Source organism: Pseudoliparis swirei, chromosome 20, assembly GCF_029220125.1.
Source record: "Pseudoliparis swirei isolate HS2019 ecotype Mariana Trench chromosome 20, NWPU_hadal_v1, whole genome shotgun sequence".
In the NCBI taxonomy this organism is placed as follows: domain Eukaryota; kingdom Metazoa; phylum Chordata; class Actinopteri; order Perciformes; family Liparidae; genus Pseudoliparis; species Pseudoliparis swirei.
This window is the reverse complement of record NC_079407.1, coordinates 20,944,568-21,088,746: the sequence shown is the minus strand read 5'-3', so window position 1 is coordinate 21,088,746 and position 144,179 is coordinate 20,944,568. Positions and strand designations below refer to the sequence as shown.

Here is a 144,179-nt window from a genome sequence, read left to right as displayed (position 1 = left end):
CAGTCGATTCAACAGCACACATTCAAATAAACTGAGCAAACAAAGATTGAATCACATTAAAACACAGCAGGTGTTTTTTTATAATAGAAAATATAATTATATTTGACAACATTGATATTTTCTTGTACCACCCCCCATGAAAGGATCATCCAGTTCTCATTCATAATCGCATACGATGACATGGTGCCGGATGAGAAGGTGATCTTCCTTGCAATGTTGCTATGTGGTCTGAGCGGAAAGCCTGTCCAAAGGTGCCCTGCAAAAGTGTGTTGATGGCACTCTCCTGCTCTTTGTCCTCGTGCAGCAAGCAGTCAGTCAGGTAGTGAGAAGACACAATGATCCCGTTCCAGCCGTCCGAATCACTGGACTCTCCAAAGGGAGCCGCCTTCATCCAGATCCTCTGCTGCTGTGAACAGTTCCACTGGCGGACATCATGGTCGTAGCCAGGAAGCTGTGGAGGAGGACAGGTGGGGACAGCTATTGGCCTGGGTAATGGCTCACCTGGTCAGACGAGAATAAAGACATAGTAAAGGAGAAATTAGTATGATTTTGGGTGTGACTTTATTTCATCTTTTGAAAATGTACACAACCAAATAAAATCAAAACACTAAAATACTGACTTTGCTCTCTGTGGAGTTGGCAGTTGACCGGGCTCTGCAGACGTCTCAGGAGAAATCAGGAGCGCCTCTGACACTATAGAGAACATTGAACATGTTATTATTATTATTGACAACAAGATTAAGCAAGAATGTAACATGACATCTACACTGAAGTTTGTAAAAACTCAGCAAGCTGTACACTGGAGTGCTGCCTACTTTTGCTCCAAAAACAGTGCACCTGTATCTAGTTTACATCCATGAAGTTTTTAATGAATAAACAACTGCTTTGATGTACACTACATATGTATATGTTTAAGATGAAAATACAGGTAAAGTACGACACACCAGGAATTGTCGCCTCTGTTTACGGATGACGTGCTGCTTCTGGCATCAGACACATGAGCTCCTGGGGAACGGGCACTGGTCTCTTTACAGATGGAGATGCAGGGGCTGCAAGGAGAGAAGCATCGCACAACAATAATCAACTCATGTTTAATAACTAAGAGGAGCACAGTGGAATTAGGACAGATAATGTTTCAATGAATGTACACAATGTTGATGCATTTACCATCTACTGGTGAACCCTGAGCCTTGGCTGCTGCTGCCAGTGTAGCAGATGGTACTGTAACAGAACAACCTTTGTTTGTTATTCATATTTTGAGAGTACACAAAAACTACTGTTAGTAAAGGCAGAAAGTATCTTTACTTCACCTGCTTTTTTCAGCCAAATCATAGTCACTGGGAATAGTCACTGGTTTGGTTTTATCCTAGAGTCAAAGTGCAGCTTACAAGAGCAGCACATTGAGAAAAGAGGGAATTATACGCAGTATTTATGGCATTGGACACAATAACTTGTGGTTCTTCAACCTGTTGTGCTCCCTCGGTACGTCGTGTATGCTGTTTACTCATGGAGACGAAGGTGATCTGGTTTTTCATTTGTTGTATGAAAACAAAAATACATTCATGTAGCATTTGTTTTGATAACATTTTCTATATGAATAGATTATTATAATGTAACAATAATTATTATAATCATTGTTCAAATATAATATCACTACATCCAGATAACTATAACGCAGGTCCAGATGACGTCATTTTGCACACGGTCAAGCACAGACGAGACATCGCTGCTGTTTGAGCAGGAACACCTCATCAATTATCATTTATGAAGACAACCTGCAGTAAGTTCACTTTGACTAAATACCTCGACATATTATATGGAAACAATAGAGCGTACTTTATTAAGACAACAACTGGAGGCAAGTAGTGTTCGGCTCTTTGTCGTGTTTCACCGCAGCACCTGTGTGTTGCTAGAGCTAGCTAACGGTTAGCTAAGTTAATGATAGCTGCGAGCTAGCCCGTCTCAACACAATGTCTTGTTTTTATAATACATTTTTATTTCGCAGAGTGAAAACTAAGTCGTGTCAATACCTGTATTCATTGGGCTGTCATGCTCGCTTCAGTTTAACTTTGGTGTATATTTTCAGCCCCTATAAAGGCTGGTTAACGGTACTTCACGAGACTCCATCTTTTATCACAGTATTATAACACGAGGTCATCCGGTAATACATCTTATTCTGCTATTTCAGCGGTTTATAACTGAATTCAGGACTATAAATGAATTTACTAGGAAGGTAACGTGACACATGTGGACGATGGCCTCTTCTTCATTATGGTCTCCTTATGTTTATATTCTGTTTTGGATGATGTTGGGTTTTCTTCTGTAACTGAGAGGCTGAAGACGGTGAAATGTGCCGTGAGCTCTGCTCTCCACCAGAGACAGAGACAGAGCTCCAGTTGTTGTCCTTCAGGGAGATTTTAAGCGTAGTTACATCACTTTTTCTCAACCTCACAACTTAATGACACAACATCTAAGAAAGGACTTACTTTTATAAACATCATATGAATCTCAGCGTGTCTGCAAGTCGGCAATTAAATGTATCGTGTTTCTACTTCCTATTGGACGACAGCGGACCACGTGTCCGGAAATAAACAAGAAGACATCTGCGAACACAAGTATATAGTTGATGTCGCAAACGAAACCACTCCAGTGGTACATTATTACTATTGTACATTGTTCCTGTTTCATATGGTGATATAAAAATAGGAGTTAATTTCCCGACCCATCAGTGAGATTGACTGTGTGTTGCATTGGGTCCTCCTCTGCTGCTATGTCATGTTATCGCTTCTCGGCCTTTTGGCTAAGATCAAGTGTAGTATCTGTTCTTATCAGTTTAATATCTGATACGTCCCCTACCCGGGGACCATATATTAAATTGATTTTTGGAATAGGGAGATGGAATAGGGGCTTGCTCCGTCCACTCCACGCATCGACCTGGTATTGCAGTACCTCCAGGAACGGTGCACCCCCCAAAGGTGTCTAAAATAATATCTTTAAAACTACCATGAGCTCCTTCAGAGTTACATGACCTCGTCTTATGTACAGATTGTCTATCTCTTTAAGTATGTGATGTAAGTTGCTGTTATAGACGTTTAACTGGTGAGTCATAGTGTCTAATGTAATACATTGCTGCACTTCTCTACACATTTGAGCACACATGGAAAACATTACTTTATTTCCTCACATCTATTGTTAAACTTCATAATACTCGTTTCCCAAGAGGGAACAATCTGACAGCTCTTGTGTGTGGTCTTAGATCAAAAGTTAAGTAATATAAGACATATCATTGTTATTATTTATCTGTTAGCCAAACACAGAAACATACACTGTATATAACCAGTTGTCAATTCATCAAGTCTTGCTAAACCTAAACAGACCTGCAATAAATCCTTCCTTCATGATCCTGTTCAGTCTATTGTAGAACTGTATTCTTTATATTTGCTTAACAACCAGCGTTGTTCATCCTCCAGACCAGTAGATGGCAGTAGCGCACCAGCAGTGAACAAAGAAACAGGAAGTGGTTGTAATGTGAGCGAAGCAGAGAAAATGTGATTTTATTCTTTCCTCTGAATTTAAAATGTGGATCAAACTAATTTTAACAGCAGTTTTATTTTGCTTTGTCTCGTCTGAACTCACTGCTTAACTGTTTCATATTTGTTGGAGATAAATAGATACAGCTGGCGATTTTAGGTTGGCTTTTAATATGTAAATACAGCATTGCATGATGGGAAATATGACTACAATGTCTCAAGTAAATAATCGTTGTCAACCTTGTACACATAACTTTCCTCCATATTAAATTCCTGTAGGTTATCAGACCTCTTATAGTCTGTATTATTAGTAATATATATATATATATATATATATATATATATATATATATATTATATGTTCAGCACCATCAGTCAACACGGTTTGTCTGTGAAAGACTCCCCGACCTCGGACGTGTACAACTCATACTTACCTGGCAGGGGAGATACCATGATCAAGAAGGTGGTTCACCCAGGGCGAGGCTTGGCCATTGCACTCCGGCTGAGCTGACCTCTGCGAATTTCTCAAATGTAGAAATCTCGACTGCATAATTTGTGGTAGTGGGGGACTGCGTTCGCGCTCTCCCCTGATAAAGTGTTCAATATTAATCCAATAATCACCTTCACCAAAGTATAAATCTTATAGTTCTGACCATTGATGATAGCAAACCACTTTATTTACTGTTAATATAATTCGTCAAAAGATAGTTTTCTTGACAGGTCTGAAGTAGTTAGCAATTAAAATAGGTAATAGGTAGAAATAAAATGCTTCAATGTTATTAATATGCCCGTGCACATATGAGTTTAAATTCATACAAATTGAGTGACGATCCTCTAGAGCAGCGCTTCCACAACCTTTTCTGTCTTGCTCCACTAATTTGGAAATATTTAACAATTTATAGCCATTTTTTTGGTAATTATTGATGTTGAGAGATATTTAAACCACTCTAATCTTTTTACACAGGCGAACAGTGCTGTCCACCCTCAAAGGCCTGCCATCCTCTGGACATCTCACTTGAAGAAGGTGATGCTGGGCATCTCATTTGGAAATATAGGGTAAGTCAGTGTAATTGCATTTGCCAGCCACATGTTTTAAGATCTAAATGTCTCTTATGCTGTGTTCACACAAAGTGTTTAGATCTTTAGCGAGGGGCGGGGCTTATCTCTGTGGCTTGTCTCCGTAATTTTGTTGTTATTTTCGCCATGGAAGGAATAACCACTATTTCCGCATTATACTTGTTGTGGAAATCCCACAAACGTCAGAATATCAGACGCCCTCGTATTTGGCTTCATGACATCCTCCGTCGCCGCACACAACTCGGTGAATTTCACCGTCTTCTCCAGGAACTGCGTCTGGATGACTGCCGCTTCCAGCGCCACTTCAGGCTAACCAGGAGCCAGTTTGATGACCTGTTGGCTCGGATCGGTGCTCGGATCTCTCGGTTGGACACCAATTACAGGCGTTCAATCTCAGCTGCGGAGCGCTTGTCCATCTGTCTCCGGTGAGTGTCAGTTTCATTAAATATGTTAGCTTTGTCTCCAACAATACTCAAAATAACGTCATCCATATTATATACAGATACGGCGGCCATGTTTGTTTATACCCATATGTATCTACATACTATAAACTCACCAGCATTTGTTTATTATTCATGCATAGCATCTGTCACAACTTCGTGACACGACATTTAAGAAATGAATAACTTTTATAAACATCATATGAACCCCAAAGTGTCTGCAAGTCGGCAATTATATTTATCGTGTTTCTACTTCCTATTAGACGACAGCGTACCACCAATATCGAAAACGAAACCACTCCAGTGGTACATTATTACTATTGTACATTGTTCCTGTTTCATATGGCGATACAAAGAGTTGCAGTTAATTTCCCGACCCATCAGTGAGATTGACTGTGTGTAGCATTGGGTCCTCCTCTGCTGCTGTGTCATGTTATCGCTTCTCGGCCTTTTGGCTAAGATCAAGTGTAGTATCTGTTCTTATCAGTTTAATATCTGATACGTCCCCTACCCGGGGACCATATATTAAATTGATTTTTGGAATAGGGAGATGGAATAGGGGCTTGCTCCGTCCACTCCACGCATCGACCTGGTATTGCAGTACCTCCAGGAACGGTGCACCCCCCAAAGGTGTCTAAAATAATATCTTTAAAACTACCATGAGCTCCTTCAGAGTTACATTACCTCGTCTTATGTACAGGTTGTGTCTGTGTTGTTCAGATGTTCTATCTCTTTAAGTATGTGATGTAAGTTGCTGTTATAGACGTTTAACTGGTGAGTCATAGTGTCTAATGTAATACATTGCTGCACTTCTCTACACATTTGAGCACACATGGAAAATATTACTTTATTTACTCACATCTATTGTTAAACTTCATAATACTTGTTTCCCAAGAGGGAACATTCTGACAGCTCTTGTGTGTGGTCTTAGATCAAAAGTTAAGTAATATAAGATATATCATTGTTATTATTTAGCTGTTAGCCAAACACAGAAACATACACTGTATATAACCAGTTGTCAATTCATCAAGTCTTGCTAAACCTAAACAGACATGCAATAAATCCTTCCTTCATGATCCTGTTCAGTCTATTGTAGAACTGTAATCTTTATATTTGCTGAACAACCAGCGTTGTTCATACTCCAGACCAGTAGATGTCAGTAGCTCACCAGCAGTGAACAAAGAAACAGGAAGTGGTTGTAATGTGAGAGAAGCAGAGAACATGTGATTTTATTCTTTCCTCTGAATTTAAAATGTGGATCAAACTAATTTTAACAGCAGTTTTATTTAGCTTTGTCTCGTCTGAACTCACTGCTTAACTGTTACATATTTGTTGGAGATAAATAGATACAGCTGGCGATTTTAGGTTGGCTTTTAATATGTAAATACAGCATTGCATGATGGGAAATATGACCACAATGTCTCAAGTAAATAATCGTTGTCAACCTTGTACACATAACTTTCCTCCATATTAAATTCCTGTAGGTTATCAGACCTCTTATAGTCTGTATTATTAGTAATATATATATATATATATATGTTCAGCCCCATCAGTCAACACGGTTTGTCTGTGAAAGACTCCCCGACCTCGGACGTGTACAACTCATACTTACCTGGCAGGGGAGATACCATGATCAAGAAGGTGGTTCACCCAGGGCGAGGCTTGGCCATTGCACTCCGGCTGAGCTGACCTCTGCGAATTTCTCAAATGCAGAAATCTCGACTGCATAATTTGTGGTAGTGGGGGACTGCGTTCGCGCTCTCCCCTGATAAAGTGTTCAATATTAATTCAACAATCATATGATGTAGTCTTGTTCTCGCTTAGATCAATGATGAAAACAAACCACTTTTTTACTCTTAATACAGTTAGTCTAACGTTAACTTGACAGCTCTGAAATAGTTAGCAATTATAATATGAAAGGTCTAAACAAAAATCATCAATGTTATTAATATACCCTCTCACATAAATTCTCTAATTTAAATTCATACCAATTGAGTGAACCATCCTCTAGAGCAGTGCTTCTCCAACCTTTTCTGTCTTGCACCACTTTGGATATGAACATGTTCATGTCCCAAAGAAATTGTAACAAAATGGTATATGCTGATATTGTATTCTCCATCTATGCTTTTTCAAATAATAGAATACAGAAAATTGCAATCCATTTCAATTAAACTAGATTGCTCCATCAGAAAAATACAATGTGCAGTCACTTTGGTAGAACAATGCAAATACAGTTATACGTGTGCAAAGAAGCACTCATATTTGGCAACAAATAGTTTATTGGGGCTGCAATTAACCCGTTTTGCACTGGCTATCTTATCAAGATAATAACAATAAAGTGAAATCTGTGAAAAAACTAAACAAAACAAGTTTCAAATATTTGGTAATAAGGAGTTTTACACTGCAAGTTGTATTTGTATTAGTAGCTGGAAATGAGCCTGATTTCCACTACAACTCTTTAAAACAGGGTTGCAGGCTGGATACGTTCTGTCTTCGTACTTTATACTTATTTCTGCATTTCCCCCTGCGCCCCACCTGCAATACCACTACGCCCCACTAGAGTGCGCCTCACCGCTTGAGTTTGAGAACTGCTCGAGAGCCATTTTTTGAAATGTACATGTTTAGTCAAATTCTGTCTGTTTGAAGATCTCAAGCATAGCCTGGTATATTTGCAAGATCCAAGACGCACACAACAAAACAATTAGACAATGGTGAAATACAGGATAGAGAAGCTTGTGACTGAAAAGGTCCAATTCAATCCCAAGGTGGATGAATTAAAAGAGCAGTACCCACCTTGAGCAAGGCACTTAACCTGCAGCGGCCGGCAGATCAGACTGGTCGTACTCGTCAGCATTGCTCTAAGTCACATGTGTCAAACACATGGCCCGCGGGCCAAATCTGGCCCGCCACGTCATTTCATGTGGCCCCTGACAACTTGAAAGACTTATAATCACCTTTTCCTCAAGAAATGTAAGAAAAACATCCTGTGCTTTTATTTTGAAGGTTTCAAATTAAATGGATGTATGTTATAATATTAGAGAACATTTCTTATGTACACTATTTCTACACTCAAATAAACAAATATAGAGTTATTTAACAATATGATGGGTAGTAGTTTACACGTTTATATGTTTCAGTGACAACCTTTTCAGCCATGATGCTGATGTGGCCCACGGGGGAAATGAGTTTGACACCCCTGCTCTAAGTGAAACTGGATAAGTAGAATTTATCGCTTCACAATCAGACTTTTGGCATCTTCTGAAAATTTAAATCACAATTTACACTCTTTAACTAATTTAGTTAAAGAGAGCAGTCCATTCAGAGAACGTATAAGGAAATTATTGTATTGTTAAGGTTACCATAGGTTGAAACATTTCTACAATTTCTAGCCAGCAACAGAACATGTTTTAAGATCCTAATGTCTCTAAAGGTGCATTCACACCAAAATCGACGCAATTTTTTCGCGCGACCGAATCCAACATTTCTCCGGGCGGCTCGTTTGGGACGTTTGGAACGTCGCGATGTGGGCGACGCGTTTACACGATAACAGCGTTTAAATGTTCCGCTCTCGTAGCGCTGGAAGCGGAAGTCTTTCAGACGTAACAGTAACTTCATCGGTGAAAGTGACCGAGCTGTGTGAGCCTAGCGGTGATGTCATGTATAAATATATATATGATATTATTAATGTTATGAACTCAAACACGAGGGCGTTAGATGTTCAGACGTTTGTGGGATGTAAGCCCCGCCCCTCGCAGAGCTTCGCAACGCTTTTGGTGTCAACACGGCACCAAGAACTCAGTTCACACCTGTTGATTAGGTTTAGAAAATGTCTGATTTTGAGTATCAATAAATATGCTGATTTAATACTCAACTGAATGCCAATCAATCTGAATATAAACACATTTTTGTCTTTTTTCTAATTTTCTTCACATACAGGACATCAAGGAGATGGCATCCTGGGAGAGTTGAAGATATCCACCATGTATACACATCAACAACTGGGGTGGAGAAGCTGGAAATGATGACATGGACATGAATGCTGGAGGAGTAATGGTTCAGGACAACACTGGATCTGTTGCCTCTTTGTGATGAGGCCTGGAGTCATATGCACTGAACATGTGAGTTCATTCAGAAAGTGCTCTCGCTTTCCTCCAAAGAACTTGTGTCCACACTGGACTGGTGGATTTCTTCTGCCGTTCGTGTAAACCCCGCTCTATCTTAGTGTGATATGGCGCCGTACGTGATGGCCGCTGTGTTGCGAGCTCCCGGATTTTGTAGCAGTTTTTTTATATTTATTCTTCTTATTGCGACTATTTTTGCACAAAACGTTAGCAGCCGGTTAACGTACGACAGATGCACACTTCTGGAGATTGGATCGGCAGTTGCTCGCCGCCTACCAGAGTTTTTCAACTCTTACTCGGACGTCCCGCCAGGAACAGTAGCGGAACTATCTCCGTCCATTTTAGGCGCGATCGCCGACGGAGGGGAAGCGAGCTGGCGTGCTGGTTAGGCTGAGACGTCGAGCCAATCGACCCCACTACCCACCATTTTACTGGCAAATGTACAGTCTTTGGACAATAAGCTATCGAGCTACAGGCTCGTATTCAATTCCACCGGGAAACTAAGGACAACTGCATCATCTGCCTTACGGAACATGGATGTCGGAGGATGTTGCCGACTCAGCCATCGAGCCGGCAGGATTTTCCGTCCACACAGAACAAAGACTCTCTCTGGTAAAGATCGTGGAGGGTATGTCTCATGATAAACAGATCTTGGTGCAACCAAAGTCGTGTACATACTCTCAAGTCGTTCTGTTCCCCGGACCTGGAGTACCTAATGCTCATGTGTCGACCATTCTGGCAGTCACCGTAACTGCTGTGTACATTCCGCCTCAAGCTAACACGGACATAGCGCTGAAGGAACTCTGGCGATCAGCGAGCAGGAGTCGGCACACCGAGGCTGCTTTCATTGTGGCGGGGACTTCAACAAAGCGAACCTGAAGAAAGTTCTCCAAGTTCTACCAACACATAAAAGCAACACGAGGGGACCACTGCTACACTCCCTTCCGGGATGGATACAAAGCCCTCCTCCGCCCACCGTTCGCAAATCGGACCACCGCTCCATCCAACTACTCCCGCCTACAGGCAGAGGCTTAAGCAGCAACCAATCGCTGTGAAGGAAGTGCAACGCTGGTCGGACCAATCGGAGTCTATGCTACAGGACTGTTTTGAACGTGCGGACTGGGATATGTTCAGGGTCGCGACGGACAACAACGTCAGTGACCTCAGTCACCGGGTTCATCAAGAAATGCATAGATGACGTTGTTCCTACCAAGTCGGTTCGGATTTATCCCAACCAGAAACCGTGGATAAATGGCGATGTTCGCGCTGCACAATATGGCGGAATACAAAAGAGCCCGCCACGACCTCCGAAGACCATCGGCTCTGCCAAGCGGGAGTTCAGGAACAAGGTGGAGGAGAAGCTCAAGAGCCATGACGTGAGAGGTGTGTGGAAGGGCTACAGACAATCACGGACTTCAGAGGGAGAACCAGCGGTGAAGAGAACTCCTCTACCTCCCTCCCAGGCGAGCTAAATACATTCTTTGCTCGGTTCGGCAGCCAAGGCAGCGCGCCCGAGAGACCAGCCTGCTGATCATCTCAGAGGCCGGCGTGCGCAGAGCCTGCGGGTGGACATCCGGAAGGCAGCAGGTCCCGACCACATCCCGGGCGCGCTCAGAGCATGTGCAGACCAGTTGGCAGGAGTCTTCGCAGACATCTTCAACCTCTCCCTGTCCCAGGCTGTTGTTCCTGAGAGCTTCAAGATGTCCACCATTGTGCCTGTCCCCAAACACCCCAAGGTAACCTGCCTGAATGACTGGAGACCCGTAGCCCTCACCTCGATTGTCAGTAAATGCTTGAGAGGTTGGTCAAGGACTTCATTTGTTCCATGTTGCTGGACCCATGGCAATTTGCATATCGTCAAAACAGATCCACCGACGACGCACCATGGCACTTCACCGCCCTTTCCCACCTGGAGGGAGAAACTGTTGTCGAATGCTGGTTGTGGACTACAGCTCAGCGTTCAACACTATTGTTCCCAAGCTCGACACCAAGCTCAGAGGTCTAGGCCTGCACTCTACCATGTGCAGCTGGATACTGGACTTCCTGTCGGGCCGCCGCCAGGTGGTGAGGATGGGCGGTACCACCTCAGAGCCGCTGACCCTCAACACGGGGCCCCTCAGGGATGCGTGTTGAGCCCTCTCCTCTACTCCCTGTACACCCACGACTGCACGGCCATGCACAGCTCCAACGTCATCATCAAGTTTGCTGACGACACAACAGTGTTGGGGCTGATCACCAGACAGCCTACAGGGAGAGGTTGGATCACTGGTACAGTGGGGCCAGGAGAACAGCCTCGTCCTCAACGTCAAGAAGACCAAGGAGCTGATCGTGGACTACAGGAAGCGGAGAGGAGAGCACACCCCATCTCCATAGACGGAGTTGCAGTAGAGAGGTCAGCAGCTTCAAGTTCCTCGGCGCACATCTCCGAGGACCTCACATGGACCACGCACACCACTCACGTGGTGAAAAGGGCCCAACAACGCCTGTATTTCCTTAGGCGACTGAGGAAATTCAACATGGCCCCGCATCCTCAGAACATTCTACACCAGTACCATCGAGAGTGTTCTGACAGGTTGCATCACCGTCTGGTACGGGAACTGCACCGCCCTGGAGCGAGGGCACTACAGAGGGTGGTGCGGTCGGCACAGTACATCGTTGGAGGTGAGCTTCCTCCATCCTGGACATATACACCAAGCGGTGCGTGGCCAGGGCCAAACGGATGCTGAAAGACAATAACCACCCGCCACAAACTGTTCACCCTTCTACCGTCAGGCAGGCGATACCGCAGTATCAAGTGCCGCACAAACAGACTGAGGGACAGCTTCTTCAGTCATGCCATCAGGCTGCTGAACAAGGACTGAGACCCTCATTAACACTACACACCAGAACATATTCTGTGAATATCTATGGCCATGGTGTATATTTTATTACATTGTTTATATATATATATATTGTATATATATATTGTATGTATATACATATATATATATATAGTCTCAAAAAGTGTATATTTTATTACATTGTTTTATATATATATATTGTCATGATGTATATTCTATTACACTGTTTTATATATATATTGTTAATACTTTCTTCTTTTTTGTGTGTGGATATTGTATAGTTTATTCTCATTCTTATTCTTTTTTTAGTCTGCTACTGCTGTCGGGTGTTTTGCACATAAGAATTTCACGAACCGATTATACTTGTATAAAAGGGGATGTGACAATAAAAACTTGAAACTTGAAACTTGAAACTCTTAACCAATTAAAACTTTTAAGGCTGCCTATGTGTTCATTCGACAATACACCTCTACCTACAAGATAGTATCTCTCAGAAAATTGTCAATCTTCATGAGTGGTTTAACTTTTGATATTTCAAGTTTACTTTGCTGATAATACTTTTGTACCACAAATATTATTATGCATACTATACTTGTGCTGTTGTCTTGAATGCAGCATCCAGATTATTGATTTCTCAGATAAATAAGTTAAATGCCTTCTTTTTTTCCTCAAACCCAAATTTGCCTCAGAGGACGTGACAATTTGTAAAAAAACAGAATGACTTGTAAAACCAAACATGAATTGTTAAGTAAAGATTAAGGGTAATGAAGTTAGTCTCGGGCAAAGAGCAAATGGTCTGCATGTATGTACAAAACATATCTTAATCATACACTCCTGAACTGGCAAATCATTTTTATTAATATGCATTACTCTTGAGCACATAGTAATACCAGCACCGTGGAAAATAAACAGTTCTTGTAAAGCAAAAGAAAAGTAATGGCATTGCATTGAAAAGAAACCACAAAGATAATTACTTAACATTTATTCTGTAAACTTCAGATGAAAAACCGTGTAGCAGTTGCAAGAGTGTCAGTTTTGGACCAGTAACATAAATCAAATTATAAATAAGGCATGTCATTCATTTTCAAAAGCAGTGTTGGGTCAGTTAACTGGAATGAACATTTCATTGACTTGTTTTCAAATATTTATTTAATAGGCAAACTTATTTAATGAAATTATACATACAATGGAACATATGCGAAACAAATGTACTTTAGAACTCAACATCCCGTTATATGACCATTATTTAAGCCACCCAACGGATCACAAACTGAAGGATATGAATAAAAACTGCCAACAAAGGTTGCAATTAAACCGCATAAAATGTGTCGTGCTAAAGTGGAACTGCATTAGTTTCCACTAATGTGATGTTATTTTAAATTGTCAAATTTAATATTAGATTGAGGACTTCTGATGGGATTTTTTTCAATATAACTAGGACACATTCAACTGCACACAATTACATTTTTAACGAGAGAAAATGTGTCAGTAAAAAGGGACTTGCTAATTATTTTCATTTGGGTGTTACATAGTTTTACAAAATGACAAATATATTCCAGACATTGTGCACTACTGGAGCTCTCAACAGCTTTGTTGCACTGCGGACTATTGAGGCTATTGTTGGAGATTTATTGTTCTCTCCTCTTCAACTGTGAATGTATTGACTGTCAAAACTGAGAAAAATATAGTGGATTGAGTTTGACTATTAAGCACTGAACTTATTTATTGATTGGAAAATGTTTCTCCAGCTTTACCCAATTCGAGGTATGCATGTGACGTCAAGTTAGTCTGGAATATCCGGTAAAAGGCCAGTTTGTGAATTATGTAGGAGGCGTTTTCCTTTAAACACTAACTCCGCAATTTCCAGTCGTCACAGAAAAAAAAACATCCTTAAAACAGTTAACTACAAACATTTACAATCATCTTTGTTCAAATTGATACCAACTAAATGAGAAGGAATTAAGTTATCAAAACTGTCACTATAGACGTTTCAAGATGAAATATTTAACTGCTATGTTGAGAATGCGTGGGAGCAATAAGTACTACGAGAGGAAATCTCAATTGAACAGAAGTACATGTAGTGGAAGACTTCATATCGCGTTGATTATGCTGCTTACATGCAAACCATGTTAGGAAAAATATCCTAAACTATCATCATATTCATCCCACTGAGAGATGTAATACCCGACAGTCACATCTACCAGGTTGGGTTGGCGTTGGTGAGAGGAAACTTAAACCAGACGACCTTTTGACTCCACTCTAGATCATACCCTCCAGAGTAGCACAAAACAAAAATTGGTGAATGAAGCATCTTGAGGTTCCCGCCATAACAGAATCGGCCACATTTGTCACATTACAGTCTTACATCTCATCCAAATCGTAATTCTCCTCAGGAAAGTCTCCCACAGTCACACTCAGGGGCTTCACAAATCCACCATATTGGTTCTCACATTCAAAGTATCTCTTCCCGGCAACACTGTGGGAACACAATTCAATAAAAGATGTGATCAAATGCAAAATCAAAACCAACGTGGTCGACATTGTGCATAGCTCCAGTAAATAGAATTTAAAAGGCGCTTACGTTCCATCGTGCTTCCCCAGGGGTTCATCGTACTTCACACCAACCCAGTGGCCTGGCTTAAAATCCATTGTACCTGGAATGGATGTGACAAAATTATTCGCTACTCAAGGTGAAAGTCAAAATCCTTAATTTTAAGTTTTCAATAAGTGCCGTTACTGCCAAAATGAGTAAAGAAAAAAAGCGATTGTGTTGTGTTGAGAGCAAGCAGCAAAATCAGCGATGGTTAATATTATTATCTTCCACTGAGCAAACTGAACAGCCAGAAACATACTTGCAATCAGTCTGTTTTTTGGACAGTGAGACATTGTTAAAGCGTAAACAACAATGTAAGCTCGGGGATGCTTTTATTCACACCAGATGACGGATTTTCTCTTTCGCAGCCTTTCCTGCAGTTAGTCTTCAATGTATAAGAAGGGTTATCATTCCTCCCCCAAGTTGCTCCTGAAAGCTGGGCCTTCGGTGTATGAACGATTAGACAGTCGGCCATCGCTGTATCAACGAGTGTGAATGACATGTAGTGTAAAGGTGCGTTCACACCAAAAGCGACGCGATTTTTCTCGTCGCCCAAAACGCGTGAGTTTACTCGCTTGACCGTTCGCCGTGTTCTCGCCATAAGCGTCGAAACGCTGCGTGAGGGGCGGGGCTTATCTCCGTGTCTCGTCTCCGTAAAGACCGTTATCATCTCCTTCATCCACCAGAATAACTAACCACTAGTTCTGCTTTATATTTGTTGTGGACGTCTCACACACTAACGCCCTCGTGTTTGGGTTGATGACATCACCCGTAGGCTCACTCAGCTCGGTCACTTTCACCGATGAAGTTACTGTTACGTCTGAAAGACTTCCGCTTCCAGCGCTACGAGAGCGGAACTCAAGAGCCGATTGGCCCGAGTTGCGAGATGACCGCCTCAAAGTTGAAATATTTCAACTAGTGGCGAAAATTGCGCCACTGAAAACGCGTCGCCCGGGAAAATATCGCGTCTATCGCAGCCACACGCGTCTGTACGTTGACTTTTCATGGGATTCGGTCGCGGGAAAAAATTGTTTCGCTTTTGGTGTGAACGCACCTTAAAAGCGCTTTAAGTGATCGGAAGACTAGAAAGGCTCTATAGGAAAACTAAATATTTTACCATTTAATATTGCATCATTTGTTTTAAGAATATTTTCTCTCAATGTCCTAAAGAATGTAAACCAGCTAAAGAGTTACGCACACTTACCAACATACATGACTGTGGCCAGCTTCATGGGCTGCTCAGGGACCTGCACTTTGCATCTGCTGCCAACAGACAGAACATCAGCAGCAGCCTTCTGCTCAGCCATCCGAGCAGCAAGATCAGCTTTCTTCTTGGCCATTTCTTCCTCATTGAAATGACCAACACCATGTTTCTTCATGAATGACCTTGCTGAGTCTGAAGGAGAGAAAGTTGGATAATAAACACACACAAAAATATGACAGACTGTGAATGCTGCTGAACGTCTATTAAATAGGATGGGATGCCGGTCTGTGCACTTTATCTTATATTTATATTCTTAATTCTCCCACTGTGTTGATTGTCATGGATTGTTGTTAATGTTATTGTCTATTGTCGCACCACCCACCATGACAAATTCCTTGTTTGTGAAAACATAAATGCCAACTGAGAAGGAGGCCCTGTCATGCTGAGGGAGAGGTAGTGGAGGGGGAGGAGGCAGCCAGCTTCTTGTGTATTTGGATGATTTTGTCATTGAAGGATAGAAATGAGTTGCATTTGCTGGTGGTGAAGGAGGTGGAGATGGTGCCCATGGGTTTGAGGAGTTTGTTGATGGTGGAGAACAGCGTTTTGGGGTTGTTGGAGCCGGATTGGATAATGGACGAGTAGTGAGAGGAGCGAGCGGCGTTGAGGGCATCTTTGTATTGTTGTTGGTGGGGTTTGAAGGCATCAAGGTGGACAGCAGTTCAGTTTTCTTTGCAAGGCGTTCCAGTCGACGGCCTTGTCCTTTGAGGTGGCGAAGTTGGTCGGGTACCAGGGGGCGGAATAGGTGAAGGAGACGAGTTTGGATTTTTTGGGGGCGATGAGGTCAAGACAGGAGGAGAGTGTATCATGATAGTACTTTACCAGGACAGTGGGGGAGGCAGTCGAAATAGGGGCAGAGGCGATGGCAGCCATCTATTTACGAATTAAATCAGCTAAAATGTTTACTGTGTGGCTATAAAGTTATTATTTGCTGCTGCCATTGCAACAATTCGTACTAATAAAAAGGGAAACATATTATACATGCAATATCAAAAGCGTAGAGAAAAAGAAAAGTTTATGCAATGAAAATAACAAATTCTAGAGAACCGTACCGGTTCTCTTATCATAGGCGTCGTCGGGGAGTTCAAACTTCTCCACTTTGGAAACATCAGTGAACTCGTTGATCTGGCCACTTCTATCAATAACCTGTGATTCAGGATGAGATGAACACTTTCAAAAAAAGACCACGTCCGAATGTGTAGCCAATAACTGCAAATCACACATGTTTCAAATCAGCAGGCAATGATTAACTTTTTGTCAATTTTACATTATTGTTGAATAGTGATGCAGTTGTGAGCTGCAGCGGTTTTAGAAACTCACACTTGTTAATAAATGTAATCAAACCCAGTGAAAACAATAATGTATTATATGTATTGTATTCACTACTACCTACATAGCAGGGTTCTTATTTTAAAAACCAGTTTGCATGTTTTACTGCAAACTTTAGACAATTAGAAGGTTCCAGGCTCATGTCTTGGGGAAACATATTTCTACTAAAATGAATATGCTCAAAAATGGCAAGGTATCTTATCTGAAGCCAATCTGTTTTTGGCTGCTGTTGGATTTGGAACCAAAAATCAATTTATAAAAACCTGCTGTTCCTTTTTATTATGACAATAAGACAGCGGTCTGGGCCACTTCATTAAAAGAGCTTCTGAACCAAGCAGCTACATACATGTATTCTGCAGTTATCATCCACAGGATAGGAACCCAGCAAAGCTTCATTGTTGTCTATTTTCTGCAGGAACACGTCAGAAACACTGAACAACTCCAGGTCCATGCAGGAGGGAGATGCGCCCACAATCATCTCCAATTTTCCCTATTTACAAAATAAGTACATTAGTAAGTCGGTGCATCTTTTGAGAAATATGTTGCATCATAAAAAGAGTCTCACCTTTAGCTCTGCTATACTAATGCCTCTGTTGAACCTGCGCATCGACTCAAAGGAGGAGATGGTGTTTGTGAGGCGCACATTCACAGTGGGATTGGAGACTACCGTCATTCCGCCGTCCATGATGCTGGTTGTATGACAACGACTGAAAACAAGAGACAAACAATGGGACATATCAGCCAACGGCATTGAAACTGACAATACACCCCACAGTTGCACACAAACACAGTGCATAGATAATGTCATTGTGTCCATTGTTCAGAATATTAATAACGTTACCAGACAGGTGAGCCTTTCCACCCAGTGAAAGGACGATGAAGCCCCACAGAAAGAGGACTAACGCGCCCATGAAGTAATGTAGGTTCACTAGTGAGCTATTCCCTTGATAACTTACTTTCTCGCAAAGCACGTCCCTGTGAAATACGAATGGGCTTTAGGTCACTTGGTAAATTACCATCTCCCTCTCATGCTTACACACCATTAGGTGTCACGTTAATGTCACATGTTCGTAGTTTAGCTCGCTAGCTGCTAGCTGGTCTAGATTAGCTCGTTACATGCTGCGTCACAGCTAGCGGTGTGTGTGGTTAACAACGAGTCACGTGAGTTACCATCAACGCTCTCGGCGGACACACTTCCATCACCTCACCTGTAAACAACGTGTTCGGTCGGCTCCAAGTTGATCACCCGACACAGCACGCAGCTTTCAAAACAGAGGAGTCGCAGAAAGATGTTCAGACGCCTCGCGACGCCGCTCTACAAACCACGTGACCTACAGAGGACCCACCCCTCATACTCGCGCGTGGTTTTCTCATCCGAGGAGCCCTTCTCGCGCGCGCAGCCTGGGGTTCTCCACCAGTATCGACCACCGTTTCTATAATTGATATGGAAGCAATACATTATATTCTGAGTAGTATCACGTTCAATTACAATATGGGCTCAATATCCTCCAGAGAACCGAGGGGAAAGCGTCTTCCAACTTCTAATTTCTTTGTGATTTCCTGACTATTTAGAGTTAAATAAACATCTTACAATTTAAAAACATTTTTAAATTATTTTGATTTTAAATTGTACAGCATGTCCATGATAGCAGACCTCAGGACAATTTTCGTGTGAAATGACGGAAACATATAGAAGATAAACTAACAAATGATGTATGTAGAGTGATATTAAACTAATAATATAATCAATTTGACTACTAAACTAAATCATTCATCCTCTGGATTGTTTAGCTTGTTGTTTGAAGGATGGTAGAATGTTTTAAAATTAAAACTGAACATCTGATGTCCAGAACTAACTTAGAAACAATATATTAATTTTGATAACCTAAACTAATCTTTTGTTCATCATTCTTTACTGTTCTTCATTTATTATTTTGCATGTTTTATTTTTAGTTGATATGCCTGCAAATGTAGAGAAGTATCATGCATTTGGTACACCTCATATGTGGAGTCATTAAATACATAAATATTGTCCCAGTGTCCACTATAATTGACAATCATAAAAGGACTATTAATTTAAAAAACAAAGAACTGAAATGCTTTCAGAACTAAATATGTCATTCCTGACATGTTAATAAACAAGAAAATATATGAATGACATGGTAAAAAATACAATAATTAAGCAATATCTAACTTAACCTTTGACTTTCCCTAAAATGTGCTGGCTGATCTTGTGTCAAAAGTTTCCGGAAGTTGTCATCATCCCAATCCGACACATGTGGTATCACTGGAAAGCCCCGGATGTCCTCTTGAGAGTACAGCACGACTTGATAGGATAAATCAAATCAGTCAAAGAGATGAAAAACCCAAATGTCCACCACAGAGGGCACAGATGAATGGGCTTGGTCTCAGGAGTATATTCACGTGAAGCAATACCGGTGAGCAGTTTTTATTTTTCTGTCGTGTGATGAGCCGTGAGCCATTTTATTATTATTTGCTTCGGAAAGCTTCTATCCTTCATCGCGTTTTGTGTCACCATTCACTGAACACCATTACGTTTACACAGTGGTGGGCCGCCAGGGCCAGCAAGGCCTTCTCTGCTGGCCTAAACATCATCAGAATATAATTATTTTTTTAAATAAATGTTCCCACAAATATGTATTCAATTATTCCCCAGAATAAGAGTTATACTCTTCATTTCATAGCTTTCCTCTTGGTTGCACTGCTTCCAGCCCCAGGTTGAGATTTGGAGGGCTGGTCTTTATGTTAGATCTTTTATCCAATCATATTCAGCCATCGTGTGTTGCCAGGGGGCTAAAATCTGCCCTTAGGCCTTCAGAATCAACATTGCGGGCACTGGTAGCTTAAAGTGAATGGAAATTAAAATGTTGTGTCAACCAATCAGCTTTAGTCTGACGTCATATTTATTATGTCATTTATATTGCCGGTCCGTGAAAATAATTTCTGACACGGAACCGGTCCGTGGCTCAAAAAAGGTTGGGGACCGCTGGTTTATGGTATACTTTATGCTGCTTTATGCTTTGGAATTAGCATTGTATGTTTAAATGCTAAATGTTCTCACTTTTTCATGTATACACTGAGATTTCACAAATTGTTTGATCATGAAAACTTGGTTTAAAGTCATGGAAAAGTCATAGAAATCCATTGGTCGTATGACAAAATGATTTGACTTTTTTTTTTTTATGTGTTAATTTGCGAAACATTATGTGCAATTCATGGCACAATTCCAACTGAATCAGTTATTTGTCTCTCACCATTGATAATTTTTTTAATAGTGGTCCAACAGAATGGGAGGGTCTATTTGAACAGTGATGCAACACTTAGCTTGAGCAAAAAGTTTATTAACAACAAAGTCAGTTACTACAAATCTGAACTGAAAACAGTGATTCGAAGCAGGAAAGTGATTTTCACCAAAGTTGCATTTAGGTTGATTTTTGTAAAAAATGTTGGACTGTTTGTAGAGTGAGATGGCAGCTGGGAGGAAGGAGCTCCTGGAGAGGATCTGGATCCGTCTCTAACTGAAAGTGCTCGACCGGGAGGACCCTGTTCTCCACCACCATGCACCTAATGGTTCCAGGATGGTTCCCAGTTATGAGGTGCCCTTGTCATTTCATAATTTCCTTTTTGATATGTGATATCTCGAATATTTCATTGATCTCTTCAGGCCAACAGTATGTACCTGACAATACTCTCTGAGCCGGACCCATTTGTTGCAAAGTAAAAACACAAATGAACCTTTGTAGTTATTTTCAATAGGGTTCTTTATTTTGTTATCGTCGGTGCCTCTTCAGTGTTGGTAAGTTCTCTATGATAATTTTGAAATAAGCACCTGCAGTGTTATACAAATGATAATGATATTAATTAATTAAATTCCCTGTTTCCCCCCTTATATTACAGGCATGTTGTGTTCCCTTGCACCTACATCTGTCTATAATGATGCATACATTACTTTATGTTCTGGTACGCGATCAGTAAAGATAACAATTGTTTATGAGTATATTTGAATAAAATTGGGAACAATCATACTGCACGTTGCTGGCCGTTTCTCCATTTCATTTATATCAACAGTATATAATAATGAACAGTAATAACAATAAGGCCTTTGAGTCAAATGGAAATCAAAAAGGGAGAATATTTATATATAAAGTGTTCTACAGTCAGAAATCAACGATCAGAAAAATGATACAATATAAAGAAAGACATATTGAGAAGGTTTGTTGAACATGGATATAATTGTGCTACTCAGTAAATAAACAGTAACAATACTGTACATCCATGAACATGAACATACAGGATTTTATGCGACAAATGACATTTGAAAGCTTTTAGATGATTATTTCTCGTTCAGCCTGAAGCGTCAGTCTCCTCCTTGATTTCTTGTCAGCAGATGATGCAAACAGCGGATGACAGCTTCCTGTCTGGATGACAGCTTCCTGTGTGTGTGAGGAGCTTCCCGAACCCGTCGGCACAGAAGAAGCAGATGGAAACAAACTACGTCCTCTGTGCTGGTGGGGACGGGACCCTCCTCGTCCTCCTGGCTGGCGGGTGGTGTCGGGGTGGGGGGGCAGCTAGGACCTTATTCACTGGGTCTTGGACTCTCTGGGGTGCTGAGAGGGGTTCAGAGGTCTGCTGGGGGTCTGGGCACCGGGATGGTTGACGCCCACCCTCAGCTTCCCCAAGAGTGAGACAAAAGCCCAGTGGAGTCCTGCCTGTGAGACACAAACACAAGAGATGAATACTTTTGAACTCAACGACACATTGTTGTGTTGAATCTGGCCTCCATTGATGGAATCATACTACTTCTGTAGTCTTGGAGAGGGATTACTTACTCAGCCCACTGAAAGAAAGACCACCGCCGCTGTCCATCTGGTGCTGTGGTCCTCCATCCTCCTCATCTGGTCATCTGGTCCTCTTCTGGTCCTCCATCCTCCTCATCTGGTCATCTGGTCCCTAACCTGGGTAAAAGAGACTTGGAGACTTTTCTTAACGTTAGTAGTTTTTATCACACATCTGTCTGGTTCAGCCACCTTCACCTAACTAAGAATAACCAGAGAGAGTCAAATGAACGCCGGGAACATATCTGATTTATTGCAGAGAATACAAACACAGCTCATACTGCAGTGGCACAGAGACCCGACAGCCCGGCACCCCAAACTCTCACAACACCCCCCACAAAAGCCCCAGAGGAACCCAGGAGAAAGCCTTGTCCAAGTCCACAAAACACATGTAGACTGGTTGGGCAAACTCCCAGGACCCTCCAGCAGTCTTGCGAGGGTAAAGAGCTGGTCCACTGTTTCACAACCGGGACGGAATCCGCACTGCTCCTCTTGAACCCACGAGGACCGCAACCCACAAGGAGACCCCCTCCTTCTCCGGGGAAAACTCCCAACATGGCGGCGCTCAGACGAGGGCTTGGAAGTGTTTCTCTGGTCCACGCGACGTAGCTAAAGTCTGGAAGATGAAAATGTCTAAATAATACTTACCGAATTTTTTAGGCATCAAATCTGTGGTTGGTTTGTCAAGATTAAGCCTCCTGAAAATAGTGCTCCGACGATTTGATGGTTGGATGGTAAAAAATTTTCACTGTGAAGAACCGGAGTAAACTCATTCGCAAGAAACATCAGAGGTCTGTCAAGTTGTTCCAATTCTAAAGTCCCCATATAGCCAACCACGGTCCAGATGCCCGGATGGGACTTGCTCCACTTTACCGAATGCAGAATGCATTTCCCACCAGCATCAGGGAACAATGGCGGAGGAGACAATACAAAACTGGAAGTTGAAACTTTGAAATGGTATTTTCTAGAGGTGAGATGTGAGTTGTTGAGGCATCACATCTGGTCGGGTTGTCAAGATTAAGCCTCCATAAAAATGGATCTGAAGTGATGATGTCGTCAGGTGAGCTGCTGTTCTAATTGCAGGATGACCGTACTGCATCCTCCCGTGCCTGGGACTCCAAAGTACACATCTGGGGGCGGAGCTTCTTCAGGATGATCCGCACAGTGTGTTCTGTTTGTGGAGGATCCGAGGCCTGAAGTGGAGGGCGGAGATCGTGGTCCTCATCTCAAAACCAGTTCTTGTCTGAACTTGTGAAACATCTTAAGTCTGTCAAGTTGTTCCAATTCTGAAGTTCCCATATAGCCAAAGTGGGAGGAGTCACATCTGAGCCCGGATGTAACTTGCTCCGCCCACTTTAACGGTGATGCATCCTAAATGACCAACCCTGTATCACAAAAATTATGTTCCCCCAGACCTAAAATACAATTTGCAGTTACGTTTGACTGAAACATATTTCTCTCCAGATTATGTTTGCATTTGACGTATTATAATTACAAATACGTCTCTGATCAACGTATCTTTGCCGTTTGTTATCTCTCTTTTCTACAATGCTGTTATGAATTGTAAAAAGCGTCCTCTAGTCTTATTTATTATGTTATATGTTGTTTCGCCTGCGTATTCTGACAGCAATAATCGTTGTAACGGATCATATGAATTGGCGTGAAGACTTACTGCTGGTGACTCTCCTTTATTTTCTTTCTTTAGGTGACAATACATTAATTAAAACTCGTACACTATCACCACCGTAACAGAGTTAGTCCCATATGGGTCAAATCAACGATTAAACTTGTTATAAAATGCGCATCTGTCCGTAATCTATACCATAAAGTTCGCATTTGAACCTAAAAAAAAGTGTGCTTCCTTTTAACCTTTCAAAATAAAAGTCCGATTTATCTGTTAAGCGGAAGTAGTATAAAACGTCTATATTTATTCAAACAATACAATATAAAAGGCATACATCAAAATCAATAAGGAAAATGTTAAACAGTCAAACAACTCAAAACAATAAACCCTTCATGGCGTTATTTACAGGCGTGTTTACTTCTCATCAAACAAAAAGAGCAGGTATCCGGAAAAATCTGGGAAATAATTTGGGAATTGTTAATAAAACATGATTTACCCTTCAACTTCCACTGATATGCATGCAAACTAATACATCATTTCACACACACACACACACACACACACTCACACACACACACACAGACAGACACACACACACACACAGAATGACAGACACACACACACACAGACACACACTCAGACACACATACAGACACTCACATACATACACACACAGGCAGAGACACACACACACACACATATACACATGCACACACACGCATACTCTGCAGACTGACCTTTGACCTCCCAATTGTCTCTCAGATATAACCCTACTGCTTTATATTAAATATATTATATCTACCTAAATATAAGACTTTGAGGTCATGAGGGGAATCCCCTCCAAAACCTTCACAAGAGAAAATTGTCACCGTGCCAATAACTCTTGTACGATCCTTAAAACCAGTCTTTTAGTACATTTTTCATACTTTCAATCAACTTAAAGATCTGAATTCTTTTCAGATCCAAAGAGGGGCCTCTGAATATGAATACCCTACAGTTTTGGACCGATAGCTCTGAGCTAAGGGCCCCAAAAACAGGTCCAAAGGGTCAAATTGGGTAAACATGTCAGATCTTAGCTTTCTTTTCCAGGTTGTAGCCACTCCCAAATGGGGTAGAATGCAATTGAAATTGTTCATATATTACAAACATTTGAGGAGTTGTTAACCTTTGAAGGAAGGAATTTTGTTTTTTTCCGGGTTTTTAAACCCTTCCCAAGCAGGGATGCTAAGTGCTATATGTGGCCAGCCTACATGGTTGGGCCCCATTTGGGAGGGGCTACAACCTGCAAAAGAAAGCTAAGCTCTGACATGTTTAGAAGGAAAACAAGCTAAAATCAGCCCAAGCTCACAACAGGGTCTCAGATTTGTTAAACCACACACCCTCTTCAAGTCCTGGTTTTCAGACAGCCAATTAACTCTTGTGGATGTTTTAGATGAAATTTCACCTCATTGTAGGCCCTGTCGTGAGTGTCTGTGTTCAATTTGGGATTTCCAGGACTAATATTTAGGAGATTATGGCCATTTTTGCACTTGTCAAAAAAATATGCAAATTTAAGAGAATAAGGCCCAATTTGACCCTTTGGAGCTGTTTTTGGGGCCCTTAACTCAGAGCTATCGGTCCAAAACTCAAGGGTATTCATATTCAGAGGCCCCTCTTTGGATCTGAAAAGGATCCACATCTTTGAGTTGATTGAAAGTATGACAAATTAACTAAAAGACTGGTTTTAAGGATCGTACAAGGGTTATTGGCACGGTGACAATTTTCTCTTGTGAAGGTTTTGGAGGGGATTCCCCCCACGACCTCAAAGTCTTATATTTAGGTAAATATAATATATTAAATATAAAGCAGTAGGGTTATATCTGAGAGACAATTGGGAGGTCAAGGGTCAGTCTGCAGAGTATGCGTGTGTGCATGTGTATATGTGTGTGTGTGGGTGTGTGTGCGTGTGTGTGATTCTGCCTGTGTTTGTATGTATGTGAGTGTCTGTATGTGTGTCTGAGTGTGTGTCTGTGTGTGTGTGTCTGTCATTCTGTGTGTGTGTGAGTGTGTGTCTGTCTGTGTGTGTGTGCGTGTGTAAGAGTGTGTGCGTATGAGTGTGTGTCTGTGTGTGTGAGTATGTGTGTGTCTCTGCCTGTGTGTGTGTGTACGTACGTGAGTGTCTATGTGTTTCTGTCAGTGTGTGTGTGTGTGTGTGTGAAACGATGTATTAGTTTGCATGCATATCAGTGGAAATTGAAGGGTAAATCATGCTTTATTAACAATTCCCAAATTATTTCCCAGATTTTTCCAGATACCTGCTCTTTTTGTTTGATGAGAAGTAAACACGCCTGTAAATAACCCCATGAAGGGTTTATTGTTTTGAGTTGTTTGACTGTTTAGCATTTTCCTTATTGATTTTGATGTATGCCTTTTATATTGTATTGTTTGAATAAATATAGACCTTTTATACAACTTCCGCTTAACAGACAAATCAGACTTTATTTTGAAAGGTTAAAAGGAAGCACACTTTTTTTTAGGTTAAAATGCTAACTTTATGGTATAGATTACGGACAGATGCGCATTTTATAACAAGTTTAATAGTTGATTTGACCCGTATGGGACTAACTCTGTTAAGGTGGTGATAGTTTACGAGTTTTAATTAATGTATTGTCACCTAAAGAAAGAAAATAAAGGAGAGTCACGAGCAGTAAGTCTTCACGCCAATTCATATGATCCGTTACAATGCTTATTGCTGTCAGAATACGCAGGCGAAACAACATATAACATAATAATAAATAAGACTAGAGGACGCTTTTTACAATTCATAACAGCATTGTAGAAAAGAGAGATAACAAACGGCAAAGATACGTTCATCAGAGACGTATTTGTAATTATAATACGTCAAATACAAACATAATCTGGAGAGAAATACGTTTCAGTCAAACTTAACTGCAAATTGTATTTTAGGTCTGGGGGAATGTAATTTTTGTGATACAGGGTTGAAATGACTTGTCCGTACTTGAGATAGACAAATATCCCAAAATGCAGCCTCCTTAACAATGTGCTGGGACAATTTGGTGGTGTGATGGTAAAAATATTTCACTGTGAAGAACCCGAGTAAACTCAAGAGCAAGAGCAGCTGATGTGATGATGTCATCAAGTGAGCTGCTGTTCTAAAGGCAGAATGAATCCTGTCCCTGGGAGTCTGGGGAGGGGGGAGGGGGTGAGGGGGGCGGCAGCTCTGTATGTTAATGACAGCTATGTATGTGTGTGTGTGTGTGTGTGTGTGCGTGTTGGGTGCTCATGCACGCGTTAGTTTGCAGGGTTAGGCGGTTATATGTAGTGAATTAACTTAATAAAATGAACAGTAGGTGGTTTGTATGTGTTGTTTTAGGCTTTTATAAGTCCTTTTCCTGGGCTTTTATTATCGATATCGGGGTGTTTTTTCGAGGGAGGAGGAGGAGGTGAAGGAGGGGATGGGATATTAAATAAGTATATATAATAAAAGTGTTAAAAGGGGTATGTTATTTGAATGGGCTGTTGTTTTAGCCTTTTATAAGTCCTTTTCCAGACCTTTATTATCGATATATGACTGTTTTAAGAGATCCGGGGGCTTTATTAGCGATATATGACTGTTTTAAGAGATTTCGTAGTGCTGCTGCTGTATGGTGTGCTCTAAAACTTGGGGGAAAAGACAGTATGTCTGCAGGGGCCTGAGACTGGTGGTTTGTATGTTAATGGCCTCAGTATTCCCTTTTCTATTATTTTACACCGTTGAAATATCTAATAACAGGGTGCCTACTCATAACTAACCGATAAAAACCTTTTTAAAAGATCCTGTGCCTTTATTATCGATATATGACTGATTTTGAGAATTATTAGCAGGGTGGGCTAAAACTTATCGCTATATGACTGTTTTAACCCTTGTGTTGCCTTAGGGTCATTTTGACCCGAATCAATATTACACCCTCCCCCCGCCTTTGGGTCATTTTGACCCGATTCAATGTTTCACCCTCCTGTTACCTTTATATTTACTAACATATTTTACCCTTTGGGTTCAATTTGACGGCAGCAATTAAAACCTCCAGAAAATTATTAGAATTAATATTGTTTTCCAAGTTTAAGTGTGAGGCACTTTATGTTTGTTTGTTGACTACCGAAAGAACACCGACATTAAACATTGAATGGGGTCAAATTAATCCTAAAGCGGGGGGAGGGTGTAATATTGATTCGGGTCAAAATGACCCTAAGGCAACACAAGGGTTAAGAGATTTAGTAGTGCTGCTGCTGTATTGGGGTGCAAGTATATTAAATAAAGGTGTTAAAAAGGTGCATGTGGTTTGTATGTGTTGTTTTATGCTTTTATAAGTCCTTTTCCTGGCCTTTATTATCGATATGGGGGTGTTTTTTCGCGGGAGGAGGATGCGGAGAAGGAGGGGAGGGGATATTAAATAAGTATTTTTAATAAAGGTGTTATTATCGATATAGGGGTGTTTTTTCGAAGGAGGAGGAGGAGGAGTAGGAGGGGAGGGGATATTAAAGAAGTATATATAATAAAAGTGTTAAAAGGGGTATGTTATTTGAATGGACTGTTGTTTTAGTCTTTATAAGTCCTGTTCCTGACCATTATTATCGATATATGACTGTTTTAAGAGATCCTGTGCCTTATTATCGATATATGACTGATTTTGAGAATTAGTAGCAGGAGGGCCTAAACCTTGGGGGGGAGACAGTGTCTCTGCTTGTGTCCTGAGGCTGGTGGTTTGTTTGTTAATGGCCTCTGACAAATACAGGATATTCGGCTCCATTTCGTTTGGAATTGGTTGTCTTATAAACACAGGGCTGGCCTAACAAACCCTGTAAAGGAACAAGTTTGTTTATAAATCCACTTTTTATACATAATGACATTTATCCAGTTGGTGGGTTGACATTTGTAAACTCCAGCTGATGCCTTAGAAATCATTTTATTTTAATTTAAATGATTCAGTGGTACTTTTAAGTATTTAAATATCTAATAATAGTGTGCCTACTCTTAGTTAAGTGATAAAAAACATTGTATTCCCTTTTTCTATTATTTTACACAGTTATAGGGCGCCTACTCCTAGTTGGGTGCTCAAGCACGCTCTTTAGTTTTCATTTATATCTGGATTGTCAAGCCAAGTGGTTGAATGTGAAAGGATAATACAAAAAGCCATGGGAAAAAACCTTATTTTGTTATTTATTTTTAAAATGTAAACATATTAAACGGTGATATGCAGTTAACCCTTGTGTTGCCTTCGGGTCATTTTGACCCGAATCAATATTACACCCTCCCCCCGCCTATTGGTCATTTTGACCCGATTCAATGTTTCACCCTCCTGCTACCTTTATATTTACTAACATATTTTACCCTTTGGGTTCAATTTGACGCCATTGAAACCTCCAGAAAATCAAATTAATATGTTTTCCAAGTTTAAGTGTGAGGCACTTTATGTTTGTTGACTACCGAATAAACATTGATTCGGGTCAAAATGACCCTAAGGCAACACAAGGGTTAAGACACCAATGCATGTAGTCCATGCCATGTTTTAGTGAATTAACTTAATAAAATGAACAGAAGTAAAAGAGGTGTTGACGTACGGATGTAAAATCACAGCAAACAAGGTCTGTTAACAAGGCCAGTAAAGCACACATGAGACAGTCATGTGTTTTCAGTCCCCCTATGTTTGGATTATAAGTGCATTTAACTGTTTAAGGACAAACTTAAAAACTTATTAGCAAAGTCAATGAACTATGCAGGATCCAGAATCCTCTGTGTGTTACGAGACCATCAATCTATAGAGAAATGGCACACATAACATAAACAGGCCAAACCGCTGCCTCCTCCCATTTATTTTATGCCAGTCAGTCAGTTTTGTATAAGTATTATGCCGCTTTATGTATTCGGTTACATTTCATAATGATATTTATTTATTTATTTCAGTTTTAATGACTTTTCTTTGCAATTAGAGCCTATGAGCTCTTGCAGAGGACATGTTAATTTGCATGTACTTTCTAGGGCAATGCATGCACTTGGTCAAAGTGCGATGAAAATATATAAATATAGACAAACAAAGTAGATTGGTGTAGTTAAGTCTTTCATGTTGAGCTTTTAAAGTCTATTTCAAATCATTTATATCTGGATCTTCAAGCCAAGCTTTGTATTTCAGCCTTTTTCAACTTCCAGTCACTGTTAACAGTGATTCTCATCCTGATCTGCACATGTGCCGACATCAGAGCGCCGGCTCCCAGCCTGCTCGACAAGAACATTACATGACATAACATTACATTACGTGTCATTTAGAAGACACTTTTATCCAAAGCGACTTACAAAAAGTGCATTCACCCTAGAGTACAAACTAAGAACAACAAAAATACAGAAAGTAACATTTCCTCAACATAGTCGAACTACAAAAGTACCACAATAAGAGCTATGTAAATGCCACTGAAGTGCTAATCTGTGTTTTAATCCAGATATAGTCGGAAGAACAAAACCGGATAAGATGGGATACTTTGGCGACATGCAGATAGCCGAGGCTCTCGCATTAAAGATGTAAACGTCTTTATAGGGGCTATGACAACAGCGCATGCACGACTGGTGCTGTACGCTATGTTAGACACCCTGCAGGAGAGGGTCTTGTACGTGACACAGACAGTATTGTCTTCACATCTGTGGCAGGACACATGGTCCCCTCTCTAGGCTCATATCTTGGAGACCTGACCGATTGTTACGATCTCAGACACTTAGGAAGTAGGACCCAATTGCACGACCCGGGAGACAGAGATAAAGTATTTGTAAGTACTTTATTTTTCGGTTCTGCAGTGAACAAAATGAAAGCGCTCACGTAGTGAGGGATCAAAAACTTTTCAAGAGCACAACATAACCCGACCTGATCATGGCAAAGAGAGGCAACTGACAAGGAACACTGGGAGACAGAATTTAAGCACATGGTAACAAGACACAGGTGGGACCAATCAGGGGCGGGGCTGACACTGATGAGCATAGGAGACAGGTGTGATGACAGGTGAAAACAATCAGGAAGCCTGGAATGAGAGAAAGCGAACATAAATGACCTGAACCTCTCTAGCATATCTGTCGGTTGCACAACAGTACCCCCCCCTCTAGGGCCAACTCCTGATGGCCCAGGCTGATTGTAAAAGTCGTGGATAAGAGTCTTGTCTACGATAAATGAAGCAGCTATCCAGCTTCTAGCCTCAGGACCGTAACCCTTCCAGTCTACAGGAATTGCTTGCCCTCTACGGACCTCCAGTAGCTTACGGACCTTGTAAACGTACCCCTTCAAAGAACTGGGCGGTGGAGGGCTTGGAGGCGGAACAAGTGTGCTCTCACACACCGGCTTGATTCTACTAACGTGAAACGTTGGGTGCACTCTCAAGGTCCTGGGAGTTGCAAGCGTGCACGCCGGGGGTTGATGACTCTGGACACTGGAAACGGACCCACAAATCGGAGCCAGTTTCTTTGAGGCGACATGGAGTGGTAAGTCTTTGGAGAGCCAAACCTTTTGGCCTGGACTGTGGAGGGAGGCGACCCTGCGATGAGCAACAGCCTTCATCCGAGCTGAACTGAGAAGAGACTGGCAGCACCAGCCCAAACTCTGCGACAACGTCTGATCATGGCATGTGCCGATGGAACCATCACCTCTTCCTCGTTGTTAGGGAAAAGTGGAGGCTGGAAACCATTGACACAATGGAATGGAGAGAGACCTGTGGCCGCCGTGGGAAGGGTATTGTGGGCAACCTCGACCCATGTGAGGTGGTCACTCCAGGTGGTCTGGTTCCGGAGGCGAGACAACGAGCGTAGTCTCTAGTTCTTGGTTCAGGCAGCTCCGACTGTCCATTTGACTGAGGGTGATATCCTGATGACAGGCTGACGGTGGCACCTATGAGTCGACAAAACTCTTTCCAGAAGGCGGAAATGAATTGTGGACCCTGTCGGAAACAATGTCATTAGGGAATCCATGGATCCTGAATACGTGATTCATCATGACCTCTGCGGTGACTTTGGCAGAGGAAGCTTGGTCAATGGGATGAAGTGAGCCATTTTGAAAATCGATCAACCACTGTTAGAACCGTAGTCTTGCCTCTGGATGAGGAAATCCTGTCACAAAATCCATCGAAATGTGTGACCAAGGACGATGGGGAATCGGCAGCGGCTGGAGCAAGCCCATCTTAACTTGAGATGAGGTCTTATTACACACACGGACAAGCCGCTACATACTCGGCCACATTTTTCTTCATGGATGGCCACAAGAAACGTTGTTGAATCCTGAACATTGTTCTTGCTACTCCGGGATGATACGAAAGCACAGATGAGTGAGCCCAGTGGATGACCTTGGAGTGAAGAGCCTCAGGAACAAACAGCAGATTGTTGGGACACTCGCTAGGCGCTGGATTCATGACATTTGCCTCTTTAACGTCTGACTCCACTTGCCAGGAAAAGGCTCCGATCACCCGGTTAAGTGGAAGGATGGTCTTGGGCTCTACCGCAAGTGGTTCGGGATCGTAAAGACGAGACAAAGCATCGGGTTTTTGATTCTGAGACCCGGGACGAAAAGAGTGTGAAGTTGAATCTACTAAAGAAAAGTGTCCACCTGGCCTGACGGGAGTTGAGACGCTTAGCCTTTCTTATATATTCTAGATTCTTGTGATCTGTCCAGACTAAAAACAGTTGCTCTGCACCCTCCAGCCAGTGTCTCCATTCCTCGAGGGCAGCTTTTACAGCTAACAATTCCTTGTTTCCCACGTCATAATTCCGCTCTGCCGTTGTCAACTTCCGCGACAGGTAAGCACATGGATGCATCTTGTTGTCTTCTGCAGAACGTTGAGACAGTACTCCTCAATTCCCTCATTGGAAGCATCCACCTCGACCATAAACTGGCGCTGGGGATCTGGAATGGTGAGTATGGGAGCTGATGTGAATCTATCTCTGAGAAGTTTGAAAGCAAGATCCGCCTGAGGAGTCCACTTGAAGGAACCTTAGGAGAAGTCAGAACATGCAGAGGAGCAGCAACAGAACTGAAATTCTAATAAACTTCCTATAGAAGTTAGCAAATCCTAGGAACTGCTGAACCTTTTTCCTGGAGTCTGGTGTGGGCCACTGGGATACTGCACTGACTTTCGCAGGATCCATTTGGATATGATTAGGTGAGACTATGTATCCTAAGAAAGACACCTCTTCTGTGTGGAACTCGCACTTCTCTGCCTTGACATATAGCTGATTATCCAGTAGTTTCTGCAAAACTTGGCGGACATGGTTAACATGAGATTTAGCGTCTGGGGAGAAAATCAGTATGTCATCCAGATACACAAACACTGAAATATTCAAGAATTCCAAAAACCTCATTCACAAAAGCTTGAAAAACAGCGGTGCATTGCACAGTCAAAAGGCATTACCAAGTACTCATAGTGACCATTCTGAGTGTTGAATCCAGTCTTCCACTCATCCCTTGTTTTATTCTAACCAAGTGATATGCATTTCTTAAATCCAACTTGGTGAATATCTTGGCCGTTGAAGCAGTTCAAAAGCAGATGACATGAGTGGCAGAGGATAGCGGTTCTTCACCGTAATGTCATTTAGTGGACTGTAGTCTATGCAAGGTCTCAGAGACCCGTCTTTCTTTCCCACAAAAAAGAATCCCGCTCCGGCTGGAGACGATGAAGGACGGATAATCCCTGATTTGAGTGAAGAGGAGATGTATTCATCCATTGCTGTTCTCTCAGGTCTCGGAATCGAGTAAAGTCTCCCTTGGGAATGGGGGCTCGGTAAGAGATCAATGGGACAGTCAAAATCTCGGTGAGGAGGTAGCGACAAGGCTTTAGACTTGTTAAACGCTTCTTTTAAATCATGGTAACAGGAAGGTACCTTGTGTAGATCAGGATAGTCAGGGTGATCTATAATGATCCTACTAGAGTCTGTTGGTGCATTAACAGGTTGCGAAAGTTTACACCTGCCCTTACAATCCTCTCCCCATTCCTTAACTTTCCCTGAAGGCCAGTCTATGTGAGGATTGTGGATCTTCAACCAAGGAAACCCCAAAATAATCGGGTGCTGAGTCGACTCAAAAATATGAAATTGCATGCTCTCGGTATGGTCCTTATTTATAGTAATCTGTATGGGCTCAGTGCAATGGGTAACTGAACAACAAGCGGCCGTCTAAGGCACTGGCACTAACAGGATGAGATAGCGGGACAGTTTTTATTTTTAGCTGTTTGACTAGGCCCCAGTCTATAAGGCTTTCGTCAGCCCCTGAGTCTATTAACACACCCTGGTCAATGGTCTGATTGTTAATACAAATGTCTACCTGAGTAACAGGTCGAGGAGGGAAGTCTGTGGGAAACTTGCTCACCAGCGCCCTCCTTTTGACTGGTGAGCACGATCTTTTCCCGGGCATGAAGCGAGTTGATGACCGGCTGGCCGCAGTAGAAACAGCAACCCTCCCGTAGACGGCGCTGCCTCTCCTCCAGAGAAAGCCTGGTTCTTCCAAGCTGCATGGGTTCACCGGAGTCATTCGGAAGTGTAGTCCTCAGATGGTCCGGTAACATGAGCTGGAAATCCTCCGCTGGCGGCGCGACCCTCCGAGGCGAATTCTGGAAGCTGGGAATAACATCTCGGTTGCGTCTGCGCTCCCTCTCTTTCGAAGACGGTTATCGATCCGGATGGCCACAGCGATGAGGATTCCAGATCCCGGGTGTCTCCAGTGGAGCCAGCTGGTCCTTTATCGGTTCGAAAGTCCTGTCATGAAGGCGTCACGAAGAGCCGGAACATTCCATCCGCTGTCCGCTGCTGCTGTACGAAACTCGATGGCATAATCAACCACCTGACGGTTGAGCTGGCGTATTTGAAACAGTCTTCTGCTGGCCTCCGTTGCAGGCGATGAGTGGTCGAAAAATCGCCTCATAGTCTCTATGAAATCGGGCAATGAGTAACATAGTTCGGTGTCTCTAGACCATTCTGCAGTAGCCCAGGCTGCAGCTCTTCCGTTAAATGAGACACAATAAACGCCACTTTACCATGCTCAGATAAAAAGCTGCTGGGTTGTGTTGAAAATGCAGATCACACTGTACCAGAAAGGCTCTGCAATTCGAAGAGTCTCCGGAAAATCTCTCCGGAAGAGCCAGCCGTAACGGGGAGGAAACAGCCTGACCTGGGTCGTCAGCTGGAGTATTGACAGGCAAATTCTCAGCTGTGGATGACGTCACCGGAGGAGCAGTCTGTTGATGAGTGAAAAATTATTCATTTGGGCAACCAGTTGTTGCATCTGTGTAGATAATTCTTCCTGAACCCCAGCCTGGCGTCCTCTCAGCTCTTGTATTTCCCGGCTGACTTTGTCCAGTTTTTCCTCGTGATGAAAAATCGTCACGCCCTGTACCGACAGAGCGGCGTGAAGGCGTTCTTGGGTCGGCTGGGTCCATAATGTGGTCAGTTGGTTCTGTTACGATCTCAGACACTTAGGAAGTAGGACCCAATTGCACGACCGGGGAGACAGAGATAAAGTATTTGTAAGTACTTTATTTTCGGTTCTGCAGTGAACAAATGAAAGCGCTCACGTAGTGAGGATCAAAAACTTTTCAAGAGCACAACATAACCCGACCTGATCATGGCAAAAGACCAGACGAACTGACAAGGAACACTGGGAGACAGGGGAATTTAAGCACATGGTAACAAGACACAGGTGGGACCAATCAGGGGCGGGGCTGACACTGATGAGCATAGGAGACAGGTGTGATGACAGGTGAAAACAATCAGGAAGCCTGGAATGAGAGAAAGCGAACATAAATGACCTGAACCTCTCTAGCATATCTGTCGGTGCACAACACCGATGAGCTCAACAATGGTGAAGTGTGTGTGGCTCCCCGGAGGAGGACTACATAACAGAGTTTGTCTCTGGTGGCCCCAAGTGCTATGCATATACCACTATGCATGGCAAAACGACAGATAAATGTAAAGGAGTCACTCTAAACGCGAGAAATGCTGCGATTGTGTCTCTGACATGCCTGGTGCCTGCTTTTGTGGCCAATCAAAACACTCCCACCCCCTCTTTAACGACTACATCTGACACCATCAAACGGGACAAGAAACATTTTCATCTCAAAAACGAAACGGTTCTAAAGAAGGTGCGCGTTGTGTACAATAAACGTTGGGTCTTGCCCGATTACACAACTCTCCCATATTGCTACTGATATAGCTCAGGGGTTTTTGACGTGATTTTTTTCAACATCCCTACAGTTTGGACAGTACGGGGCCGAAAATAAGATGACTGGTTCTGATGCCTTTAAGGTCATTGCTGCAGACACCCACAATGCATTGTAGATAGTAAACACTTTAAGATCCCAAAAGCCTCAAAATTAGTTAATTTTTTTAAATCGATTGACAGCCCTAATGTAAATACATTATCACTTAACATAAAGAAAACCAACTTCATGGTTTTTGGAAATCAAAATGGAATTAGAGGGGGATATTCAGTTAATATTCTGTGATGATAAAATTGAAAGAGTTTTTGAGACAAAATTCCTCGGGGTCATTATTGATCATAAAGTAACATGGAAACAACATATTGAATATATATATATATATAAATGGTAAAATGTCCAAGTCAATAGCAATACTGTATAAATGTAGAGATGTACTAACTACTAAGGATTTGTACATCATGTATTGCTCACTTATACTTCCATATCTACCTTATTGCGTGGAAGTGTGGGGTTCGACCTATACAACCTGTTTTAATTCAACAGTTGTGTTACAAAAACGTGCGATACGCATCATGAATAATGTCGGCTACTATGAGCACACAAACCCTTTGTTTTACAGATCACGTGTTATGAAATTTAATGATTAGGTTTATTATAAAATAATGCAAACAATGTACAAAGCTAAAGCAAAGTCACTGCCAGACTGTGTACAAAGTTTATTTAAAATACATGAGGGTAAATATGATTTGAGAGATGTTTGTAAGTTCACGGGACAAAAGGCTAAAAAAGGGAGGGTTGTAAAAGGCGGTTATGAGAAAGAGAAAGAGAAACTTAAAAGAACAGCCACTGATTAACATTCGTAGGGGATGTTTAGCCTTTGAGACTTTTGGGATTTTAAAGTGTTTACTATCTACAAAGCTTTGTGGGTGGATGCAATGACCTTAAAGGCATCAGAACCAGTCATCATATTTTCGGATCACTACTGACCAAACTGTAGGGACGTTGAAAAAATCACGTCTGAAACCCTGCGCTATATCAGTAGCAATATGGGAGAGTTGTGTAATCGGGCCTAGAGAGGGGACCATGTGTCCTGCCACAGATGTGAAGACAATACTGTCTGTGTCACGTACAAGACCCTCTCCTGCAGGGTGTCTAACATAGCGTACAGCACCAGTCGTGCATGCGCTGTTGTCATAGCCCCTATAAAGACGTTTACATCTTTAATGCGAGAGCCTCGGCTATCTGCATGTCGCCAAAGTATCCCATCTTATCCGGTTTTGTTCTTCCGACTATATCTGGATTAAAACACAGATTAGCACTTCAGTGGCATTTACATAGCTCTTATTATGGTACTTTTGTAGTTCGACTATGTTGAGGAAATGTTACTTTCTGTATTTTTGTTGTTCTTAGTTAGTACTCTAGGGTGAATGCACTTTTTGTAAGTCGCTTTGGATAAAAGTGTCTTCTAAATGACACGTAATGTAATGTTATGTCATGTAATGTTCTTGTCGAGCAGGCTGGGAGCCGGCGCTCTGATGTCGGCACATGTGCAGATCAGGATGAGAATCACTGTTAACAGTGACTGGAAGTTGAAAAAGGCTGAAATACAAAGCTTGGCTTGAAGATCCAGATATAAATGATTTGAAATAGACTTTAAAAGCTCAACATGAAAGACTTAACTACACCAATCTACTTTGTTTGTCTATATTTATATATTTTCATCGCACTTTGACCAAGTGCATGCATTGCCCTAGAAAGTACATGCAAATTAACATGTCCTCTGCAAGAGCTCATAGGCTCTAATTGCAAAGAAAAGTCATTAAAACTGAAATAAATAAATAAATATCATTATGAAATGTAACCGAATACATAAAGCGGCATAATACTTATACAAAACTGACTGACTGGCATAAAATAAATGGGAGGAGGCAGCGGTTTGGCCTGTTTATGTTATGTGTGCCATTTCTCTAGATTGATGGTCTCGTAACACACAGAGGATTCTGGATCCTGCATAGTTCATTGACTTTGCTAATAAGTTTTTAAGTTTGTCCTTAAACAGTTAAATGCACTTATAATCCAAGCATAGGGGGACTGAAAACACATGACTGTCTCATGTGTGCTTTACTGGCCTTGTTAACAGACCTTGTTTGCTGTGATTTTACATCCGTACGTCAACACCTCTTTTACTTCTGTTCATTTTATTAAGTTAATTCCCTAAAACATGGCATGGACTACATGCATTGGTGTCTTAACTGCATATAACCGTTTAATATGTTTACATTTTAAAAATAAATAACAATATTAAGGTTTTTTCCCATGGCTTTTTGTATTATCCTTTCACATTCAACCACTTGGCTTGACAATCCAGATATAAATGAAAACTAAAGAGCGTGCTTGAGCACCCAACGAGGAGTAGGCGCCCTATTATTAGATATTTAAATAATTAAAAGTACCACTGAATCATTAAAATAAAAATAAAATGATTTCTAAGGCATCAGCTGGAGTTGACAAATGTCAACCCACCAACTGGATAAATGTCATTATGTATAAAAAGTGGATTTATAAACAAACTTGTTCCTTGACAGGGTTTGTTAGGCCAGCCCTGTGTTTATAAGACAACCAATTCCAAATGAAATGGAGCCGAATATCCTGTATTTGTCAGAGGCCATTAACAAACAAACCACCAGCCTCAGGACACAAGCAGAGACATTGTCTCCCCCCCCCCCCCCCCCCCCCCAAGGTTTAGGTCCACCTGCTACTAATTCTCAAAATCAGTCATATATCGATAATAAGGCACAGGATCTCTTAAAACAGTCATATATCGATAATAATGGTCAGGAACAGGACTTATAAAGACTAAAACAACAGTCCATTCAAATAACATACCCCTTTTAACACTTTTATTATATATACTTCTTTAATATCCCCTCCCCTCCTACTCCTCCTCCTCCTCCCTTGAAAAAAACACCTCTATATCGATAATAACACTTTTATTAAAAATACTTATTTAATATCCCCTCCCCTCCTTCTCCGCATCCTCCTCCCGCGAAAAAACACCCCCATATCGATAATAAAGGCCAGGAAAAGGACTTATAAAAGCATTTATTAATTTCCCCTTGGGGATTAATAAAAGTGTATATTCTATATTCTATAAAACAACACATACAAACCACATGCACCTTTTTAACACCTTTATTTAATATACTTGCACCCCAATACAGCAGCAGCACTACTAAATCTTTTAAAACAGTCATATAGCGATAAGTTTTAGGCCACCCTGCTAATAATTCTCAAAATCAGTCATATATCGATAATAAAGGCACAGGATCTCTTAAAAAGGGGATACAATGTTTTTTTATCGCTTAGTTATGAGTATAGGCACCCTGTTATTAGATATTTCAACGGTGTAAAATAATAGAAAAGGGAATACTGAGGCCATTAACATACAAACCACCAGTCTCAGGCCCCTGCAGACATACTGTCTTTTCCCCCAAGTTTTAGAGCACACCATACAGCAGCAGCACTACGAAATCTCTTAAAACAGTCATATATCGCTAATAAAGCCCCCGGATCTCTTAAAACAGTCATATATCGATAATAAAGGTCTGGAAAAGGACTTATAAAAGGCTAAAACAACAGCCCATTCAAATAACATACCCCTTTTAACACTTTTATTATATATACTTATTTAATATCCCATCCCCTCCTTCACCTCCTCCTCCTCCCTCGAAAAAACACCCCGATATCGATAATAAAAGCCCAGGAAAAAGCCTAAAACAACACATACAAACCACCTACTGTTCATTTTATTAAGTTAATTCACTAAAACATTGCATGGACTACATGCATTGGTGTCTTAACTACACTTCCTGATGGCGCCTCGGTGTGTTGGTGCGCGATGTTTTTTGTTGTTTTCGTTTTAAATACTGTTTTCTGCTGTGATTCCCAGAGCTCTTTCACCAGAGAAGAGCTCATGAACATCAGGGGAACAACTCCATGGATTTATTTCCAACGTTTTTAACTTCTGTGGAGTTACTGGACATTTTGTAAAGGTGTGCTCACCTTCGCCATGGCGGTGAAACGCCAAGGAGAGGGAGCGCTCAGGGCGCTTGTATGGCTACGGAAACGGGATCTCGTACAGCGCTGCGGGCATATTTCTCTCAACGTCCGCTCACTGTGCAACAAACTGGGCGAACTCCAGCTGCTGGTGGGGAGAGACAGAGACTTCTCCTCATCCTCCGCCCTGTGTTTCACGGAATCATGGCTTAGTGGATCGATACCAGATTCTGCGCTCCAGCTCGCTGGCTTCCAGCTGTTCCGAGCGGACCGACACAGAGCTCCGAAAAGCAAAGGGTGGAGGAATCTGCTTTTACCTCAACAACGGCTGGTGCAACGACGTAACGGTGATCCTACAGCACTGTTCGCCGGACCTGGAATCTTTTATCATTCACTGCAAACCCTTCTACTCCCCACGTGAGTTCGCTTCATTCATCCTGGCCGGAGTTTACATGCCGCGAAGAGGGAACGTGCACGAGGCACAACAGACCCTCGCCGAACAGATACGGTGTGTGGAGCGGACCTTCCCGGACTCTTTAGTTATTGTACTCGGGGATTTTAACAAAGGAAACCTCAGCCACGAACTCCCTAAATATAGACAGTTAATAAAATGCCCTACTAGAGAGAAGAGCATTCTGGACCACTGCTACACAACAATCAGCAGGGCCTATCACGCCATCCCTCGAGCTGCACTGGGAAACTCTGACCACGTCATGGTTCATCTGATTCCCTCATACAGGCAGAGACTAAAGCTCTGCAAACCTGTGGTGAGGAAGTTCAAGAAGTGGACCAGTGAGGCTCTGGAGGATCTACGGGCGTGCTTGGACTGTACTGACTGGGATGTCTTCAGGACTGCTACCAACAGCCTGGATGAGTACACAGAGGCTGTAACTTCCTACATCAGCTTCTGTGAGGACAGCTGTATTCCATCCAGCTCCAGGGTGAGTTATAACAACGACAAACCCTGGTTCAGCGGAGCTCAGGAAGCTAAGACTGCAGAAGGACCAGGCATTCAGGAGTGGGGACAAGGACCTGTACACAGAGTCCAAATACAGGTTTAGCAAGGCGGTGAGAGATGCTAAACGTCTGTACTCTGAGAAACTGCAACAGCAGCTCTCAGCAAACGACTCTGCTTCTGTCTGGAGAGGGCTCAGGCAGATCACCAACTACAAGCCCAAATCACCCCACTCCATGAACAATGTGCTTCTGGCAGACAAGCTCAATGAGTTCTACTGCCGCTTTGAAAGACAATGGAGCAGTCCTGAGACCATCCCCCACAGCCCCATCAACAAGCCACAGACCATCAGCCCACCCTCCCCAGCCCATCAGGGGCTCACACCTCTGGAGCACACTCCATCAACTCAGCGACGACCCTCGTCATCCTGGAGAGACGTCAATAGGCTGTTCAAAAGCAGAACCCCGCAAAAAGCAGCGGGCCCGGACTCCGTCTCCCCTCCACCCTGAAGCACTGTGCTGACCAGCTGTCTCCGTGTTCACCGACATCTTCAACACCTCCTGGAGACATGCCACGTTCCAGCCTGCTTCAAGGCCTCCACCATCATCCCGTCCCCAAAAACCCAAGATCACAGGACTCAATGACTACAGGCCCATCGCCCTGACCTCTGTGGTCATGAAGTCCTTTGAACGCTGGTCCTGTCACACCTCAAGACCATCACCGACCCACTCCTGGACCCCTGCAGTTCGCCTACAGAGCCAACAGGTCTGTAGACGATGCAGTCAACATGGCCCTTCACTACATCCTCCAGCATCTGGACTCCCCAGGAACCTACGCCAGGATCCTGTTTGTGGACTTCAGCTCTGCTTTCAATACAATCATCCCGTCCCTGCTGCAGGACAAGCTCTCCCAGCTGCACGTGCCCGACTCCACCTGCAGGTGGATCACAGACTTCCTGACCGACAGGAAGCAGCACGTGAGGCTGGGGAAACACGTCTCAGGCTCCCGGACCACCAGCACGGGTTCCCCAAGGCTGTGTTCTCTCCCTCTGCTGTTCTCCCTGTACACCAACAGCTGCACCTCCAGTCACCAGTCCGTCAAGCTCCTAAAGTTCGCGACGACACCACCTCATTGACTCATCTCTGGTGGGGACGAGACCGCCACAGGTGGGAGATTGACCACCTGGTGACCTGGTGCAGCCAGAACAACCTGGAGCTCAACGCTCTAAAGACAGTGGAGATGGTTGTGGATTTCAGGAGAATGCAGCCCCACCCGCCTCTCATCCTGTGTGACTCTGCCGACGCTGTGGAGTCCTTCCGCTTCCTGGGCTCCATCATCACCCAGGACCTCAAGTGGGAGCTGAACATCGGCTCCATCACCAAGAAGGCCCAGCAGAGGATGTTCTTCCTGAGGCAGCTGAGGAAATTCAACCTGCCAGGGAGAATGATGGTACAATTCTACACGGCCATTGTTGAGTCCATCATCTGCTCCTCCATCACCGTCTGGCACCCTGCAGCCACAGCCAAAGACAGCGCAGGCTGCAGAGCATCATCCGCTCGGCCGAGAGGGTTATCGGTTGCAATCTGCCTTCCCTCCAGGTCCTGTTCACTTCCAGGTCACTGAAGCGGCCAGAAAGATTGTCGCTGACCCTCCCACCCTGGACACTCCTGTTCGAGTCCCTCCTCGGGAGGAGGCTGCGTCCATCAGGACAAAGACCACCCGCCACACCAAAAGTTTTTTCCGTCGGCAGTCGGGCTCATCAATGGAACCCGGACTGACTGACTGTCACCCCAGGACTACCACCTCTTCTTCCTCCTTCTTCCCGCTCCTTCCTCTTCCTCCTCCTCCTCCTCCTCCCTCCTCCTTCTTCTTCCCTCCTCCACACACGTCACTTTAACATGCACTTTAACTAAAACACACCACTTGAAGCACACACCCAAACACTTCACATTATTTGTTGTCTTTCTGTCGTGTTGATTGTTGTTTGTTTGTCATGTCCAAATGTTGCACCTTCCACCAAAAAACATTCCTCGTTTGTTTGTGAAAACATTCCTGGCAATAAAACTGTTTCTGATTCTGATTCTGATATAACCGCCTAACCATGCAAACTAACGCGCGTGCATGAGCACCCAACACGCACACGCACACGCACACACACACATTAACATACAGAGCTGTCATTAACATACAGAGCTGCCGCCCCCTCACCCCTCCCCTCCCCCCCTCCCCCCCAAAGGTGGGGGTTCTATACTACTGATGTCGTTCGGAGCAGCTATAAGAGGGAAAGGTTCAAACCGTCAGGATTTCTCGTAACAGTAAAACATATTTCTGTATTACATTTAGCAATAATATATTATTATGAGAAAAAATAGAAAATATAAAAACACAGCGTATCCTAACAACGACAGACCACATAAGAGTGCTGAAGAGTGCATAAGAGCCTTTTATACATTTAACAGTTACATCCAACATAGTGCAGCTCTGTTTAAACAGATGAGGGAATCAGAATCAAGTAATGCTGCTTCCATGTGACACTTCATGTTAAACTTTGTTAATACATTTTGTAAATATTAAAAACATATGTTTCACAAAGATGGACATGTTGACAATAATAAAGATGTATTCTAATGGAAATCATAATAATAATAATAATTATCGTTATTGATAATGTCAGCAGCATTTGCATATGCCCCAAACAACAAAGTGGGATTCATAATGAATTAGTTAATTTAATAATTATTAATTCATAAAGTTTGGGGCCTTTCACAGCTTTTGGTGGTCAATTAAGCGACAGTTGAGCTCTCGGCAATGACATTTATTCAGGACGTCGGTGTTTGTGAATAAAAAGATGAATAAGACAATCTCCGGTTGTCTTAACTGTAACTGTTTTAATGTGTTGTAAGGCAACCTCGAGTGGCTTGAAAGGCGCCTTATAAATACAATGTGTATTATTAATTATTATGAGAAATGGTTCGCGATAAACGGCGTGAACGTATTTAATATACATTAAACCACGCGCGTCATGACGCACAGTGAAACATGGCGACACAGGAACCTCTTTGGTTTATTACTCATTGTTCTCCCGTTCACGAGGTGCACCTCAGGGCGCGTGGAGGATGCTGGAGGCAGCGCGCGCTCTGCGCTCCCATCAGTTAACGCTACTTAACAGATCGCTCTCTTGTCCCCCGAAAGCAAAGCACCGCAACAACGAGCACAGTGCATTTCAATGTTAAATGTCAAATAAATCACTTTAATAGCTAAAGTAAAGGAGCAGATGTGTGTACAGTAAGTCCCGTTTCAACGGGAACAACAGAGCAACTCAGGGTCACGTGCATGCAGGTCACGTGACCGCGGAGGCCGCAGCGCTTCACATCGAACAAAATAAATGCACTTTGCAAATTTTACTTGAAAATTCTATAAAAACGTTCGAGGCGCCATCTTTTTTCTGTAATTGCCAAGTTAAACTTCGACGTTTTGATGCCTTAAATCCACAATCATAGGGGTTTCGATGCCCTACACTAATTGTCAACACACTCCGCACATCTGCAGAAATTTTCAAGACAATCTGCACCTCAAATATTTTTTTACACGACGAATCATCGACTGAGGCTCACTTTTCACAAAACATCGTTTTCCCCTCATTGCCAGACAACATTTTAAACCTTAAAACTCAAACAGTTTCACTGATTTCTAAACTAAGAACACTTTTATGGATTTAAGGGGACACATTAATAATATAAATGCTAAATTAAATGTAAAATGGGTCTTACCGTCACAGTTATAGTCCAAATCAAAGCCCAGTCCGTTCAGCAGGGGCTCGTCCTCGGTTCTCGGTCGTCGGAGGGCCTCTTTCAGGGTCTCAGGGTCTCGTAGTCCGGATCTGGTGTCGTTCGGTTCGCCAACAAGTTTTGTATCCAGCAAAAAGTCTCAAGAAGTGCAAAAGCCTCAGAGTCTCCTTCACAGGTTTGGGTTCACAGGAGAGTACACGGGGGGTTCAGCTCATGTCAAAGTCCAAAGTGCAAAGGGAAGAATCAGAACGTCCGCGGCCTTTTATAGCCTCGGTCCGGTTTCCATGGCATTGACGTTAGTGCACGTGCGTGCGTGCGATTGAGCAATACAGAGAGAGATATTAATTATTTCCCCATATTTTTCATATATTATATATTTGATTCAAACGAGAATTATTATTATTATTATTATGATTATTATATTATTATTATAATATTATTATTTCTCAGTGATCTATTGCTGTTCAGTATATCATATATATGCATACGCTATACAAGTATACGCAGTATGCTTTGTAAAGCCAAACTGGATGCAGCCACAGCCAAAGACAGCGCAGGCTGCAGAGCATCATCCGCTCGGCCGAGAGGGTTATCGGTTGCAATCTGCCTTCCCTCAGGTCCTGTTCACTTCCAGGTCACTGGGCGGGCCAGAAAGATTGTCGCTGACCCTCCCACCCTGGACACTCCCTGTTCGGGTCCCTCCCTCGGGAGGAGGCTGCGTCCATCAGGACAAGACCACCCGCCACACCAAAGTTTTTTTCCCGTCGGCAGTCGGGCTCATCAATGGAACCCGGACTGACTGACTGTCACCCCCAGGACTACCACCTCTTCTTCCTCCTTCTTCCCGCTCCTTCCTCTTCCTCCTCCTCACTCCTCCTCCCTCCTCCTTCTTCTTCCCTCCTCCACACGTCACTTTAACATGCACTTTAACTAAAACACACCACTTGAAGCACACACCCAAACACTTCACATTATTTGTTGTCTTTCTGTCGTGTTGATTGTTGTTTGTTTGTCATGTCCAAATGTTGCACCTTCCACCAAAAAAAATTCCTCGTTTGTTTGTGAAAACATTCCTGGCAATAAAACTGTTTCTGATTCTGATTCTGATATAACCGCCTAACCATGCAAACTAACGCGCGTGCATGAGCACCCAACACGCACACGCACACACACACACACACACATTAACATACAGAGCTGTCATTAACATACAGAGCTGCCGCCCCCTCACCCCTCCCCTCCCCACCTCCCCCCCAAAGGTGGGGGTTCTATACTACTGATGTCGTTCGGAGCAGCTATAAGAGGGAAAGGTTCAAACCGTCAGGATTTCTCGTAACAGTAAAAAATATTTCTGTATTACATTTATCAATAATATATTATTATGAGAAAAAATAGAAAATATAAAAACACAGCGTATCCTAACAACGACAGACCACATAAGAGTGCTGAAGAGTGCATAAGAGCCTTTTATACATTTAACAGTTACATCCAACATAGTGCAGCTCTGTTTAAACAGATGAGGGAATCAGAATCAAGTAATGCTGCTTCCATGTGACACTTCATGTTAAACTTTGTTAATACATTTTGTAAATATTAAAAACATATGTTTCACAAAGATGGACATGTTGACAATAATAAAGATGTATTCTAATGGAAATCATAATAATAATAATAATTATCGTTATTGATAATGTCAGCAGCATTTGCATATGCCCCAAACAACAAAGTGGGATTCATAATGAATTAGTTAATTTAATAATTATTAATTCATAAAGTTTGGGGGCCTTTCACAGCTTTTGGTGGTCAATTAAGCGACAGTTGAGCTCTCGGCAAAGACATTTATTCAGGACGTCGGTGTTTGTGAATAAAAAGATGAATAAGACAATCTCCGGTTGTCTTAACTGTAACTGTTTTAATGTGTTGTAAGGCAACCTCGAGTGCCTTGAAAGGCGCCTGATAAATACAATGTTTATTATTAATTATTATAATAAATGGTTCGCGATAAACGGCGTGAACGTATTTAATATACATTAAACCACGCGCGTCATGACGCACAGTGAAACATGGCGGCACAGGAACCTCTTTGGTTTATAACTCATTATTCTCCCGTTCACGAGGTGCACCTGGAGGCGCGTGGAGGATGCTGGAGCGCGCGCTCTGCGCTGCCATCAGTTAACGCTACTGAACAGATCGCTCTCTTGTCCCCCGAAAGCAAAGCACCGCAACAACGAGCACAGTGCATTTCAATGTTAAATGTCAAATAAATCACTTCAATGGCTAAAGTAAAGGAGCAGATGTGTGTACAGTAAGTCCCGTTTCAACGGGAACAACAGAGCAACTCAGGGTCACGTGCATGCAGGTCACGTGACCGCGGAGGCCCCAAGCGCTTCACATCGAACAAAATAAATGCACTTTGCAAATTTTACTTGAAAATTCTCTAAAAACGTTCGAGGCGCCATCTTTTTTCTGTAATTGCCAAGTTAAACTTCGACGTTTTGATGCCTTAAATCCACAATCATAGGGGTTTCGATGCCCTACACTAATTGTCAACACACTCCGCACATCTTCAGCAATTTTCAAGACAATCTGCATCTCAAATATTTTTTTACACGACGAATCATCGACTCAGGCTCACTTTTCACAAAACATCGTTTTCCCCTCATTGCCAGACAACATTTTAAACCTTAAAACTCAAACAGTTTCACTGATTTCTAAACTAAGAACACTTTTATGGATTTAAGGGGACACATTAATAATATAAATGCTAAATTAAATGTAAAATGGGTCTTACCGTCACAGTTATAGTCCAAATCAAAGCCCAGTCCGTTCAGCAGGGGCTCGTCCTCGGTTCTCGGTCGTCGGAGGGCCTCTTTCAGGGTCTCAGGGTCTCTCGTAGTCCGGATCTGGTGTCGTTCGGTTCGCCAACAAGTTTTGTATCCAGCAAAAAGTCTCAAGAAGTGCAAAAGCCTCAGAGTCTCCTTCACAGGTTTGGGTTCACAGGAGAGTCCACGGGGGGTTCAGCTCATGTCAAAGTCCAAAGTGCAAAGGGAAGAATCAGAACGTCCACGGCCTTTTTATAGCCTCGGTCCGGTTTCCATGGCATTGACGTTAGTGCACGTGCGTGCGTGCGATTGAGCAATACAGAGAGAGATATTAATTATTTCCCCCATATTTTTCATATATTATATATTTGATTCAAACGAGAATTATTATTATTATTATTATGATTATTATATTATTATTATAATATTATTATTTCTCAGTGATCTATTGCTGTTCAGTATACGCTATATATGCATACGCAGTATGCGCTGTAAAGCCAAACTGGATGCTAATTATATTTTATCATATATTATTATCTCAGTATTTTTTTAAAGGGACCATGAGTTAAAATATAATTTCATTTGTTGCACATACTTCTTCTTGATGATTGGCAGATGTATGATAAATACAAGTGTATTGTCTTCCGACTAAACTACTTAATTTATTTGACAGATACACTTTTACCCTCTCAACTTCTTGAAACTTTTAGAGAGGTAAAATAATTAATGTCCTTTAAAAAAAAAAGTCTGAAGTCCAATATTTTTCTTCTTTAAAATAAATAAATAATAAATGTGTATCTGCCTTTTACAATAGCAGCACGGGATTGTGGGGGATCCCCAAAGCGACTCGGGATTCCTCAATAGGTAACGTCTCTATGAACGGGACTGTGGGCAATATCGTGTTAACTCATTCAGAAAGTAAATACAAGTTGAGCTGGCTTTATTTGTTTGCATAGTAATTGTCTTAGATTGTATTCGTCATGTTTTCATTAAGTTACGTATTAGTGTTATATGTGTTTCTTAGCCAGTCATGAATGTGTTCAGTACAGCTAACCTAGCTAACACGAACGTGATCCGTCTTTCTAGAACCGAGCATGCGCAGTTGCCCACAGGAGATGACAAACTATTCTGTGTCCCTTGTGTTTGAATACAGAATAAACTGACGTTACTACAAGCCTGCCCAGCTCCATGAGATGCATTGACCAGGAGACATATCACAGGGGTTACACTTTGACACACTCAAAACAAAGTACCTTTTTTCATGTAGGGCTGTAATGCAGCCACCGTTACTGACTACCACTTTGCCTGAAACCGTAACTTATTGTGCTGAAGTTGCTGTACTCAGATGAATTTTGGATCAGGCTGGTACGGTTCACCCCTCATGGCCAGGACACTGCTTCACTCACGTCATGACGTCACTGTCACTCAAACTGACTGTTCCCGAAAAAGAAAAGAAAACGTAGCCTTATCTGCACATAAATGTTTTAACGTACCGGTAATAATAATTCACTTGAAACAGGTAGACAATGTCTCCACTGTCAGCCATGGTAACACACCTCAACACAGACCTCACCTGAAGCCCTGATGGTCCAGCTGCTACTCAACCTGCACTACATCTGCACTGTTTTCTGAATGCATTTCAAAATAATGCCTGAATGAATACATGTAGACCGTATATGAGTAGTATATGTATTTATTTTGAAAGCAATTTAGAATACTTACATAATAGGTTGTAAGATCCGGTAGATACACCTCCTGCTGCAGGGTTTATCTATTTTTATCAGCTCTCCTTCAAAGGGTAAGGACCCCCGTTTACATTGACACCTCTGAACACAACTATTACCTAATAACCAGTGCAGTGTTGCCTAATTTTTGGGGTAGCAGTGTTTGAAACCCTTTACAAAACATTAGGAGGGCAGAGTCCTCTGCTCTGTTGCTAAGAGCCAATATTGAGTCTCTCCCTCTGGAGAGCAATAGGTGAGCTTACTGGCTCTGGGCAACACGGCAGTCTTTTATATGACAAGCAAGGACAGGCTTTATTTAGACAGGCTTGAGTCCTCGAGTGCAGAATGGATTCAATCTGTTCTGTATTTGGATCCTTAATTAACTGGGATGTCAAAAGTCTGCTGTTCTTCACTGTAGTTTTCATCCTCACTGCAGATTATATCAAGAACCGTCGGCCGGGAAGCTTCCCCCCGGGGCCCCGGGCCTTTCCTATCGTGGGCAATTTATTCACTCTGGATTACACCAAGACCCATGAGAGTATGACACAGGTAACAGATGTAAAGAAAATATAAAAGATCGAACGGGGACTGTTTGTGTTATCTGTCAAGTTAAGCATCATGCTCTCCCTCCTCTCACAATTCCACTCACAGTTAGCAGAGAGATACGGAGATGTGTACAGCCTTCGAATGGGCCAACTGTGGTTCGTGGTGTTGAACCGGTTTGAGGTTCTGAGGGAAGCTCTGGTGGATCAGGGAGACAGCCTGGCAGACCGACCAGACCTCCCACTGCTGCAGGAGATATCCCAGGGACTGGGTGAGCAGACCTCACACACACACATGACAGTAATACACAAATAGAGGTTTATTGTTCCTGCTAAGAATTTAAATGTTGTCAAATCTTCATGATATTTGGGATCAACATCTCCACCAATGTGATTGTTGTAGAATCGATTAGAACATTTCTCTTTGACATAAAAGTTCACACTTTTTTGTTTTTGCAATCACAAATAAAAAGACCAACACTTAATGTGTAAAAAAATAACATTCATTCATTTTCCAGATTTCTATATAGTATCCTTTTTCCACTATCAGGTGGACAAAAGGTAACATGTTTAAGGTATGAGATATATGCACGATAAAAACAAGTAGGCTAAATTCATCTAATACAAATGTAGCTTAGTTGGGCTTCGGAACCAGAGATGAGCCGGTTCAAGTCCTGAGTACGAGTTGCTCGGGGCGCTGTGAAAAAATACATTTACCAGAGGGGACAAATAATTCACTTTTTATTATTGTTACTATTATTATTACTATTTAATATTTCTGGAAAAGAATATCCCTTATATATTTCCTCAATTTTAAATAACATTTTGTCCACGATCAGGTGTACTTTTCAGAAATGGAAATCTATGGAAGCAGAAGAGGCGTTTTGCAATTTCAACCCTCAAACATTTTGGGTTTGGCAAGAAGTCACTTGAACCCAACATCTTGGAGGAATTTTCATATTGTGCAAAAGAGTTAAAGAGCCATAAAGGTAAGAAGTACATTCACAGCTACACATACACAATGATACACAATGACAAATACACACATTACTGAAATCTTTTGTTTAATTGTGGAGGTAAGGCCTTCGATTCACACCTCATCCTCAACAACGCGATCTCCAACATCATCTGCTCCGTGGTTTTTGGGCATCGCTTTGAATACGGTGATGAGAAGTTCAGGGAACTGATCTCGTGGTTTCGCAAATTAATTGAACTCGAAGCCTCCATCTGGGCACAGGTACGGCCATTTAAATCTTAACGCTGATTGATTGTAACATCGAATATTTCTCCGAAATACGGTTTCAATCTCTATTGTTCCGATCTGCTCTACTCGGCAGCTTTACAACGCCTTCCCTCTGCTGATGAGACGCTTGCCAGGGCCTCATCAGACAATCCATCACATCTGGGACAGTGTGAAGGACTTTGTAAGAGTAGAGGTCAAGAAGCACAAACAGAACTGGGATCCCTCCGACAATAGAGACTATATGGACTGCTACCTGAGTGAGATGGTAATCAGCACAAGACGCCATATCTGTTTGTTTTATTTCTACATCACAACGATCAGCTGTTAAAGAAAAGCCAAGGCCACTCCAACAACATAAACTCCTTTGAATCTAATAAAGCAAAGCCGTTACAATATTTTCAAAGGACAAGTTCCAGCATAGATTCAAATATATTTTTTTTAATTAATAGGTCCACATTGTTTTGGGGGGGGAAATTCCAGCACAGTAGACCTAGTCATCGGTGATTATAACCCCGACTGCGTTAGCTGTGACATGCAGTACATTATTATTATTTTTTAATACATTTCAATACATGTGTTTGTATTTATTCTCAGAGTAAGGGGCAGGCTGACGAATCCTTTGATGAGGAAAACCTGGTTGTGTGTGTCTTGGATCTGTTCTTGGCTGGATCTGAGACCATATCCACCACCCTGCGCTGGGCCTTCCTCTACATGGTAAAGCACCCCGAGATCCAGGGTAAGAGCCCCGACCGGATCCGTGAATCCTTCGTTATCATTCAATAATGTGCGAATGTGCGATATTTAAACACACTTGGCATCAGTGACAATTAGGTGCACAATGTGACTGCTCTGATTCCCAAGGTTACAATTAGTGCACAATTTGAGAACTTCTCATTTATGACTAATTCTGTGCAACAAACCTCTTCCTGTAAAACAAACCATTCTGTTCATTAATGTGGAAGTTCTGCGTCTGTCACCCCGTTTCGCAGCAAAGGTCCAGGCGGAGATAGGCAGTGATTGGAACGTCCAGACAGCCGTCCATGGAAGATCGCGCCGACCTGCCCTCCACGGAGGCAGTCATACACGAGATCCAGAGGATGGCCAACATCGGTCCTCTCAGCCTGCCTCATGCTACCACCCGGGAAATCCATCTGGGAGGCTACACGATCCCTAAGGTCAGTTGTCATCATGCAATGGATATGTATTCTACACAACCGTGTTGCATCTTTCTGAGTTGTCTTTACAACTCCCATCGCCAGGGAGTGACAGTAATCCCCAATCTGAACTCGGTACTGTTCGACAAGAATGAGTGTGAGACGCCCGACACCTTTAACCCCGGACACTTCCTGAACCAGGAGGGCAAGTTTGTGAAGCGAGCTGCGTTCCTCCCGTTCTCTGCTGGTGAGGAGCAACACGTTCACTTGTCTTCTTGGTGTCTTCACTTGTATATAGTGGAGTTTGTCCCAGCATGCATTGGGACCCTACGGTGATCCTCACATAGTGGGGGGGGGGGGGGTCAGCCCTCTCACGATCAAGCAGAGGACACAGGCCAGAGGCCAGGGATCATAACCACTTCCTTCTTGTGGTACATGTCGGTCTCTGACCGTTTCATTTCTAATGGAAGGAACCGGACGTGTTCAAGCCAGGCTGATAAATGTTGTTGGGGGGTTTGAAGAGATGGTAATCTTTTTTTTCTCACGTAAAGTAATTTTGAGTCACGGTTACCAGAACAGCTAATGTAAAAAAAAAAAAAAAGAAGCCTTATGAGAATGACTGCTACTGTTGCCTGATAGTAGTTTCATCCCTGGGCCCGAAACAGAGTCTCCAGTTTGTTTCAGTTTGGTTTTCCTGTCTCAGGTAAGCGGGTGTGTCTCGGGGAGAATCTGGCCAGGATGGAGCTCTTCCTCTTCTTCACCTCTTTAATGCAGCACTTCATCATCTCCATGCCTGCTGGGGCGAAGCCTGTGATGGACTATTGCTTTGGCATCACTCTGGCACCACTTCCATATGAAGTCTGCCTCACCTCCCGCTAAGAGCAGCTCTAAAATAAAAACAAAACTGATATTTGGCTTTAAAATAAATCGGTTTTAAGGCTAGATTAGTAGAGCCTGGCTCAATTGTTTAATATTGTTGTAAATCACTTTTTATTTACAAATGTGACAGACATTTTTTTTCTTTCTGTTTCTGTCTGTCTGAAATGTGTGATATAAGTAAACAAAATAAGATGTGAACTGGACCAAGAGGATATGAATTATGAATAATATAGAAACCCAGATGCATTTAAGGCAACTGCAGTCTAATGTAAACCAAATGTATAAATCACATACACAAACACACACACACACACACACACACAAAATAAACTGGATATCTTAAATTGTTAGTTTCGGAGGTACAAGTATTTCACAAGTGACAAAGTCCGTTCCAGGAAACAGCCAATCACAGTGCAGCCCTGAACCCCGCCGGTCACCGCGGAGCGGTGCACACAGCTGCAGTCTCGCGATGGATCGACTGAGCGCGGTGTCCTCCGCGTGGCTGTGGCTGGACGGCCGCAGCCTGCTCCTCTTCGCTCTGGTCCTGCTGCTGACCGCAGAGTATCTGAGGGCCCGCCGGCCCCGCAGCTTCCCCCCGGGGCCCCGGGCTTTTCCTCTCGTGGGCAACATGTTCTCCCTGGACCCCGGCAACGTCCATGGAGACATGACGGAGGTAGGACTGAGGGTGCCCATGTGACGTCAGATGGAGGGAAATGCATTACTTTATAAACTAAAACAATAATATAAACTAAAACAATAATGCTCTTGAAAATAGTTTGACACTCAACATGATCATAATATATTAAACTAAATAGGAGCATTTTAAAACGTTAAAATGATCTCCACCGTGACCAACTATAAGAGTAAAATGATATTGACTAATAATGCACCAGTAATAATTCTGTAATATATTTCTGCGTCATGAATACTTCTTTAGACACATTGTGTATATCTTTTCCAATAAAACCTTTACATAAGTAAGATCCCAGGATAAAGCAGGACTTTTACTTGTAAAATACTATTTATATCACCGTATTACTGTTTTTAAGAATCTAAAAATGTGGGCATTAATCTCAAGAAACAGTCAGAATAAAATAAGTGGGTTGGATACAATTTAATGAGTATTAACCTGTAAAAATGGGTTAATACTATAATAACTATAACGTGTATGATATATACTTATTTCTTGGAAAAAACACTAATATTTACCCTGATACTCGCTTAGTAGCGTTTTTCACAATAAACGAGTTTTCTCTAAAACTAGAAATTAAGCAACAGATGTGTTTTATTATGAAATTGTTTGTGTCATTTCCCGCAGCCACATTTATAAAGCTTTATACCACCATCATCTGTTGAGAAGTAGTACTACACCATCACAATTAATTAACAAAACCCCACTGTACTTTAATGGTTTATGGCAGGAGTCCCCAACCCCCGGGCCGCGGCCCGGTACCGATAAAGTCGCTGCTGTTGGACTGCTGGGAATGCCTATTATTTGCAAGTGATCGATTTGGTGTTTGGAGCCACACTGGCTTTGCAAACTTGAGTTGTCTAACCAAGGCAGCAACGAGACACCAAAGTACGGCTCGGAGTCGGCGCACTTACAAGCATCGGTGCTTTTGAAAACTTTTGTGGACACCCGAGCGGATCTACAGATCAACGAACAAGCGCGCAGGGCAGCGGAGCTGCACAATGAAAAGGTGAAGAAAAATAGGGAAATATTGAAAAGACTCATTAATTGTGTCATGTGTTTGGGTAAACAGGAACTTTCATCTTCATCATCACGGTGAAACTGCTTTGGGTGACAATGCGCTGTTTAGTGAACACACTGTAAACAAAAGTTGGACTTAAAGCTCAAAGTTTGTGGACCAGAAATGGATAGAAGAAGAATATTAATATAACTCTGTTGCACTCGAGTAGGTTCTTGCCTATTAGTTGAACTGTACTGTATTGTACTCTTCCCCTGCAATTCTCTGAATAAAAATGTCAATTTCAAGGTGACGCAACGCCTGGTTATCCTGCGTCTCTGTCTAACTGTATCGTGTCTAGAGCCATGGCATCATAATGATAGTAATAAGAGGTGGATTAATTCTGGTGGGACTGTGTAGGACCTCACTGAAGGCCCAGGCCCCAGGCCCACGGCACGCCACTGCGTTTACATGAAGCAAGTGCAAGTCCCTCTGGCCTCAGCGTCATGCGCAGTACATCAGTTTCTGCCAGGCACTGCTCTGGGACGATCGGCCCCGCCCCCAGACACGAAAAGCACCAATCACATCGGGGAACAATGAAGACAACCAATAGGGTTGCGATACAAAGAGGAACGCCCACTCACCGGTGACACGACCGAAAAACAATCTTACAAAAGTGAATGTGATAATTTAAACATCCACATCGTGGCGCTATCTAGCAACAACAGAACAAAGCTTATTTTTATATTGACCATTGTCAACATAACAAATGAAAACAAGTCATTTAGCCAATTGTTTGTAAGTCAGAAAAGGAGTACTGTACTGTGTGTTCGACCGACAAGGTGTGACATAATAAGCAACTTCATCTCATGCTCAATAATGACCAGCAAAAAGAAGAAGGTTTAGATCCATTATAATCTTGGCTTCTGTAGAATAGCTGATTTTGCACACGCCATTACATGCCCAGAAATACAGTATTCTGAGTATAATGTATTGGAAATTACATTGCTGCATCTGTTGTGATGTATAATCAGTTTAACCTGTCCTTTGTAAATGCTCCATTTATAAATTCCCAAACAAATGACTCATCGCCATTTGATTTTATGTGCAGAAAAGAGGAGATTGATGAACGTTGAGAGCTTGAACCAAACACTTGACTGGGAGGAGCATGGGGAGCTGAGACAAGCCCACAGTCCCTCAGCAAAGATTTACATTCCTAAGGTTGTTGATGGAGGGAAACCTGCCTCATGACTTACCTGCAGGTCATGCTCACATATTTGTGGTCTGTATATAATTTAGAACATGCAGAATCTAATCTAATTATGTGTCTGACACACAGTTGCATATTAATGTCTGTGCTTCAGGGTAGGGCCTGTGCATATATAGCTTTCATGTTTGTATAATAATAACAAATAGCTAAAATTTGGGTAAGTCATTTATTTCCTGAATTTACCTACAATTATTAACCTGACAAATGGAGAGTATCACAGTGTTGGTTTCATTCAGTGCAGAGAGTCGTTGCCACTCGCATTTGACACACTAAATTGGGTGAAATGGACGTTCCAGGATGCGCTCTCCTTTTAATAAGCATAATGTGCATCTGTTTAAAAATCCAATTACAAAGCACATCACAAATTTAAATCCTCTATGTTAAGACTTACGTGTGTGTGTGTGTGTGTGTGTTTTTTATTTACATTATTTGCTTTAGGAAACCACATCAAACCCTGGAATCCGGTTGGAAAACTGGGAGGACATAATCAAACTTACCTGTATAACCACCGAGACACCACACTGTCTTATACCTGATGGTGAAATGGGATACATTCCTTACACTGTTTGATGTGAATCTCCTGAAAATGCTCACATTGTTCAAAGGGTGTGCTAGTGCATGATATGAAATTTGGAAAACTCTAAACGATAGATCAATTAATCAAATAAATAGTCAGCAGAATAATTGATGATAAACATAACATAGCACAAGTAGGTAAAACATGACAACAAAAATTCACATTACATTGCAAGTCAAATGGAAGTATTATGTCAAACAGCTAAAGAAAATAGAGCAGACAGGACAACATGCATTTGATCAACTTCACAATTAAATGCTGAATACACATTAATGCATCGGTAATCAATAATATACCAATCTAAAAGAGTCATTCCACCTCATTGGTACTTTTACTTGGGGCTGCACTTAAAAAAATGTCATTATCAAATAATCAGCCAACTATTTTCTCAACTTGTCAAATAATGTGACTGAGTAAAATAATTGGTTTTCAAAGTAGTTCTCAACAGACTAATCGGCTGAGCTCTGTAGATGTTGACTTGTGTAGTTCCACCTCAGTAAAATCATGTATTATGCAAGACGTTAACTTGTAGAGAAAGAGGGAGATATTTCTATACCATCATCCACATCAGTTAGATGTTTGTGAAATGTAATTATTGTCATCAAACACGTGTTACACTCATGTAATAAGCTTAATAACAAACACATTGGTAGTGCTGGAGACAGCAAATAATATTTAGTAAGGACATATAATATGATCTGGATAACCTTCTGTCATCCAGGTTTGGTTAAGTAACTTTGAAACAAAGACACGACGTTATAGGGCAGAAAGGGGGCGTGGCCGCTGGAAGCTTGAAGGCACATTCATGGTTTGGTCGACTGGCGGAGAATGGGAGAGAGGGAGGGAGGGAGAGGGGGAGAGAGAGAGGAGGAACTGCGGGTGGAAAAAAAAAGTTAAAGTAAAAATGGCTTCCTTGTCTTTGGAGTCTACAGAACAATCTGAGAACAGCCCAGAGGAGCCGACGGCAACGGAGTCCAAAGAAGAGGAAGATCCGGTGCAAATTTCGGAACAATTACTCCAAAGTTTCCAAAAGTCGGCGTTGAGTTTTTCCACCGACCAAATCTCATGTCTCTGCGAGGCCCTTCTGCAGGCGGGCAATGTGGATCGCCTGTGGAGATTTATATCCACCATACCTCCTTCGTCCGAGCTGCTACGTGGCAACGAGACCATGCTGAAGGCCCAGGCACTGGTGGCTTTCCACCGGGACGAATTCAAGGAGCTGTACGCCCTCCTGGAGAGCTACGACTTCCACCCGTCTAACCATGGGTTCCTGCAGGACCTGTACCTGAAAGCCCGCTACAAGGAGGCGGAGAGGACTCGGGGCCGCAGCCTGGGCGCAGTGGACAAGTACCGGCTCAGGAAGAAGTTCCCCCTGCCCAAAACCATCTGGGACGGAGAGGAGACCGTGTACTGCTTCAAGGAGCGATCCCGGAATGCTCTGAAAGAGTGCTACAAGAGCAACCGGTACCCGACTCCGGACGAGAAGAAAAACCTGGCCAAAGTCACCGGGCTGTCGCTCACGCAGGTCAGCAACTGGTTCAAGAACCGCAGGCAGAGGGACAGGACCCCGTCCGGGACGCACAGCAAAAGGCAAGCCCAGCTACACCGGGAGCACGTTCCTCGCATGTCTCTAGTGTGTGGGTCGAGTTGGGGGGAAATCAAAAGTCCGATTGCGCGGACATGTGTCTCCAACGAGCCTGTGCGTATTGTGTCGGCTCGTTAGTCTGTGTTGTGTTTGATGACGTTTACAACCAGTCAGGCAGAACAGGCAGTGACACCTTCACGGTAAACACAGAGCTGCAGGCCCGCACCGTGCAGCACGGAGACAGCATGCACACACTAAACTCCTCTCAGGACAACATCACACATAACACAATGCATGACATGAGAAGATGGACTGGGGAGCTGTCCTTTGACAGCTAAAGCCACTCGGGTCTGAAGGGAGCGTGTTGCTTTGTTATGAAATGTGAGATCCAGGCGCCCACCACCACCACCACCACCACCGCGGCTCAAGTTTCCTGAAACCCTGCACCGCTGTCTCGGGCCTGCAGGGCGGCCGAGGTCAGAGGCAACCACTGAGGGTTGGAAACAAGAGAGGGAGCTGCCTCACAAAGGCTGAACTCTTACAGTTCTACACTGACTATTTAACCAAGTGTGTGTGTGTGGGCTTGTGAGGAGATGAGAGAGATGCAGCAAATGTATCTTATCTGAGGGGTTATGGTGGTCTGTCAGACTAACAATCAGTATGGTTGACCACATTGTGGACACATTAACCAGGCAGACACCATCAGAGAGTTGCTCTGATCCAGCTTCGTCTTCCTGTCGGTTTGTACTCAGGCACGTCTAAATGTGGTAGGCTTTGTAGATAGGATAGTAAAGATGACCATAATAATAATTTAATGGTTGTTGTTTTCACCAGTTTACGACAATTAACCACTGTAAAATAATCTACTATTAAATGAACACACACACTAGACAACCGTTATCTTTGATTTGAATCCAAACATCTGCAAAACATTTTGTATTTCTTGTGTACTCTCCCCAGATGTTACGTTTCGAAGATATTTAGAAAGTTTCACAAGTCTTTTAATTGACGATTCAGAACAAATGTTATAATGAAAATGTTATTGACATCATTATTTAAATACCTTGATAGATAGCATTTATTTAGTCAGTTAATTTTCCGGAGGCGTTACGGTTGGGCTAAACCACAATCTCGAGACTTTTAAAACTCTGTGACTGTGAATGAAAAACATTCTCAGGCCAAGTCCAACTTGGTGTTGGACAACCAGATGCCATCATGTAAGATGCAGTCTGAGAAACACTTTGCATGGTTGAAATCTTTCCTTTTCAGTCTAATGGAGTTTGGGAGCTATACTACAGTGCATATATAATATATATATATATTAATATGTATATATGTATATATATTATATATGTATGTATATATATATATATATATTAATATGTATATGTATGTATATATATTATATATATGTGTATATATATATATATATATTTGTATAATATATCAAGACTTTGCAAAACACAGATCACAAGAGAATCACAAAGAGAATAAAATCTCATGTGAATGTTCATACGTGTTCTCGTTGAGCCATGTGCCAAACCCTCTAAAGTCACACGCACTTTTCTTTTATCTGACCCCTTTGTTTCTCCTCCCTTAGTGAGTCTGATGGGAACCACAGCACCGAGGACGAGGCGAGCGCCATGGACGACGCCCCTGATAAACCGGACGAGGCTGCTGGCTCCACAGCTTCCATCATCTCTCTCTCTGCCGTCCCCTGTGGCTCGGGAGGCCAGCTCATCTTCAACAGCTCCGGCGGCTTCCTCACAGCGCCTCAGTCGTTACTAGTCAACGGGAATTCCCTGCTCTCCAGTACCGGTGCCAGTGTCATAATCAACGGGCTCAGCTTGAGCGATTGCCAGACAGTCACACTGAGTCCTGTTGCGAACAACTCTCCGTTGATACTGAACGGGGCTCAGGTAATAACCAAACCCAGTGTCGGTGTGCAGCAGGCCGTTTCTATGGCCCAACTCGAGCTTTCGGCCTTGGAGGCCAAGCAGAGAAGTCTTCCAGCGGTTGCTCTCAGCACAAACACCACATCGGTCTCAAACCCTCCCTCCATCATCTCACTTCCTCTGCAAACCAGAACTGACAGTGGCAATGCGATGGATTTCATCAGTGTCCCTGAATCAGAGGGCAGCTGCCAGACAGTATCTTCATCTTCATCTTTATCCCCTTCCTCACCAACTCTGTCCTCCCCGACCAGGCTCCCCTCGCTCGTGTTAACACAAAACCCCCAACACCAGGAGTCTCTCTCCATCCCGGTCTCCATGTCATCTACCGGCATGTTAATCTCCAGTTCTGCTCTTCCTCTCTCCGGTCAACACGGGGAGTACGTTGTCTTTGCCACTGCTGGCTCTCACTTAAACCCTTCCAGCTCTGTCGTTTCCTCCCCTCAGGTCTTCTCTCTGCCCCAGGTTGTGCCTTCCATCCAGGGTATACCAGTCTCCCAGCTGGTCCAGCACTCTTCCGGAGCCCAAGTGTCCCAATGCCCTCAGTTGGTCCCAGTCTCCTCCCTCACCTCGCCAGCTCCTCAGTTCCAAAACCAGACGGTGAACACGAGCACCAGACAGGATGCGTCCACCACTTTGCCTGAAGGTGCTACAACCATCGTCTCTATCTCACAGCTCAACAACAACAACAACAACAACCAGCTCCCACAGCGGACGATACAGCAGCTGGGGGGCCTAATCACAAAATCCACACCCGGAAACATCCAGGTCCCACAGGTTATTTCCTTCTCCTCCCCGACACAGGTAGTCCCGGTCCCCCAGACCAAAGGCCCCACACCAGCCCAGCTAGTCCCTCTCTCCATGCCTCAGCTGGTCCCGGTCTCCCCCATCCAAACCTCTTCCACGATGTCTTTCCCCCAGGTGGTACCTGCCACTTCTTCTCTCTCCATCCCCTCTGCTGGAGTGCCCTTACAGATCCTGACCTCGGCTCCTCCAGGGGTCACACAGGGTCCTCTCAGAATAAACCAGTTGAGGCCCATTCAGAGTGTGGGTCCCCCAACCGCTCCTGGTGTGCAGCTCCTCAACTCTGGGATCATTCAGCTGCCTTCTGCTCCTCCAGGTACAATTCCTTCATGAGATATGTGTGTATTAATGTTGAAAGCAGAGCTGAAACAATTAGTCCACTGACAGGAAACTACTCGGCAACTGATTTGAGAATTGATTACGTCGTTTTATAAATTTTCAAGCAATATTAGGAAATTCACTGCTTCTAGTCTTTCAAAAGTGAGGATTTTCTTAATCATATGTGATAATAAACTCAATATCTTTGGGATTTGGACATTTAAAGTAGTCAAAAACGTGGACTCCATTAGTGGATTAGCTGATGCAGAGTCCCTTGATACAAGAAATTGCTAAATTATGAATAGTTATAGAAATAGTCCACAGTGGGATAATCTACTCTAGGACTGGGACTAACAATAGTTTTTATTATTTATTATGCTGGTGATACTTTTCTCAATAACACTATTTTTGGTTGATGCAATGTCTTAAAAGGAAACAAAATGCCCTTCACAGTCTGTATGGCCGTGGTTTCCATATTTTTAGTTTCAGTCAATACCGACACAATACTACACATACACACACATTCAGAAAACCCTCACAACTTTGCTCAAGAAATATAAGAAAAAAATATATTCATGTCAAAATAGTTGCCAATAAATTATCCTGCAATGAGTTACGTAACTTATTTTTTGAGCTGTAAAATATGCTTATTAGTACACTAGTGAAAAAAGCTCTCACACTAAACAATAGAGCATCTGTAACTAATGTTAAAGGAACACATTATTGTAATACACACAACATTCATAAAAAACCCACAAATAAATAAAATACAGAGACAGAATATTAATAATAATCTTAAAACAGATGTTATAATAAGCCCTGGTCTGCTGCGCCTCCTGTTTGTATGTTGCTCCTCTGTCTTGATTGCTGTTTATGTTTCCTTCATCACCACGGCAGGTAACCTCCTCCTGGGTGGAAGCCCCTACCTGAGCGTCCAGCAAGGCAAGCTAATTCTGACCATCCCAGGAGGCATTCAACTCACCAGTTTGCCCCTGAAACCAGTCGCTGAGGCGTCTCCCTTCTCTGCGAATGGCCTGAGTCACCTTCTCGCCTCCTCCACCCCTCCCGTAGTGTCGACCGCCCAGTGCCCGACCCCGGGTGGCCTCGCATCATCTCCACTACATTTCATCAACTCGTCTCTGCTGTACGGGGCTCCAGAGACGGGGACCTCCGTCCTCCCCTCCCCTCATGTGCTGGACCAGTCGGTCACCCCTACAGGGCCAAACACTCTCACTCCAGAAAGTCTGCTCACCCTCAGTCCCATGTACAGTGGGGTCACCTCCAACATCCACTTGGCCCAGCCAGCCTGGAGCCCCGTGCCCCTCTCCACTTCAGCGAGTCTAACTCTGTTTGATATCCGCGGCAAGGGGGACCTAACTGTGGACCCGGCTTTGCTGGGCCTACCTGGAGGAGAGTCGCTGCTTCTGGGAAGCCCGTCGCCGGAGCACGACGTGGACGTCAACTCTGCAATGGGGGATCCAGAGGAGATGGACGGGGACTCCAAGATTCTTACGCAGCTCCAGTCTGTCCCCGTGGACGACGACCTCGGCTTGTAGTCCGTTTACCTTGCTGGATCGGCAACCCAGTGTCTCTCAAAACAAAAACAATGACGCATACAGCAGGTCGCAGACTCTGCTGTGTGACCGCTTTCGTTCCACAATGTCAAACCTCGAAGAGCCCAAAGTTTTTTTTTTACAATATGTTCAGGTTCCGACATGTACAACCATGACGCTCACTCAGTCGGGCCCGGTACCATCACGGTCTCAGCTGGCACTTTTGAGATAAATCCTCTGCAGTTCTATTTCACATGTAGGGTTATATCGGCTGTTCTCGTGCGTTTCAGAGTTGTTGTTTTCTTTGACTAAAATCTGTACGTGCCTTATGTGTTTTATCAGATGTTTGAAAGTTTCCACCGGGAACAGAAAAGACGATTATATGCAAGGTGTTACGGCTTGGCCTCCTCGCTCTTCTTCGCAGTTTTGTGGACTAGAGACCAAGTTCGGTTGTACTTGGAAAAGATGGCTGGTTTTAATTTCTGGCAGTAGAAGAAGTTCTTTGTGGATCGACCACAGTAACGATACAGCGGGCATGAATCTAGAAATAGTTGAGCATGGCCTGTCTGTCCAGAGCTCAGAGATTCAGGACTCCAGGAATATAGTGAAGATTATATTCTTCACAAACAGAACTTTGTTTAGTTGGTTGAGTTTTATGAGAAACCATTATTGCGTCATAGCTTTGAGGACTATACAGCAGTATTTTTATTACGACAGGTTACTGAAGTCTGGGCTGAAACAGGCTGCCAAACTGATTTTATCAGTAAACTGTCAAATGACTTTCTCCAGTTTTTTAAGTGGAAATGCTGCACTCCATTAGTGAAAACACAACACAGGAAATAAAAGGGTTTATATTCTATGCAATGCATGTTTAGTTCTTTATAGGACACTTTGAGTTGAGAAGCCAGTACTCTTGGGAGACGAGAAAAAACTTTTAATAGAAGAACTTTTAAATGAAGCATGATACTAAAGCGTTTGCTGTGATCCCACTTGGTGATATTTTGTTTGTAAATGCATCCAGTTTGTTGGTATTGATAAGTGCCTTATGTTAAAGCTTACAGGTTTGATGTTTTTGAAAAATGTTTTGACTTTCTACACAGTTACAATTGCTAGACACACGACAACATTTTGGGATTCACAGTGTGGACTTTTTTTTGTTGAATACCCACATTTGTTTGTCTGTTTGATTGCAAGTGAAACATAATGTGACCGTTCAGGTTGCATCGTCATCGCCCAATCTCCTCTATTTGTATATTTTGCACCTTTCATTCACACAATATTTACTGAACTTCTGTGTTATGACAGTGGTTGTAATTCATTCTGAAATACATTGTATATCCTTCATAATCCTGATGCTGAATTCCTGATGAATATGTTGTAAATTGATGGAACAGCTCCCTCAATGAACACCTGAATATGCCCATCGTTTAAGACCTTTGGCTAATCATGGTACACAAAAATACACTTCAGTGTTGCATCTAGTTACAATAATAGCCTTTTTGCTTTTTATTAGAATGTTTGTTCTTTGTCTTTTTTGTACATTTAATCTATTTAAAGCATGTATCAATCAGTAAAAAAGTGAGTCCTTGTGAAAAAATGCAGATAGGAAATGATATTCATTTTGACTTGGAAGGTCACATTGTTGTCAAACTGAGGTTTTGCGATCTTAGACTATGTTTAAAAGTCATTTTGATGGTAATTTACAAATACAGTAGATCACCCCCTGTTAATAAATGTCAAGGCCATCTGTTCCCAGTGGCCTTTGAGTAGTTAATTAAATGGCTTTTACAAATCAGTTTTAGTCTGAATTTTACTGACATTTAAATAAGTAGTTAGGGGCAAAGGGAAATGTGTCCTATATGGTAGCCTGTATTTGTTTATATGAGCCATGTCTTACCAAAGTATGATGCCATGAAAGCCTCCATGGGCGTATGCACATTTGTACCCGTTTGTTTGTAGCCAGGGACACATTGTTGTTCTCTCCTACCAACAGACACATATGACTCCACATTTTACCAAAGATAATGTATTTGTATTAACTTTTTGATATTTGTGAAAGGGAATGTTTTGTGTCTGTCATACAAGGTTTTCTCATTTTTGTATTCAAATGCATTCTATTTTTTATATTTCATAATATTGCAATAAACTACATTTACAGAAAAGGTTTGACTGTTTGAAGCGGTGAATTATTGTTTGTGCGAGAACTATTTGTCCAAGGATTAATATGCTTCCAATTTGACAAGAAAATTTTATTCAAATGTGTTTTCTTTCTGCATTGCAAAACCACCATACTCTCTCTGTGAGTGGATGGCAGCACCAAAGCAAATCCACAACGTGTGTGAGTGTGTGTTTGAACAAGGGAAGGAGTCCTGTATGGTGTGTTGTTGTAACACTCAAGGTCTCGGGTTACCTGTGATTCAATTCTGCAGGGGCATGATGATAAACGCACATGCACGTTCACTTGTTCATCCACAGACGAGCCACAATGCTCCACGGAGGCTCCGGCTCTCTCCTGGACAGACTTAAGAGCGGTTGTTCGAAGACATCTTGACACTCCCATCTCAGGACTTTGAGGGCAGATTTCCTGTTTCCACGGCAATGCTCTTCACACCAGAGCAGGTGGCTTGTATGTGCGAGGTCCTTCTGCAGAGCGGTTGCATGGATCGCCTTGCTGGCTTCCTCCGCACTCTTCTTCCTCCTTCCGTCTCCTTCTCCTCTCCTTGCCCTGGGGAGCAGGAGAGCGTGCTGAAGGCTAAAGCCGCAGTGGCCTTTCACCAGGGCCACTTCACTGACCTCTACACCCTGCTGGAGGGCTTCCCCTTCTCCCCGCGCAGCCACCCGCTCCTGCAGCAGCTCTGGCTCAGAGCCCACTACAAGGAGGCCGAGAGGCAGAGGGGCCGACCCCTGGGAGCTGTGGGGAAGTATCGCGTGAGGAGGAAGTTTCCTCTACCAGACACCATCTGGGACGGAGAGGAGACCAGCTACTGTTTCAAGGTATATACATATATATATATAACACACTTTTACTTGGATTATATTTTACTGGGGAAAGTTCACTTCAATAACATTTTAAATGCAGGACTATTTTCCCTTCAGCCCCTCATCTGAATACATTTTAACATCTGGGATGGACTGGTGGAAACTGACAGAAGTTAACTCAGTTTAACCTCAAACTACACAAAACAATCCTTATGAATCAATGTTGATTAGCAAAACCTTCAAATAGTTAAGATTAGTTACGTAAAGTTTTTTTTTTAAATATACACTTGTACAGTAATTTACTGTCATATTGATGTGACTTTGTGGTTAGGCCTGATTTTATTTCTTTAATATACCAACAGGAGAAATCCCGGAGTATACTCCGCCAGTGCTACTGCCTCAATCCGTATCCCTCCACACGGGAGAAGCGGGAGCTGGCGGCGGCCACCGGCCTGACGAGCACGCAGGTCAGCAACTGGTTCAAGAACCGCCGGCAGAGGGATCGAACCACCGACGTCCACGGGTCAGTGACGGGGAGATATTGGACTAGTTGAATGCTTCCCTGCGTCAAACAGCAAGTTAATTAAACAAATAAATAAATAAAAGAGGACTTGACTAACAGTATAAAAGCATAGATATTAAGCTCATGGGTAAGTGTCATAGAGAGTGCCACAGGGTGTCATAGAGTGTTATAGAGTTCCACAGGGTGTCATAGAGTGTTATAGAGTGCCACAGGGTGTCATAGAGTGTTATAGAGTTCCACAGGGTGTCATAGAGTGTTATAGAGTTCCACAGGGTGTCATAGAGTGTTATAGAGTGCCACAGGGTGTCATAGAGTGTTATAGAGTTCCACAGGGTGTCATAGAGTGTTATAGAGTGCCACAGGGTGTCATAGAGAGTGTCAGAGTGCTACAGGGTGTCATAAAGGGTGTCATAGAGTGCCACAGGGTTTCATACAGGGTGTCAGAGGGTGCCACAGGGTTTCATAGAGGGTGTCAGAGGGTGCCACAGGGTGTCATGGGTGTCATAGAGTGCCACAGCGTCTCATACAGGGTGTCAGAGGGTGCCACAGGGTTTCATACAGGGTGTCAGAGGGTGCCACAGGGTGTCATATAGGGTGTCAGAGGGTGCCCTACATGCTAGAAAACCTCGGCCTGGATCCGCCACCGTCTCGCGCCATAAACATATCTTTAACTTCATGAATTCACACACACAGACATGTTTTAAATGAATTGTTTCAGAGTTTGTTGAGCGCAGAGTGCGATGACAAAAGATTGAGACCTGAACATCAGATCTGTTTTCTCAGGCGATTTGGAGAAAGATGACTTCTCTTCATTTTCTGGTGATCCAACGGAAATATTAAAACAGCAATAACTGTTTCAATACACTTTAAAGAATTATAATATTTCAAGCACGGAACTCATTGGTCTATTAATGTTGTTTTTCTTGTCATTGTCGTCTTCCGGTTTGAGACTGTGAAAGAATAAATGGTTTGTCTGAATTTTGTTTGAATGCAACATGAACATCTGTAAAGTATTTGCAACAGAACCAACGAGAGGATCTGAAGTCACGTAAAAAACGAATGGAAGTCTTTGTCTACATCGACATAGAACAACAGCGCCATCTGGTGGTCAAATTAAGACATAACGCGTTAACAGTGTAGTGGAAGTCATGATCAGATGCAGTTTTCTAATGCGCGTGCTCTCTTCATTCTGTTTCCTCAAATCAAGCTCTGGAGGAACCTCAGCCGAAGTCCATCCTTCCTCTGACAACGACTTTTCCCCTCCAGGAAGCCCACATCCGCTGTACCACGGCCCTGCCCCTCCCCCCCTCTCTCACCCACCATGTCCTCTTCCTCACATGTGGAGAGGCCTCAATTGAATATACCTTTCAAATGTTTAGTGTGTGACTTTTATTCCTTGATTGTTTCTTTTTGATTAGTATACTATTTTTAAAACAGTTTTCTTAAATGTAAAGTTTATTTTCTGATGTCAAACAAATGTTTGTGACCAAAGCATTACTTTGCAGACATTGTTCTTTAACTTGTCCAAGGGGAGGTGAGTTAGGGACTAAATGTTCCTCCATGGTCTTAAGTGTTTTCGACCCAAAATTGCATCAGATTCCAAACAGAATTTCAATACAACTTTATTGCAGACTTTTCAGTACACCTTTTATATGGTGTAAATAAAAATGTGTTGTCTTTGAACTCAAATAACTTCATTACACTGGCACAAAATGTGAAGTATAGCCATAGAATATAGCTGGAATTAATAACAGCAGCTTGTAAGGCCAAGAGGATCCTCCGTCAAGTGAAGGCAACTCCTTATTCACAGACATGAATGAGTGTTTACAGCAGAGAGCTCAACTCTGAGATTAGTGCATCTCAATCGTATTAATGGGGGAAATTCATAAGAATGATTTTTGCTTAATTTTTCACAGGAATGAAGCAAAACAAATACAAAATAGTGCCTTTAAATTCACAGACTCAACTCTCCAAACAGAACAGTTTAGTTTATTTTACCAAGTTCTCCATTTGTGTCATAAGGTCTAATTCATGCTGCTCATTTACAATTATGTGTCCTCATTGTGACAAAAAGCATTAGCACCCCAGGAGGGGGTTAAAATGTGAGCAACGTCAGCCCAATGTGTCCGTGTGTTGTATTCAGAAGCCCAGATATTCTGCCAGAAACACAGCCAGGATCTTGGTCAGGTTCACCACGGTGGGACGATGCATGTTCTCCTCCGTGTCGTCCAGTGTGTGCCAGAACTGTGGGAAGGGAGTGGCGATGACGTGTAGCACAGGGACACCTGTGTGTGAGGGAGGAGGGAGCAAAGGAGGCGACAATGATGACCGGCAGCATGTCAGCATTACGTCATGCATCTCCTAAGTGTCTGTGTATCACACACACCTCTGTGAAGGAAGGGGATGTGGTCGTCCAGCACAGGTCCGAGGTACACATCCTTCCTGAAATACGTCTGCTCTGAGGGGTGAGACGTCAAGAGGCCCTGCCGATGGAGTTTCTTCTCTGAGAGCGAGGAGGGTGAAGGCACAGCGTTAGGGCGCACAAACGGAGATGGGATGTTATTCGTGAAAACGTGACAGCCGGCGCTTACCTGCAGCGATCAGACGGTCGAACCAGCGCGCCGTGTTATCGAAGTGATTAACGATCAGTGGATCAGGACCGCCGAGCAGGTCGAGCAGCACGAAAAGGTCCTGGAGAGAAAGTGCAAAGTCATCCATACATGTTGCCGAGAGGTAACGCTTCACATGATCGGAGAGGTGACATTAGGGATCCTAAATAGATTCAAATTACTCACTAATTAAATTAAATTCCTATATAGGGTCTATCCATACAGAAATAACCCACCTATAGTCTATTGTTAAGTTTCAAATGGGATAGGTCGGAGCAATCTGCTAAATTCAGCCCACTCATACATAATTTAGAGTGTCTCTGGATCAGGATGTGAGGATGACCATGAACAACACGCATTTGTCTCCTCACCACAGCCTGAAGCATGGTGGTGTGTGTGGCGCCTGCAGGATGAGGCGTGTTGGTCATCCGCTCAGCCAGGTGACGGGAGCCGTACAGCGAGTCTGCGTCGGTCCACTGTTCAAACGACTCCTCCCCATCGAAAAACACCAGCTGGAGAGACACTGGGACTTTCTAAAAAGGAGGAAATGGGATGAAATAAATTCACATTTATTTCACAAGCAGCAGCATCTGAGGGACGTTTCTCTTTCGGCTGTGATGTATTTTTAAAGTAACTAAATCAACCACAGCCTCAGGAGGGACGCTGCTATTTACAGATGACTGCAAAGAAAACAAGGAGTCAGCATTTCTTATCCTGTACTGCAGCCACAGAGCCGGCGGGACACAATGAGTCAGAAGAAGAAAAGAAGAGCGGCTGCTCGTCTCAGCATCATCTTAGGAAAGATCACAGGAAATAGGAAACTACTGACATGACTCAATCTCTTCAGTGCCACCACTTCAAAACACCAGGACACCGACACACATGTTCCGAAACACAGCTGAGCACCGACCTGCTGTTTGTATGAGAGGAGCTGGGCATCCAGAGAGGTGACCAGCTCCAGAATCATAGCACATGGCACTGCCGAGTCACTGGCCCCCAGAAACACCTTCTCCGGGGCCCGGGGGTCTAGAGGCAGGACCTTCGAGTCGTAGTGGCAGGCCAGGAGCAGCCTGCGCGGGGCCGAAGGATCCAGAGTGGCAACGATGTTGGTAAAGGTGACCTGGCCCCGAGGGGTTGAAGACTGGAAGGAGTCCAAGTCCACCGTCCAGCCGGCGGACAGCGAAGACAGCGTGGAGGTGATGTGCTGAAGAAGGGCAGAGCGGGTGGATTAAAGACGAGTGAGGGGAATGTGTGAAGAGGAGGAAACTATCAATAGGGCCACACCTGCTGGACCGCCAGGCTGCCTTGTGTCCCTGGGAGCCTCTCAATCAAGATGGGCCTCAGGTGGGTCTCCCACAGGCGGCTGCCATCCACCTGAGAGGCCAGACGGCGGATTTGAGCCGGCGAACACTTGCTGGCTTTGTGGGACAACTGGATGGACGGGAGAGAAGATTAATGGCTCAGAAGCGAATGAGGGACGATGACAAGCAAACAAAAAGTGAGGCAGCAGAGTGAGACGACAGCAGAACAAATAGTCAGAATCTGAACTCTCTCCAGGTTCTGTAGTCCAGGTCTGACAGATGACACCTATTAGTTGTCTTCTAATTCTCATTTAGCATTGAGTGTAAAAAAAGGAGAGAAAATTTTTTAAGTACATCACAATTTAGTGTTCAAGGCAATTGTATCCGGCTGAAGGGCAGAACTAATTTGACACTGGACGGTTGTTTCAAACTCACCAGCTGAAATGGGGAAAGTAGATTTGTTCTCTCCTTAAATCTGAGTGTAACATTTACAGTTGGACGTCAATACTTATTTCTAAACTAATTGTGGTTCAAAATGCATCGAACACAAAGTGTGATGTCGACACTTAAAACCTCGTCCTGTATCCGGCAGTAAAACCTTTTTTTACATTAAAAAAAAAACCAACAACAACAATATTATCATATTCATACGTCAATGAGGGAGAACAGATTTTAATACTTTGTTGTCAATATGTCTGGAGGGGATCGATGAGTTGATTTCGTTTCTTTCCATCGTCTAATAATGAATGAATCGACTAGTTTTACCAGTAGACACGTGATCAGCTCTCGTTAAGTTGCTGTGTGAATATTCACAGGTGGACTCCGAGGCTCGGCTGTGTCCCACTGACACGTCTCATATCGGGTTACTGTCTCACGCGCGCACGCACGCGCGCGCACACGCGCACGCACACGCGCACACACCAACACAATCTGGTTCTGACTGATATATTTTAGGGATAGTGAACACACTGGTAACGTTGTGTGTGTGTGTGTGTGTGTGTGTGTGTGTGTGTGTGTGTGTGTGTGTGTGTGTGTGTGTGTGTGTGTGTGTGTGTGTGTGTGTGTGTGTGTGTGTGTGTGTGTGTGTGTGTGTGTGTGTGTGTGTGTGTGTGTGTGTGTGTGTGTGTGTGTGTGTGTGTGTGTGTGTGTCATGACTCTTACCCTGTCTTTGGTCAGATCTGCGGTCGGCTCGCGGCTCGCGGGTCCGTTGCCGGTGTCGTTTGACAGGGAGACTCCCAGCACCGCCGCGAACACCAGGACCCCGACGAGGCACAGCAGCAGCACCCGGGCCCGGGGCATCCGCACCCGGTCACATCCGACGAGAGAGCCATCGAGGTTCTGCTGCAGAGGCTTGTACCTCCGACTGGACCTGGACATGACGGGGAGACAGCGACGAAGAGGAGGGCGTCCCAACGGCGACGTGTCCTAACCGACGTGTGGAGCCCGCAGGAGGGAGAAGCACACAGGAAGTCGGAGCTGCAGGGCTGGAGCTGCTCGAGCCGTCAGAGCCGTGGTACATGCGCCTGGCTCAGTGGAGCGAGGCGTCCTCTACGCGCGGTCCGTCGTGTGCGGTCCCGATCTTCAATGTGACTCCAGCAGTCCAGCTCTTTGACGGCATTGTTTATTTAGTTTTCGAGGATAAAGTATAACAATTTAATTGTGATTAGCATTTGTTGTTTAGCGACAGCGGATTTAAATTCATTTCCATCCACTCGCAGCTGCTCATGAGGAAAGATACAATAAATAGATCGTGTCATGTGAGCAAAGTTGTCATAACTATTCTGTATAGTAGTCTATTTAAATGTACCAATGTAATGTGTCTTCTCATTACGGGACATCTTGGGAGTCGCTGGTCTTCTTCTTCTTCTTGGTATTTAACGGCGGTTGGCATCCCTACATTTGGTGCATTACCGCCACCCTCTGCTCTGGAGTATTAATCAGACAGTAGGCTCTCTTTACCCCAACAAATGCAAAAATAAAACTAGAATGGGCACTCGGTAGAGCGCATACCTTCGCATATCACAAGATTGGGCATTGAATAATGAACATTTTGGCATTAGTTGCATGCCAATTGGACAAAAATGTATCGTGCTATGGTCAAAAAAAGATGTTGACCTTCCCATGACCTTGACCTTGACCTTTTACCCGATTGATCCCAAAATCTAATCAAATGGTCCCCGGATAATAACCAATCATCCCACCAAATGTCATGTGATTCAAGAAGATTTTGACCTGTTCATGACCTTTGACCCGATCATCCCAAAATCGAATCAACTGGTCCCTGGATAATAACCAATCATCCCACCAAATTTCATGCGATTCGGTTCAATACTTTTTGAGTTCTGCGAATAACACGCATATAAATAAATAAATAAATAAATAAATACACGGCGATCAAAACATAATCTTCCGCATTTTCAATGCGAAGGTAATAAATAAATAAAGGGAGTCTGTGGTCGGTTGACGTGCCCTCTTTTAGGTTTCTATTGTGGTTGTCAAACAGAGTTGTGGTGCCATATCGCCACCTACTGGTCGGACGAAGAACTGCATGTGTTGACATTTAAGTACTGCACTTCAAATTTGAGGTATTTGTATTTCTTTCCTCGAGACGTTTTATTTAATGCTTCATTATCCTTCAACTCTACTTAATTTCAGTGGCAAATATTCACTTTGACTAAACAAAATCAGATTTTGAATTATATAATTAAATGTAGTATATTAAAAGGGGTCTCAGATCAGATCACTGTAGTACAAATATTACGATAATTTCCCCGGTGTAAACAAAAAGAAGAGCTCTCATTTCTATTTTACATTCAGTGTCCAACTAATCTATCACATAGGCCTACCTATTGTTCACCCCATCTTCACCTGTCAATATGGTAACTATCAGAACAGAATTGATTAGTCACCCAATCATTTACAAAACTTCTCCTCAACGTCTAAATCGTCGAATATTCCCTACGTGTCTACCCAAATCATTGCACCATCAATTTCCTTTCATCTGTCCAGCCGGTTGTCCTTGTCCCCAGCTGTTATTTTATTATCTGTTAAAATACATTAAATAGATTAAAAACACATCAACTTCCTGGTTTATGCCAATACATATTTTTGTTCCCTGGCATTAATGTGTATTAGATTGAATGAATCTATTGCCTGGGTGAGTAAGTACATAGTGAGGATACATTTTTGTGTGCTCTTTCATAAATGAGCTGGAATCAAGTCAGGACACAACAAAACACTTTACGTGACCTATTTATTTATCCCGCCAGATTTTCGTCCGGGAAAATTGGACGGAAGAGGAAGCCAACATTTAACACGCTGTGATTGGTCCTCAGATATAAACTCCCGCCTTCTCTTGCTGGTGATTGGTCGACACGCCCGTCAATCTCTGCATGCAGCGGTGACGTCTTCCGTACAAATACAACGTTAGCGGGATTTCCAGCAGTTGTCCCCGGTTCCTCCTGGACGGATTTCTCGCGTCTCTCCGCACGTTTCGACACCGCGCAGAAGATAAAGTCGTCGCCGGTCAGCTGCTGTTTGTTCTCTGGACGTTAACATCGTCACACTTTGCCAACATGCACGTGCTCAAGCGAGGTGAGACGTTTTCTGCCGTCATGGCCTCAGTTAGCTCCAGTGCTATAATGTCAATAATGTTATTTATTATTCAACTTCAGCGACTTGTGTGACTGGTTATTGGATGTAACGCTTAACACCGTGCTTCAGCGGGTCAGCTAACGTTAACTAGTAGTCATCAGTTAGTTAAGCTAGTGGGCACCTGGTTGCAGCCGTGCTGTCAGTTAGTTATGGAGTTAACTAATGCAGCGTCTTCGTCGTGTAAAATTCCGTTTTATTACCAGCTGGCTAAACAATCTGACTCACTAGAAATGACATTTCCGTTACTTCAGGCTGAAGGTGTGCGTTAAGTCTTTTCCTGGTTGGCGCCAAAATGTTAAGTTAACGTCGTTCAGGCCTGAATGAGGACCTCGAGTCTGGTTGCAACAGTTAGTGACTTATAAGGAGTAGGACCGATGATGATGACTGACGGAAGTAATTGAAGACTAGAATAATGCACTGTATTGTTAGTTAACGTGACTGGTCTAAAGTACAGCTTCGTGGTACTTGTACATTGATTATTTACATTTCATGCTATTTACTACATTGGAGGTAAATGCTGAACGTCCTCTTAATGTATTTGATAATTTTAGTCACTTTTAATGGAACCATTAATGCATCACTAATATTAGATTTACATATGATTCTAAAACTCTTTTTACATCATAAGGACTCTAATTTATACTTTTAAAGTACTAAAAGTTAATCTAATTCATGTACTTTAATTTCATCTCTTTATTACAGTACAATTACCTAAAACAAATTATTTTATAAATTATATAGTCACACTAATAATTGAAAAAAATACGTATTCCTCAATTGATTAATAGTTAAATACCCAGCAGGATCACTGTATTAAGACAATGTAGTGTAACTATATTGTTAAATGTAATCTTCAGTTTAAAAGAATCAATCTGCTTTAATACTGCTTCAAAATAATCTGTGTGGTAACAAAGTTAATTGTTTTTTGTTAAACAACTTTGACCAAAAGATCTTCACTAATTAAATATCCAGTTTGAGGTTGGCAGCCCAGGACCTGACTGGATTGATCTGACTGATGCTGAAGCAGCTAATAGTTTAACTTTCTCCTGTTAATTAATTGTATAATTATTCTGACTTTCAATTTCAGACCGTTATGAATGTGAATAACTGAAGTGTTCCCCCCCCCTTTTTTTTTTTCTCAGATGGCCGCCAAGAGCGTGTCATGTTCGATAAGATCACCTCTCGTATCCAGAAGCTGTGCTACGGACTTAACTCTGACTTCGTGGATCCGGCCCAGATTACGATGAAGGTGATCCAGGGCCTGTATAGTGGCGTCACCACCGTGGAGCTGGACACGCTGGCCGCCGAGATCACCGCCACGCTCACCACTAAACACCCCGACTACGCCATCCTCGCCGCGCGGATCGCCGTCTCCAACCTACACAAGGAGACGAAGAAGGTGTTCAGCGACGTGATGGAGGACCTGTATAACTACGTCAACCCCTTAAATAGACGCCACTCTCCCATGATCTCCAAGCAGACGCTCAACCTCGTTCTGGAGAACAAGGACCGCCTCAACTCGGCCATCATCTTCGACAGAGACTTCTCCTACAACTTCTTTGGCTTCAAGACCCTGGAGCGGTCCTACCTGTTGAAGATCAACGGCAAAGTGGCCGAGCGGCCGCAGCACATGCTCATGAGGGTGTCCGTCGGGATCCACGAAACGGACATCGACGCGGCCATCGAGACCTACAACCTGCTGTCGGAGAAGTGGTTCACCCACGCCTCTCCGACGCTCTTCAACGCGGGGACGAACCGGCCCCAGCTGTCCAGCTGCTTCCTGCTCGCCATGAAAGACGACAGCATCGAAGGCATCTACGACACCTTGAAGCAATGCGCCCTCATCTCCAAGTCGGCCGGAGGCATCGGTGTGGCCGTCAGCTGCATCAGGTCAACGGGGAGCTACATCGCCGGCACCAACGGCAACTCCAACGGGCTGGTCCCCATGCTGAGGGTTTACAACAACACGGCGCGTTACGTGGACCAGGGCGGCAACAAGAGGCCCGGGGCCTTCGCCATGTACTTGGAGCCCTGGCACTATGACGTGTTTGACTTCCTGGAGCTGAAGAAGAACACGGGGAAGGAGGAGCAGAGAGCCAGAGACCTTTTCTACGGCATGTGGATCCCTGACCTGTTCATGAAGCGAGTGGAGAGCAACCAAGACTGGTCTCTGATGTGCCCCAACGAGTGCCCCGGGCTGGACGAGTGCTGGGGGGAGGAGTTTGACAAGCTCTACACCTCCTACGAGAAGGACGGGAGGTTCAAGCGCGTGGTGAAGGCGCAGCAGGTGTGGCACGCCATCATCGAGTCCCAGACAGAAACCGGCACCCCGTACATGCTGTACAAAGACGCCTGCAACCGCAAGAGCAACCACCAGAATCTGGGCACCATCAAGTCCAGCAACCTGTGCACAGAGATCATCGAGTACACCAGCCACGACGAGGTGGCCGTCTGCAATCTGGCCTCGATCGCGCTCAACATGTACGTCACCCCCGAGCAGACGTTTGACTTTCAGAAACTGGCGTCCGTGACCAAAGTCATCGTCAAGAACTTGAACAAGATCATCGAGATCAACTACTACCCGGTGCCCGAGGCCGAGAAGTCCAACAAGCGCCACAGGCCGATCGGCATCGGCGTCCAGGGTTTGGCGGACGCCTTCATCCTCATGCGTTACCCGTTCGAAAGCCCCGAAGCGCAGCTGCTGAACGTCCAGATCTTTGAGACCATCTACCACGCCGCCCTGGAGGCGAGCTGCGCGCTGGCCGAAGAGCTCGGCCCCTACGAGACGTACGCCGGCTGCCCCGTCAGCAAGGGCGTCCTGCAGTACGACATGTGGGAGACGACGCCCACCGACCTGTGGGACTGGGAGGCGCTGAAGGAGAAGATCGCCGCCCACGGCGTGAGGAACAGTCTGCTGCTGGCCCCGATGCCCACGGCCTCCACCGCCCAGATCCTGGGCAACAACGAGTCCATCGAGCCCTACACCAGCAACATCTACACCCGCAGGGTCCTCTCCGGAGAGTTTCAGATCGTCAATCCTCACCTGCTCAAAGACTTGACGGAGAAAGGACTGTGGAGCGAGAAGATGAAGAACCAGCTGATCGGCCACAACGGGTCCATTCAGGTGAGCCTCCTTTCCATGGCCAGCGTTTGTGTTCCGCTTTAAGAATGTTGCAAACAGTTAAACGGGTGATTGGTTCAGCTCTGGTGTTGTAACTCAAATGATTTGTTTCAACAGGAGATCAATGAGATCCCAGAAGATCTGAAGCAGCTCTATAAAACCGTTTGGGAAATCTCCCAGAAGACCATACTCAAGATGGCCGCCGACCGCGGCGCCTTCATCGACCAGAGCCAGTCGCTGAACATCCACATCGCGGAGCCCAACTACGGCAAACTCACCAGTATGCACTTCTACGGCTGGAAACAAGTAAGCGATGCCTGCCGATCAGAGAACTTGATGCGGCGAATGCAGCAGCGTGGGTCACTCACCTGTTCCTCTCACCTCAGGGTCTGAAGACGGGGATGTACTACCTGAGGACCAAGCCTGCCGCCAACCCCATCCAGTTCACCCTGAACAAGGAGCAGCTGAAGGAGACGCAGGAGGCGGCCCAGGCCACACAGGAGACCAAAGAGCGGAACATTGCTGCCATGGCGTGTTCTCTGGAGAACCGGGACGACTGCCTCATGTGTGGATCGTAGACGCGTCTCCTGCTGAAGCCTTCAGGGCGCTGTGTCATGGCGCCTGTGTGTCTCTTTATTCAAGTGTTCTGCTTATGTCAAATATATGGCATGAAGTGCCTAAAATGTATTTGTTCAGATATAAAATAACTTTGTAATAAAAATAATTAAACTTTACCTGCAATTTCTATTTGTGATTTGGAGCCGCAGAGACTGTCATTGGAGCTGAAGATTTGGTATCACGTGCTGTAGTCCCAGGTTTGATTCCCCAACTCTTCCGGTCTTTCCATTGTCGAAGGCATACAATGCCCAGAAGGATATCTTTAAAATGAGTTAAAACATGTTAAAATAGTTGCATAGTTAACGGTTCAGTGAGTTCTGCTAAAGCGATCTGTTACTCTGGCCGGCTCTGGACACCCGTAGGCGCCGTCATAGGTACGTCTTCGTTTATGAGGTGATCCGTGGTCAGCTCCTAGACGGTCTTCATCGGGCAGAAGTGTCGTAGGACTCTGCGTTCTCAGAACTTTCTGATGCTCACTGACCCAAATAACAAAGGAAAAGGGCTTTTGTGCTCTGCCCTCATCCTGGAATGTTAAAACTCAAACTGCTACCACTTACTGCTTTTAAAGATAAGATGGAAATGCTTCCCAAAATTGTTTTAACTTTTAGTTTCTTCTAACTCTTATGTTGCTGCCTGTCTGGACCAGATCACCCCCCCCTCAACGATTTTTAATCTCTGGGATTCACTAAAAGGTGTACAATAAAAATAACCGAGCTTAAAGAAAGTATACACCTTTATTGATCTGTGGGGAGATTCTTCTGCCTTGGACCCATCCTTAGTTGAGCAGTGAAGCGCTGCATGGTCTCATTATCCCATTCAATAAATTGAAACTGTCCCTTTGGTAAAGTGACAATTTCATTCAAAAAAATCTTGTGAAATTGATAATGTAAATAAATATTTCTTCAGCTTTATTTTTGTAACTTCAGAGGGAAAACTTTCAACAAAACAGACCATGTTGATTGTTTTTAATATATTTTTTATAAAATATTGAAAACATAATTTACATTTTTAAATGTACAAGTTATTACAACCCAAAGAAAAACAATGTCGAACCGAAACGTTCCGTCTGCGCATCGCGTACCGGCGCCCGGTGCCGGAGAACCGACACCGACGGGAGAAGATGCCAGAAAATAGAAAACAAGGAATCATACAAATCAGTTTTGTACAGAGATCAGAAGTCAAACGGCATACACAAATATAAACACGGTACCCTCACCTCTCAACAGTGGGAATGTGTTAAATAAATTATCAAAATATTTAACATCTAAAAAAAACAACCTAGTTTTACAATATTACCATTAACCATGATGCAAACTTGATTTGTTCAACAGGGACCGTTGTGTGCTATAAATAGCTTAAAATTATACATAACATCAACAAACTTTATAAAAAATAAACCGTGCCCCCTTTTTACATAAGCAAACAAAAGAGACTTGCAGATACGAAAACCACAGCTACACCTGCAAAGCTGCATGAATGAAGGTCTTCCTCACGAGGAGGAAGGAGTGCGTCACCTGAACTAAAAATGCCCAAACAGGAAATGTTAGAATCTGAAGCCATGACAGCTTGAATGTGTTCATGGGAAGAGGATGAGGAGGAGGAGGAGGAGGAGCATCACTGAACCAAACAGCAGCCTAAACCAGTATAAACGTTCCTGTATCAAAGCCACTCAGACGAACGGGCTGCAGCCACAAAGGGGGCGGAGTCATAACCGCAGGAGGAGATGAGAGTTGACACCAGAGAACAACACGTGTCTCCTCTGGTGTCACGGAAAGAAAAGTACTGTTGAGAGATATGAAGATATCAATAGAGTTGACTTCATGGAAAATCTATTGAAACACTTTCTAATCCTGCTAATTAAACACCTACAAATCGAGATATTCAATCTTTTAAAACAAAATCGACATTGCCATAAAAAAGGAATGATTTTCAACTTTGCCTAAAATGATTGAATACACCCGTAAATATTAAAGGGATGAATATAACAGTATAAACCGTCCGCGGTATGCATTTAATTTACACCGCCCACTCCTAACTGATGGTTGAAAGTCATCCAACAGCATGTTGAGGAACCTGAGAGGGGGGGGGGGGGGGGAGAGAAGGATCTGTCTGGCAGGGCGGAGACTCCGGCGCCGGACGGGAAGATGAAGAGTGAAGAGTCTTCCTCTGCAGCGGGCGTCATTGTTCAGTACCGACTTTCAAAAAAACACTCATTATTTCTGTATGAAAAATAGATATAGAAAGACAATATCATGACGCAAGCTAGCAGTATAAATAGTGTCTTGGGTTCATTTGGGTGATTTGGGGCCAACCCTCTCTCACACACACGAGGGAGCTCCGTGTCCAGAACATGTTCTCTAGAAGCACACACACACACACACACACACAGCTTCATGTCCATCAGGATGCAAAGATGACGAAGATGAAGAGTGGTTTGACACGTGACGTTTTTAGGGGCACTATGTTTGGTAACGGATATCAAATCAAGAATGTGATGAAGTGCGATACACACAAAAAAGATTTAGAAGAAAGGATTTTCAGAGGCGAGCTGAAATTGCCAATCAGAGCACAGAATTTGATGGAAGAGCCGAACCGACCAACGACCTGCGAGGTCCTGCTCTCCAAAAAATAGTCCCTAAAACAACGGATGTTCCTTTTTTAAAACCCAGACTTTATTTGGGACGAACACATTGGAGATGTTCATGTCGAGCTGCTGGACTTTGTGGCTCGCCGTTTCCCCGTTTCCAGCCTTCAGGTGGAGCTCATAACCGTTTCTACTTAGTGTGTTTAACGGGAAGTCTTTGAATATATAAAAAGAGAAGTGAAGCACTGGGATAACCACTCAATGTTCAAAACTATTATCCAGTACATTTAGATCTGAGATGATGCGGCACTGCTGAAAACAGTGAAAATGTAATGCACTGCATGAGAGATACGATACTATTAATATCAGGAGCTGCATGGCGACGCCCACATCGCTCCACTGATGGCTTCACATCGACAGGGCCACAGGTTCATCCATGGAAACGGAGGAGGAGGAGGAAGAAGATGGTGACCCACAAGTGTTCATATTACAGTAAACTGGTTTGTTCATCACTCAAAACATCCGATAACAGACCATCACATTCACACACACACACACACACACACACACACACACACACACACACACACACACACACACACACACACACACAGCAAAGAGTAATAAAATGCATTTTGCCTTGAGCACAAACACTGCCGTGCCACAATGTTTTCGAGTACCATCAGCCACACATGCACACACACACACACACACACACACACACACACACCTCTTTAGTACAACAATATCAGTACAATTTAGGTCATTTTGATACATGACAATGTATCACAGAGGCATCCAACTACAGCACCACGTCTGTAGAGCTTCCATTACTTCTAGTGCATTCTGGGAGATGCAGTCTGTAATGAGTCTTTTTATTTTTGGCTGTTTCGCTGCAGGAACAGTATTAGGCCTCTCCAGGTGAGATAGTCTTCCTCTCCTACTCGCTCCTCTGGCATAGGAGCATATGTGTTTATCTATATATATATATTATATATACACATACATATATATATATATATAACAAGTATATAAGACTTTTTGACTTCAGTCTATAAAAATAAACAGGCTCAGCGATGAGAGGGGGAGGGGTCTCTGCTCCAGGTTCAGGCCAGTGGAAGCTGAATGAGGTGACATCATCGTGACCTCTGCAAGGAATCATGGGTCCTCTGTGGCGTGACTCTCTCCCGCTGCCGGTGTCACTCCCTCCGCGGGTCCGCTTCGTCGTGAGCGAGGAGGGCGCTCGCCTCGCGCTCGCTCTCCGTCGCATCGTTAGTTAACAGAGTGCTGAACTTGCGCAGCTGCTCGCTGGCCGTGTGGCTCTCCACCTGCAGGCGCTGGTTGTTCTGTCTCAGGTGGGCCATCTCGGCCATCAGAACCACTTTGTCCTTCTTCTCCTGGCGGCGGAGACGAAGAAAGAGGAGAGAAGAAAAGAAAGCAGGATTGTTTCGTGACGAGTGACGGTAACTTTCCCTTTTCAGGGAATCATTTTGGGAAAATAGTGTGCTGGAAGTGAGCTGAGCGGACGGAGACCACGCTCACGTGTCTCCACGAAACATGAATCCCCAGAACTCTCTCCTCTGAACGGTTTAACAAAGGAACATTGTGAAGAACAAAAAGGTTCTTACTCTCTCCAGGTCGTTGTTCAGCTGCTTCAGCATCACTTCCAGGTGGAAGAGCCGACCGGAGAACTCGTTGGGCGCCTCGTCGCTGTTCACACACACGGCACAGATGATCAACGTGCATTCTACAGCTGCCAAGGGCGGTACACACAACAGGAACACAATACGCACACAATACAGACTAACTCAACAAAAATGCTTCTGTGAGTGCTTTCTTTCTTATGGAAGAGTTTCTGGCAACACAGAAACAACCAACTGTTTACTATTGTGGGAATGTAGAGAGCAGGACACACACTCGGGATTCAGTTCAAATGCTGTCAGTCAAGTGCTTCACCACTAGATGGCAGGAGTGAGAAGAGTTGTAAAAGCCACCTGCACCCCCCTAGCATCATGCAGCACCAGAAGTCGCATTAAAAGCAAGACATATTTAATTTATTATACGTTAAAAATACTATTTAGAAATATTTGGCTTTCATGGCTCTCCCAGTCAAAAAGGTTCCTGACCCCTGACCTACCCGATGAAGGTCGGTGTGGTCCGTGGTGTCTGAGGAGTCTGAAACTGGACTGGACTGACGACTGGTCTCATGTCTGGACCTCCACCCTGTGGCTCCGTCAGCGAGAAGAGGGAAACTGCTCTTTGCGCTGCAACAGAGACACACAAGCACACTTTATAAAACGCTGCATAAATGAGTCTTTTTACCCCGAGTGTCCCTCGAGATACACAATCCCACCCAGCACAGCAGGCCGGTGGATCAAGTGTTGGCTCGAGTCTCCAGGGTGTGTGTGTGTGTGTGTGCTGTGTGTGTGTGTGTGTGTGCTGTGATCGTCTCTGTGGTGGCAGAGGACACAAGGGACAGGAGAGAGACCCAGAACAGACACAGCGGGAGGCAGAGTTGAGCTCCTTCTTTCTCAGGAGTGTCATGTGACCAAGAGAGCCGAGACACCAGGAAACCACCAGCCAAGCAGGACGTCTCACATGCACCCGGGATTTAAGATTCTACACTTATTGATGTACACAATGGTTTCTTTTTACACATCGTGCTTATTTGAACAATAGAGCACGTTTTGGGAATTTGTTTTTCGCATGACATTGAACAATAACACCTCTGTAGATGGTTAACGTAAGCACTTGAGAATGTAATGACAATTTGAACAGAAATTATTTTGCAGAACATTTAGTCCAAACCATAACAGAACTAGAACTACCGCCACATCCACGTCAGTTCAAAATACCATCACTTGGCAAATTGTCATAATTAGCATATTCATTCTTGAGTTATGGCCAATGGCTTGAACTTTGACCACCAGAGTTAAAATCACTTCTTCCTGGAGAGCAAGTGGACGTTCGCTTGATTTCCCTGAGCTACGGCTTTGCGGCGGACAGACAACCCAAAGGCATCTTACAAAACAATACACAACATACCACGTACGACATGAAAGGTTGAACACACCTAATCCCGAGGTGTCTCCACCCTCACCTTCGAAGGCTTGAGCAGCGTTGACCAGGCTGGACCACTCCAGCCCACAGGCGGTGTCCGGAAGAGGCATCAGCCCGAGGTCCAGCCTCCTCAGAGGGGGGACTTTGTCTCTCACCTCTGTGAGGGACAGCTCGGAGGCGGACAGCGGCACTGAAGCACAGCGGAGCACAACGACCTCGACGTGAAATAATGACATCGTTCCACGAGGTCCTAGAAGTTACGACTGCAACAACTGACTTGTGCATTACAATAATAATAATTACAATGATTGCTTTCGTCCCTGAGCCCCACGGAATGACGCGTGGCGGCTTCTTAAACTCGACACAGAAGCTCAAGCTCACCCTTCTTGCTCTGCATGTGGTTGAGGGCGACGGAGTTTTTCCGCGTGGGCAGCGTGCAGGTGAACAGGACGTCGGTGGGCGTCGTCGGGTTCTCAGAGTTGGCGAAGCCGGCCTCTCGGCGCCCGCTGCACAGCGACTCGTCTGAGAAGGTGCGCTGCAGGGTTCGCCTGGGAGACTGCAGGGACAGACGAGACCAGAGGTCAGAGGTCAGAGAGCTGCGAGTGCGTCGTCATCCAAGTCCGGTGCCGAGTGTCCCTCACTGGATCCCTCTGTGGCGTCTCTCCCGGGTTGTCCATGATGATCAGTTTCTTCAGGTCGTCTTCTATGGTGCTTTTGTAGGTCCGTCTCGGAGAACGCAGATCCCTCAGTGAGGCTCGGAGACGAGGCTGTCCAAACACGTTCTTTGAGTTGGTCTCCACCTGCCTGGAGACACGAGACATGAGACACGAGACACGAAACGAGACAGACAAAAGAGACATGTGAAAGACGAGAGACATGAGACAGACAAGACACGAGACGAGAGACATCTCTCCAGCCCATTGACCCTTTCAGCCCATTTACAGGTCAGTAGAAGCTGGTTTCCATGTTTCTCTGTCCAGGGACCATGTTCACAACTACATGAACAACTAGAAGTCAAATGACCTTCAGAACAGTCCTGACCTCTAGAGTCGAGGTCACGACTCCAACAAGATACATCTGAGGGTTCATGAGTTGATTAACAGGAAAAGGAAACAGAGTTGTGCTCATTATTTAATATTTTCCTCTCATCTTGTCCATCTTTTGACCATTCAGAGTCTCTTGTAACAGGCTGGAATCGCTTGTTATACAGAATGAGAGAACAGTCGTATGTTCCTTGCGTGCATTGTGAATGAAGAACGAGCAAATTCACAAAATGTATAAATGCATCAACACTTTTAAGTTGAGCTTCACCACTGCAGGTCACTGAGGTCGAGGAGGTCAGTGGAGATTTGAGATGTTCTTCATCAGTCACTAACTTACTTTTTGCTCTTGCTGCTGTCAGAGCTGGACGTCGTCGTGGTTACGGTTGAAGGTGACGGAGCGCTGTCCTCGTTCTGCCAGGCGGTTTGTCGGCTCTTCCCATAAAAGGCCTTGGGGGCGGAGCTGGACAGAGGGGTGGAGCCTAAATGAGCCGACGTGGGCGTTTTGGTAGCGATTCGGACATGTCGGCCTTTCTCAGCTGTGGGAGTCTTGTAGCCCTGCGGCGTGTAGGCCCTGAGAGGACAGGAAGTGTTCAGGAAAGATCTGACAGTAAAAGATGAAAAAAGTGCTTGAATATTGCATTTTACATAAAATGATTGCTCTCTTTGTCAATTAGAGGTCATTTCTGGTGCGTTTTTGGCTCTCACTTCCCGCAGATACAAAGTGTGCACCGTTTATAGACATATTTATATCAATAAAAATCGTAGACATATTTAGGAATAGTTCAACATTCTTGGGAACAAGCAATAATAAGCACCCTTTAAGACTTAAACGAGCGTACTCCCCAAAATGCCAAACTATTCCTTTAAGAAAGGAACATCTTGCCATGAACGACAGCTGTGGGAGATCCGCTAACATGTCAGGCATGACGACACAATGTTAGAGCACAGGTATCTGGGTTTGGCTCACAGAGGATACATTAAGGTGATTGTTCAGCTCTTTATAAGTGTTGTCTTTCATGCATGCTTATCGAATACATCTTACTCCCCTCCTCTCCATTGATCAGGCAATGAAGATGACAAATTTCCCCTTGGGGATTAATAAAGTATATATCTATCTATCTATCTATAAGAGTTTGCAATTAACGTTCACACAGCCGATACGATGCGGATACAACCGCATCAACAGCAAAGAGCTGCACACGAGTTATGAACTCCAAATGCCACCATCCACCTCCCAATAACATCCACTGTAGTCCTCCAGATGTAGTCGTACGGTCTACGCTTTGTTTCGGTCAAACTGTCAACAACCCGCGATGAAAATGTATTGTCTGTCTATATTGTGTCCCAGGCGCAGTGGATGCGGTTCAAACACAGATTGTTTTAATCCAACACAGAGCGGCAGCAGCTGGTGTTGGATGTGTGTGTGTTTTATGATGTGGGGGCAGCACGTGCTCCACAGAAGAGATCACATGGTGATCTGTGTGCTCCACAAGGATCAGGCTGCTTAATGCACCCGTTAAAGACAGATGTTCATGTGTCAAAATATTTATTTTAAAGAATCTGGTGGTGGTACATAACCATTCCTATTCTTAAAAACGTGTTGAACGTACACACATTATCTCTGAAGCAACACTGAACTGCAAGACTGGTGAACGCAACTCTCCCCAAGCCAGCGCATGTGTTTCCTGATGTTCATCGAGATTAATGTGAATTTTCGTTACATTGATATTAGCTTCGTGAGAACGCCACAGAAGATGCAGCTCCAGTGAGTCGGACACTTACCTCGGCTTGAAAGCATCCATTTTATCCGCGCTCGAGCCGGGAGGCGGGAACGTCTTGGTGCGGAACCCTTTGTTCCGATTGGCCGAGGGTGCTATGATGGGCGAGGACTCTCGTCTCCTCGGCTCTCCGCCGCCCCGCCCCACGGGCAGCTCCTGGACGCCGCTGTAGGTCACGAAGCTGTGCCCGGGCTTGTGGGACTGGCTGTTGGGCACGTTTCCCTGGCGATTGTTGTTGTTGTAGTGGGTCGAGGCGTCAATGCCACTGTCGTTCGATCCCCCCTTGTTGAGGTCGGGGTCAGGGTCCACTGGGTCGCCGAGGCAACCCCCGCTGCCCCGCTCCCCTCCGGCGACGCCGTCGAACCAGCGCTCGTCGCTGTGGCCGCTGGAGGCGTTACTGGACAGGGTGTTACTGCTGGAGTGGCTGGAGTACTGAGTCTCGCCCTGCGGAGGACAAGACCGTTACAATCAGGAGGCAACCTGAAGAGAACTAACACGAGACGCTGTGAGGACAAGTCTGACCTTTGAGTGTCTGTTTGGGGAGTCCTTCCCCGGGACATCCTGTCTGGTGACTCTCCTCTGCCCCCCTCCACCACTCGGCCCCCGAGACGACGGCACTGGGACATGCCAGAGGGGCTCTAGACAGAAACACACACACACTCACAGGATTAAAGGAAATTACACTGAACCTCTATGGTTGGCAAAGAGGATTAAATACTTATAGCACATTTAAACACTGACCTCGACCAACAACATCACACTCCGATATATCTCGACCATGAATGTAGTATTAGACGTAGTTTAAATCAAATTCATTTACAACCTGCGATACATTTGGCCACATACGACCAGTTGCATATGCGGCGGATACAACATGATTATTATTTGAGTTGTGTTTTTTGGACACCCGACACATTTACATCCCGTCACTCTTTTAGCGGAGCGCACAGTGAGGTTTCCGGAGTATTCACAACATAGTGCACGTGAGTTGCCTGCGCTTCTTGACGGCGGTGTACCTGTTTTGCAGCGCTCCATGGTGCTCTCCTGACTGGTGAAGCCGGAGGAAGACTCTCCACTGGAGGTGACGTCCACACTGAAATGGGGCTCAAAGGGCAGCAGGGGGCGCTGTCCTGCTCCATATCTACAGAGATGGATCATACGAGAAGGGGGCGGAATTTTATTATTAACCACATTCATGCCACTGTCAGTTATATATGAAGCAACGCACATGTGAGGGGTAAACTACTCAAATGAACTCCAGGGAAAAGCCGTAAGCGTTTTGATTTCAATTGATGTTTTGCATCCTGGTGGCAGTTGAAATAAAACCCATTTATCCGGTTGGGCGAGATGTTATCAACCTCCACACAGTCAGGAAGAGCCGCCCACACACCAGATCCTCCCTCAAGGAGACGCTGTGTTCATACACGTCTGACTGCAGACCTGACACATTAGTCAGCCTCATCTTATAAACAGATATGATCCACCTCGAGCAAACAAAACAGCATTTATGAGGTCCCTCAGACATGTTAAATCAAGATCAAAAGGAGTCATGGAGGAGAGCTCAGAAATCACACACACACACACACACCTGTCGGGGGAGGGTTTGTAGCGTACGAAGGGGCCTGGTGTGATTCCAGGGGGCCCCATTGTGGAGAGGCCGACCAGGCCTGAGGAGGGTGAGGAGAAGCTGGCAGAGGGGTTTCTGTAGGCCAGCGCTCTGTCGCCTCCTGCAGGAGACAGACTGTAGTGGTTCTCTGGGTAGCTCACCGGCCTGGAGGACACACAACGAGGGCGACGGTCAACCGACAGGACCGCACAGAGAGGCGAGGCTGCGACAGCAACACGAGAAACCATCTCTCGAAATGAAGTGGGAAAAACATGCCGCGAAAAAAAGTCTCACCTTTTAGAGGTGAGGTGTTGGGGCTCCCTGTAGGGAACAGACGTCAGGATCTTGTGTGAGCGGGGCAGTGCAGGAGGTGGGGGACCCATGAGGGCCCAACGCTGTTGGTTGGGGACACACTGGAGCCCTGGAGGAACGGGCGGGCTGTCCCATCGCCACGTCGAGCGAGGGGAGGGTCGGTAGCCGGCAGCCAGAGGCTCAGGTTCTGGCTTCTGCTCCATGGTCTTCATCTCATACTCCTCTGTGCAGCCCCTAAAGACACAGGAAAGGTGATCCAGCACAACAAGTCAATCAAGTGCTTGACACTTAAAGTCCAAGCTCCCAAAGCACAACTTGTTCTGCTCAACACAGTCCTCATCGATGGTTCAGTGAAACGCACCGAGGAGGAGCAGCAGCGTCCTCTGGACTGCAGCTGAACCAGAACTATACCCTTCTGCACCGAGTGAGTGTGTCAAAACTCTTCCATATATCTCAATATATCTCCATTTATCAAATCAGGCTACAAACGCAACTGAAATGTTTTCCATGTTTGAAAAGTATCATCGAGCTAGCCCAAGGTCATCATCATTTCATTCGCAGCCTTTTTAACAGGAAGGCACGAGGCATCAAATACGCATCTTCAAGATGAGACAAACGGCGGGAGGAAGAGAGAGAGGCCATGACGGAGGAAGAACCGAGCTAAATTCTGTGAGGGGGAACGAGGGGTCTAAAAAATTTTTACAAAATGATTGAAAATGCAAAGATTGAAATAAGAGAGACGAGGACGCATCGTGTGCCTGAAAGAGTCGGTTTAGCCAGGTAATGATTATGTTTATTATAATTCAATCTGCAGAAGCTTTCTTTGATTAATCGTTTGTTGTAAAAATTTCTCAATTATTTAGAGTCAACGGTTTAAATTTTTTTTTATTATGTTCGTAATAGAAGAAAAGCAAATATTTATATTTGAATAGGCTAAAAGTACTAAAATTAGCATTTCTATTTAAACTTGACTGAAATGATTTGACTGAGTCAGGAACTTTCCTCCCTAATTAGGCTAAACTTGTCTGATCTAATTTCCTTTAAAAAGGGTTTCTGTTCTTTTAAATCAGCATTTTAAGGATGAATGCATTACGTACAGAACTTTTAATCGCTTTTGTGTCTCAAATGTGCTAATTCAACAAACTTACCTTGGCTTGAGATCATTAAAATGGTTGCAGATACATTTACTGTCTAGTGAATAATTTATTCATCAACATTTTGTTTCAGCTTTAACCCAAATTATATTTAAAAAAACAACAAAACGTGATTAATAATATTACTATTAAGGACTTTCGTCACCAGAACACTATTCCAGTTATAACTGTACACACTGAACAGTTTGAATAATTCTGAATAACGGGGACATTATTTGAGCAAAGAGAACGAAAACAAAACAAAGAAAAATATCGTAGTATATAATTATATAGTCTGTCAATGCAGTGAGCAGAATAAATGAAATTCCATTAACCCTCTCGTATATTGTGGTGGAGGAAGACATATACATCCCAATAAATACAACAAAATCTATCTACATATCGGCAGTGGTAAGTGAGAAAATGTGTTTTTATATTGAACGGACTCTTTCGTGTTCAACCCGGATTCTTTGTAGAGTCTGATGACACTAAAACCTCGACTGCATCTACTTTGCTACGAGACAGTAAAACATTGTAAAAAAAAAAGAAGTATAATAAAAGCTGTAAACACAACGCACACACATCAATATGTCCGTAGAAAATATGAACACTATGTTTAAACAGTGCACAGTCCCCAATTAATGACCACGTGGTCAGGATACCTGAAACAATCAATCACCAAAGCAGTGGTACGAACCTCAGAGAGCCCGTCTGCACATGTTGACATGCAGTGCTTCTTCCATCCCGGTGGCTCAGCTGTAGCTCCCAACACACACGTGTTCAAACGCACTACAACATCCCACCTTCTCTCCTCTGAATCCCTCCATCTTACGAGAGCACAGCAACCAGTCAGGGCAGAACGGGAAAAAAACACTTCCAACTCTTTTTCTCTTTCTCTCCTCCACCCACCTCTCTCACTCTCGGCGGTGCTGAGACACGTCCTCCTCACCGGGCGCTTCTCTGCCTCTCCAACTCAGTACTACCTCTCTCTCTCTCTCTCTCTCTATTCCTCCCTCTTTTCCTGTCCTTTTTATTCGCACACGGCATGCATTTTTAATTAATCACTTCCACTCGTTTATTTATTTTATGCCGTCCTTTTTTTCTTCTTCTCCCCGCAGAATCACAGCCTTAATCTCATGCAATCTGTTGGTCTGGCACACAACGGCAAACGAGTCAGAGAGAGAGAGAGAGAGAGAGAGTGAGAGAGAGAGAGTGGGGGATGAGTGGAATGCAAGACTCTTAATTATCAGCTGCTACTTGAGTGAGTGTATGTGTGTGTGTGTGTGTTGTGTATGTGTGTGTGTGTGTGAGAGAGAGAATCAAAGGGATTTAACGTGGTGTAATTAAACTGCCTCCAACATTAAAGATATCTAACCACTGTGCAATCACAAAACAAGCCACATTTACTGTATTTAAAAGCCCTGGTTCTCAGTCAGAAACACACACACACACGCACTGTGGTTATTCTTCACCTCCATAACCGATCTGTCTCATAGGGCCTCGTTATTCCGTCTTTGTCAAGGCCGTGTGTCGATGAAAGGTTGGAATAGGATGACGAGAGGGAAAAGAAAAAGATTGTGGGAGGAGGGGAAAAGGCGATAGTGAGCCGAGCGAGATGAGACGAGATACAAAGAAGAGGATTTTGTTTAATTTCCATTAAACAAATACTTCGCTCCTTCTTGCCTCCATGCTTCATTCCGTCTATTTCCACACATGGTTCTTTCTCTCTGTACGCTTGCTTCCTCTTTTCACACACTCCTACACAGAATCCTCTCAGAACATTAGAGTCTTGCCATTACCTCACCAGTGCTTGTGAGTTTGAGAGCGTCCTGTTCTCACTCTGGTCCTTCCACTACTGCCTGCTAACGCTCAGCAATCTGCCTCACTCCTCAACATCTGTATTCACTAAAGCCGTTTTAAAAACAAGTCACTCATTAGTTTAACTTCAAAGACGTCGTAAACACACCTGCGAGGCCCCCCCTCTTCGTACGGAGGGATGATGATCACTTTGACCGTCACCGACGTCCTCAGCAGGTCGATCATCTGCTCGTGAGTCAGCGTCACCGCGGCCACCTTGCAGATCTCCACCAGCCGACTGCCCTGTCGGAGTCCGGCCTGCCACGCAAAGCCGTATTCCTCCACCTGCGCCAACAAAAAACGAATTTGCGGAGAAAAGTCTTCAAACAAGCCAGTTATGGACAGCCAAGAATCTTCATGGATGAGAATGTGAGTTCTGGTGTGGCAGCTGGTCATGTGACGGTACCTCAGCCACGGTGCCGTCCAGGCGAACATGGAAGCCCAGTTGTCCCAGTCCGTTTCTTCTCAGAGTCATTTCCACCGTCTCACATCCCACTGTCAATGACTAGACAAGGAGAAGACATAATGTGAATACATACATATTACATTTAGAGTATGATCTTATCCGTATGTGTCTGGGTGTCTTCAAAGGAAACATCATAAAGGGGAATTAAATACTGATATCCATCCGTCATACTATCAATATTCACACAAAGTACATGGTTATGTCATCTGAAACAATGCAGATATTTGCTCCGATTAGAAAAGATGAACTTTTATTAAAAGATATTTTGTTTGCTGAAGTCCAGGAAATCTCCTTTTCCCAGCATTTCATTTGTTAAACATTACAGCAATCACCAGCGTTTTATATTCCTCTCATCAACTAGCTGAACGATTGAGTTACAAACTTGTAAAGACGACCGTGATGCTCTATGATATTTGAGTTAATATTGTGTTATGAATCTAATAGTCGATGCGAAGGTTATTAGCTCGCTCCGACACATTGTTCAGGTCTTCCAGGAAAACCGCAAGCTAGAAAACAGGTCGACGATATTAACGAGCGCCGGTATGGAGAAACAAGAAATAGGGGAGAGAGATAGAGATAAAAATTAAATATCACCCCCAAAAAATAGGCTGAGCAAATATTTAGTGTACGGGAATTAATTCAAACATTTCTTAGACCACAAGGATGAACACATGAAAGCAGAAAGTCGCTTTGGATAAAAGCGTCTGCTCAATGACATGTGATGGAATGCGACACGGTCCCGAACACGACACAAGCTGTGCCCTTCAAAAGGTCACAGAGATTTACATGTCCTGGTCTGGTAGTCGCACCACCCCTCGACAAGCTCCACACGCTCACCTTTAACCTCTGCACCACCTCCCTGATGTCCTGGGCGAAGCCGTCTGGTACCCGCACGGCGATGTGGTCCCCTCTGCCGTAGAAGATCTTCAGCGTCGACGGCTCCGGCGTCCAGCCGATCACGTCCGCGCAGAAGCAGTTGAACACCACCTCCTTGGTGGAGCAGTCGGTGAGGAGGACGTATTCGGCCGACAAGCCCAAGGCACAGGGCAGCTCCGTTCCCCCGCCACTGAAGTCCTGGGCCTGGACCCTCCAGGCGATGGCCCCCGCGGCTCCCAGCTCGGCTCCCTCTCTCGCCTTGGAGCGTTCGCGTTTTTTAGACGCGAGGGAGATGAGGTTGTTCAGCTTGCCGGCCGAGTCCAGCGGCGTGCCGCTGACGTAATTCTCCGCCAGGTCACGCAGGTACTCCTGGCGCGTTCGCGTCGCCATGGTGTGGAACTTCTCGGACTTGTGCGCCGCAGTTTCTGCATTGATCACTTTGGCGAGAAGGAAGTTGCGAAAGGTTTCCGGGTCACGGAAGGTGACGCCGCTGGGGATGGGTGGGCCGAAAGGAGGCACGTCCTTCATTCTCGTCACGGCAACACTGAGAGAAAAGATGGAACGGATTGAGAGACAGTACCGTTTTCAATCATAGTTGTGTATATATGAGCATGTTAATCGAAACGCGTACCTGTAACAAGTGCCTTCAGAGCAGGGGTTGTGCACACGGACGATAACAAACACATGCTGGAAGTGTGAGCGGATATTCTGCGGGGTGAAAGCCATTGCTCCCGGCTCTTGAAAGATTATAGTGACGATATCGTTCCCTATGTGCCGCTTTCTCAGGAGCTGAGGAAGAAGAGACGAGGGGTGGAAAATGACAAATTAATACGAGTAGCTGTTATTGAAACGATTGACTCAACAATAAGGGAGCGTCTGACAGATTTAGACGCTCACTACGAGACACCAAACGACGGTTGTGTCTCTTGCATTCTGTGTGGGCTATTTGCGTCTGTGAGCTGGTGTGTCCGTCTATCTGCGTGTCGAAGAAGTGGCACATGCCAATCCTCTCTTCATCGGCAAAGGGAAGTGTGAAAGAACCAATCGTGTAATGCTCGGCGGCTCACTGTTTGGACACAGATACACACATTCTGGAGCGTGCTGCCACCGGAGCAGATTTCACTCATGCCAAGTTTTGCCTGATGTTGTGGTTTGAAAAAGTTAAAGAAGTTTGGGATCTTGTCTGTATATTTTTACCATTTTCTATTTCAGCATTCATTCTAATATAACTAAAGACTGCTGACATGTCAAATTCAACAGGTATTTAATATACATTCCATCACTGGTCAGACAAGGTGAGCTGTTGCTCTCCTTCTCCTGTGTGCTGAATGAAAGAGTCTCCACAGGATCTATCTTCCTACTTCACTCTCAGGCGATGCCTTTCATCCGCTTCAGATTTTCTTTAATGCCCGATGCTGCCACCTAGAGGTTCATGTGAGCAGGTACACCTCCTTGCTGCCGCACTCTGAACCTCTGGATGGAGTAATTATAAAATCACACTTTCTGATTTGGGAAACATTTTTGAAAACCGGTAATAATAACTTTTAATAGACTCAATAAAAAAAAAAAGGCACAGGCCGTACTTTTCTTGTTTACTCACCATTTACAAACTGTTTAACAATTACTTAAAGATGATGACGCTCATTTATTATAAAGTATAGATTATAAGAATACAATACTCCAATTCACAATATTAATGTATTCTCTTTTTATTATGTGGTAGAACAAATGCTCTCTCCGGTTCCTACGCCTCACATAGTAAACTAATCCTGGGCCCCCACAAGGCTCGTTTGAGCATCTGTGTGAACACTTAATGAAAACTATTCATAATACCCACACACCAAATGCGATCATACACACCACTCACTGACACATGCTGCAAACCCACAGCACCCAGGAGAACATGTAGGAAGGCAGCTTTATTTAAAGGAGTAAAAAAAAAAAAAAAAGAGAAAGGGAGAAAATAAAGAAACTACTCACTACTGAACCCCACCCAGCTCTTATCCAGTAAAAGAATGAGAGGCAGAGAGAGGGTGAAAGCCAAAAAGAAAAAGCCAGTGAGTAAGAAAGGACAAAAAAGACAAAACTGAAAAGCTAAATAAAACGGGGAAAAGAATAGAATTAAGAGGGTTTCCACTTTACGAGTTCTTGCTGTTGTTGTACGGATCGGGACAAACACAAGAGGCTTTAATGAGCAGCCAGACAGACGAGAACAGAAAGCTGCGGATGCATTTTTTCCGCTGTGCACACCAGGACAGGCCTGAGACTTGGCATGCAATCGGGGTGCTGCTCACGAGCTCCTACCTGCTGCGGGTTGTTGGGCATGTACGGCAGCATGGTGGACACGTGGAACATGACCTCGTAGCCCTGGTAGGTCGTGTACAGGGAGTGGGTGCCCGTAGAGTCCGCTGGAGGAAGAGATTTTGATTTCATGTGAGACAGTCAACTACAGATGACACTATGTCGTAGAGTCTAACATTGGATCGTTCAAACAGATGTTTTCCAGGAGGCCAAGTCTGTCATTGCGATGCTGTTCCTGGGGTTATGACAATTGGCCTGGCTCTAATTTATCAGACATAGAATACATCAGATTATTGGCAACATCTGCGTTTTTAAAAGTAATGGATTTTGTACTATTGGTGTCTTTTATGGAAATGTTCCATACGGTTTTATTATGGCATGTAAAGAACTGTGAAGGAATGAAGAATAAGTTCTCACTTGTTATGATGATGCAGTGTTTTATGTTCCCATAATTCAGCAAACATTGATTTTGCTGTTGAGTAATTAAATGAGTGTGTGTCTCGAGTGTGAGATCATGAGACAATCAGTTCTCATTTAAAGTATCTTGCTGGATTCAAAATGCTAACTGCATGGAGGACACTTGGAAATAGGGACATCATTAATTATTTTGTCTCAGCATAGGAGAGATGATAAATTATGGCAAAGAAGAGGTGCACGTTCAACCTCGTGCAGCCGTTGACCCGACGGCATTTCATCTAGATATGTGCCATGACAAAAATGCTGAGAAAATACTATTCAGATAACAAAAGAGTGGAAGATTGGCATCTTGACTTTTAGGTAAAGACAACTCGGGTCTGCTTATTCGGAGGTCGAGCATTTCTGAGAGGAGCTCTTGTGAAGACTCACTCTTTGTGTCGAGCTGTGCAGCGTATTTGGTGAATCCTTTGAGGAGGACCTGCTCCCCCAGCAGCTCCAGGAAGGCAGAGAAGGCGGGCGACGCCTCCTCGTTGTTGTACATCTCCTCCTCTGTGCTCTGGCCCGCACGGCACAGCAGAACACCCACCTTGTGCTTCTGACTCAACTACACGGCAGCAGAGAGACCACATTAGCAGCACACACACACACACAATCACACACACACCTGACACACTGCAGTCTGCACACCTTGTGCTTTTAATGCAACTTATCTGCACAAACAAAAACACCCCCGCTTTGCTCTTCACCCACCGTTTCATAAAAAGATGAGATAACGTAGCTAAACATTAAAGCTTTTTATGGTTACACACTCGGGCTCAAACACACCACACCCCGCTCCACTCAGCTTCCACTGACCTCAGTCCGATTTCCTTTGCAACAACTCGAAATCAGTTATGTTTCAGACACTTTAAACACACTATCTTAGAAGCACCTTGAGCCTCTGTGTCACTTATCAAATCATATTTGTTGCTTTACCGCCATGTCAGCAAGCCTGACTTACAGTCACTTTATGTTTTAAGCCCAAGAACCATTTCAATAGAGGCATCTGGGATCAACCGTCGAATGTTCCAGTTTGATCAAACACGCAAAGACAGAGACAGACGCAGGACTCACCCCCTGTTCGTCCAGCTTGAGGAGCTGCTCGGTGACTTTGGGGGTGCTGAGCGCCAGCCTCAAACAGGAGACGCTGAGCTCAGGGACGACCTGCTCCAGGACCTCCTTGAGCGGCAGCCCCCGCACGGTGCCGTGCCTCCCCGTCGACGCCACCGCGTCCTCTAAGATGGAGCCTCGCAGGGTCACAAGCTGAAAGTGGGGACAGCAAAATATGTTTTAACTTGCATTTTGACTTTCGGGTCATTTTGGATTTAACCTCAGCTTTCCTTCGGGCCAATTTTTTAACAATGTTAAATCTTGTCGGTGTGTTGGAATCAACAAACAAAAACAAAAAGTGCCTCACACTTAAACTTGGAAAAAAATAATAATAATAATAATTTTTTTATTTTTATTTAATAATATCATTGACCTCTCAAGTAAAAAATATGAATATAAATATAAAGGTAACAGGAGGGTTAAACATTGAATCGGGTCATATTGACCCGAAGGCGACACAAGGGTTAAGAGTAGAAAATATCTAAAATCACAATGAAGAAATTGGTGTTGCATTGTTGATTTAGACCCCTCGACAGTTTTTGGTGAAAAAAAGAAAAATACATACGGTCCCCTTTTATTGATCGCTTTACTCAGGCCAGGAGCCTTTACTATTTATCCGTCTACTTATTAAGAAATGTTATTGACTCACTTTGTTACATACTTGTTTAGTGTTAGTTTTAAATTATTTCCTTTTTACATTTTTCGGTTTGTGTTGTGTATTATTGGCTAGTATCACATACTGCACATCGGCGACGATCATTTTACATTTTCACTCAAAAAGCTACGTTTCTTTTGTTCTCCTTTTAAAAAAAACGTAATAAAAAATGTGGGTAAAAAAAAAAAAGGACTCCATTTTGCAATAAAACAAACAAGTAGAGCGGACCGAGACAAACACAGGACAGCATACATAGTAAAGCTCTTGATATTAAGCTCAGCTACAGTACCACGCCTCTGGAAATGGAGGAGTGGGTGATTAGCAGCCTGGGAGCTTGAAGTGGGTCCATGAGGAATGGTCTCACTTCTCATAATAACACACACAATAACACACACACACACACTGGAAGTGCACTGCATGGAGGATTTTAGGTCAAGCCGTATTGTCAATTAATATTCTGCTCAGTATTGTGCTGCTTCCCGGTGAGAGGAAATTTACCTGCTTCAACACACACACACACACACACATGCACGCACACACACGCGTCAGAGGGCTGTCTGCATAAGTGTGTGATGGGGAGAAAGAGGAAGTCTCTCCACCTCGCTGCGTCAGCGTTTCTGCACAGAAGAATTAAATGCGAGACTTAAGGGGAATGGATATTTGAGAGCAGCAGTGGCTTGAGAGCAATCAATCTTATATTCTGTGTGGGAACAGTAGGCCTGGGCGTGCTGGTGTATGTTAGCTGAGCTCTGTGTACTTAGATGGCGGAGGGGCTCCATTGTTATACCAGCGCTCAGGTGATGAGGCCAGGCAGCCATGTAATTCAGCTAAAGCCCACACAGTGCCAGAGGCACCGTCGGCCATCACGAACAGAAGCAAACGTTGCCGTTTATTTGAGTTACTTTGATGATGCTACACAGATGTTTATAACATATTAAGACAGTCGTACCAACTATTCTTACAGACCTCTTTTTCGCCTATGAGAAGACGAAAAATAAAGATACTTTTATGTAAAAAGATTAATCTGTCAATTATGTTCCTGATAAATCAATTAAACATGTTGGTATAAAAAAATGGCACACAGTTTTCCAAAGAACTCAACATCATTTCAAAACAAAAAAACATCGGGAATAAGTCAATGTTTTATCTTGAATGGTAAACCAACGCCTAATCCAAATGTTTGTTGATAATAATAGTTATAGTCCATCATCTGCTCCTCCATCACCGTCTGGCACCCTGCAGCCACAGCCAAAGACAAGCGCAGGCTGCAGAGCATCATCCGCTCGGCCGAGAGGGTTATCGGCTGCAATCTGCCTTCCCTCCAGGTCCTGTTCACTTCCAGGTCACTGAAGCGGGCCAGAAAGATTGTCGCTGACCCCTCCCACCCTGGACACTCCCTGTTCGAGTCCCTCCCCTCGGGGAGGAGGCTGCGGTCCATCATGACAAAGACCACCCGCCACACCAAAAGTTTTTTCCCGTCGGCAGTCGGGCTCATCAATGGAACCCGGGACTGACTGACTGTCACCCCCAGGACTACCACCTCTTCTTCCACCTTCCTCTCTCCTCCTTCTTCCCGCTCCTTCCTCTTCCTCCTCCTCCCTCTTCCTCCCACTCCTCCTCCCTCCTCCTTCTTCTTCCCTCCTGGAGGCCTCCTCCACACACGTCACTTTAACATGCACTTTAACTTGAGGCCTCCTCCACACACATGCCACTTTATTTACATGCACTTTAACTTAAACACACGCCACGCGTAACATACACTTTTAACTAAAACACACCACTTGAAGCACACACCCAAACACTTTCACATTATTTGTTGTCTTTCTGTCGTGTTGATTGTTGTTTGTTTGTCATGTCCAAATGTTGCACCTTCCGCCAAAAAAAAATCCTCGTTTGTGTAAACATTCCTGGCAATAAAACTGTTTCTGATTTCTGATTCTGATTCTGATAGTTTGGTGCTCTAGAGGCAAAATCACTGAGAGTAAAAGAACATAAAAGATGCGTGTTTGTAGTCTGAACATATCTGAGGGAGACTCTTAACGAGTTCTTCATGTTCACCAGCCCATCACTTAATGCATTACGAGTATTTGAGCCATCAAAGTGGAAAAGTGGTCGGGTGTGTGCTTCCTCTGAGAGCACACGTTGGCCTCGGCAGCCAGTGTTTGGTTTGGCTTTTGCGGCGACTGGGCAGGTGGAATGTTCCACAGGCAAAGAGGGAGGGAGAGAAGAGAGGGGGGTGAATGGTGGAGAGGGAAGTCAAATAGGGCATAGAGGGCGAGTAGAGTCACAGGTAGGAACAGGAAGGTCAAATAAAAGTAGCATGAGCGTGCATTCTCACACTGACTCATCCCCATCACTCACACACGGCGGATCGTTCATACCTCGCTTGTTCTGACGATGAGGCGGTACTGGTACTGGTCTTTCAGGTCTTTGGTGTCTTCTAGCTTCTCCCTGCGGATGCTCACGGCCACGGCGCCCATCTTATCGTCTGCCCCGAAGTAGTTTGCGTGCTCTATCGAAGGACAACGAGAGGTGGAGATCCTTTTAGGCTTTGTGTTGAGGAGAACACGTCTGAATAGGGGTTTGTTTCATCTATGGTACATCAGGTGTTGGTTTTGTACACAGAAAGGCAAGAGTATGGTATTTTTCAGAGCTGTATGTATTGGTCAAAGAAATCCGTTGGAAATCAATCTGGAAAGCAACATTCACAACAGGTGATCAATTATTTCAGCATCTTTTTAAGCAAAAGAATCCCAAAATTCACACGTTTTATCTTCTAAAATGTGATTTGCTGGCTTCCTTAATATCTTCTGATAGTAGACTGAAAGATTTGCGGTTTGGAACTGTTAGTCGAATAAAACTTGACACGTAAATATGTAAATTGTTTACCAACATTTAATAGACTTTTATGAAATATTATTACGCTTTTATAATCCAAAGAATTTATCAAGAAAATCTGAATTGTATTCTCACTCTTCTGTAGTACTAAACTTAAATTACGTGTTTTAGGTTTTGTATTGCTGATCCAATTATTATTTATTGAATTTTTTACCAAGCAATTAATCTTTTTTAACCAAAGAGGTCAAACGCCTAAAAATATCCCAGCTTGTTTAAACTCAAGCATGTTACACAACATATGCAACACAAATCTAGTCAAAAACTGGAAACATTTAAGCGAATATCTCAGTTCGGTGCTACAATGCGTCAGTCACAAAAAGGTTTCGTGGTTCGATAAAACAAAGAGAGAAAACGTTGCATTGAACTGGTTCTGTGAGTGTAATGAGCAAGACAGGATAAACACAATAACATGCTATCTAGAAATCAATACAAGTAATAAAAAAATCAACTTAGGGAATAAAATCCTATGCAATATACTGTATTTAATAACACATTAGAAATGCAAAGAACAAACAAAAATGAAGAGTCATGAGTCGGTAACAGGCTGTGGCTTGTCACCACAGTGTGGGAACGCAACGTAATCCTCCATTAAGAGGCTCGGACAAAAGCCATCAGCGCACTTCACGAGCGTCTTGCAGGTCCTCTCCTAAAGCTCTGAACTAAGCTGTGGTAAAGCCACCGCCACGGGCCGCGTGGAGGCCAGAGACACCAGGCCCTCGGGGAGGAATCGAGCTCGACGCGTAGTCCTCCTCGACCCCCATCGGACTGGAGTGAACCGAGATGACGTGCACGACCAGAGGCCTCGTGGGTCACGGGGTGAACATGTCAGCTTTTTGATGAGGCTTTCTCGCACAACACAACCCCAGTTGCATTCTGGGGGACAGCTAAGCTTGAAACGAGTCAGCGGAACATATTTTTGGAATGATGACCGTTATCTGTGTGGCTGAGGGAGTGGGTGATTAGCAGCCTGGGAGCTTGAAGTCATGAAGTGGGTCCATGAGGAATGGTCTCACTTCTCATAATAACACACACACACACACACACACACTGTAAGTGCACTGCATAGAGGATTTTAGGTTGAGCAGTGTTGTCAATTAATATTCTGCTGCCACAGATTGATGCTTCCCGGTGAGAGGAAATTGACCTGCTTCAAGACACACACACACACACACACACACACACACACACACACACACACACACACACACACACACACACACACACACACACACACACACACACACACACACACACACACACACACACACACACACACACACACACACACACACACACACACACACACACACACACACACACACAAGCAACTGTCACTAATTAGGGTGCAGCCAGATGATGCTTGTCGAGAGGAAGTTTCATCGCCAGTGTCTGAAGAGGTGATGTTGACAAGAAAGGCCAACAAACACCCACACAGACACACACACACACACACACGTGTGTAAAACAAAGCTGCAGTGGCTGACCATGTTAAGTGGTCCTTGTGATTGTGAGAGGCAGGTAGTGTATTATCAGCTCAGAGTTTGCCAACAGTCCAGTGGCAGGTACACGTGTAATGAAACCTCTGGGAACGTTGCCAGCTCGGCCCACTCTGCTCTGCTCAGGCCCAGCTGGATTTTAACAGCGCAGGATGAGATTTGGGGAATGAGCCCAAGTCAGAGCTTATACAAGGTGAATATTCCTTGGTTTTCTCACACTTTTATAATAGTAATGAATGAATACGTGTGATATCTGAGGAGTAGTAAAAGTGTCTCGGTGTTACCTTTCCCGTGGAAGTAGTCCCTGTAGTACCTGGCCCCCAGGTCCACGTGCTCGATGCCGTACAGCTTCAGTCGGTCCAGTCTGGTGACCTGCTGTTCGATCGGCACCTCGAGCACTGAGACGCTGGCATTACTCCTCCTCAGCAAACCCCTCGCTCCGTCTCCTCCTCCGTCCCGCTCCGCTGACGAGCTGAGGAAGCTGATGTTGCGCTCCCCGTGGCCTCCGGTCTCATTGAGGAAGTGGGGGCAGCAGAGGAGCAGTGGGCTCGAGCTGTGGGCTCCAGGAAGCCCGTCCAGTGGGTCCATACCCAGGGAAGGTGTCATGGCGCTGGGGTCATGGCTCAGGGTCAGATCCTCGATGCTGGAGTAAACCGGGTCGTTCACAGTCTGAGCTGAGGATCTGGAGACGGACAGGGACACGGATGCCGCCGACGCCCCCGTGGCGGTGTTCCTCCTCTGGGCAGCGTAGCCCCGCTGGGCCATCGCCTCGTGGAGGTCAAATAGGATACTCTGGGCATCGAAGTGGACAAAGCTCTTGGGGCACACCCACGGTTTGTAGGCGGCGTCTGGCAAACCCCGGCCGCCCCCATCCTCGCTACTCTCACCTTTCCCTCCATCCAGCTCGCCGCGACTCGAGCTTTTAAGCTTCCTGAACAAAGAGGAGGTGCCCAGCGACAACTCCGTCCCTCCACTCTTCTTCCTCACTCGCTCAGCTCCGTCCTTCCGCCCCGTCCCCCTGTCGTCCCCACTCGAAGGACCAGGCGAGGGAGCGGAGGGTAAAGGTGCGCTCGGTGGCGAGTCTGGAGCGCGCAGCAGCTCCCCGAGGCGTATGGGTGCCGAGCTGCGCTGGTCAGGCCTCTCCTGGTGGAACTGGCTGAGCATGTCAAAGAAACTCTGCTCAGGAATGCCCTGAATGTCAATGGAGGAGGTGCTGCCATACTCTCTTAACAGGTTACCCATTCCGCATCCGCCACGAACCTCCACCTTGAGGCAGAAAGGGGAGAGGATTCTCAGTTTATGAAGATATGTCAGTGGACACACATCAATATTGGTATTAACGTTACGATTTTCGACCCGTTAGTTTAGGCCAGTATGAAAGATGAGACATGAGGTCGAGTTGCAGTTTTGAGTAACAGTGCTCATAATCTTGATATGTTTTGGGGAGCTCTGTGATACCAGAGAAGATACACACACACACACATGAAATGCAGGAAAGTGCATCATGACCAGTCAAAGTCGTGCTTAGCATCTTTAACTTCATGTTTAATCCTCTGTTTGTTTGTACTAAGTCAGTGTCAACACAAAACGCTACAGGGCTAAAAAGGCCTTGACCCGCCCTGCAGGTGTGGACGCGACAGGACGTTAAAGACCCACCTCGTTTTCGTCCTGTTCGCTCAGGGTCACCTCGCTGTTGGAGCGCTGTCTCAGTGGAGGGAACACTCTCAGGCTGAAGGGGCAACTTCTTTCGAAGCCAAACCCTCCTCCCCTGAACTCTACATCCTTGGACCGTCGCCGCGGCAACCTGTTAACTCCTCCCCGCATCAAACCGATGTCGGATGACAAAAGCGAAGACGACATTGACGCGGAGCAGTCCTCTCCGTGGTGAACGAGGCCCGTCTGCCCGTTTTCCAGCAGCGACTCCCTGGACTGCGTGCGGCGCGGGGGCCATTCTGCGATCCGCGCCCTAACGCCCATTTTGGGCACGGAGAGGCGCGGCTGGATGACCGTGTCTGTGAGGCCAAGAGCCGGGTGGCCATTAGGGGTGTGATGAAATGGAGTGTGCTGGAGAAACCCTCCTCCTCCACCTCCTCCACCTCCATCTAGGAGGTCGGAGGAGGTGCAAGTGACCCCTCTGTCTCTGTAGCTGTTCATGGCGCCCCAGCAGAGCTCAGGGCAGGGAGGAAGGAGGCTGGCATCCCATGTCAGGAGGGGTGCTGGGAAAGAGGAAGAGGAGGGGCCCCACACACACTCTGCTGACAGCGCGACGGCGTCCAGCTCCCAAAAACATTGCTTTTAAGCGGCAGGGTGGAAAAGATTTCACTGGTCCATTGAGGACCAGTTTGAGTCAGGACCGATGATCTTCTTCTCTGACTTTTTGTTCAGTCTAATGCAGATCTGAGAACAGAAGAAAAAACAAACAATCAATTCAACAAACCAGCTTCAGAAAAACGGCATCTTTTAAAGCACAGAGCTTGTGTGACCCAAATATTCTCCAGAGGCACAAAGAACAACTGAGCGCTGAATTTAGAAAAGAGCGATTCACTGAAGTGTAAAAAAATGCAAGACTATTAAGACACTGTGACAGAGTGAGAGCGAGACGAGAGAGAGAGAGGGAGAGAGACAGGAGAGAGAGACCAGAGAGAGAGAGAGAGAGAACAAGGTGAGAGAGACCAGAGAGAGAGAGAGACCAGAGAGAGACCAGAGAGCGAGAGAGACCAGAGAGAGAGAGACCAGAGAGAGAGACCAGAGAGAGAGAGAGAGAGAACAAGGTGAGAGAGACCAGAGAGAGAGACCAGAAAGAGACCAGAGAGGAGGAGGAGATGGCGCGGCTGTGTCCAGACGCCGTCGTGGTAGCTCCGCGGAGATTGTGCGCTCTTTTAGTTTTTGTGTTTATTTTCAATATTTTCTTTGCCACAAACACATCGGCACTAACAGCATACGAACGCAGCACACTTTTGGACATAAACTTTTGCGCAAAACAAGGGTTTTTGTCCACTTTTTCCATCGATCCAGCGTGGCCGGCAGAGATCGTACGAGCGAACCACAACAACAACAGTGGAGCCGCTACTACGGGAGACGACGAAAACATCGAGGAAACGGGCGGAATTCGAACAGACTGAGAGTTCAAGCCCACCGTCCACCTCTGCCCAGCATCCTTCTTGCTAACGTCCAGTCTCTGGAAAATAAGATGGATGATGTTAGGGCAAGGATCAGATTCCAACAGGACATGAGGACTGTAACATCTTTTGTCTGACGGAAACATGGCTGACCCGCTGGTGCGGATCGAGTCATATGCCCAACCGAGTCCTTCTCTGTTTTCCGTGCAGACAGAACGGAAGAGTCTGGTAAATCTAAGGGTGGAGGGTTTGCTTCATGACTAACAACAAGTGGTGCGACCCCAAGGACATTAAGACTCTTTCTCGTTCCTGCTCCGAACCTGGAACATCTGGCGATCTCATGCCGTCCATTCTACCTTCCCGGGAGTTCAGCTCGGTCATCACCACAGCCGTCTACATACCACCACAAGCGGACACCGACGTAGCACTATCGGACCTACATGATGTGTTATGTCGGCATCAGAACAAGTATCCCGAGCGGCTGTGGTGGTGGCTGGGGACTTTAATAGGCAAACCTAAAAAGTCATGCCGAACTTTCACCAGCACATTACGTGTGCTACCAGAGGAAAGAACGTTGGACCACTGCTATACGCCATTCAAGAGAGGCTACAAGGCTGTCTCTCTCCTCCGTTCGCAAATCAGACCATGCCGCCATTTTCCTGCTTCCGAGTACCGGCAAAAGATCGCGGAAGCGGTAGTGACGAGGAACGAAGCGGTGGTCTGACCAATCAGAGGCTGAGCTACAGGGCGCTCTGCGTGTCGCCGACTGGGACATGATCCAATCCAGTTCCAGTGGCGTCAGCGAGTTTTGGAAGTAGCAATGAGCCTCATAGCAACGCTTAGCGGACACCATCGTCCCCACGGTAAAAGTTAGGGTCTTTCCTAACCAAAAGCCGTGGGTTGATAGATCCATCCGTGAAGCTGTGAACGCCCGCATTGCTGCCTATAACTCCGGTCTTGTATCCGCAACATGGACGAGTACAAGGCAGCGGTCTATGGACTGAGGAGGCGGTGAAGAAGGCCAAGAGGAGGTACCGAGACAGAGTGGAATCACAGATGGAGCAGCGCGACACCAGGCGCCTATGGCAGGGGCTACGGACTATCACAGACTACCAGAGCAGACCCGCGCAATGGTGAGTGCCGACGCATCCCTAGCGGACGACCTGAACTCATTTTATGCACGGTTTGAGGCTAGCAACAACAGCGCTAGCTCGCTTGCTAACAACAACACCGTTAAGCGTAGCCGAGGTGAGTTCTACCGCTGGGGATGAACACACACTCTCTGTGACCGAGCACAGTGTGAGGAGGGCTCTGTTGAGGTGAACACCAGGAAAGCTGCAGGTCCAGATGGCATATCTGGGCGAGTACTGAAGACCTGTGCTAACCAGCTAGCTCCAGTGTTCACCACAAAATTCAACCTCTCCTGGCTGAGTCCGTGGTCCCCGCCTGCTTCAAGAGATCCACTATTGTCCCTGTGCCCAAGAATGCTTCTCCAGCATGTATGAATGACTACCGACCGGTGGCCCTCACCTCGGTGGTCATGAAATGCTGAGAGGCTGATAAAGGACTACATCTGCGCCTTCCTCCCTTCCTCCATGGACCCGCTGCAGTTTGCTTATCGCCCAAACAGATCCACGGATGATGCTGTCTCCCAGGTACTGCACACACACTCTCTCATCTGGACAGCCAGAGGGGGGCTATGTGAGACTGCTGTTCATTGATTATAGTTCAGCTTTCAACACCATAGTCCCTCCAGACTGGCCGGCAAGCTGATTGAGCTGGGACTGAACACCCCCCTGTGTGCTTGGATCCTGGACTTCCTGACCGCCAGGCCACAGGTGGTCAGGGTGGGCAGACACACCTCCAAACCCCTCACCCTGAACACAGGATCCCCCCAGGGTTGCGTCCTCAGCCTCCTACTGTACTCCCTGTACACACATGACTGTGTGGCCAGGTTCAGCTCCAACACCATCATCAAGTTTGCGGATGACACAGTGGTGGTGGGCCTGATCTCCGACAACGAGAAGGCCTACCTGGAGGAAGTTGCTGATCTGTCACTCTGGTGCCAGGACAACAGCCTCATCATGAATGTCACCAAAACTAAGGAGCTGATTGTGGACTTCAGGAGGGTACAACAACAGAGGACGTACTCACCACTGGGGATTAACGGGACTACTGTGGAGAGGGTGAGCGGGTATAAATACCTGGGAGTCCACATCACCGAGGATCTGACATGGTCAACGAACACAGACACTCTGGTGAGAAAGGCAAGGCAGCGCCTCTACCACCTCAGGCAGCTGAGGAAATTTAAAGTTTCCCAGAGGATCCTTCAGTCCTTCTACTCTGGAGCTGTAGAGAGCGTCCTGACAGGAAGCATCACAGCCTGGTTTGGCAACTGCTCCGCTCAGGACAGGAAGGCTCTGCAGAGAGTAGTGCGTTCGGCTGAACGCACTATTGGAACTACACTCCCTACACTCCCCACCCTGCAGGACTTGTACACCAGGAGGTGCAGAACCAGAGCCGGCAGGATCATGAAGGATCCTCACCACCCCAACAACAGACTGTTTCAGCTGCTGCGGTCAGGCAGGCGCCTCCGTAGTCACGCTGCAAGAACAGAGAGACTGAGACGGAGTTTCTTTCCTCAGGCCATCAGGACTGTGAACTCCGACCTCACCAGGACCCCCACATAGACCCACACAACTGCCCCTCTTAGGCACACACACACACACACACACACACACACACACTTACTGTAAATATTGTGTTGTTTTTTATTGTAAATAGTGTGTACTTGTTGCCCTTGCACATTCCTGCTGAGCATTGCCACTTTCATTTCACTGCACACCCTGTGTGTGTATGTGACAAATAAAAACATCTTGAATCTTGAATCTTGAGAGAGACCAGAGAGAGAGACCAGAGAGAGAGACCAGGGAGAGAGAGAGAGAGACCAGAGAGAGAGACCAGAGAGACCAGAGAGAGAGAGAGACCAGAGAGAGAGAGACCAGAGAGAGAGACCAGAGAGAGAGACCAGAGAGAGAGAGAGACCAGAGAGAGACCAGAGAGAGAGACCAGAGAGAGAGACCAGAGAGAGAGACCAGAGAGAGAGACCAGAGAGAGACCAGAGAGAGAGAGACCAGAGAGACCAGAGAGAGAGAGAGACCAGAGAGAGAGACCAGAGAGAGAGACCAGAGAGACCAGAGAGAGAGACCAGAGAGAGACCAGAGAGAGACCAGAGAGAGAGACCAGAGAGAGAGACCAGAGAGACCAGAGAGAGAGACCAGAGAGAGAGACCAGAGAGAGAGAGACCAGAGAGAGAGAGAGACCAGAGAGAGAGACCAGGGAGAGAGACCAGAGAGAGAGACCAGAGAGAGACCAGAGAGAGAGACCAGAGAGAGAGAGACCAGAGAGAGACCAGAGAGAGAGACCAGAGAGAGAGACCAGAGAGAGAGAGACCAGAGAGAGAGACCAGAGAGAGAGAGACCAGAGAGAGAGACCAGAGAGAGAGACCAGAGAGAGACCAGAGAGAGAGACCAGAGAGAGACCAGAGAGAGAGAGACCAGAGAGAGAGACCAGAGAGAGAGACCAGAGAGACCAGAGAGAGAGAGACCAGAGAGAGAGAGAGAGAGAGACCAGAGAGAGAGACCAGAGAGAGACCAGAGAGACCAGAGAGAGAGAGACCAGAGAGAGAGACCAGAGAGAGACCAGAGAGAGAGAGACCAGAGAGAGAGAGACCAGAGAGAGAGACCAGAGAGAGAGACCAGAGAGAGACCAGAGAGAGACCAGAGAGACCAGAGAGACCAGAGAGAGACCAGAGAGAGAGAGACCAGAGAGAGACCAGAGAGAGAGACCAGAGAGAGAGAGACCAGAGAGAGACCAGAGAGAGAGACCAGAGAGAGAGAGACCAGAGAGAGACCAGAGAGAGACCAGAGAGAGACCAGAGAGAGAGACCAGAGAGAGAGAGAGAGACCAGAGAGAGACCAGAGAGAGAGACCAGAGAGAGAGAGAGAGACCAGAGAGAGACCAGAGAGAGAGAGACCAGAGAGAGAGACCAGAGAGAGAGAGAGACCAGAGACCAGAGAGAGAGAGAGAGAGAGACCAGAGAGACCAGAGAGAGAGACCAGAGAGAGACCAGAGAGAGACCAGAGAGAGAGAGACCAGAGAGAGAGACCAGAGAGAGAGAGAGACCAGAGAGAGAGACCAGAGAGAGACCAGAGAGAGAGAGAGAGACCAGAGAGAGAGACCAGAGAGAGAGAGAGAGACCAGAGAGAGAGAGACCAGAGAGAGACCAGAGAGAGAGAGAGAGACCAGAGACCAGAGAGAGAGAGAGACCAGAGACCAGAGAGAGATAGACCAGAGAGAGAGAGAGAGAGAGACCAGAGAGAGAGAGAGAGAGAGAGAGAGAGAGAGAGAGAGAGAGACCAGAGAGAGAGAGAGACCAGAGAGAGACCAGAGAGAGACCAGAGAGAGAGACCAGAGAGAGACCAGAGAGAGAGACCAGAGAGAGACCAGAGAGAGAGACCAGAGAGAGACCAGAGAGAGAGACCAGAGAGAGAGACCAGAGAGAGACCAGAGAGAGAGACCAGAGAGAGAGACCAGAGAGAGAGACCAGAGAGAGACCAGAGAGACCAGAGAGAGACCAGAGAGAGACCAGAGAGAGACCAGAGAGACCAGAGAGAGACCAGAGAGAGAGAGACCAGAGAGAGAGACCAGAGAGAGACCAGAGAGAGAGACCAGGGAGAGAGACCAGAGAGAGAGAGAGAGAACAAGGTGAGAGAATATCACAGCGGATTTCTTCTGTTGAGGCTAATCTTCAGGAGGCTGACAAGGGATATTATTATCACACACTCCGTGCACTCGAGTGCATGTGGGTTCACACACGAACACTTTTACACCCAGAGGACACGAAGGCTGTGGCAGCTCTGCTGCAGATTTTTTTTTTAATGTAACACTTTGGCTAATAATATTAGACTGGAAAGTGATGCAGATCCAAACCGATCGAGTACACACACAAGTTAAGCATCTCGTCACTGTTGCGTAATCGTGTATTGTATTTTTTGTGTGGGGAATGATGTAGTTTATTTCTGGCCAAGACGGAAGCAAATGTTCCCTTATTCTCCTGATCCTACAGCGTGAACACAGCAAAGCTCAAATTAAACACAAACAACTGCAACTTTGAGATAAAGAGATGAATGTGGAGAGACGGAAAAGAGCGGAGGCACAGAGTGACCCAACAGCTGGAGGGGTGAGTTGGGGTGAATCCAGAAATAGAGTGATTGGACAGAGTAAAGAAAGAACAAGGAGGAGAGTGGTACATTGCTCAGTGAACCACAAGAGCGTGCTTTTATATGACAGACACAGTGCATCAAGTCTTAAGAACCCACCAGCCTTGTAAAGACGTGCATCTTAAGAGTGTGTCTCTCCGGAGATTTAATCTAATACTTCTTACAGGCTTAATGTCTTCATTGTTAGAGCAGGATTTATGAATAGTGTCAGAGCACATGTGTTTTATATGCTATCTGAATACTTGGTGGTCTCCAAAGCTAGACGTGTACTCATATTGTACTTGTGAAGTTCCCAGCATTGTTCTCTTTTACGATCATCTTCAGTCCAGACAAACGTTTGGTCACTTTTTGGGGCAGTTATGGTTGTTCAGAGTGACCGGCTGGGAATTCCTCTTGGAGGATATTATGAATTGATTCCTCATGAGCCGTGACGATATGCTGGCAGTGGTCCACAAGCAAATATGTAAAATATAAAAAAGCTGATCAAAAAGAGCCGTGTGCAACAAACACAGTGTCTGTATTGATGACGTTCCTATTTTATTCCTTTAATTACCACATTGAATACCAATTGATATCTGTTTCATAATCACACTGACCAGAGTATGACTGTGCAATGGAAAACCAGTTGGGACAGTATGGTCTAGAATTAATTATTATCATGTCACATGTGGTACAACTTGAAAGCATTGGATACATATTTGATGATATAAAGAAATTAAATAATTGTGACTTGGACCTGGATAAGTGGCAGAAAGTTGATGAAGAGATGGATGAACTAATTCAGACGTTTTCTGTCTCTAGCAAGGGGCACACTGTTGGTCTGATGATGACGCTCCACAGAACGGATTCAATTGTGCAAAAATATCCAACGTGGTCTTTATAAGTGTATGTCTCCCAAAAGCATGCAATTGTCATTTTAGAACCGACATATTGTTTTGATAGAAACTTAATTCAAAGCCATAACTAGGAGATGTTTTAGAGCTTCGCTTAAACATCTAACGTGTAAATGTGCTGAAACCATTTCTGCTGGAGTCAAAATGCTACTCTTGAATTTACTTTTCCATTCTCAAGCTTTGGTCTGATCTCGTTCTCATTTAGCTTTCCATTCCTAGATGTAAGCTTCTTTATCTACATATCATACATCTCAAACCGCCAAAAGTCCTTCAAATATCGAAAAAAAACCACACAAAAACGAGGAAGCGCACCACATTTGCATATGTTCATTTTAAATACGGCTCTTGTTCCGCTCAAGTCTTTTTCATCTTTCTTTGTCAGCTACAAAACCTTCTCGTCATTCTTTTCTTGCATGTTTGTCTGCATCACAGCAAACAATTTGACAACACATTTCCCAACACACTGCTTATTGAAGCGGTTTCTTGTCCAGCTTGTATTTAAATGGTCACGGTTGACCCTTCAGGTTTCACAACTGGAAAACTCTTTAGCGTGATTAACCAGACAGGAGCGGTGACATTATTACATTCAGACAAAAGCTTTCAGGAATTAAATGATATGATTCAACCACATGCAGAAAAACACAAACCTACACAACTGTATAATCATTTGGACTCGTCACGTCGAACCACAATTAAATCGGAGCACTTTCAATACTTAATAGCCTGTAGAGAGAGTACATCAGGAACTATTCTGTTGTGAGGACACATCTGTGCTCATCCCTCCAGCTACCTCGGTTTATGTGAACTCTACAAATATTGACCTCTGGGTGGACCATCTCATTACGAAGTCCACTTTACATAACGTCAAGCTTCTCCTTGTGTCCAGGGAGCTCACAGTGGTTTGTTGTGTGTTTTATGAACTTCTACGAGTCCTCTGAATTACTTTTTGGCCTCCAGACAGTATTACTCATTCACTCATACATGCACACAAACCCCAATTCACAGCAAACTAAATCCAACTATAGTCGTGGAGCCACGCACATGTATCATGACTTTAGTTATGTTTTTGGAGAACCCCAGGCAAAGTTCTAATCATGCTTTCTGACAGACGTTCCTCATCCAGAGGGCTGTCCTGTGATCCACGATGAGGCCCAATCCCAGATTATTATCCATCCCCAGCCGCAAGAGCTGCAGAATGGCTTCATTATGTGTCTGAGGTGCCCGATGAGAAGGAGTGTGGTCTGATCTCTACCAGTGACTTCTGTTACCGTACTTATTGGTTAGAAAACAAGTCCACTAATACTGCAGGGAGGAGAAGGAAGCAACACAAATTAAAGCTGCAAGCAGCGATGTGCAGGTCTTCGTTCCTTCGCGATGAATCTGATGAATTTCAGGAATAGTTCAGTAATAGTGGCCAGAAATACACAAAGATAAATGGAAAAATCACACAAAACTCTAAATAGTATTTTGATTCAGTTTTTGTACAGTTTAGAGCAGGGGTCGGGAACCTATGGCTCGCGAGCTTCCGGTGACGGCAAATGGCACCCAGACAATTTTGAGTTAAAAAAAATAATAATCTCCGCCCGCCCCCCTGTAATTTTCTCTAACGCGCCAGATGACAGCAGAAGTAATTTAAGGTCCTTTTCTTAAAGACGTATTTGTTATTTTATTAAACTAAATGTCCGATATTGATCGTCTCTACACAGCAGCATGTCATTCTGTCTCTACGTGTCGCGTTAACACTTCTCGGCTCTCCGTCTCGCGCACCGCAGAGCTCCGATGCCGGCGTGTGCGCGCATCGGTGCGGAGCAACGAAAAAGTCACCTGCACATTTTTTACTGTAAATGTTTAGTTCCTATACGATGAAGTCGTCACGAGGTCCCTAATACAAAGAAAAAATACTATGTTCCATTTAAAAATATTTAAAAAAGTTACACCTCTGGTATGATGGAAAGAATACCAGAAAGCATCGGGCTCCAGCGACTCTGCTCAGAAGTGTGGAAGAAGTCAATAAACTGCAGAACAAACAAAGCAGATGTTGGTGAGATGGATGGGAGAGTAAAGAGCGAGGCCTAATCAACATAAATATAACATATAATTAAAGGATCATATAAAATCCAAAGAAAAACATGTGAGAAGGTAGAATAATCTCCATCAAATATAGTCAGAATTGAGCAGACACAAGCAGGTTTGGCCCAAACTTCACAAGATAAAGTGCAGCCATGTAATGCCATTTAATTACTCACGCAGTAATTATTCAGCTTTGGGATGTACCTCCCCTGTTTCGACTCTCCTCGTCGCTCCCATTCATGCTCTTCTTCTCTCCTCACCAGCTCCGACTTGCTCTGCATGATGCAGGCTTGGCCCATGCGCCACAGACACACACCGAGGCTGGTAATTATACTGGTTAGATGCTAGTAATGACAGAGCTAGCAGGGGAGCACTGCTTCCAGAGGAATGAGTGCACTCTGTGTGGAGGAGGTGCCCGCTGATGATGCTGCTTGCTGGAATGCCATACCGGTACGGTCTGACCAGAGATCAGCGTGGAGAGCTTGTTGCCAATGTAAAAGCATGAGAGATGAGCAGAGATAGCCATATGTTTCTGTCTCTGCCAAAACAGAAAGCAGCCTAATTATGTCTGCGATTAAAGAAGGGATGTGTGGCAACAAGCATGAATCAAATTAAGAGATGTGCGGGCAAAGACCAAAGGCTTCTGAACATCTACGATTCACTAAATGTCAACAAGCAAACTGCTGACATTGTGTCAAGGCAGCTCAAAACAGGATTTTATCAATCCTTGGAGAAAAACTCCCCAGACATCAAACATCAGCAGCAGTTACGATAATTGTTTAAATTAAGTAAACGAGGCCAGAGATCAAGCTACATTATGGGCTGGTTTGAAGAACAGATGGCTGTACGTACGACAGGCAGATGGCTGACGGGAGCAGGGTCGAGCATGTCTCTGTAATACCACAGTGCCGACGGGGACGGACAATCCAGCATTCGTGCCACCGTGGCTTCTAAAGGGGAGACGGAGCAGGAGGCGCCATCAGGGCCGAGCGACCGCCACTCGTCGAGACGTAAAAACGTCCCGAAATTAGAGCCAGTCGAAGTGGCGCATTTAAACAAAAAAAATCCTAGAGATGACATTTAATTGAAGAAATGCATCAACATGATCTCAAGCTTTGTGAGACAGCTTGAATAATGTGTCCTACTGTTGGCAACACAGACGCTGGTTTCAGTTGAATCCGCCACAGAAAATAAGATGCAGAGTTATGAACTGGAGTCTTGACCTGGCCTCCTCGCCTTGCTGGGATACACACCTTCAATTATTTCCATTATTTTGCAGATACATTCACAGGACTTAGCAATGAAAACTATTTATTTATTTATTTAGATTATTTATTTAGCTTATGAAGACTAGATGTTGGTACTGTAAAAGACTGTAAAAACCCCTGCTGTGCAGGAGTATACGATTAAAAGACATCAGTGATTTGAAAGGATCTTTAAAAGATATAGTGGTGAAGATGTCTGGGATCAGGATGTGTCACTGAGCTGTGGAATGGAAAGCAATCATAGAAGGCGGATGAAGAGGCAACCTGCGTTCCTCCCAACAATAACAGATTTGACAAACAAATGTAATGTTGTGCTGGCACACACCCACATGGAGCCACAGGGCTCTGAGCCCACATCTCACCTGAACCCAGCTGTAAGGAACACGTCGTTCACCTGACCGAAAATGCAGTTTGTGGTCGTGGAGCACAAACGCTCATGCGCCACATCGTTTTACGTGCAACACTGCAGGCGATCTGGGAAGTCTCAAACGTGTGCGTCAGCTTTAAACCGAAGCTCCTCTATCAACAACAAACCTCGACAGGAAACTCTGAAAAACAACATTGACATATCGGAACATTGTGCTCGCAGGAAATACAGAGTTGAAGCCTGCGACTCTGGTCTATATCGAGCGTGTATGCGTGTTTGGTTTATCTGGAGGCGACATCTTTCCCTCCTCACCACTAATGTTCCGACCCCAGTCCTTTCCTCAAGTCTCTCCCGACCGCGCTGTCATTGTCTCCACTGATTTACATCGACATTGTTTTGCTCAATCTTGCTGATGTCGCTCGTGTCACTTCCATCTGTCTACCTGCCTGCCTGTCTGTCTGTTTGTCTGCCTGTCTGTTCTCCTGCAGTCCCATGACACAGACAGCACAAGTGTAGGAGGAGGAGGAGGAGGAGGAATACCATACCACTTCTATACTTTGGGGTGTTGGTTGGAAATACTCAAACTATTAAATAAAGTCCCGATGGGCTCTAGGACACAGCTAAAGGTTATACAAATGTCATCATATGACCCGACCTGATTTCCCTGAAATAGACATCTTCAAGTTAAGTACAAGTACCTCGACATTGTTCCACCAAAGCCAACAATGTCACTTATTACCCTCAACCATATCTTTGAGAATTATGATATCACGTCGTCTCTCTTCGCTGTGGCCGTCAGTGCAGCTCATCTTCATGGAGGAAAGTATATAAAAGGTCACCTGCTTCTCATTATCAGTACAACATGCAGATGAGGAAGTGCTTTATCTACAAAAAAGCAGACAGCTCGCCCCCACTGAAGAGTGTCCAGGTCATCAAGTCAATTAGCCTTTTATCAAGTCTCGCTTCTATTACAGCCAAACATTCGGTGAGCAAAGCGATTTATGGTCAAAGAGAAATCAAAGCACAGTAAACAACACGCATCTAAGTATCAAGAAATAGGTTCATACCCCGGACACACACGGACACACACATAATACAAATCAGAACCAAACGCAAAGAGTCTAAAGATAAGAGCAATGTCAGACTAATGTAATAACTTGCAGTGATGAAGAGAGAAATACTTATAGAAAAAAGTATCAAGACAAAAACAATTATCTTACAGTCTTCTAAGTGCACGCACGCACGCACGCACACACACACACACACACACACACACACACACACACACACACACACACACGCACACGATTGTGCAGCAGTTTGCCTCTGCACAAATAACTGATGTTTTAGTATGAGCTGAAATGCTGTGAATCACAAATCAAAACAGCGAGTGGAGTCCTTCCTTCCTCGGTACACTGAAGCATACAGTAACATGTGCTCAGATGTCTGTCTCCATCGACCTCTACCTAATTTCCTGAAAACCTGTCTTCACCTTCCAGCTCTTTCTTGAACATGGATGGAAATATAAAGGAAGGCGATGAGGAAAAATGAAGGACGCTGTGCACTTTGATGAGAGGTCGAGGGGCCTAAGAACAGAGGGGGAGGGTTCTTCAAATAGAAGTAGGACATCCGTGGGGGTGGGTGGGAATAAGCAGACATCATGTCCTGAGGGTCAGGGCCATTACTGTCTGACAAATACAGTTCTATCAATACTGATCAATCAGAGTCCACTTACGCTGCCACGGCCAGCATCATAACACTGTCTTTAGCTGAGGGTCAGCAGGGGCAGATGGGGGTCAATGGTAGTGAAAGTGTCTATTTTCCTTTAGTTCGTTTCCAAAGTGTCAGACATAACAAAGTCAGCAGCGTCAGCATGGATTCAAGGCCCTGGAAATCAAATGAAACTGGAAGTGAAGACTTTGTACCATGGAGCACAGCCTCCGTGGTCCACTACAGCTAGTGTGTAGTAGTCTCACTCACAGACACACAAATATATATATATATATATATACATATATATATACACACATATATATACATACATATATATACACATATATATGCATACATATATATATATGTTTTTGTGTGATTATATTTTTCCTGAATCTCCTACAGCCAGTTATTTCCAGTTGAATGTAAACTAGCATCATGACAGGTGTTGAGAATAGATTTACGAGATATTTTGTACACAGAAGATATCAAACGTCCAGTTACGCCTGAAGCTATAAAAACAATGTTGTCAACTTTTCCCTTGAAGAAAGCACATTGTTGCCAAAACATCAGTCTCTCTCTCTCTCTCTCTCTCTCGCTCTCTCTCTCTACTCAACTCAACTCAACTCAACTCAACTCAACTCAAACTGCCACAGGGTGGATTCATCACCTCTGTGACACAAACTCAGCTTAAAATGTTCCCCCGAGTTGGTTTCTGCTCTTCCTGAAGTCCCTGAAACTACATCCTGAGCAATTCTCTCAACCGAAACACGCGACGGTGGTGAATCTGAACTGCTTTTGAAGTCCACTGGTTCCAATGACGCAATGGACCTGCAGAACAAGTACAAACAAGGAAACATGAGCGTCAGGGTGAAAACAAATGACCTCCGTCGCCTCCACAAACACCACACACGTAAACATCAATGGACCTCAACGTGAAGCAGTTCAGACGAGACGTCCACACGCGCCGGTGGAAAGTCCATTTGTGTGACAAGTCCGCTGCATATTGAGTCGTGGCGTCTCTGAATCCCGCCAGACAGAACTGTCACACCGCCAAAGCACAGTTGGCTTATTGCTTGCGAGTGTCTGTGTGTACATTACAGTATGTTTTCAGTACAGTCAGACTATGAGTTCAGCATCAACACTTATAGACATAAATATACTCATATGTTAGGGATGTTACAAAGATGCAGAGCTCTTGTCATTACAGCAGCGGAGGATAAAAAGAGTCGTGCCTGTGCCTTCATCATCACTGCTGTGATGCCTGAATAGTGTCTATTGAGTATTTGCGGTGCCAGTTCTCCAGAGTTCAGCCGACTGAAGAGCTTCAGAGACTTTTCATTTGTTGTTTCCATTTGTGGGTATAAGGGGAGTGCACGTTACGATATATATCCGTCCATCCATCATCTGTTACTGCTCATTCTTTACAAAACCAGAAGGGGCTGGATCGATCCTGGCATTGGGCGAGAGGCGGAGGACACCGAGATACGGCACAGTGAAGAAAAACATCTTTTTACGGGAATAATTCAAAGAAAAACTACTTTTAATGTCGCTAGCTTGCATATTGAGATAATCTATGCCAATTTCAAATAAATCAGATACAATAAAACTAATTTAAATAAGATCTTAAACAAGTAGGTGATTCATTGCTTATTTGGCAGACAGAAAAGCTACTATTAATGATTAATGATCCATTTTCTCTGTTTAATATTATTATAAACTTGCAGTGTCGGTCAGACAAAGCGAGCGATTGAAAGATTGTGATGTCCCTTTTTATAAAACGATAACGGAAATAAGTAAAAAAAAGCCCCGTTTTAAATGTTAACTTCTAAAGCACTGAGCACAACTGGCAAATACAACAATACTATTTTTAAATCTTGGGAATATTATCCTGTTCAAGCTTGGAAGAAGAATTCTGAAGACCAATTTCCTCTTTTACAAAAATAAAAAATGAGTTTATCTTTTCATTTTGTCCGCCTGACACAGATTGACATGAAGCAGCATCACTTCACCGAGTCTAGAGCGTGGAGTGTGTCATGAGAACACGTGCTGCAGCAGAGGGAGGGAACCCCTTGCAGACAGGGGTGGGCAGCCCCATTCACACTCCAACACTGGGAGGTGCGGACTGCCACACTTTCGTCCTTTCACATCTCCGATCCCCTGCACGCCCCTTCGTCTCCCCCCCGTGATCCCAGCCATCGCCTCTTATTCAGATTATAATAGAGCCATTGGTGTGTGGAGAGACAGACGGCGCTGGCTTTGCTTCCCGACGCGAGGCTCGGTCCTGCTGAACGCTTCCCGCTGTGGAGGTCTTCATGAGGATGACATCAGGATGAGTGTCGCATGAGGGAACGCCAATGGAAAATCCATGTGTCCGCTTTAAATATTTCAAACTGAGAGTTATTCTGATCCACAAGCAGCTTTCTTCTAAACTAAGACTGATGATACGCCAATTCCAGTGTTCCAGTAAGAACTTGCAAAGTAGGCGTGCACAGTTTGTATAATATGATCCACATGAGGCGGTGCATTATTGTTTTCTTACAACTATCACCCTTTAAAAGAGGCTGTAATTATCTACTCAGAATAGATTTTGGAAAGGATCCTACACTGCAAGTATGTGCGCGTTTGTTTATTAATTTTTACTTGCTAATAAAATGATTGCACCACATTAACAATTCTCCAACCAGAGCTTCCGTGACAAGCAAAACAATAAACCAATTACAAGTGGCACTTCTTCATGTTTAAAGGACGGAGTGAAGTCCAATCGCTGTCTGCTTTAAATCTGGGCACCATTAGAGGAAAATACAGAGATGAAGTCACATGCAATACGCAGAGGTCCTTTCCCCCAAAACCACTTGGAAACGCTGCCGTGGCCGTTTGATCGCTATGCTGGTGCTGGTTGCTATAGGAACGAGAAGGTGCAGCAGCGGAAAAGACGTATGATGTAGGCGGCAGGCCGCAGGCAATCGGGACACGCAACCTGAAGAGCGCAGCCGTAAATAACAACGCGCAGTAATCCACACAGCCGGGGCCAGCTGGTCACTCTGCAGTCCAATGCCACTGCAGCGAAGCTCCCGCTACACCTGCTGCTCATTCAGAGGAGCTTCGTTACGTTCTGATTCTACCTCGGATTTCTGCACTGGGCACCGCACCGTCCGCAGAGCCGCTCCTCGTCCCTTTGCAGTTTCCTCAGGCTGTTCCCCCCCACCCCCCCCCTCGCTCGACCACGAGCCACACAAGCATCAAAGCATGTCAGAATGAGCAATTAACTCTTCAAAGACATGAACAAAAAAAGCGCAGGGCTGTAAAAGTGCACTCATCAGCAGACTTCCAGCATCTGTTACTTGTTTTTGTTTCCAGGGCATAATCCAGTCGAGCGAATTCCGTGCATTTCCTTCAGAAAGTTGCCGCGGACGCGACCTATGGTCAAATAACCAGACATGCCTCGCTGCAGAGCCAAGGCTTTTCAATTACAGCTTGAACCTGGTGACGGAGTAAGTAAGGAGGATTAGCAGAGGAGTTTAAAGGGTGAACTTGAGTTACTTTATGACTAGAAGTCTGTGGGTTAAACAACTACACAACACCCGCTTCGTCCTTAGATTGCTCCTGTAAATGTGAAGGACTTCCTGGTGAGTCCAGGCCTGCATGTCTGACACACATCAAACCTGGACGGGGAATTCGTCACCTCAGACATTTTCTCAACGCACAGCCGTTCTCCTGGCTCCTCAAGCATATCAGGTGGCGTCAGGTGGCTGCCGATTACCATCTACGTTTTGTCAGCTAACCTGTTGCGGTTGCAGGAGTCCAGACTGGATTTATCCGAATGTCGAAAAAAACTGCCCGATGCATTCCTGTGCAGGTCAGACACAAGACCAATCGAACTCCATCTGTTGAAACGAACACGTCACTAATTCGTTGATCCGAACTCAGGCCACTGGGCGCATTCCTGACAAGAATTACACGGCTGAGAAGGAGACCTGATATGCAGGGAAGTGATGTTGGAGCGAGGTCCTAAATGTTGAAACAGCTGATCGTGTGTACGGATGAATAAAGACGTCTTTACAGCATACAAGCACATCACAACCACACTACAGAAATAATAACAACAATTAATATATATAATAAAGAGTTATAACAAAATAATAAATAATAATAATAACACTTGACTGACTGACTGCTCACAAGGGGAAAGAGACATAAGGAAGCTGTTTTTGGCCTCGGCCTCTCTCCCCATTGGTGTGAGGTGATAGTAATAGTGTGTGTGTGTGTGGCGCAGTAAAGACAGGTCCTCGGGGTGACTTGCACCGTCACAGCTGTTGCAGCTCCCAGAGACATCTCAGGGGAGAACAGCGAGCTACCGCTGCTCCACGCTGATTAACCCGAGGGCGTGCACACGGGCGATCGAGGAAACCGCACGCTCTCACGCACAGTCACACACACACACACACACACACACACACACACACACACACACACACACACACACACACACACACACACACACACACACACACACACACACACACACACACACACACACACACACACACACACACACAGTATTAGAACTAATACTGCATATATGCACTCTCGCCTGTCATGGTTCTCAGTTGAAACTCAACTTCACTTTTGTCTTCTCATGTTTTTCAGGAAAGTAGTATTTAATCAGACACCGGTATATTTCTTCAATCAGTTACAATACATATTTAACAGACATAACCATAACACAAGGAATGCTATTTTAGGTCAATTGATACCGCCAACCCCAAGAACTAACCTCCTCAAACGTACTGTTATCTATCCTGAAATTACAGCTTGGAACTTACTACCTCCTCGTTTAACTCACGAGTAATAATTTGTCATTCAAAAAACAATTAAAGGCGCACCTAACAACATTCACCACTTGACGTATTCTATTGCTTTTTAGTCATCTGATTTTCTTTTTCTTTTTCTTTGTATGAATTAAGTTGAATTGCATAACATATATCTTATCCTTCGACTGTACTGTGCATCTGACTGCACTATTTTTTTACTTTGTTGTACTATTTTTTCACTGATGGTTTCATGATATGTTTTGTATGTATTGTATTTTGTCCTTTCTGTGGACCCCAGGAAGATTAGCGGTCGCTAAGGCGTCAGCTAATGGGGATCCAATAAATAAACAAATAAACACACACGGCTGCTTGTTTACTACAGCACTTACGATATTAAAGGCCCTGGGATTTCTTTTTGTGTGTTTTTGAATAATTTGGTATTTAATCATTTAATAGTTGTATCTTAGAACTTTGCTAAGATGGCTGAATTACTGAGCTGCTAAACTAAACTTAAATCCAGTTGTCTCACAACAATAAACAGCAACAATTTAAACCATCCAACTACTAACACGTGTTTGGCATTCTGGCAAATACACTTTGGGTTTTTCTGTGCCAAATATGTTCATACTATAGCGCCAATATTGTGAATAATATTGAAGTAGTTGCATCACTGATGTAAAAATATACTACTTATACTAAGCATTAAATACACTTTGCAAAATAAAAGTATATTGAACGCTTGCATTTCCAGATTCAATACATGCCAACAACCTATATCACACCTTATTTCATAATACCGACATCATTTAATTTCTTGACCTTAAGTTAAATGACGATATTATCATAGGTTTATTATGAAACCAGTTAATGTCTCACAAACAATAAAGGACATCACTGCTTAATGAATCATGACAGGCGTACACTGATTGTGCTTCGTCAAGAGGCAGTTGGGCGAGCTCACAAGCCACTGCACCGCATCAGACACGTGCGTTTAGAGTTAGGAATAATGTTGATTTCACGTTTGCTTACATGTCAAGAAGCGGACAGCTCTGCAGGCAGATCCTGAGAGCACCCAGTAAAATACATCTGTCATATTCAATCTGTGTCGCGGGGTCGTGATCAGCTGGCGTTCCCCCTTCAGAACAGGTGCAGCCAGCAGTGCGGCGCGGCTGCAACAGATTAGCGATGTGTGCGTAAACAGAACCGGACAGCGGAGACGGATCTCCTCATGGATGTCAGAGCTGTGCCCCGTGATTTGAATCCACGGAGAGTTCAGCTACAATACTGCCCCCCCCCCCCCTACAGAACCATCCGATTGTGGTTCGGGGGCTGGTAATCATTGGTCCGTTGCATAATCTCACACAAACTCTATAAATACACACAGGAGAGGCGGCAGAGGATGCGATTATGGTGCACTCACTTTAGTGCCTGCAGGTAACAAATCGAGCTCTCTTTTTTAAGCCGAGATGGAGGAGCTGACTGGATTGGCGGACATGTTTTGCAGCTGGTGTGTTTTTGCACAGTACTTTTGTCAATCTTTTCTCTTCCTTTAGCTTTCCCACACGCTTGTTTTCCAGTGAGTCTATTCCCTTACGCATATTTAGAGTTTGCTTCTAATCCTTAAAAAAAATGGATCGAAATGGTGTTAATTGTTTCACCTTACTCTCGACTGGAAAGCAAATAAGCTGATCTACAGCTTTAAGCACCGACAGCTGATTTGTAGTCTTGGTTACTTATTCTTTACATTTTTAATGAGAATTTCTAAAATCGTAGACTATATTTTTATAAAGGCAATGTTTTTTTTATCCGCATTGTGGGAAGTCAAATCGAACACCGATTCATTTATGAAGCTCAGCTTATTTTGATGAATATAAGAGGATTTTGTAGATTAAAAAAAAATCAAAATAGGATACAAAAGGATTTGTGTATCTGTGCGGGTATATTCCCACGTAGTTTTCTACAATACGCCTCCATGGAGGAAGCGGGGGCAGAAGTGTGTCGACATATAAGTGTGTGTGTGTGTGTGAGTCTGCACTGCCGGTTAATTTCAAGGTTCTTCCTGTAACGGAATCAGAGCAGTGAAAGACTAATGAGGATAAATGATGATGAGGCTTCAGGAACACAAGGCCTCCAGCGGGGAGAAGAGACGATGTGTCAAACAGCTGGGAGGGAGTCGGGGCTTTCCTCCGGAAGCTTTACTTTTGTAGAAACACGATACCTGGCAGAGAAGAGCTGGTTTCATCGTGCGTGAGAGCCACGGTTACAGCCGTGCACAAGTAGATGTCTCAAATAATGATTATCTTGATCCCCATAAGGAAAGTCCCTCCTTCAAAGGGAGGTCAGGAGTCAGGGTTAACAGCTTGGGATGCTTAAAGCACACTCCTCCTTCTCGGTAGAAATACTGTACTGCTGCAGTAAGCAGATGTAGTCTTTCATTCAACAGACCCCTGATCAGACTGCCGGCCAAGCAACTGACTTAAGAGTCCGTCTCACTACTTCCAGGGACCGGATCAGGGAGGGTGAAGCGCAGGGTCAGCCTCGATCACAAAAAAATTCTAGAGCGCATTCCTCCATGCACCTCGGTGAAAACTGATTATTTAATCAGTACGAGCACAGAAAGGAGCCAAAAGGGGTATTTAAGGCCAAGACCGGATCTGGCAACATTTAAGAATTAGTGAAGAAAAAGAAAAAAGAAAACCACTGTCGTCATCCAACGATCCCTTTGTATTGATCTCTGAAGGCATCTGATTAATTGAGAACAAGGGGGGCTCCAGTAGTTTCGGGGTTAATAAACCAAAAGGCCATTCGTGCAAGTGTGGCCAGAGTCCTTCATTTAGATTTTGTATAATATAAATGGTCTCGTCATCCACCATTTCCCTGTCTCCTGGTTTTCTGCCACCTTTCCCCCCCATCTGAAAACATAAACCCATAAAATAGACACTTTCACTTAAATTTCAATTAATCTTCTCATTTTAGAAGCAAATACGTTGTGAGAGACTTTTGATTAAAGATTACAACTTATATGAAGGCGACACATGGCCGTTTTTCAAATATGTTGTCACATTTTATTGGCTATACAAACAACTTTTTGAAAGTAATTGGCAGAATAATTAACAATGAAAACAATCCTTCGCTGCAGCCCTAGATGACTTGTGGATCTCTCTCCCTCTCTCTCTCTCCCTCTCTCCCTCTCTCCCCACCAGGCCTCTCACAGTATGATTTTCCTCCCTGAATGGTGCCATTGACAGAAGAGGCAGTTGGGGCTCTACTGTGTGGAGACTTTGCGAGACAAACCCGACTGTTGCAGATAATCTTTCCTTCAGTTACCGTCTCTCCAGAGTGAACGACTCACACAGACAAACTCAGTACTTGGAAACAAACCTTATTTATGATGGGCCTTTTGCCGGATTTTGGGGCTTTTGAAGCAACGACTGCAGCTGCCTCCACCCAACATTTGTGTAGCTCCATGGCCGAGATAAGCTCAGTGTGTGGCAGGGCTGAGCGATCGCGGTCACAGATAGAGATAATAGTGCCCGCTAGTTCCTCTGATGTCTGGTAAAATGACTCCTTTGGGATTTTCTTCCTACACTATTTATTGTCACTGGATTTGGACCGTTTTTTGGTGGTTAGGCCAAGAAAAAGTGTGGGAAAGGCTGGGCATATTGTGGGTGTAATCCTGTAAAGTAAAAGTTTAACTGATGCCGAATTCCGAGATTGTTCAGTACAATTTCACCTCCATAAAACGAGGGACAGTGTAGAGAGGAAGCATGTTAACAGGCTCGCTTTTAATTGGCCATATTAGTAAAAACCTGACGCAAACTGCATGAGCTTTCTAACTAAAGTGAGTGAAATACATCATCCTTGATTAATATAGTTAAAGGCTTTATATTCGTCTCAAACACTCTCCGGTACAAAGTAAGCACTCAACCCAAGTTCACCTCCATTCCAGGGATGTCATGGTGGGATGTGATCGGGTCACCATCATGTGTTTCTCTCAGGACATACAGCCCAACATTAAAAAGAAAAGATGGATCCTATTAATGCTGCATGACCTCCCCCTTTACTGCAGGACAACACGTCTTTGCACACCGATCCAAAACATACTATTCCATATTTTCATCGCTAATATTTTCCATTTTGATATGATGCTTGAATCTCCAAATATACGCTGAGAAATATCTAAGAAAGACCAGAGGCGAATAATGGAGTGCCGGGCATTTAATCACTTCGATAACCCTGCAACCTTTGCTCCTGGATACGTTGATTATATGCAGGAATTGGTGATTAATGTATACAATGTGTAAAACAAAATAAATTTAAACCATTATTTATTGAACAGCAGGATTTAAGATTACGTGGGAAATCATTGTTTATGACTTTGAAGCGGCCAAATATATGCAGTCTCATATGCAATATAAATATTGGAGTAACTCCGAATGCAATACAAAGATGTTGTGCACAATTATGATGAATTTAAGCCATTCTATGAAACACAATATATAGAGGTTTATAGAGCAAACCAATATAATCGAGCAAACAATCAGTTGAAGAGAGAGCAGAACAGTTTAAAGTCCATATGTTTGGCGGAAAGGAAGAAAACAACAGAACTCTATCGTATGGTTACGTGAACAGCTGACATTGGGTTACAGACTGGAGTAAGAACAGAACATTCCTGTACTGGGAGGGAAGACATTGTGGACATTTGTTAAACAACTCTTGAGAGATAATGTGTTGTAAATGACTCTCCTGACCTCACTCTCTGTCTCCTTTCAGACCGGCGGCTCACAGCGCTACCACCCTGTCCTGGGGTGATCCTGACCCAGAGCCTTTCAGTCCACCACAGGGACTCCAGACAAAGCAGGCTCAGAGCGGCGGGAGGAAATTAAAAACACAGCCACGCCTCCCTTTCCCCCCCTCTCCTCTAGCGTGAGGCCAAATACAAGAACATCCTCGTAAAGTCTGCGTATTAAGTTCCAAATCTTTTTTTACATTTATCGTTGGAACCCCAGAGACCCACATAATGAGAGATGCCATGGCAGGGTCTGAATGAGTAGCAATACACTGTTTGCATCCAAAATCGTGTATGTGTAAAGTACGTATGAGATCAAATGTAATTACAGCTCATTCTCTAATAACTCATAATCACCTCAAACATACAATAGCCTGAGCCACTTCCCTCACTGTACTCCTCTGTGGGTGTGCTTTCATCCGAAGAAGGACCTTCAGAGATTTAAAAATGCTGAACAGGATCGACAGGCAGGAAACATGGAAAATACGAGGAGGAGGAGGAGGAGGAATGCACAGGGGAACCCCGAATATATGATCCTCTGTTTTTTAACGGACACTCAAGCCAGTTTTAAACGGCGGACTGAAATTTCTCACAGTCTGTAATTTGGCAAGCAGAAACCACTGAAACTGCTCAAACTAAAAGTAATGAATCTTAACACAGAGGAGTTTAAAATGATGTTATACTGAACATGTGTTGACAATCTGGAGAGTTGCACAGCTCAGTCTCTGAATAGTGTAAAATAAACATTATAGCCTAATTGCCAGGAGCAGTTAACATTATTTCATACTAATTGAAGAAATACATAGCTAGATTTTTTTCTGCCGTTATTTTTCAGGATTTGTAGCACGGTTGTTATCCACGTTCTCTTTGACATCCGCTTGATTTACGGTGAACACAATGGTTTCCCGATCGTTCCTTTTTGACAGTATAAAGCCGCATGCCACCAGTCCGATGCTTGAGAAGACTACGACATCCCAGTGTGAGCATTGCAGTGACCCCATTCCTACAGCCAGCTTCAGTTGTCACTGCTGAATATTTACATCCAGACACATGTCAGCTGGGAGCTCTCTTGGCAAGCAAACCGTTGCCGAGCTCGGCTGTTAAACCGGACACATACTTCTGCATTAGGGTGTTGCAGAGAATCTCTAGATCCTCTGGAGCCGATGTGCACCTCCTCCAAAATACACACGTCAAGGCTACTGCAGCTGTGGCGATACCACATGGAGACCGCACACGTGGGATTGATTCCTTCTCAGTGAAGCCATACTGAATATCTATAAAAGATATGTCTCTGTGGTTTATTTCTGGCATGGCTATGAGAGAGTAACCAATCCCAACACAGACTTCAAAACACTTTGCCATGGTGATCTCACTGTTGTAAAGAAAGAAATAGAGCCATTTTTCCATGTATAAATCTATGTGCCTACATGCATGTCGGTCTTGCTGAACGGTCTCTTATGTACACACGTTCAAACAGCCGAACAAACAATCCCCAAACAAAGCCGCTGGAACTCCTGGCAAAACAGGAAATACTACTTCATAACAGCAGCAGACAAAGAACGGCGAGGATGACTTTGAGTTTCACTACGCCGTGCCATGAGTCACTGCACACCTTCACGAACAAGGAGTAACAATTTGTTTGTTAGGCAGTCATGCCCACGGCGCGTTGGCCGACACACACGCAGTCACCTCCTGACTCGATGCAAACAACAACTGGAGGAGAGCTTTGCTTTTTCATCTGATCTCTTTCAGACCGGATAACAACTTTGATGTCTTTGAAATGGCATATTTGTTGTCAAGTAAAAAAATGTTTTGATGAATACTCGGTACAAAACCCGACCCGTGCTCCGACAGGACGAGAACTTCCTGTGCACCGTAACTCGACTTGGCTGGGGAGGGAAATGTTAAGCCACTGGGAGGTCTGCTTAATGAGAGAAGGTCTCTTTACGTGCCACGTGTTGCAGAGTCACACACACACACACACCAATGTTTCTCGGCGTCCTTGTCTTCTCTCATGTATTTTGTGTCTTCCCACCTGTGCACTACTGTTCATTTTCTCTCTCTTTCCCTGCGAGATGGACGGAGCAGTACAGACAGAGAGAGCGAGAGAGAGAGAGAGAGAGAGAGTGTGTGTGTGTGTGTAGCTGACGAACAGCAGAGCTTCCAGTTCTCGCCAGGTGGCCTGTGTCCAAGCTGTTTGCTAATGACACGTCACGAAAAGCAGCTCGCAATGCAAACTTTGAGCCACACACACACACACACACACACACACACACACACACACACACACACACACACACACACACACACACACACACACACACACGCTGCAGCAGCCCACTCACCACTTAGTGCTGTGGTTTCGCTCTGAGGCTTTTTATACACACAGACCTGGAGAACAGGTGTCGCACATCCTCGGCGGCAGCTGTACGAGCGTTAACCGTGGAGGTGAGGCCTCTGAGAGAAGCTCGGCATCTCTGTCGAACAAATGTGGCAGACTATTTCAGTTTGTTCTCCTGTAGGCACTCAATGAGGCAAATATTGACTGAGGGTTGGCTCGGGCCCCGTCTCTGTGCTCCACCACATCACCTTGGACTCAACACCGCAGAGCACGTCTTTAACCCCACCACTCAGTCGGGACTCACTCCAAAAAATAAAAAGGGAACTTTATTCATTTGTTGTTCCCGATGAGGCTGTCAGTTCCACCTGTCTTTGAGAAAAAGACTCATATGAGGGAGGTTAAAGCAGAGATTCAAACGTGTGATTTCTGATCCACCTGCTACCGGCAGACTCACACAGGACTAGAATCCGGGTCCAATGTCTCGGCAGCTGAAAGCTTTACCGACCAAGTGACACTCAAACTGGTGCTGCTGGCAAACGGTCTGTGTAGCTGTATCCTGCTAAGGTACACGCTCTCAAGTGAACCAACAGACAGTAAATCTGATGACGTGCTGCCTGCCAACCTTTTGTACGATGGGTTTTTTAAATGCTTCTTTCAATGTGGGAACGTTGACTAGTTTGGTATGTAGGGGAATACCCACGAGTTTGATGAGAATATCAACACCCTTCTTGTGAATGCCTTTCAATATGGAGTGGACTCAGCCGTCGGCTTGCTTTCACATAAAGACTGGGAAGTAAACAATTAAGACTTTGTGGCATGAAAAAGGTTTACGTGCGTGACTGCTCACCGACGAACACGAACCACAACAAACTACAATGTTTTGATCGCCGTGTATTTGTATGCGTGCGTGTTATTCGCATAAGTCAAAAAGTATTAAACCGAATCGCATGAAATTTGGTGGGATGATTGGTTATTATCCGGGGACCATTTGATTAGATTTTGGGATCGCTCGGGTCAAAGGTCAAGGTCATGAAAAGGTCAACATCTTCTTTTGACCATAGCACGGTCAATTTATATCCAATTGGCATGCAAATAATGCCAACATGTTCATAAGTCAATGCCCAATCTTGTGATATGCGAAGGTATGCGCTCTACCGAGTGCCCGTTCTAGTTTACACTTAAGATGTTGAACTGAAAGAGCATACCTTTATAATATGTTAATTAGTGAGCTTGAGAGGCACTGGTAGATGACTTGTGTTACCTTTGGACGGAGCCAGGTATGCCACTAGTTTCCAGTTGTTGTGCAATGCTAAGCTGCTGCTTGGAGCTTCATATTAAATGGACGGATACAAAAAAGAGCTGTAGAATTTTTCTCATCTGACTGCAAAAACAAAATGCTGACCGATTGCTTTTGCGGTAAGATCGCCCATACCGATCCACAGAGCGTGGTGTATCAGCATCATCAGGAAGCAGGTGTCAGAACTCTGTGTATGCACACAGGAGGAGCCCAGACAGTTAAAGGGTTATCTCTGCTACACTGGTTTACTGCATTCATCTGAGAAATGTGTTCCATCAAATTCCAGTCATGAACACTGACCTTTGGAAACAGCAATAGCATGGTGTACTTTTATGATGGACATACACCAGCACAGAGCATTATCGGCCATCTCAGCAAAGATAATGTAGTCTTGAGGGGACAAAGATCTTTTATGAGATGGTCATAAGTGTTCATGGCTGCCCAAGCTCATCAGAGCTGTTATGCAGCGCTGGACGACATCCCATCGTACTGGATGCCACGGCTGAGCAGCTTGGACTCGGCCAAAACGTGCAGACAAAGACACAAACACAACCCCTTTTAGATCACATCACTCATTGTGTCTCATCAGTGTGCCGTTTCCCCATCTTGAGAAACTATGTGATGCTCTGGATAAAAAGCCCAATTTATTCAGCGCTTCCCGCCAGAGAGACTCTTCAGACAGCTCGCCCTTTCAGCGCTAGAATCAGCCTTTGTTAATTATAAATCTCAGGCTCAGGGAGGAAAGCACCCAGAGTAAAGGCATGGGATGAGGAAGGATACTAAGAGAGGTCTGAGAGGGAGAAAGAAGGGAGACCGAGTGATTTGAAGGAAGATGTAAAATGACGGCGACGATAAGGAACGCAGGGAGGAGAGAGTCTGTTTTGGGGAAAGAGGAACAATAAGGACCGGCTAGCAACTGAGCAAGCGTGGCTGACCCTGATTCTGCCATGACTCCACTCGGCTGGAAGGAGGGGGAGTCGAGACGTAAAGCTACAGTGACAGGGCTGCTGCTGCTGGAACAACGCACCCCCCACCCCTGAACCGGCCTTCACTCGTTCATGCCCCCCCCTCCTCCTTTTCGTCTTCCATCACCGCTCGTCCACTTGGACAAAAGAGGGAAACATTCATCAAATGTAAATACCCACGACGTTGCGGATGCACAGCACGGGCAAGTAAACCGATCTAGATCCCAAACACATTCAGCCCTTCGAAAAAGCGCGATGCACAATTTGGCTTTGATGTTGTGGTCTGCATTTCTCTGAGAGTTTCTTCATCCATGCATGCGAGAAGCCTGCACATAAAGAATGCGAGGAATGTGGCATGATGAGCCCGTTTTAATGGGAGAGGAAGCCCAGCATAGTGGGGGGGGGGGGGGGAAAGCAGGCACGTTATACTGGGAGAAGATGGACTCAAACTGGACTGTAGTCCAGAGGCCAGCACATCACAAACCAGTCTGGAAGAGGGGCGGGGCAATACATACGCCTGCCTGGCTGACTGAGCGCTGTGAGGGCCGACAGAGAGGCGGACTTCAAACCACAGCAGGGCGACTTCCCCGTGTGTTTATGACCAGGGAACCTACAACTCTCACACACTCACTTCAAGATGGACAGATCCACACTCGTATGCATCCACTTACAAGACAAATAAACAAAGTCACAGTGCCACAAATAATCTTAAACCGTGAAGAGGGGGGGGGGGGGATAAAAGAAAACTCACACAGATACTATTTCTGGGCAGTAAGACAAGAAAGAAGCCACAAGCAACAAACCATCAGCTCATTCTTGGAAGAGGATTAAAAGCTCTAAACTCACCGTTTTGGCAGGAGACCCTGAGATGGTGTGCTAAGTGGGCTAAAGAACACCACAAGTCTCATAATCACTCAGTTCCTCCTCCTCCTCCTCCTCCTCCTCCTCCTCCTCCTTCAATCCGTCTGTCACCACCAACTGAGGGGAGCAATTTCAAGTCCTGACGAATATGTGGAGTTGCCTAGGTAGAGGGCGTTAGATTAAATGATATTAACACCAAAATGTGAACACGCAACTTCATCTGGACACATCTGTGCATGAGACAAACTTGGAGGACAACTTCCACGCCGCTCTTGCCCACGAGTGACACATCTTTCCTTCTAGAAGGGTCCGCATACTCTTCCTCTCACACCGACCGTAATGTGTGATGTCGTGTTTCCCCCTCCCCCCTCAGTTTCTACTTGTGAGGGCAAATCCTCACTGTGTGTAGCGCGAGCTAAAACTTTACATCGGCAAGACTTAAAAAAAAATTTTATCGATCCGTGTGCACTCTGTGTGCTCTTCCAAAAAAAAAAGAAGCATCTCGAGTCCACACTGGATCCCGAGCCGACATGCACACACACGCATGAACACATACACTCCCGCTGATCACACAACACCACCATCCAGACACGGAGGAAACATGAGCCTCTGGTGAAACTGTAGAAGCGTGGCTCGGCCCGGCCCGGCCCCGGAGAGACCAGACACTGTTTGCCTTGCGGGACTCGCGAGAGCAAACAGAGAACGCTACAGTCGGCCCATTGAGACCGAGCTGGAACACAAAGCTGCACAAACTGAGAAAGTGTGAGAAAGAGAACGAGGCCAGCAAGTCAGGAAACTGAAACAGAGCAAATAGCACTTTAAGTCAATTTCAAATACTGTATATTTGTTAAAATGCCCATGCGAAACACAGAAGATGGGCCCACAGACGGCAGCCTTGGTACTGCGCGCTCTGGTACTTTCGCTGTTTTTGTGTACACAGACTTGACGAACATAAAGGTCATTCTGATAGGTACGGGGGGGGGGGGGGCTCCGATACACTTGGCACAAACACTTAACCGAACCATTTATCTACACCTCCACCTGCGAGTAGTGGTCAGGCACTTTCAAAACGAAAAGGGTGAATCCGATCTTGTATCCGACCAGAACACTGATCCTTCTCAAGTCAAAGGAAGAATGCCCACTCACCTCTACTCATCGGACACGGGATCAGATACTGAAGTTTAGAATCACGCAAACGGTGGTTTTGAACATTGATTTGCAGAAAACTGACAAATAACTAATAAAGGCGTGTCGCATTTTTTGTAAAATATACTTATTTATTCATCGTTTTTCTTACATTGAATCCATTTAGTCCTTTTTTTATACTTCTGTGTATTTTGTGGTCGCACCATTTGTTCATAACCGGCTGCTATAATTGACATGCCGGGTTTATTATTGCTTGATTAAATAAAATCCATGCATGTAAATGCTTCACACACACAGACATGGATAGACTTCTACTAAATGAGGGCAGCAGATGGTGAGCACAGGTCAACACAGCCTATTCAGCAGATCTCATAAAGAGGGGTTTGTCTCCACTGAAAGAGGATTACTGGAGAAAGGTGTGGCTCCTTTTAACTCACAGTGGCATTGTGTGTGGTTGTGCGTGTGTGTGTGTGTGCGCACGTGTGTGTATATTCCATCCAGCCAATATGAACACGGGATGTGGCTGAAGCTCTTTCAGCACCTTCAGAATCAAGAGGACAACCTAGACTTTGCTTTAAAAGCCGTTTCCCTCTCAGCCAGCGTACGGCTCCAACGCTAAAGTAGCGGCAATAATGTACACACGCGTGTTGTGTTTAGGTTGAGGTGAGGGGGAGTGTTACTTATCAATAGAGATCTCAGCCCCTCAAAACTATCTGAGGGATCTCCACCGACAGCAGAATCTCAGATGTGGAATTTGGCCAGTGATAACAGCCGAGTGGGATGTGCGTCCATTCCAACCAGCGGAAAAAAACCTCCAGCCGAGGGACTGCATCCCCATATCGCCGCCACTTTGTTCCTACAGGAGGGGAGATGGCGTGAAGGTCTGCGTGGCCGCCACTCGACTCATTCTTCACCCTGAGTTCCAAAGAGCGCAGTCACAACAAGCTAAACCCCTCCAGAAGTCGCCTCCCCTTCCCTCCGCGTTTGGTTTCCAGTGTGGCTCGAGTCCAGGGTGTGGCTGCACACGCATGCGTGCACTCACGCATGCGTGTGCAGCCACACTGAGCCACACGTGGGCTCACTAAAGCAGACGCTGGCCTAGTTGTTTTTCGAAGCGCAGACATTGATGAAATCATTTGAATAATGAAGAAAAAGTTGAGTGGAAATGTGGAGAGAGGGGAAGAGGACGGTTAGAATTTGACATTTGAGGGAAATACCTACATTTAATCTGTGAGAAAGTTAGATGGAAATTTCAATGCAAACTATGGAATAACTTTGGAGCCCCAGCAAATAACCCGCAGGTAAAACCACAAATTGCCATTTAGGTTTTAAATAATACAGACAAACGAGATGCAGCATGTTAGTTAGAGAGCTGACGGTGCTGGTAGATGGGTTCTCTTAACTTTGGACTGACCCAGGCGAGCTGTTAAGCACCCCCTTTCTCAACATTCATATTTAACCCAAGAATGGTAGCAATCATCTCGTCGAACAATAAGCTGTGTAATGAGTTTCCCAAAATGTTGATGATTCCTTTATGAACTGTGCAGGGGAGAACAAATACACGGCGCTAGAGGCTTTCCACAGTGCTTCCAACATTTATGTCAAAATCAGACGTAGGCACCAGTGGAAAGGGGGCAGGGGTCTTAATGGCAGCAGCCATGTGTGAGCGAAGGGGTCTGGGCTGAGAGCAGAGACAGGAGTTCATGAGGTCGCCTCAGTGCACGTCTGAGGCGGAGCAGAGGGGACACGCTGTGGGTGTTTGCGAGCCTTTGGGCAACAAAGTGGGTCGAGTGAGTTTCATCCGGCGGGAAGATAGCAGTGACCTTCAGTTCACACACACACACACACACACACACAGCCACCTGGTAGCTGCAGCACAGAAACAAAATGTCCACTCCCTTTTTTTTGTTCTAAATCTTTTTGTGTTGCATCTCTTAATCGTTCTCATCGAGAGGAGATCCGTTCCACATACACAACCTCTCGGGGCTCTCACTTCTGTCTCGGGGGTCGAATCACATTCACACACTTTTTATTGCCACTCAATTTCACTTTGCTTTGTTCTCCATCTTTGTCTTTTTTGATGACCATTATTACTTCTTAGGTCGAGCCTGGCCTCACAGCCCGAGGAAGGACACATTAATGAGGTGAAAGAGGAGACTGGCTGTCTTGTACGAAGAGGCCTCCCTTTTACCCTCTCCTTGTCTGTGGGCTCCTATCTCTCCTCCCGTGCCAAGTCACATCTCTCCCTCAGAGTTATCAGCTCATCTCCTCCTCTCCCACGATGATAACAGGCTCTACACCCACACGGCTGTCTCTCCCCTCCACTGCTCTCTGGCCTGATCCTATTGGACAGGCACACAAAGCCCTGAGCGACAGTTATGCTGCATTTCTAACTACATTGTACAGCTCGACTCAACTCTCTTTTGGCATCATCGGGTCACGTCCTTCTCTCCATTTAGTTTCCCACTGACGAGAGTACCCCCTTCAATCAGACGGGGTTCTCAGCTGATCGCAACGACATCATCCTCCACTCGCTGGATCCTTTCATTGGCACCCAAACAATGTCTGCACTTTGTCAACTCGACAGTCACTATTGATGGCGGCGTGGCGATTTAGAAATGGCGGCACACACAAATTGTCTCTGACGAATCAGTGTCGGCGGTGTTTCAAAGCCCGTTTCTAGTATTCAACCCTGTTTGCTACGAACCTGACAAAAAAGTAACACGTACCATCCACAACTTTTTTTCTAATGGAAAAACAAAAAGGGCGAGTTGAGTTGAGCAGTCGGGCCGTACCGTGCAGAGGAAATGCGGCACTAGTACCACTGGCAGGCTAACAGCCAAGGTACGGCAACTTTATGCACTTCAGCAACAAGGCAATTGTTACCTGTGGCTCAATTTCAAGATTTAATTTCTAAAGTCTATGATGTTGTCTCCAGGTTCGGCTATGGAGCTCAAGTCATGTGTGAAAAACACAAAATCAAATGGTTGAGTTTAAGGGCTTTTACTGAACATAAAAATAAATCACGTACACATATTTATAATGAAAAGAGCTTTGTCACAGTGGGCATTGTATTCATCCATCTCGTGGGCAGCTCGCCATCTTCATCGGATACAAAGTGTGTATCTCAAAAACCTGACCTGTACACAAGGTCACATAAAACAGTTAATTCAAAACACAAACAAATGTTAACAGCAGTAACCAAAAGCGCTGACAGTCAGGGAAATACAAAGGAAAAGGATAAAACCATGTAATATAACAAAATGGAGGTCTAACATTTACACAAAATATTCTCAGCACATTGCACAGTCTACAACACAAAATTAACTTCAAAGTAATAGAGGTACACTCGCGCTGCACTCACCGCTGTCTGCACCCAAACGAAACAGGATGTGACCTCTCTTGACCCGGATATTTATCAGGACTCGGGTCCTGGATTGGCCAATTAAAAGTTCTTCCTCCCTGAGCCAATCAGTGGGTTACACAATTCAGAATTCTTTACATAAAACACCAAATGCGTCAACATCATCATGATGAATGTTGCTTTTGACTGGAATAAACAAGTGTCACCCATTACGTACAGCGGTGCCGTGAGTGCATGATCTGAACGCATCTGGGCAGCAGCCAACGGTGCAGAGGGAAGTCACTAAAAAGAGAGTTGCTGATTACAATGCAAGTGTTTCAACGGGTGGCATCAGCAGGGCTCACTGCTATGTATTCAAGCACTTCAATAAACGGCACTGGAAGGCATAGCAGCCCTCACGTGTCGTACCACAGGAGAGGTTATTGCTCAGAATTAGCAATAAATAAAAGCTCAAATAGAGAATATATACGTGTACAATACTGGAAGGAGCCACTATAGTTTCACACCGTTTGGAAGACCTCAGTTAGACGTCTGCTCCTCTCTTCTGCTTTTGTGTTCTCTCAAATCCACCTATGTCCCACCTGTGTTTCACATATTGCCCTGCCGCATCAACAGCACACACACATCCGCGTACCAAGCCCTCTCTGGGCAGAGGACATCAAATGGAGTTGTGAGAAACAAGCCTTCCAAATAGCCTCCATCTCAGTATCAAATCTCATTTGGAAATGAGGAGGAAAGAGATGCACATTTAGATACAGTACCGTAAGAAATGGGCCACGTGGCATTCATGGATTGACTTAGCATTAAAACAATGTCTCCAGTCAGCAGTCTCTCTGAAAGGCTGCATGTCTGTCATAAAACATCTGTATGTGTACCGATTGTAAATCACTGAGGCACATTTGTGATTTTGGGCTATCCAAAATAAACTGAATTGAAGTTATGCCTCTCTGAAAGGCTGCATGCCTGTCTGCACACAGATGTTGATTCATAAAACATCACACACACACACACACACACACACGTTCTCCAACCGTTTTTTTCTCCCCCCTCCCCAACAGCACTTGGCGGTGAGCCAATACTGAACCATCCCAACAGTCCAGGATATAAACTGCATGTCAGAGACAAATTGTGTTAACATTTTTCTGCGCTGGGAAGGAATGTTTCCTCTCCTGTGAACTGGTCATTTGTCTTTGTGACTGATCTCTGTGGCGTAGGGCCACTCTCCCCCATGACTAGTGTCTGATTCATAGCAACTCTCATCTCCACCGCACATTTGCATCCTCCTCGGTACGTAGTCACTTCCTGCAGCAGAGAGCCAGAAGGAGCAAAGAGCAAGCGCCTCCAAATGAAGTACAGATGGAATTTTACATGAGGTGTCTGGGGGCTACAAATATGTTTTTATTTCTCTGAAGAAGGAAACTAAAATGTGGTCATACACACACATCTCTCAGGATGAAGAATTGACTCATTGTTCAGATATATCGTGAGCTCGGTCATTACAATCTTGTGTTGATCCAGTGTTTCAGGCCATTGAAATTAAGGGATTTTAAACTTTCTCATTCACTTCTTTTATTCCAATATTCAAATCTATCTTTTGAAAAACAACTTCATCAGCACATAGTGAGTGTCCTGAAATGGCTCTCTGTTGGCCGCCTTTCAGACCTCATCGTGCGTCTGTATGCCTCTAAAGGTCCTTTACAGTATGTGTGTGTGTGTGTGTGTGTGTTCCCTGGTACGATTTAGAGCTGAGAACAATTAGTCACAATAATACAAAGACAAAAGAATCAATGTTAGGATGTCCACTTGAGCTCTGTAACAAGTACTTCATTAATGACATTAATCGACTAAACAAATAATCAGATTAATTGAACATTAAATATGAATTTGTTGCAATCCTCGTGTGATCATATGGTCCACACAACACAGAGCCTAGGGAAGCAACTACCGGGAGTCATTGGGATCAAATAATCTGGAAATTCTTTTTAGCTTTTCAATTATTTATTCTGTAAAAAGTCAGAAAGTAGGAAACACATGCCCGAGAGGAAGACTTTATACGTCTCGTTTGATCCGACCAATGGTCAAAAACCAACCAACGATATTCAGTTAACAATAATATATGACAAAAAACAACAACCAATTCCCACACTTAGGCTTTTCCTTTAAAACCATCACTGAAATAACGATCAACTACAACTCTAGTGAGGCCTTTAGATTCTTGCTCTGAATAAAACCAAAAGCAAGGTGTGTAGCTCTTGCCGTGACAGTTGTGTGACGGACGAGCCCGTGTGTGTTCACTCCTCCTCACGACATTAAAAGCAGATGGAGACAGAATCAGCTGCTTCTTTATCCCGTCATGCAGGATTTCCTCTTTCCAGAACATCTCTGCTATGTTGGCGTATGACAGAGCCACACACACACACACACACACACACACACACACACACACACACACACACACACACACACACACACACACACACACACACACACACACACACACACACACACACACACACACACACACACACACACACACACACACACACACACACACACACACACACACACACACACACACACTCTTTAAGAAGCAGACATACTCAACTCCCAAGACACAAGAAGTCGAAGGAATAAAGACAATAGAGACATTACAGGGAGAAAAGGTGTCTGCTGCTCCTCTTAAGCTACATGACAATTTTTGTAATGGTTGTGTCTCTGCAACTCTCGACAACAAAGGCGGTTCTCTGGAGATCAAATGCATAATTTGTGCCTCCATCATCCACCGTCTCACAGCACAGGAACTCCCTTTAACATCATCAGTCCCCTTGAAAAAGAGGAACACAGGCTAGAGAGAACAGTATAAAGGGGGAGAGTAACAGATAAAAGCTCTTTATGTTCCGGAGATGAGCACGTTCAGTACTGCTCAGAGACGAAGCCGGACAGAGGGTTATCGCAGCGACCCATACCCCTTATGGCCTTGGATTCTTAATTTATTCTTTATTAACAGGATTCAGTGTGATAATTGAGATGGAACCCAAACAGCCATGTCTGGTTTTCTGTGAACATCTTTACTCTCCTCCATTTCAATACACGGAGATCAAAGTGTAAACGCATCACCTGACAGGGCCGAGTACAGGCTCTTTGTTAAGTGAACACCAATTCATAAATCTACGTGGCCTCCACTTGAAATTACTAAATGGACAGCCTGCATAAATCTCTCTTTACGTCCAACACTTTGTCAGGCTGTCGAAATGATTTGTCGCGAATGTAGACGTAGAGTAACCCCGACGAAAGCTCAGTGTTAAGTGCAATAACCCTGTTGTGTTGTGGATGGATGGCATTCCCTCTCACTCCCTCTGCTCCCAACGCCGACCAGGGGGAGGACATCGGCCGAGCTGTGGCGAGCAAGGGCCTCCTCAACATCTGTGTTTATCCTCTCGCTAAAACCAGCAGGCTATATTTACCCGTCAAACATACCCAGAGCAGAGAGGAGCAGAGAGATGGAGCCTGCGACACCTTCTCCTTCTGGGTTGTGAAGGATAATAACGGCACGCTGTCAGCACCACGAGGAACATAAAAGCACACTTTAAGACATTTACTTTCCTGAGAAGAAGACACGGATTGATAAACAACACCTTGAGGAGAAGAAGAAGAAGAAGAAGAAGAAGAAGAAGAAGAAGAAGGCTTTATAGATCAACTGTCTAGATGTTTATAGCTGCACAGAAGACCATAAAGCACGGAATCATTTCAGGAGATATTGGTGCGCTCCTCTTTCGATAAATCTCTGCAGTCTTGACACAGTCATGCACGCTGACTTATGGATAAGACCCTCAAGGGAGGCACACACATAAAGGAGAGTGTGGACAGAGGGGCTTTGCACTACTCGTGGTGGTCTGATGTCATTTCACCTTAAACGGTAACACCTGCACTCTGACTGGTACACGTATGATGCAGGTCTACTGGACACACCTGTGTTTGATCCATTTACATCAGACTGCTGTCGTGTGCGGGACCATTAGAGGGCCATCCAATCAATCCCAGCAAACGTCCCAGTATGATTCAATGCAAAAAACACACATTTCCACTTTGTAGTTAAATATTTAACATTTATTCCAACACTGAGATAATAATTTATATATATATTATAAGATATATAAATACGATCTAATGTAAATATACATTATACATATTATAATAAAATATAAATATCGTATAATATAAATCACATATACATTATTATATTTCTTTAAATGTGCCTGCTGGCAGTCGGCTCAACTCTAAGTAGATAATATATATGTGTAAATGTACATGTATGAGGAGATGACCATCGAGAATAGGAGTTTGAATATGTGTGTGAGATTCTGTATATGGGACAGGGAACGTAACGAACACATCCAGAAGTTTTTAAAGCGCTAAATAAACTTTATGAACAGCTCGGCCACACTATACAACAATGTACAACAATGTACCACAATGTACTACAATGTACAACACTGTACAATACTGTACAACAATGTACCACACTGTACACAATGTACACACTGTAAAACACTGTACAACAATGTACCACACTGTACACAATGTACACACTTGTAAAACACTGCGTGGCTCTGCATGCGGTCTATGAGAAGGTCAAGGCCCGGCTGCGGCGTGTGGTGTTCAATGTGGCTCGAGAAGATCTGTAAATAAATGATTCCTTGTGGGCAGAATGGATAGCGCTCGTGTAGAAGTCATCATGACGTGATAAGAACTCTCACAGTAATCTAACTAATATCGCTGCTTCCTCAATGGGATCTTTGAGGAAGGGAGATCCATTTCCTTCTGGGGGCGTGGCCATCATATCCAGCTACAGTCAATGAGCCTGCGCTGGAGCAGGTTCACATTTTTGGATGTGTTGCGATGGTGATTTTTCCAAAGTTGCTTCGTGGAACCAAAAGGCCTCACTTGTTAAATCTAACCCTGAAAAGGTACGAGAAATCGGGCTCTGGCAAGAGGCCATAACGTATGAACAACACAAACATCAGGAGGTCTGCCAACGTGTCGGAAAGGAGAATTAAAACCAAAATCTTTGTTGCCTTAAAAACATCACAGAATAGACCCCTCTGGAAATGTCTTGTTCACCCAACGAAGTGTGTGAGTTCTTTAAAGCCTTTGTGACGAATAAAAGAACAGGGAAATATCAACAACTGATGAGTCACATCTACCAAGAGACGGCATGGTGATTCACCTTTTACAGGCGGAATGACTCAGGTAACCCACGTTCAGCTCCGTTTGAAGACGGGATCCTTTGTTCCTGCAGCTGTTTCCAATGAAACACTGAAATAAGTAGCACACACACACGAGATGTTCCTCAAGATCACAGACTGAGAGCAATTGTTATCTGGTACCCAGAGGAGCCAGCGACAAGCCACCGTACGACTATGTGACGAGGGAAAAGAGAGTATGAAGTGAGCGTAGATCGGATCGTGTAATATCAGAAATACCAACACAAACATGCTGCGTACTTTTGTTAGCAGAACATATTCTGGATAAAATCTAAGGTATAAACCAAATAATACAAACATTTGATTGGAAAGGTGATGTTTTCCTTGACCGTCTCAGAATTACACAATTTCCACACCAAAACTTCCTAAGAATTTATATATTAAATACCTCAGATTTTGCCCTTTAGTCTTCCGACTATTCACAAGCGCTTTTACACGACACGCCATTTACTCATTCACACCCGTTCATACACTGATGGCAGACGATCATGCAAGGTGCCACTATCCTCAAGGACAAACTAAGCTCACACGCACTAACATGCACATAAAGCAGCAACCCCGCTAAGTAAACAAAGACTCTGACTTCCTTCTCTGAGACTCCACTCTATATATAAATTCAGAGAGCTAACCGTTGTTGCTATACTAATGTTAAGATGTTAGATGCAGCTGCTTTAATGACAATGATCATTTTGACGTTTTAAGGGCTCCGTCGTCGTTGGCCCTTGCCTCAGCATACCATGCCGTGTCAGAACGCCTCTTACAAAGAAACGACAGCAGCATCACAGACAACTGTAAAAAGTGGATTAAAGGAGTTCAACTATAATTATTGCATTTGAAGATTCTAACTTCATTACATCTCCACCACAGTCTGAAGTTCCCCATCGTTTCTGCTGGTTTGCTTGATCTCTTGGAAGTCACAAGCTCCTGTTTTCTATACATCCATCAACAAACTGCTTACAGGGACATGCTGCACCCACCGGTGTAATAAATCACACTGAACTACGTGTTCTGCAGTTTCTTCTTCGACTATAAAATTATGGAATATTTCCCGTTGTCACACAGGGGGAAGGTTACGAGAGGAGATGGGAATGAAGGTTACGAGCAGCAAGGCAGTTTCAAAGTCTGGGATCTCACAAGAGCAGCGGCTCAGATCCCAGCGTCATTACGTTCATAACATCCTTTGGATTTTCAAAGCACAAGAATATACAACATTGGAGTTGCACGGACTAATAACTTCACAAGCCATGAAAGTAAGTTGGTCTACTTAGTTTTGCTTTTGATATGGAACATGTTCAAGCAACCATCTAGAAAGGATGGACATGTCTTCCTGTAAAGTGTAAACAGAGAGCATTTAAAAGACAGTTTGTCGCAATCCCTCTTTAGTCGATAGAAATTCGATTTATATTAAGGAGAATCAAGTCATTATTTTTCAACATAAAAGTCTCAGTTTAGAACGACATTCAAATCTGATTTCCTTTCGGACGGAAATCGACGTGGAGGATTTCCCGAGTGTGCAGCAAACAGCTCAGCTGCTGCTATGGGAGGCGAAGCAAAGGGAGAACCAGGGAACGGCATCGTGCATCAAGCTCACATTTCCCCCTGTAATAATTATTCCATTAGTTCCAGAAAGGATGTAACCAGAGCACATGTTGCCCAGAATATGTGCAGCGCTGCAACGCTCTGCTGCTCGTCCACGACCGATCCATCATGCTGAGGCTCGACGTGTCATTTCCTGAAAGCTGGGGAATACAGCAGCAACAAGGGGGATCTCTATGAAAGGGAGACGACACGCCGAGGCATCATCGCCTCTTCATTCTGCGTACACACTCGACTGCACAAGCACACACACACACACACACACACACACACATATACACACACACGTTGACATCTCAACAAAGTCTGCATGTTCCACCACGATCAGTTCTCTTTTATGATCACAGTTAAAACATTAAAACATTGGCATTCATAACTACTGCAACCCTCTTATTACATGTGTTAGTGAAACCCATGCACTGTAAATGAGAAGGTGTAACCGCACAGCCAAGTATACCCCTACAGTTCATTTTGAAACAAATCTCCAGCCAAGACAACTTCCGATTGCAGAACAACTAACTACTCGAAATTCAAAGCTCGTCCAGACGAACTAGCTGGCTAGCTCTGTTGCTCCCAAACAAAGGTCTCATTGTCTGGAACTTGTAGTCTTACCGTATTTTCTTGGCCCTCACACTTGCGATTAACTCAGGTACAGAAAAACTACAAATTAGAATTCTGCACGGTTCTCCGAGCATGCGCAGTGCAACCTACATGACCAGGAAGGTTGTATAATATAGTAGTTAATGAATTGTTGCGGGGGCCACTGCTTATTTGAGGCTACATGTGTACTGTGTTGACTGGCCGGAGGTGGAAGTGAAGTGTTGAGCCGGTGTGGACGGGTTCAGGTGGGGCTCGGGCGACCCGGCTGAGCCGTAGTAAGGAGCACGTCCTCTGCATGGACTGAAGTTGCTCGGCTCCGCTGCTCCGCTCGCTAACGTTTAGTTCGCTCGTCACTTTTCAGCGCTTTGAATAGATCGCGCTGTTCGTCTGAAACTGTTCCGAGAGAACCAAAAAGAGTACACACCTTTCTGGGACGAGGTTCCGGTGTTTCCGCTCGGCTCATATTCCGTTAAAATAAATCTCCAGGCATTGTGGAAACACTCGCTGTGGCCGACGGTCGACTGCCTGTTCACCGAGCGAGACGTTGCATGAATGATCAACCGAAACCACCCGCACACTCACTGCGCCTGCGCAGCTCCTGTTGTCGCAACCTACCGATAGTAACACACAGGGGCAGTGCGTTACGAGCATTAGGACTGTGGACCTGGATACAATCTGTATAAACTATGGACTGTGGACTGAAAATATGGTTAATTAACTATGAATATTAGCAGGAGTGTAAATAGCACAAGAGAAGCATATATGTGTCATGCTGCATGGTCACGTTTGATTATGCGTCGCACACAAATTAGTCAACAGCACAGCCTTGCGGTTGCTTCAAAAAATCGGTCCTCTGATATAATAATCAGCTTTATTGGCCATGCAGGGGCGGTTTTTCCTACAGGCGGTATAGGCGGCCGCCTAGGGCGCCATTCAGAGGGGGGCGCAAAAAAATGCGCCTTTTTGCTGGGCAGTTTTTTTTGCACCCCCATCTATATCTCCAACCAATATTTTGATGGCAATGCCAGCCAGAAAAGAAGAAGAAAAAAAACATTAAAGCTGCAAGCAGCGTCGAACGGGTCCTCGCTCATCTGCGCCGGCCGGAGACGCCGGCCGGAGCGGAGACTCTGGCCGGCGTCGCGTCGCGTCTCCTCTCCTCTCCTCTCCTCTCCTCTCCTCTTCTCTTCTCTTCTCTGCTGGAAATCA

At 44.5% G+C, this 144,179-nt stretch overlaps 6 protein-coding genes, 1 long non-coding RNA gene, 4 other non-coding genes and 1 pseudogene across 17 annotated transcripts; 8 read left to right on the top strand and 4 right to left on the bottom strand.

The window, feature by feature from the left end:
- Positions 1–181: 181 nt before the first annotated feature.
- On the bottom strand, positions 182–1,251 carry LOC130211254 (uncharacterized). The gene is made up of 4 exons (XR_008834976.1): positions 1,168–1,251; positions 945–1,049; positions 621–693; positions 182–501 (listed from the first exon to the last, which is right to left on the bottom strand). It is a non-coding gene; the product is annotated as an uncharacterized LOC130211254 (long non-coding RNA).
- Positions 1,252–2,780: 1,529 nt separating this feature from the next.
- Positions 2,781–2,971, top strand: LOC130211412 (U2 spliceosomal RNA). The gene has a single exon (XR_008835048.1). It is a non-coding gene; the product is annotated as a U2 spliceosomal RNA (small nuclear RNA).
- A 985-nt stretch (positions 2,972–3,956) lies between these two features.
- LOC130211426 (U1 spliceosomal RNA) lies at positions 3,957–4,120 on the top strand. The gene has a single exon (XR_008835056.1). It is a non-coding gene; the product is annotated as a U1 spliceosomal RNA (small nuclear RNA).
- Positions 4,121–5,482: 1,362 nt separating this feature from the next.
- On the top strand, positions 5,483–5,673 carry LOC130211411 (U2 spliceosomal RNA). Its single transcript, XR_008835046.1, has one exon. It is a non-coding gene; the product is annotated as a U2 spliceosomal RNA (small nuclear RNA).
- Positions 5,674–6,651: 978 nt separating this feature from the next.
- LOC130211396 (U1 spliceosomal RNA) lies at positions 6,652–6,815 on the top strand. Its single transcript, XR_008835032.1, has one exon. It is a non-coding gene; the product is annotated as a U1 spliceosomal RNA (small nuclear RNA).
- Positions 6,816–12,845: 6,030 nt separating this feature from the next.
- tbcb (tubulin folding cofactor B) lies at positions 12,846–18,509 on the bottom strand. The gene is made up of 7 exons (XM_056441799.1): positions 18,400–18,509; positions 17,757–17,898; positions 17,538–17,681; positions 16,915–17,008; positions 15,806–15,997; positions 14,590–14,662; positions 12,846–14,484 (listed from the first exon to the last, which is right to left on the bottom strand). The coding sequence occupies exons 2-7, from the start codon at positions 17,874–17,876 to the stop codon at positions 14,370–14,372; spliced, it is 738 nt and encodes a 245-aa protein (XP_056297774.1). The 5' UTR covers positions 17,877–17,898; positions 18,400–18,509; the 3' UTR covers positions 12,846–14,369.
- Positions 18,510–49,517: 31,008 nt separating this feature from the next.
- On the top strand, positions 49,518–53,128 carry LOC130211071 (cytochrome P450 2J2-like; annotated as a pseudogene).
- Positions 53,129–56,217: 3,089 nt separating this feature from the next.
- On the top strand, positions 56,218–64,957 carry six5 (SIX homeobox 5). The gene is made up of 3 exons (XM_056441542.1): positions 56,218–58,169; positions 59,765–61,236; positions 62,136–64,957. The coding sequence occupies exons 1-3, from the start codon at positions 57,385–57,387 to the stop codon at positions 62,792–62,794; spliced, it is 2,916 nt and encodes a 971-aa protein (XP_056297517.1). The 5' UTR covers positions 56,218–57,384; the 3' UTR covers positions 62,795–64,957.
- A 432-nt stretch (positions 64,958–65,389) lies between these two features.
- six9 (SIX homeobox 9) lies at positions 65,390–67,651 on the top strand. Its single transcript, XM_056441323.1, has 3 exons — positions 65,390–65,785; positions 66,133–66,293; positions 67,501–67,651. Exons 1-3 carry the CDS (start codon positions 65,390–65,392, stop codon positions 67,649–67,651), a joined length of 708 nt encoding a protein of 235 aa, XP_056297298.1.
- Positions 67,652–67,899: 248 nt separating this feature from the next.
- Positions 67,900–72,045, bottom strand: qpctla (glutaminyl-peptide cyclotransferase-like a). The gene is made up of 7 exons (XM_056441043.1): positions 71,365–72,045; positions 70,187–70,333; positions 69,813–70,106; positions 69,274–69,435; positions 68,885–68,984; positions 68,680–68,796; positions 67,900–68,578 (listed from the first exon to the last, which is right to left on the bottom strand). The coding sequence occupies exons 1-7, from the start codon at positions 71,578–71,580 to the stop codon at positions 68,433–68,435; spliced, it is 1,182 nt and encodes a 393-aa protein (XP_056297018.1). The 5' UTR covers positions 71,581–72,045; the 3' UTR covers positions 67,900–68,432.
- Positions 72,046–73,608: 1,563 nt separating this feature from the next.
- Positions 73,609–77,712, top strand: LOC130210557 (ribonucleoside-diphosphate reductase large subunit). Its single transcript, XM_056440977.1, has 4 exons — positions 73,609–73,797; positions 75,000–76,981; positions 77,096–77,284; positions 77,365–77,712. Exons 1-4 carry the CDS (start codon positions 73,779–73,781, stop codon positions 77,554–77,556), a joined length of 2,382 nt encoding a protein of 793 aa, XP_056296952.1. The 5' UTR covers positions 73,609–73,778; the 3' UTR covers positions 77,557–77,712.
- An 843-nt stretch (positions 77,713–78,555) lies between these two features.
- Positions 78,556–143,488, bottom strand: sipa1l3 (signal-induced proliferation-associated 1 like 3). 7 transcript variants are annotated; one of them, XM_056440683.1, is made up of 23 exons: positions 143,398–143,488; positions 102,884–103,624; positions 101,512–102,493; positions 99,215–99,345; positions 96,143–96,331; positions 95,459–95,633; positions 94,616–94,719; positions 92,943–93,100; positions 92,273–92,855; positions 91,376–91,474; positions 91,079–91,254; positions 87,962–88,213; positions 87,650–87,832; positions 87,078–87,202; positions 86,584–86,699; positions 86,066–86,505; positions 84,621–84,854; positions 83,882–84,044; positions 83,622–83,796; positions 83,254–83,430; positions 82,318–82,444; positions 81,809–81,890; positions 78,556–81,577 (listed from the first exon to the last, which is right to left on the bottom strand). In XM_056440683.1, the coding sequence occupies exons 2-23, from the start codon at positions 103,379–103,381 to the stop codon at positions 81,380–81,382; spliced, it is 5,367 nt and encodes a 1,788-aa protein (XP_056296658.1). In that variant the 5' UTR covers positions 103,382–103,624; positions 143,398–143,488; the 3' UTR covers positions 78,556–81,379. The 7 variants fall into 7 exon arrangements, with proteins under 7 accessions (XP_056296658.1, XP_056296663.1, XP_056296662.1 ...); XM_056440688.1 differs by having other exon boundaries at positions 83,281–83,430; XM_056440687.1 differs by having other exon boundaries at positions 86,066–86,493.
- Between the last annotated feature and the right edge of the window lie 691 nt (positions 143,489–144,179).

Coding starts and splice junctions, on each gene's coding strand:
- tbcb (XM_056441799.1), bottom strand. CDS start 17,876: ATGGACGGCGGAATGACGGTAGTCTCCAATCCCACTGTGAATGTGCGC. Junction 17,009..17,537: donor ATGATAACTGCAGAATACAT/GTATGTAGCTGC, acceptor CCTGAATCACAG/GTTATTGATAGAAGTGGCCA. Junction 15,998..16,914: donor CGCCTATGATAAGAGAACCG/GTACGGTTCTCT, acceptor TCTCTCCTTCAG/ACTCAGCAAGGTCATTCATG.
- six5 (XM_056441542.1), top strand. CDS start 57,385: ATGGTTTGGTCGACTGGCGGAGAATGGGAGAGAGGGAGGGAGGGAGAG. Junction 58,170..59,764: donor TCCGGGACGCACAGCAAAAG/GCAAGCCCAGCT, acceptor CTCCTCCCTTAG/TGAGTCTGATGGGAACCACA. Junction 61,237..62,135: donor GCTGCCTTCTGCTCCTCCAG/GTACAATTCCTT, acceptor TCACCACGGCAG/GTAACCTCCTCCTGGGTGGA.
- six9 (XM_056441323.1), top strand. CDS start 65,390: ATGCTCTTCACACCAGAGCAGGTGGCTTGTATGTGCGAGGTCCTTCTG. Junction 65,786..66,132: donor AGACCAGCTACTGTTTCAAG/GTATATACATAT, acceptor ATATACCAACAG/GAGAAATCCCGGAGTATACT. Junction 66,294..67,500: donor CGAACCACCGACGTCCACGG/GTCAGTGACGGG, acceptor CCTCAAATCAAG/CTCTGGAGGAACCTCAGCCG.
- qpctla (XM_056441043.1), bottom strand. CDS start 71,580: ATGTCCAGGTCCAGTCGGAGGTACAAGCCTCTGCAGCAGAACCTCGAT. Junction 70,107..70,186: donor GCAGCCTGGCGGTCCAGCAG/GTGTGGCCCTAT, acceptor GCCCTTCTTCAG/CACATCACCTCCACGCTGTC. Junction 69,436..69,812: donor TCCTCTCATACAAACAGCAG/GTCGGTGCTCAG, acceptor CCTCCTTTTTAG/AAAGTCCCAGTGTCTCTCCA.
- LOC130210557 (XM_056440977.1), top strand. Junction 76,982..77,095: donor GCCACAACGGGTCCATTCAG/GTGAGCCTCCTT, acceptor TTGTTTCAACAG/GAGATCAATGAGATCCCAGA. Junction 77,285..77,364: donor ACTTCTACGGCTGGAAACAA/GTAAGCGATGCC, acceptor CTCTCACCTCAG/GGTCTGAAGACGGGGATGTA.
- sipa1l3 (XM_056440683.1), bottom strand. CDS start 103,381: ATGAACAGCTACAGAGACAGAGGGGTCACTTGCACCTCCTCCGACCTC. Junction 93,101..94,615: donor TGCCCAACAACCCGCAGCAG/GTAGGAGCTCGT, acceptor CTTCTTCCTCAG/CTCCTGAGAAAGCGGCACAT. Junction 87,833..87,961: donor CAACACCTCACCTCTAAAAG/GTGAGACTTTTT, acceptor TGTGTCCTCCAG/GCCGGTGAGCTACCCAGAGA.